The sequence below is a fragment of the Malaya genurostris genome, unplaced genomic scaffold (assembly GCF_030247185.1).
Source record: "Malaya genurostris strain Urasoe2022 unplaced genomic scaffold, Malgen_1.1 HiC_scaffold_24, whole genome shotgun sequence".
Lineage (NCBI taxonomy): Eukaryota > Metazoa > Arthropoda > Insecta > Diptera > Culicidae > Malaya > Malaya genurostris.
In genome coordinates, this window is record NW_026682654.1 from 1 (window position 1) to 112,489 (window position 112,489).

At 38.1% G+C, this 112,489-nt stretch overlaps 1 protein-coding gene across 1 annotated transcript; it reads right to left on the reverse strand.

Moving 5' to 3' along the window:
• Window positions 1-15,080: 15,080 nt before the first annotated feature.
• Window positions 15,081-76,801, reverse strand: LOC131439961 (GPI ethanolamine phosphate transferase 1-like). Its single transcript, XM_058611086.1, has 7 exons — window positions 76,782-76,801; window positions 76,314-76,480; window positions 75,700-76,057; window positions 75,417-75,647; window positions 15,638-15,785; window positions 15,388-15,579; window positions 15,081-15,335 (listed from the first exon to the last, which is right to left on the reverse strand). Exons 2-7 carry the CDS (start codon window positions 76,447-76,449, stop codon window positions 15,096-15,098), a joined length of 1,305 nt encoding a protein of 434 aa, XP_058467069.1. The 5' UTR covers window positions 76,450-76,480; window positions 76,782-76,801; the 3' UTR covers window positions 15,081-15,095.
• Window positions 76,802-112,489: the final 35,688 nt, after the last annotated feature.

Here is a 112,489-nt window from a genome sequence, read left to right on the forward strand (position 1 = left end):
CTCTGGTAGTCACTTGGGTTTGCGTTGCGATGATGTCTTCCTTTGCTTCTTTTGTGTTTCGCTAGATGCAACCAGCAAAACGTGTCCACACACTTTCTGTATCCATCTGTCCACCGTTGTAGGTTATGGTGATGATTATGATGTCTCAGGGTTTGGTTAGCATATGCGCCGGACCGACGGAAAACAACACGCTTTCTTCTACTTGATACCGAACGAGCGTCTATTAGATCACGATTCTTCACTACCACCACCCGCTAATGGCTTCCGCTTTTTTTTTCCACTGGCGGTGAAATTTTTACCGCTGTCACCACAATGCAGTACCTACACCGTGCGGAGCGGGTGGCAGAATAACGAAGATGACGTTTCTTTCAGTTCTATACGGAGTAATACTCTTCAATTCGGTTTCTACATGTACTTGAGTTTAATATCACGAATTTCACCTTTTTCTGAGTTTCAAATCTTTTTGTGATTTTCACACATTTACATTAGAATTGGAACCTTTTAACTTTCACCGTAAATTCTGTGCAGTTATGCTACAACCATAGTATGTTGAGTTATTTTCTTTAATTTGACTCGTAGTTCTATTGCATACTCCACTAGTTTGTAAATCTATTCGCAACACTTCATGGTGATCTCGTCGAATATATGTCTCAACATTTACTTGTTTACATTAATAAAAGAAGTTATTCTTCCACACATACTTTTGTTGTCGTATATTGTCAACACTAATTCTTCAACACATAATTTTATTGTCGTATATTGTCAATACTAATTCTTCAACACATAATTTTGTTGTCGTATATTTATTAACACTATCTTGACACGAGCAATGGTTGTGTATAACTATTTTGTTCTTCTCGCATATGAGTATCAAACATTGCACATGAAACTGTTAAATCTTTATTCATTACAGCAATCTTTCACTCAATTCTTTAGATGCCTTCCGAAATTGAATTTGAACTCATTACAACAATCTTTCACTCAATTCTTTAGATGCCTTCAGAAATTGAATCTGAACTCATTACAACAATCTTTCACTCAATTCTTTAGATGCCTTCAGAAATTGAATCTGAACTCATTACAACAATCTTTCACTCAATTCTTTAGATGCCTTCAGAAATTGAATCTGAACTGATTACAACAATCTTTGCCTTCAGGAATTGAATCTGAACTGAGCTCTAACTTTTCCCGACTAGGGGTTTTTATGCTCCTAACATTTCACTAACTGTTCGGCCTAAACCCGAGACCATCGTGAACGTTACCGCGGTTGTCCGTGAAATTTCTTTGTTTACGCAGAGCACCTCAGTGTCGCGTAAACAAAAAACTGCTCAGCAACCCCGAGCACATTCCAAGAGCGCGTAAACAAAAACTGCTGCGCCAATGCAAACTAGCAAAACAGCAAATTCGCTAAGGACGCTGCACTATATTGTATACAACATTTTCAATCCGGTAGAAGATGCTACAAGAACTCGAGTCTCTCAATGCATGAACCGTGAGAGAATTTTGCTACTTTTCTTCGATCCACTTCATACTCTGAGTATTTCACGCCTATAAAAAAATTTACAGTCTGATAATGATCGTTGCTGTGTGGAATTTCTCAAGAGAGAATCACAAGTTGACAATTATCGCAGAAAATCGAATCGATGATTCAACTAGATGATTCTCGTACTAGGTTGCAATATTTCAAAACCCTTGTGTGGAGCATTCACAGACATTTTCAAAGAGACAATTTATGCAAAGGTTATATGCACATAGTTAGAATAAGCGGCAATAGTAAAATGATTCTATCGTAATTGTCAACTGCCTGTATAGAATCGGATCGCGGAACGAGAATAAGCGACCGTTTGTTGCTTCAGAGAGGATCCCCACAGCAGCGTGCTAACCTTTGATTCTCATAAATGTCATCGAGAGAAATTCGCTCTCGCACTGTTGTCGATTCTATGTTAAATGAGCCATGCCAGGTTTTTGTTGTTGCGATGATTTCCGTTTCTCTTTGATGGCACTGATTCAATCGTTGAAGAGTTGCCAGTGAACATTCTTTGATGCGATAAAAGCCATCCTTGGCTGCAATGCTGTTCCAGTTATATGAAACAAAAGTAGGTAGTATCCTATCAACAGATAGAAAACCTTTAAAAATAGTTAGTTATGATAGGAAAAGTACTCTGTGTTTTTTCACTTGTGTGTGGGTAGTAACCTAAACGGCCAGGAAGACTTATTTCCTTGGTCTCGGTTTAGTACAGAAGTGTAGTTATTTTTGAAAATTTCTAAACTTTCGGCAGCAGCTAATTTACATGGGTTGAAAATTTATCTTCAGATTTTTATATCATTAGTAGTTAAATCGTGGTTTTCGGAAAATGCAGGCTCTGTTACTTTTGACTAGAAATGGTGTGGTAATCCCTTTTCCAATTCCTTGTGTGCTTTCCCTATTTCTGTTGTGTACACTCTTAGAAAAAACGAAATTTACGCTTGACGTAAATTCAAGTATGTCGTAATTTCTTCGGTGATGACACAATATTACATCTACTAACATGTAAATATAAATTTTGCGTCTGTATCGATGTGAGTTCCAGCTAAAACAACTGTGATGGTAATGATATGACTTATCTTTAAATGCTTTGTATTGTGAATGTAAGTGAATCGCGACGCTACTTTTATGTGCATCTATAAAGATGTAACATTTTTTAAGTGTGTACCTTAAACTGGGTATCTAAAGTTATCTTTGTTTGTCCGATATATATTTTATCACAATGAGAACATGAAATTTTGTATACCCCAGATTTTTTCAATTTATCAGGAGGATCCTTTGTAGATACTAGTAAAGTTTTTGGTAATTAGTAATACTGAATACTAAAGCTAAGACAAAGGGTTTTAATTTCGATTTTAGTGGATGTTCTATATTCTCTTCAAATTTTCTGATAGGGATATTAAAGTTGTAAGTGATTGTTTTTTCAACGATCTTATTTTTATCGAGGATTGTTTGGATTGAGCGCTGCAGATATCTATCCAAATTTCTAGCTTGGTGCCTAGCGCATGGGACACAGCTGCGGTATCAGTAGTAGAGGAAAACAATCGCTTGAAAGAAAATAATTAACAAATTGAATTGTTTTTATATATTTCTAAACTGAACTTTTTCGGTTACGTCTAATTCCCATGGGTGAAAATTTGTCTTAAAATTTTTATGTCATCATTTATTTTTTTCTTTATGCTTTCTTGTAGTAAAATATTTCAAGAATATTCTGTGAAATTTTCAAACCTATCGGAACAAAATTCAGCAAGTTATAGGCCTCACTCTAAACTCTAGACAATCTCATACTAATAAACTCATTTCATTCCAAAATAAACTTCTCTAATCTCCTTTAATCCCAACTAGTCTAGATAAGTTTGGGTAATTTTAAACTAATCCAGCCTAGTTTTGCCTAATCTTGTTAGAAGTGTATCTGTCATTCGAGATCGCAAAAAAGTGTATGACAAGTAAACATAGAGTTGACCTACGATGTAAAATACACTGGTGATCACGTTTTTCTATGTGTTAGTGCGGTTGTCATTTTATTTTGGAATAACAGAGATTGCGGGATTAGGTTTTATGAAAATATTTAGAGTTGATTCTGTTTACGAAAATATTGACAGTAAAATACGGTGTTTTGTTCCTGGATGTTTTAATCGTCGAATTTGAAGAAATGATCTGTCTATTTCATATCATCGAGTACCGAAGAACCCGGTTATTAGAAAAAAAAACTGGTTCATTTTTTTGCGGACTGGACGACGAACTGGACTACCAAATCGCTCGTAGTTAACCTCGAACGGATGTACCCAGTAAACATTCGGAATCCCATATTCCGGCTGGTAACATTCTCCACCGATTTTTTCAGTGTAATTCGAAAGAAATGGATCGATTCGCTCGATCTTCATATGAGCATCGATAGTCTGGAATGATTTCATTTGGTCATCTTCGGTATTTCACGATGGATTGATGTCTCCTTGTTATGTTGACAAAACATCATTTTCGCCAAATACTTATTTAGTGAGAACGCTGAACACATGACACTAAATCGTATCAGAAAATAAAATATAATAAATCACATAAAACCATACTTAAGAGTCTGAAGAGCTACAGGCAGATATTGTTTGCTCGATTAGGAACTGTAAAACCAAAATATTCGTTATCAGTTAACCGATCGGTTAAGCGACAATCAACGTGTGGTCTCCATTGTTTATCAATTAAATTTTTCAATAAGTGCAACATTTTACTCTTCCAATTCGGAATCATCTAAAGCATCATCTGCATTTGAAATGCCAGCCACAGCACAATCACTCCATTATCCATGATAACTGTGATGTGTGTAAATTTTTCTATAATTCGATGTTACCATGCAAGCCCTTGAAGGAAAAATGTCCAGATTTTCAATTAGTGCCAAAGATTCGCCAGGCTGCACGACAACCGGAGTAACTTAGAATTGAAATCCCGATCTGAACTGGTCGTTTGTTTATGTTTACATGCTTGAATCCCGAAACGCCATACTTAATTTCGGGAGAAAATTATCAATACAACCAAAAATGTCTTATCACGCCACCAGTGTATTTTACATCGTGGAGTTGACCTGCGTCAGACCCTGTCAGTTTGGAACGAAATCAATCTTCAGTTCAGCAACGCCGTCGCACGGCATCACATTCAACGTATCATGTCAACTGTATGGGTGCGCAGTGCTGCTATTTTGGGGCGAACGACTTCGACATTTCTCTCCCCTTTTTCTATGTATGAGATTGGATGCGGACTCGCCTGCGGGCGCCATGCTTGCAAAAAATTATGTTGTCAATGATTTGTTCAGGAAATGTGGAAGCTGGATATCTTGTTACGATGCTGTCTTTGCCTGCGTTGAGCAGTTTCAAAAAGAAAAAATATCAGAAAAGAAACAAAAACTACGTTCAAATTTTCAACGATAGAAAATCCTACAACCGTGTCTTTGTTCAGATACCGGCACAGCATCGATTAGAATGTATTACAGCAGCAGCAAACCCGCGCCGTGACGTCTGACGTTAATTTCGCGCGGATTGTATAAGTGTTGTGACTTGTGCTTTTTCCTCAAGGAGGTTTTTGGAACATATTAAAGAGGCAATCGACCAAGACCAGGTCTTGGCGGCCATTCCTTATTGCCAGACAAGCTTAGCTTATCGTTGCATTCCACCTCATATAATTATATAACCTGCGCGGAGATAACTCCGTGCTTCAATAATCATCGTTATAATGAATTCCCCTAATCCTGATAATGTAATGGATACAGATCCAAAACCACCTCTTGCTAACAGCAAGAAGATCTCAAGGGTAAAGAAGTATCCTGATGATCCTTTGCTTTCGACCGGTTCCTATGTGGTCTATTTTCGGACCGAGAACAACAACAAATTTAATCTTATAAAAATATCTCACGAATTGACCTCACGATACTCTACTATTACACGTATTGATAAAGTACGCCCAGGGAAGCTTAGGGTATTGTTAACCAGCTCAAAGCAGGCTAACGAGATCGTTTAAAGTGTTCTTTTTGCGCGGGAGTATTGTGTCTACGTGCCAGCACGCGAAGTGGAGATTGACGGCGTGGTCACAGATGCAAGTCTGACATGTGAAGATCTTCTTGAGCACGGGGTTGGCGAATTCAAAGACCCCCTACTCAAGAAGGTAAAAATACTGGGTTGTAAACGTTTACATTCAGTGTTTATCGCTGGGGACGGAACAAAGTCTTATCCCCAATCAGACTCTTATCGAGTGACCTTCTCCGGTTCCGCTTTGCCCAATTTCGTTCTCTTGGACCGGGTACGTCTGCCTGTTCATCTGTTTGTACCGCGGGTCTTGAACTGTACCAATTGTAAACAATTGGGACATACAGCCTCTCGTTGTGGCAATAAACCTCGTTGTGCTAACTGTGGAGAGGCACATGCGGATGGCTCTTCCGAAAAAAACATTGAAAAATGTTTCTACTGTAGAGAGGGCCCGCATGACCTCTCGATATGCCCCGCGTACAAATTGCAAGGGGATAAATTGAAACAATCTCTCCAAGCACGCTCCAAGCGTTCTTTCGCCGAGATGCTCAAGAATGCTAAGCCATCTAAACTAACAGAAAACATCTACACTTGCTTGTCAACTGACGAGTATGAATCTGACGATCCCCTCGAAGGTCCATCTTCGGCTCAGAGCTTTAGAAAGAGGAGAAATATTTCCTCTCACTAGCTCCCTAGTAAGGGTTCGAAGATATCTTCTGAGGGCCCTCCAAAAGTAACATCAATGGGAAGTGCTGATAAAATTAAGAAACCAAAGCAAACAGCCCTTGATCTGGATAAACTTATATCTAAAAAGGAATTTCCAGCACTTCCTGGGACATCAAAACCCCCAAACGTCCCCAAATACCAACCAGAAAAGTTAAAACATTTTTGAAGCAGTTGACTGCAAAATGGCCCCTCCTCTCAGCGATTGTATCCTTCGATAGGTAATTTACAGAACGAGGTCATGTATTTGATCACTGTTCTACAGTGGAATTGCAGAAGTATCATTCCCAAAATAAATTCTTTAAAAATTCTAATAAACAATTTGCAATGTGACGCATTTGCTTTGTGCGAAACATGGTTAACTTCTGAAATACCCCTCAACTTCCACGATTTTAACATTATCCGCTGGTATCGAGAAACCCCTTACGAAGGGGTACTTTTAGGGATCAAAAAGTGCTATTCCTTCTATCAAATAACCCTCCCCACGATACCAGGTATTGAAGTTGTCGCATGTCAAATCACAATGAAAGGCAAGGACCTTTGCATTGCTTCCGTCTACATTACTCCAAGGGCCTCGACTGGGCACCGACGGCTTTTCGATCTAATGGCACTCCTTCCCGCACCAAGGTTGGTTTTAGGAGACTTCAACTCGCATGGTACGGGATGGGGCTATCTTCATGATGATAACAGATCAACTATAATATACGACCTTTGCGATAACTTCAATATGGCAATTTTAAATACGGGAGAAATGACACGGGTTCCGGCACCACCAGCGAGACCAAGTGCATTGGATCGATTGTATTGCACGTGGAAGGTAATCCCTGATCCCCACGGTAGCGATTATTATTTGCGATCGTAATTTCCATCAGCTGCAGTTTGAGACCATTGGAGACAGTCAATGTTTCGTATGACCTCACACGAAATATTGATTGGAAAAGCTACGCAAACTCGATAGCTGAGAAACTAGAAACAACGCGAGAGCTTCCTGTGGAGGAAAAGTATACATTTATGGCTGGCTTGATTCTCGATACTGCGATTCAAGCTCAGATGAAGCGAGTGCCCGGCGTGAAAAATACCATCCGTCCTCCCAATCCGTGGTGGGACAAAGAGTGCTCAGAACTAAAAGCTGAAAAAACTTCAGTATTCATAATATTTAGAAAAAATGGAACACCAGATAAATATCGAAAGTACGCGTCATTTGACTTTAAAATGAAAAGCCTTATAAAAGCTAAAAAGGCGGGTCAGTAATGTCAGAGACATAACTGGATGTCGTGAATACGAAAAAACTGACACGCTCCCATCACTTTTCCAAATATCAGTTAGTTGATTGATTATATGAATTGTGCAAGCTTTCCTCTTTTTCACTAATAGAATTTGAAGCGATACACCTACATTAAAGTACAGATTAGTTACATTAAACAGCTACTATTCTACAACTATATATTCCAAACTTGAAACAATTCTTTTGTCGTGAATACGACTTACTTTAATATGGGGCGCCTTTTCAAAATTTACACTCTGAGAGAGTGATAAGTTTTTGATTGTGAATATCTCTTGTTGTATCTAACGAATCAACATAAATTTTGCTACATACCATCGAAAATATGATCACAATTTTATGATAATTTTTTTTAGTTGTGTGACATAATCTCAAATAATTCAAAATTAAACTCTCCTGAAATGTTTGGTATATACGAGTATCAAGGAGGATAATTCATAAGACGCGTTTGCTTTTCTCGTGATCTGTGAAAGCATTTATATAATCTAACTACCAATAGAATCGAAATTTTTCAACTTAAACGTGTATAGCAACAGCAATGAACTATTTCAATAGTTCACTATTGAAAAACCTGTCTCATTTGACCCATGTGAATACCAGCCAATCAGAACGCGTTCTGAGGAAGAGAACTGCTGTACAACAAATCGTTCGAGAAAAATGTTCCGAACAGTGCTTAATATCGTAGTGAGTTCTACAATTTGGTCCTTCTGAAAGGCAGAAATGAATCCCGTACAGCATCCTGATAGTTTCTTTCAATGAAATGCAAATCCGAAATGAAATAATCGCCGTAAAAATTCTATATGCTGCTATTTTTATAGCCGTTAGGACCGCCCATTAGTGAAAAAGCTACAGACGAAATCACGGATAAAGAAACCTCTTAACAAAAATTGGATCAGTTTGGATTCTAGCGCCACTGCAAGCAGATGTATTGTGTGTCGTTTGCAAAGCTAGTTTCGCTTCCGACAAGAGCGATTACGTTACAGCTGCCAGTTGTTTGCATTGGTGAAAAAACAACGAAAAGAGGACAACGCTGGAGAGCATCACACAAAATCAGCCGTTCTAATGGCTCTAAAAGTTTTCTAAAGAACTATTAGGATTTCTTCTTCGTAAATCGATTTAGTGTAAATCTAGAACATCTTGATTTCGCTGTGTGAAATTCACAGTAATCGAGATCAAGTGAAGCCTTCTTTGTTTTGCGAAAAATGTGAAAATGGGGAATGTTTGCATAATTCATACAATTGATCAACTAATGGATATTCGGAAGTGTTAAGGAACATGTCAGTTGTTTTCGTATTCACGACATCCAGTTATGTCTCTGACATTACCCACCCGCCTTTTTAAATTTGCTTATATAGGAGGCTAGGTACAACAAATTTGTAGTTTGTTTTTATTGAAGCTATGAAGTTCGAAGATATCTGATTCTTCTCGAAATTTCAGTACGAGACAATTGCAATGGCCTGGTCTGAAATGTATCGACGATCTTCGGTATGCAAGAGTGATTCTAATAATAATAATGATAGTAATAATAATAATAATACAGATTAACCTGTATATATGGCAACCCTGTTTCGCATGGCATATTTTCAAACGACCCCATACTAGTATAAAGATGTGTTCAACATTCGCTTTCGCATTGCCGTTCGTACTTGAATGTATTAGTGACGGTACAAATCTGCCATCTTTTCGGTGCCATCGTGCTGATGGTGTCTCGTACGATCAGAGTAGCTGCTTTAACTTAAATGACGCTATTTCTCATATCACATTTCATTTTATACCTGCTAGTGGTAGCGGTGGACGGACGTCCCTTTTGTTAGAATTCCTTTCCTATACGCAGAACGGGAAACAGTGAAACGATATAAAAGAGAGAGTTAGCAGAGCGGCAGCCAGTAATACTGAATTGGCTGTCGAGCTGTTAACAGCATCTTGTGGAACTTTTACGCAGAAACACGCACACAGGAGGAACAGTTAAGGGCAAGGCAAAGTCCCGCTCAAACCGTGCTGGTCTGAAGATCCCAGTTGGCGGCAGAATCCATCGTTTGCCTCGGAAGGGGAACTACGCCGAGCGTGTCGGTGCTGGTGCATCGGTCTATCTGGCGGCAGTGATGGAGTACTTGGTTGCCGAAGTGTTGGAATTGGCCGGTAACGCTGCCCGTGACAACAAGAAAACGAAAATCATCTCTCGCCATCTGCAGCTGTCCATCCGTTGAAAACCCCGTCCTTTTCAGGACGAACACATCACTGTGATAAAGAAATATTTAGGATTGCTTTAAGTTTAGCCTGTTCTGATACGCCTGGAAAGTAGAATGCGCAAATCAAAGGGAAACATTTGTTCTAACAATTTTTGTTTTCGGCCGCATACTAAAGTAATTACGACAAAAATACATATTGATCTGTATACTCTGTTTCGCACGGCATATTTGTATACTAGTATAAAGATGTGTTCAAAATCATCACTTTCGCTTACGCATTGCCGTTCGTAATTGAATGTGTTAGTGATGGTGCAAATTATTTTACTCCCATCTTGATGAATCTTTTGGTAGGAAATATTGTGATCTGAGATGGTTCTCGTGTGTGTCTTGTTTCGGCGAAGGACCTTGCTGGACTTTTTGGCTACCTTTCACCGATTTTCGGTGTCGTGCTGACGGTGTCTCGTGCATTCATATCGGGAAACAGTGAGACGACAGGTCTTCGATGTTGCTCTCGTGTGTCTTGTTTCGGGAAGAGTTGCTCAGCAAATAGTAGGAAAAATGAACCACTCAACTTTTATATGGATGCTCTTGTATAGAAGCAGACATCTCGCGTTCTGATTGGCTGGTGCTGTCATGGGTTAAATCACACAGGTTTTTCAATAGTGTACTATTGAAAAATTTCAATATTGTTGTAATGCACGTTCAAGTTGAAAATTTTCGATTCTATGAGCTTACAAAATACGAGAAAGGCAAACGCGCCTTATGAATTATCTTCTTTGATACTCGTTTATACCAAACATTTCAGAAAAGTTTAATTTTGAACTATTTGGGAATATGTCACACAACTGAAAGTTTTAACATAAAATTGTGATCATATTTCCGATAGCATGTAGCAAGAATTATGTTGATTCATTAGATATAACAGGAGATATTCACGATCAAAAACTTATCACTCTTTCAGAGGGTAAATTTTGAAAAGGCACCCCATAGTAAAGTAAGTCGTATTGACGACAAAAAACACGGTTATTGGCGTCGATTTGTGAATGATTTATCGAGAGAAACATCAATTACTACTCTTTGGAATACGGCCCGACGAATGCGTAACCAAAACAACACAAACGAAAGCGAGGAATATTCTAACCGCTGGATATTCGATTTTGCTAAAAAGGTATGTCCCGACTCTGTTCCGGAACAGAAGATCACCCGCGTCGCGTCATCAAACAGGAACGAAAAACCCGTTTTTGATGGTGGAGTTTTCGCTTGCGCTTTTGTCGTGTAACAATAAAGCCCCAGGGTTAGACAGAATCAAATTCAACTTGTTAAAAAATCTGCCTGACACTGCCAAAAGGCATTTGTTGAAATTATTCAATAAGCTTCTTGAGGATAATATTGTCCCACATGACTGGTGACAAGTGCAAGTTATCGCCATTCAAAAACCAAGGAAACCAGCCTCCGATCATAATTCGTATTGGCCGATTGCTATGCTTTCCTGTATCCGGAAATTGTTCGAAAAAATGATTCTGTTTCGTCTAGACAATTGGGTCGAGACTAATGGCTTACTTTCAGATACACAATTTGGTTTCCACAAAGGTGAACGAACGATCGTCTTTCGTTGCTCTCAACCGAAATTCAAATGGCATTTGCTCGTAAAGAACAAATGGCGTCAGTTTTCCTAGACATCAAGGGGGCTTTTGACTCAATTTTCATAAACATCCTATCTGAGAAGTTGTATCAGCATGGTCTTTCACCAATTTTGAATAACTTTTTGTATAATCTATTGTCTGAGAAACACATGTATTTCGCGCATGGTGATTTGTCAACAATACGATTCAGTTACATGGGTCTTCCCCAAGGCTCATGTTTAGGCCCCCTTTTATACAATTTTTACGTAAACAACATTGATGAATGTATCAACACAACTTGCACGCTAAGACAACTTTCCGACGATAGCGTTGTGTCTGTTACAGGACCCAAAGCTGCCGATCTCCAAGGACCAATACAAGATACTCTAGGCAACTTGTCATCATGGGCTCTTCAAATGGGTATCGAGTTCTCTACGGAGAAAACTGAGTTGGTAGTATTTTCAAGGAAGCGAGAACCAGCACAATTACAGCTTCAACTAAAGGGTGAAACCATAGCTCAGGTCTTCACATTCAAATATCTAGGGGTCTGGTTCGACTCCAAAGGTACCTGGGGATGTCACATTAGGTATCTGAAACAAAAATGCCAGCAGAGAATCAATTTTCTTCATACAATAACCGGATCGTGGTGGGGTGCCCACCCAGGAGACCTGATCAGGTTGTACCAAACAACGATATTATCCGCGATGGAATATGGGTGTTTCTGCTTCCGCTCCGCCGCGAACACCCATTTCGTTAAGCTGGAAAGCATTCAATATCGTTGTTTGCGTACTTCCTTAGGTTGCATGCAATCGACTCATACGATGAGTCTCGAAGTACCGGCGGGTGTATTACCGTTGAAAAATCGATTCTGGGAGCTCTCATATCGTTTGGTAATCCGATGCGAAATCTTGAATCCGATGGTGATTGAAAACTTCGAAAGGCTTGTCGAGCGCAATTCTCAAACCCGTTTTATATCCTTGTATTTTGATTATATGGCCCAGGTTTTTAACCCTTCTTCGTTTATTCCCAACCGTGCTCATTTCCTGGATACTTCTGTGTTTTTCGACACATCCATGAGAAAAGAGATTCGCGCAATTCCGGATCATTTACGCCCTCAAATAGCCCCTATTTGTTTTTATAATAAATTCAGATCAGTCAACTGTGAAAAGATGTTTTACACTGACGGTTCAAGCATCAACAGTTCCACAGGCTTTGGTATCTTCAATCAGAACATCACCGCTTCGAACAAAGTCAATGATCTGGCTTCAGTTTACGTCGCAGAATTAGCTGCTATTCAGTACACCCTCGAGATCATTGAAACCTTGCCCAACGACTATTACTTCATTGTCAAGGACAGTATAAGCTCAATAGAAGTTCTCCGGGCAATGATGCCAGGAAAGTATCCCCTATATTTCCTGGGGAAAATACGGGAACACTTGCGAACTTTACCTGAACGGTCTTATTCAATATCGTTAGTCTGGGTCCCTTCGCATTGTTCCATTCCGGGAAACGAAAAGGCAGACTCATTGGTTAAGGTGGGCGCATTAGAAGGTGATATTTATGAAAGACCAATCTGCTTCAATAAATTTTTCAGTATCTCTCGTCAGAAAACTCTTGAAAGTTGGCAAGCTTCATGGAGCAATGGCGAACTGGGACGATGGCTACATTCCATTATCGCTAGAGTATCGACGAAACCTTGGTCCAGGGGGATGAATGTGAGTCGCGATTTCATTCGTGTTATGTCTCGGCTCATGTCAAACCACTACACGTTCAACGCACATCTCCGGCGTATTGGGCTCGCGGAGAACGGTCTCTGCACATGTGGCGAGGATGTCGAGCATGTCGTGTAGCCGTGCGTAGAGTATCGTGACGCCAGGTCTGAACTTAAGAAATCCCTTAGGGCCCGAGGTAGACCACCTGAGGTTCCGATCCGAGATGTATTGGCGAGTCGGGATAGTCTTTATATGCTCCTCATTCATAAGTACCTTAAACACATTAACGTACAAGTGTAATCTGTTATATTAGTCATGCATTTGCTCCTTTTCATTGACGATACTTCAACTAAGGCTAAGAATAAACTTCACCTACAGGTTCGTTACTAACATCCGCCCGATTTTCCTCATCCCTCGACTGTCCATCGAAACTAACAAGATCTTTCTGTTGTCACTATTTTTTCGCTTCCCCTTCCCATGTCTCTTCGCCATCTCGATGTCAACTAATTAAATCTCTGTCGTTCTTAACCTTTTCGTTCCCATACCCCCTTTTTTCACTCCGTTTTCCACAACATTTACTTCTCTGTGTTTCTTTCATTCTCCTCGGAAACACCACCATCATCACCCACGAAGAGCCGCTCCAGTCGATGACCAACATGCGGGTCACCCGCCGTGTCTTCGTAGCCTGGGGGTGTAGCGCAAATAATGATTTTTAAGAATTCTTAATAATACAAAAGAGTTCTTAAGAATATTTCTCCACCGACTTATTACTCAATAATTTCCACGTGAAAATTACGAATTGTTGTTCGAATGATGCTTTATATTATGCAATTGATTTTGAATATTTTGTTGAACGATAGTTCATAAAGAAAACCACAAAAATGAATATAGCATTATATATGCTACATATGAAATTATGAAATAAGAGCTCTAGAGTTTCAGTTTTAGAACAAGAAATAATAAATATGAAAATGAACAAAGGCGCAATACCGACAGAAGAAATTAAAAACCTGTTTTAATCAACCTAGTGGTGTAAAGATGCCTTTCTCATATTAATCATACTATCTTTTATAATACTGTGATATTCTTCAAAATAATTTTCTTTGATTCTTAAAAGAACAACCGTAATCGGTTTGTTTGACCGTCTACTGATAAAAACTATCATTTGGAGAAGATTTGAGGTCGATTTAGAAGGTTTGTTAAGGTTTTTCGCCATTTTCAACGATGGTATACAATTTTTAACACACCTATATATATTTCTGGATCCGGAAGTCGAATCTGAATGAAATTCAGGAATTACATATGGGACCACAAGACCTTTCATTTGATCCTAAGTTTGTGAAAATCGTGAGCGCCATCTATGAGAAAAGTTAGAACACATTTTTTTCATTTTTTTTGTACACTTTACTTCGGAACCGAAAGTCGGATCCAATTATTTAAGAAATTTGGACAAGACCACAAGACCTTTCATTTGAATCTAAGTTTGTCAAAATCGGTTCAGCCATCTCCGAGAAAAGTTAGTGCAAAAAAACGTTACATACACACACAAACTTTTTGCGTGCTCGACGACCTGAGTCGAATGGTATATGACACTCGGCCCTCCGGGTCTTGGTTCAAAAGTTGGTTTTTTCAATGATTGCATAACCTTTCTATATGAGAAAGGCAAAAATAAATAGTAGAAAAATTCAACTTAATATACGGAAAATTTCTGGAATTAATCTGGTGAAGGAACCGAAATGAAGTAGTTGAGAAAGTATACAAATATTTGCAAATCAGACAAACTCTCGCCACATACGTATATATCCATGATTCGCCACCTGTTACGATCTTATATACGTCGGGTGATGCACCGCGATCGTATTTTTTTAACATGCACCAATCGACACGATCCTCACGAGTCACATGACGAACTTGCATTGTCAGTTCAAGCACATGGATGATTTCTGGCAAAACAACTGATTCCTATGGAAATTATCTTTGTTCTTACATGAATAAATTAGTAGTATACATCTTCAGGAATTCCTTACCTTAAAAATTACATAAACTTACATGTATGGTATATGCAAATAATAAATATAATTGCCATCGTTCTTGAGATAAATCGGACACTAACTCTTCTAAACGATTTACCGTTAAAAAAAATTTTTCCTATTATGATTGAAATCCAACCCAACATTGCGACTGATAGCACGAATAATAATTCATACTTGTAATATGTTTGATAATACTCAATTGCCTCTAGTATTACATCTACCAACAGTTCACTTAGAGTAATCTGAAAATGGTGTACATTGTCAAGCGAACAGTAAACGTTTATGCAGTACTACCATTTGCTCAAAATTTTGAGTATTGGCAGTTATATTCATATCCTTTTTCAGATTACCAATCAAAGTAGAATAAACAGTTTCCTGTTTAAAAAACGACCATTGAAACCATTTTTGACTGCATTTTTGTTGCCAACGGTAATATTGCTGGTATAGTTGTTCGACATTCTTCTCCATTGAACGAGCAGTGAATGCCTGGAAGACATACATACAAATTTTAGAAATAATAATATACTATGACAATATGAATTACCTTCGATGCATTCAAATAATGAAGGGGTATTTTTCCACAATTTTGTTTTGGTATTGCTATTCCTAGTAAAGTTGAGATCAAAGGAGTCACATCTGTTTGATTTAAGTCCCACGATGGAATAGTTACTTCATCAAAAGTTACATTTTTGCTACAAGTATTATATAGATAAATTCGGGCTTAGTGACGACTCTCAGAAGTTCTTACATGCTAATTTCATAAGAAAAAATCACGATTCTTGCCATCATTAACATTTCAAATCAATTACACTCAACATTTAATTGGTTTGACACTTAAAATTTGATTGTCAGACAGGTACCTATTAACCGACGATTTTATCTGATTTCGCACTTAATTTTCATACACATTCCTAGAGACATCATGGGAGTTTGTCCGTGATATGTCATCAGGTATATATTAAGTCACTAATAATTTGATAATTATATGCTTTATTTTATAAGATCTATACAAATACACACACACACACATATATATATATATATATATATATATATATATATATATATATATATATATATATATATATATATATATATATATATATATATATATATATATATATATATATATATATATATATATATATATATATATATATATATATATATATATATATATATATATATATATATATATATATATATATATATATATATATGTGTGTGTGTGTGTGTGTGGGTGTGTTTTCTTAAGGATGACCTACGCGAGCGAAGAACTGTTTCATTGTGTATGTTTTACTAGTTAATGCACGAACAATCCCTTGGATTCTTTCAAAAATCGAGAGGTACGTTTTGAATAGAATACCACAGTATTATATATGAGAAACGCATCATAACTATGTACTATGTAATTGTACATTTTTTCTGAAAGCTGAATCATTTTTAGCTAATATATTCCAAGAGTTGAAAATGTCGTTTCTAACTTTTGAATCACTCGACCGATTTCGCTAATACGTCGATACGTTGACCAGCTTCTTGGTAACGATACTTCTCATTATGGTCGTAATTTTCACGATTTTCTTCTTGAGTTGTTGAATGCTTTTATCATCGTTTGAAGTAGGCAAACTAGCAGTACTAAGTTCTTTTAGGTATGGTCATGACGTTGGAAATAAATAATAAGGAACACATACTTAGCAAACTTTTTAACTCTAAGGTTACTAGACACATGAAACAGCTTACTAATCACTGAATCCACTCGAGGATGACGTTACAGTATGCTATACGTGACATCGTGCTCACTTCTTCATTTTTCAAAAGGCACGGATGGGATAGCCATCAATCTGTAGGTTTTAATGACAGCTTTAAAATAAAAATTATCAAAAAAAGTACGGGTGTGTAATGTCAGAGACATAACTGGATGTCGTGAATACAAATATGACACGTTTTATTTATGCTTCCGAGTTCGAATTGGTAGTTCATCGATTGTTCGAATTGTGCAACTTTCCCCTCTTTCATTACTAGAAATTTAAACGATGCGCCTAGACTAAATTACAGATTAGTTACATTAAACATTCTGAAACGCAATTAAATATTATGAAATAAGCAGTATAGTTCTTTATAATAAAAAAATTGTGGCTCTGAAACGAGATTCTTATGAAAGCGTTCGTGATGAAGAGTGACGATTTGAGTTAGTTCAGCACGCAGACTCTGAATTCTGAACCCATATTCCAGAACTCAGCTCTAAAACTTGAAGACGATTTTTCGCCATGACTACCAGAATGGATTTTAAAGATTACAGTAAAGTAAATTTCCGCATAATTCTTTAGGAGTATTATTATGGTTCTAAAAAGAACCGAATAGAAGAAGTCTGGAATAAAGAACTGGATCCTGAGTTCAAGAACTAAATTTAGAACCAATAACAGACTCAGAATCCAGTTTCAATTCTAGAATTGCAATTTCGAAACTCAAATTAGTTTCGGAATACAGTTTTAGAATCCAGTTGCAGCACGCAGGCTCTGATGGCAGGTGCTATCTCCGTCGCTGCTGGTTTAACTCCCGCGATGGCAGTCTGCTCGCCTTGAAGGCCAGCAAGCGAATGAAAGTTGCTACCTGAGCGTTTGAGGTTTTAACCACGCAGAAGGTTCTCTTTCCGTCGCTGCTGGTTGATGGTTTAACTCCCGCGATAGCAGTCTGCTCGCCTTGAAGGCCAGCAAGCGAATGAGAGTTGCGATCTGAGCGTTTGAGGTTTTAACCACGCAGAAGGTGCTCTCTCCGTCGCTGCTGGTTGATGGTTTAACTCTCGCGATGGCAGTCTTCTCGCCTTGAAAGCCAGCAAGCGAATGAGAGTTGCGACCTGAGCGTTTAAGGTTTTAACCACGCAGAAGGCGCTATCTCCGTCGCTGCTGGTTTAACTCCCGCGATGGCAGTCTGCTTGCCTTGAAGGCCAGCAAGCGAATGAGAGTTGCGACCTGAGCGTTTGAGGTTTTAACCACGCAGAAGGTGCTCTCTCCGTCGCTGCTGGTTGATAGTTGATTTATCTAACGCGATGGTAGTCTGCTCGCCTTGAAGGCCAGCAAGCGAATGAAAGTTGCTACCTGAGCGTTTGAGGTTTTAACCACGCAGAAGGCGCTCTCTCCGTCGCTGCTGGTTGATGGTTTAACTCCCACGACGCCTGCTTCCATCGAACGCACGAGAAGAAATGATCGATTTTCACCACGGTTCCCCGTATATAAATACGCATTCAGTTGAAGATATGTGCCTGACTAACTCAAAATCGTCGTCCTTGCGCGAAAAACCCAAGCGAAAGTAAAGAGATTTCCGCATTATTTTGAAAATTAGAGAAAACACATTATCGGATGCCTTTTCAATATCCAATATTGCCATGGCAGACGTTTTGGACAATGATTTGTTTTGCTGGATGACGTTGTTAACCCTTGTGAGTTGGCTGATGGTGGATCTTCCTTTCCGGAACCCAAACTGTTCTTCCAGTAATATATCCTGTTCATCTGCGAAAGCAAGAATTCGCCTTTGAATTGACTTTTCAAACAGCTCGGATAGGGCAGTGAGTAAGCTGATGGGCCGATAGCTCTTGGAAAGGAAAGGATAGCTAAGAAGACAAATGAACGAATACTCAAATTTTTCAGCTCAATGTTGAATGTGTTATCGAAACCGGGGGCCTTCATATTTTTGGATTTTTTCACAATAGCCATCAGCTCATTCGCAGTGACTCTACTTTCCGCCGGAACCAAGCTGTCTGATTGGTCAATCTCAGCTACGCTATCAGCAACGGCTCTTTCATGTGGACTAACAATTTTGAGTCCTAAATTGTGAGAACACACAAACTGCTGGCCTAGCGCATTTGCCTTCTCTACTGGTGTGATTAAAGGTATTCCTTCAGCTGCGTCCTGGGGTGGCAGCAGAGGAGGAATAGGCTTCGGTTTTTTCTTAAGCACCTTCGTTAAGGACCAGAAGGGCTTTGAATGTGGGAGAATTTCTCGAAGCTTTTGCTGGAAGTTCCTGTTGCGATGCTCAGATATTCTTTCCTGGATTATCCTAGTTAAGTTGTTATAAGAAGTCTTCCTATCTAGGATGCCAGTTCGTTGATACTGCCTCCGGTAGATATTTCGAAGTCGGATGAGTTTCTTGGTGACACTGTCGATTTGAAGAGAGGAACTCGGCATATGTTGTACTGGAACCGTCCTATCACGAGCGACTGTGATTGAATACTGGAAGGAAGATAGGGCCGCATCGATTTCCATCGGGGAATCAAGTGGCAGATCGATATTAATATATTGGTCGGCAATTTGTTGAAATTGGACCCAATCGGTGCGATAATAGTTCCTCCGAGGTTGAATAGGCACTGTTTCTGGTGAAGATCCCAACGTCAATATTACTGGAAAGTGGTCGGAAGAGAGCTCGTTGAAGACAACCGGAGAGCTGTCTATGGCGATGTTGCTGATGAATATATCCAAAATGGAATGAACTCCCGATCTGGAAAGTCGCGTTGGTTGATCCGGAGCGAGGATGTTGTATTGTCCAGCTTCGGCTAGTACGAATCCGTTTCGATTCTGTCTTTTGTTTCCCCACAGCTCATGCCGTGCGTTCAGGTCCCCAGCAATGATGAATTTGTTCTGTCGTCGAGTGAGCATAGCAAGATCTCGCTTCAAAGATGCACACGTACCATCTCGAAGATTGGTTTGTTTAGGGCAGTACGCTGCAATGATGATGATGGATCCCATCGTCGTTGCAATCTTAACTCCGATGGCTTCTATTAGTTGCAATTTAAAGGCTGACATAAGCCTATGCTGAATGGATCGTTTAATGGCAATGGCAACTCCCCCTCCTCTGGTAGTTGTCCTGTCGAGCCTGTGAATCCTGTAATTGGAAATAAAAATAGAAATTTCAGGTTTAAGATGAGTTTCAGTTAAAATAGCAATATCGACATTCTTCTCTTGATTCAGCAGTTTTGCTCCTGAGTGAGCAAGCATTCCAATTTATTATAACTAACTCATTATATTGCATATTCGATGATGAATTTGCCTAAGGCGTTGATTTGATCTAACCGCGTTCTGCAGTTTCGTAGTTTTGCTGTCATTGTTTCAAAAATGACGATCAGTTGTTCAGCAGAGAATATGTCACCAGAGTCATCCTTTGCTTGTGGTTGATTATTGCCCCATCCAGGAGGGATTTTTGAGGGATATTCTTTTTGTGATCCAGCGGCTGAATCTTTTGGATTGCTGCGAGGAAGTGGTGGCAAATTCGGAATATCCCTCTTCGGTGGGAGCCGTGGGAAATTAATTTCATCCTTCTGTGGAACATTCTTGCGCGTTGATTGTTTACGGGACGCCTGTTGTCGAATTTTTGTGAACTCAGCACGTTTGGGACACGATTTGCTAGCAGATGGATGGTCACCATCACAGTTCACACATTTTACAGCGATGTCATCTAGTAGGCAATCGTTGGTATTGTGTGGTTCGGCACATTTCCTGCACCGACTTTTCATGTGGCAATTCCTCGCTCCATGGCCGTAGTTCAAACAGTTCGTGCACTGTGTGACATCCCGATGTACCGGTTTATACTTTTGCCATTCGATGATTACTGAAAACGATTTAATCGTTTTCAGTTGACTCATGGTGATGGAGCCCTTCTCCAGATGAACCAAGTAGAGTTGATCTCGATACTTTTTGTCCGTGTTATGTCGCTTCATTTTAAACACCATCAAAGGCTTTAGTCCAGTCTCCGACAGTGCCTGCTTTAGTTCGGCTTCCATCATGTCGGGTAGTCCTCGAAGTACAACCTTCATAGGTTTGTTGGTGGCAATATCGTGTGTGAAGTATTCCGCTTTTGTCTGCTTCAGATAGCATTCCACTCCTTTGTAGTGGTTCAAAGCCGGAACAGTTATTTTGTAGCCTTCAGTACATAAACGGATTGTTGCCTGTAGTCCTTTGCTGATCAGTGTATTGAAATCCGAGCGTAAATTTGCTGGGAAGCCCTTCAGGTAGAAAGGCGGCATTTTTTCCTTCTTCTACAGTTCCTCTTCGACATCAACTGGCAGATCAGCGTATTGGTTGTTACTCAGCAAAAGGTCGTTTACCTGTACATCACTTGGCTTCAGACGCTTAGCATCCTTTGGATCCTTCTCGGATCTATGGCGCGTTTTACCCATAGCTTGGGTAGGTAGACAACTGCGAATAAAAGATAAAACAAAATCGAAATTAGTCGTAGTAGGTTATTCGTCTATCCACATCGAGTGTTAGATGACGAATGGTGACGTTTCTGTTGTCTAGTGACTACTGATATAGGGTGTAAGGACTCGGCCTGCTCAGGTAGTCTCGATAAAAAAATCTGCCACAACATTGTTTTTACCTTGTTTGTAGCGAATGTCCATTTCCAATCCTTGTAGTTTCAGACGTAAACGCGTTAGGGTAGGCGAAGTTTCTTTTAAATGCCATGTTGAAATCAGCGGTCGATGATCAGTGTATACAATAAATCTCTGATTATAAATAAAATGCTTAAAACGGTTCACTGCCCATACGATGGCTAACAGCTCTTTTTAAATCGTATGGTACTTTCCTTCAGCACCTACTAGACCTCCGCTTGCATATGAAATTGGCCTATCGATCGATTTTTCATTCGAGAGTACTGCTCCAATGGCGTACTCGCTCGCATCTGTCGTGATCACGAACGTATCTTTATAGCTCGGTCTAACTAACAGTGTGTCAGAATTCCTCAAAAGATTTTTGACACTCTTCCGTCCAAGTAAACTTAACAATCTTTCGCAAGAGATCGTTCAAAGGTTTACGTTTCTCTGCGATGTGAGGTATGAACTTCCCATAGAAATTTACTGTTCCTTAGAATGACCGGACACCTTTGACTGTTTTTGGTGCCGCCATTTCTTTTATTGTTTTTATATTGTCTCCCATGGGACGGATTCCTTCTTTGTCAATTACGTGGCCTAAATACATAATTTCATTTTTCAAAATTTGGCATTTACGTGGCTCGACTTTTAGATTATGTCGACGGAGAGCCTTTAAAACTTTGCGTAAGTTTTCATTGTGTTCTTCGATGGTAACACCGAAAACAATTATATCGTCCAAGTAGACTGTAGCTTTCACGTCTTTTATTTCATACAGCATTTCATACGTTCATTAATCTTTGGAACGTCGACGGGCTGTTACGCAAGCCCATAGGCATTCTTGTGAATTCAAAGTGGCCTTTTGGAGTTGGAAACGCTGTCTTGGCTGCATCTTTTGAGTTAATTGGTACTTGGTAAAATCCTGAATTTAAATCCAAGGTAGAAAAATATTTACTGTTTCCAAGATTATCTAGAATCTCGTCAATTAGTGGAGTTGGGTATACCAATGGCTTTGTAACTAATTTTAAATCCCTGAAGTCCACCACGGTTCTGTATTTCTTGTTACCCAATTCATCGTCCTTCTTGGGAACACACAGGACTGGTGCATTCCACGGACTTTTGCTAGGCCTTATGATACCTTGTATACGCATTTCTTCAATTTCTTCTATAATATGCTTCTTTGTAGCTTCTGGAAGTCTATATTGCCGTTTGTTGATAGGCACGTTTGAAGTGGTCTCAATTTCGTGCACTACCGCATCAGTGATAGTTAATTTATCCCCCTTCAGATAGAATACATCACTATATGATGCCATTATTTTCTCTATATCCATAAAATTTTCTCTTTTTAGATGATATTTAGTGATTTTAATACTTTATCTGTTCGGTCTCGACCAGATATTTGACCGTATCTTCTATTTTCCGTAAGAATTGCGTCTTGATTTGTATCTAAATCAAGGAAACATTTGTCTTCCTCGCCACACTCTCCGCCTATAAAATCTTTTTCTTCTTCATGAGTAATATTAGTCCCACAACCAGGGAGCATATTATCTGAACGACCGTCGTTTTTGTATAACTCATAGTTGCTCTGATGCGATGCATTAATGTTATCATTTTTATTCACTTCACATTTATTATGCTTCGCTAAACTGCCCTCTAAGACTTCAGCATTGACGACAATTACTTTATTTTTGCCACTTTTTGCATCCATTTTAATGTGGTTTTCGGTTGTCCTATTTATACTTGGAGATTTTTCTATTTCCCCGTTGTTGTCTGATTTAGTTGTGCTTTTGGGCAGCTCATTTTGGTGTTCGTCTAATATTTTTCCCATATTTAGCTTTTCTATCCGTATCTCTGTTTGTTTATTAGCGCCCATTGGCGTTTGTCTGTGTTTCCTCTCCCGCGTGAGCTCTTTACCCTGTACTAAATATAATGATCCTCTTGGGCAAGGTCTCACCTTCGTGCTGAACTCTATAGGCTCTTCTTGCATGTATATTATTCCATTTTTGTTATCTAAACTTGTGACGTATCTGTTTATGAATTCCATTCCGAGAATTCCATCGAACCCCAATTCTTCGACTACGTCAAATTTTACTTTTAGATTTACGCCTTGAATTATAAATTCTGCCTCGGTTGTACCTAGGCTTATCCACGGGATGCTTACCACCCCCGTATACTGTATTCGCTCTTGTCCGTTTATCTTACCCGAGCCTATTTCCTCTGCACATTTTCTACTGATTAAGTTGGAACTGGCCCCCGTATCGATTAAAAATTTCTTTCCTATATATGGGTTAGCTGTAGACCTCAATTCAATTTCATATGCATTGAACAAATTTCTAGTCATTACATGACTTGTGGTTCCTGACTCCCTTTCTTCTCGGATGCGTTTTTGATTTACTGACCCAAGATTCATCTTGGCCGCCTCTTGCCGTCTCATTTCTTGTATTATATCTGTGATTTGCCCGACTTGATTTCCCAACTGTGAAATAGATCTTTGAATTACACATATTTTCTTTTTTAAGTCTTGCTTTTGAATAATGTCATGGGCTGTTCGATCCTCTATCCACTCGAACGGCCCTTTGTTTAGTTTTTTCTATAGTTGTTGTGGTTGTCATAGTTATTGTCTCGGTTGTTTGGGCGTTCCTGCCGGTACGAGCGCTCCGCTGTTTCGTAATTGTTCTAATTGTCCCGGCTTCTGCTTTGTGTATGGGTATTTTGTGGTTGGTGCCCATACGTTCGAGCACTTGGTCGTTGTTGATCTTGTCTCTCATAATCTCTTCTTGTTAGTAGGTTACATAGTTCTTGTCGGAACGTCTGGTGCGATTCGTCATAATGCCTCTGGTTGGACCCACCGCTTAATGCTTTATATTGCCGAGATGTAGTAGGCTCCTGGTTGTGTCTCATGACCCTTGTATGATGCCTATCTCCCCGTGGGTTTCTGAATCCTTCTCCTTGCGGGTACCTGTAATTTTGCCTCATACCGCTGTCTGCTGTAGTATTCGTATTGTTAAAGCTGTTCCTTTCTCTGTGGTTTCTTGTTTGCCTATTGTCGTGTTGCTCTTCGAGAAAGTCTAGTAATTCTCCCAGAGCCATGTTTCTTTGTCCCTGGGCCGTTCTCCTGAGATCATCGTTTCTCAGGCCTGCTATACAATGCAACCTCAAATTCTTATCTAATGCGCTGTTTCCCTGGGCGCCTTCATTATATAGGTCTATGTGTTCTTTTATTTTCTTTACGCGTTTTTTGTATGACTTATAAGATTCTCGCGGGTTTTGCCTTAAAGTCTCCCTATCTGCTAACACATTTTCGATTTTAATCACCTCACCGAATTCTCTTACTAAATTTGCTTTTGTCTCCGGCCAAGTTTCGGCTCTGATTTTTAATATGTTGTTTGCCGCTTTTCCCTTAAGTTTCAATAAAACGACATAAATTAGCTCATTGTGCGGCATACCTTCCGGTATCTCATCCGCAAAATGCTCTATGTGATATAGGAACGCATTAAGCTCATTAACCCATGAAAATCCGGTATGCACTGAATGACCTCGGTTTTTGGAAACCGATCTTCGTAATCGTTGTTATTCTCAATAACTGAATGCACTCTTTGACGCTGTGATATGTTATGTTTTGTACTTCCAGCTTCCCATATACTTCTCTGACGCCCGTTAGGACGATCTTGTTTGGTTTCTATAACGATTGATTCGCTTAGGATTTTCGATGCTGCCTCATATTTTGTTCGCACGACGTTATAAAGGTCTGTTAGTTTGTTCCATTCACTTACTGAGACCCGAAATTCGTAACCTTCGATTAGTTGTTCGAATTCGGCGAAGGCTTCCTTAGGTGTTTCCTTCTTGGTTAGGATCCCTTGTAATGATCTTGCTCTTGTATAAATTCTCGTATTCGTGTGCAATATACTCACCTATTTCTTCTAGTCTTGACATCTGCGAACGTCTTCGTTAATTTGGCTCAATACATTTTTCGTTGTAAACATCTAGAAATATTTCCTGTCGTTTGCGGGTGATCGTTATTGTTCACCCCGCGTATACCATACTCAAAGTCAATGTCGGTTTATTGTTATTATTGTCATATACCGCTTCTTTTCCCCGTACTCTGTTCTTATTTCAGTTGCCAGACTTTTAGCCGCAAATATGGCCGCGATTGTTTTGGTGTGTCGCCTAGCAACGCATTTTTCCGTAGGCTCCGCCCATACGGGTTGGTTCACCACCGTTTTAAATATATACCTCGTGGCATGCACTCCTGGTGCCTAATTCGCTGCCTTGCTTTGTTATGTCAGTCCAAGTACGGCTACTTTTGCTACTTTTGCTTATTAGACTACTTTTGCTTATTCGCAAAATGATGCGTCAAATTACCGATTCCTTCGCTCATACGCGTGAGGTTCGGTTGGTCACCTTGACCTTATAATCATTACACCAGTACTGTTCAGCTGGTCGTGATTTTCTTTGTCTCTTCAACAAAGGCGACAAAAAAAAACTTCTAAGGCCTTCATGCTAGTATGGCCACTTTTGTAAATATTATCGCGGTGTTTTTTTCTCTTCAACACATGCGCCCGTATTGACCGTGGTCAAAACGTAAACAAATCAAATGTGAACGTAATCTATACGTCCGCATCGTATACCTCGATCGGGCTCATACCAGCTCCGATATGCTACCGCATTGACCAACAACAGTGCTCTGACGGAATCAATTTCGTTCCGTTAGCGAGCCACTTTGTCTCGTGCTTGAATATAAACCAAGAAAAAGTAAAATGTACGTAGACTCACCATACTAATACTGCTTCGCCCAACATCCTCAATTTCGAATTCCTCACCCGTACTCCTGGCGTATCCTTGCTGCTATCGCGCTTACCGCTTTCTTTCTGAACCCCCCCCCCCCCCCCCCCCCCTCGCGGTTCAGTACCGCTGTCACCACTTGCAAAACGCCTCGTTGTTCTGGCCGAACGGCGGCGGGAGGAAAATGACGAAAGGGAATGTTTCTTTCTGTTTTGAATGGAATCTCTTTGTTAATAAACCTATTTTTTCTGTATTTCTTCACTTCTATTTCTTCTCAATTAACTGAATACACTCTTGGATCAATTTAATATCGGAACATTTACACTTTTCGTTCTGCTTTTGCCGTAATCTACCTACAGCAGAAGTTAATTGATGAACTGTTTCGGTTATCGCGTATTACACTACTAACGGCTATTTACCGTCAACTATTTGGAACCGACTAACTAATTGTCCACGGGCCGACGCCGGAGACTAACGGAGGAGTTGGCACTAGGGGAGACATGAAGAACATCTCCGAACAAGAAAAGTGGTAAGATCAATGATTTGAACAGTTTCAGTTTTGATTGCAATGTCGAAAACAACTAAAACCGATTTGTTTTTCAACTAACAGAATTTTGTTTCAATAACAACACCAGTTATTTCAACTAAAATATTTGTTGAAATTGAAAGGTATGTGTCCTTACTAATTGACAGCATTTTTTTACAACCAATTAAATTAGTTGTTTCAACCATCGTTTTTACTAATCTGAAAACAAAAATGACAGTTTAGTTATAACATTAGTCGATTAGTTGTACCAAATTTTAACCAATCAAATTCAGAAAATCAACTAATATTCTGGTTGAAATGGGATCGCGGGTGGTTCCGTGTGGATACATAGATAGCGAAATAGCAAAATTAGAAGAAAAAACGGCACTTGTAAATCATGTCATACGGTACCAACATCATTTTGATCTAAGTCACACTAAAATCATAAATCGTCGTTTTAAATCCACTTCTTCACCTATACTAGAAATGTGTCATATTGTAAACACTCCTAGCACTATCAATCACCGCACAGACATAGACGGTCTAAGTACTACATACGAAGGCGAACTCCACACAGTTTAAACTACCCACTCTAATATCTCTAGATCAAAAGCACAACACAATGATAAATTATCATCTCACCATTCTCGCTCAAGCTCCATCACGCAAATAAGTTCACCGATTTAAGCACCATCATTTACCCACCAGTGACGATAAGTAGTGCATAGTGGTAAAGCAGGCTAATGTTTAAAACAAATGTTATTATTGCAACGTAAGAAATCATTTAATTTAAAATATGTAAATGATTTTAAATCAACAGTTTTTGGTGATCGCACATATGTTTTATATAGTTTAGAGCAGTGACAGAAGAAACTTTTTTACTATATAAACAACCGTTCGTGGGCATACGATTTTTAGACGAGGAACGCTAAGATAGTGAGTTAACATGTGAGTTTAATGTGTTTTGTAGAATCTTTCATAACCAATAAACTTAGTTTTCCTTGAAAAAGACCATATCCAGTGATCGAAACGTCGGGCAGTATATAACAGCCGTTCTTATTTAACAGACCGCTAAAGAAAAATTAGTGCAAAATACCTGTACGGTAATTCCGGAACCGTGAGTCGGATGAATTTAAATACGGGAACTTTGTATAGAACTATAAGGTATTTAATTTGAATCTATGTTTGTGAAAATCGGTTCAGACATCTCCGAGAAAAGTAAGTGACAATATTGGTCACACACATACACACAGATATTTGCTCAGTTCGTCGAGTTGAGTCGAGTTGAGTTGAGTAATATACGGCATTCGGCCCTCCGGACCGTTATGCGTTAATGCTGAGGTTTTAGGCTATATTACATAAGAAAAATTCTTCGGGAATGTGGAGAAAGCATAGAAAATTGTTTTGTATAGAATTGGAAATTTTTCACTCCATGCATGTCAGATCTTCGATGACTGTTTGGCGCATATCGAATTGTGCAATGCTTGCTTGCTGGAGACCAAAAGATATATACACTAAGGTCTCTTTTTACACGGGGGTTACGTACCATGTTAAAAAATCCGTGTAAAAGAAAACCGTGTTAATTGCGGAAACCGTGCAAAAAAAACCGCGTGGAAAATTTGACGTAATAATTCCAAAAACCGCAGATTTGATTATTTGTTTGAATTTGTTTTGGATGAAATATGATTATTTGAAGCGGAAAAAATATTATTTTTTAACCCCCAAATTTATGCAAGGTGCACATAACTGTGAAAATGTAACTGTTATTTACCAATAAAAACGGAAATCTAAAATAGTACGGATGCGTAATGTCAGAGACATAACTGGATGTCGTGAATACGAATAAAACTGATACGATTTCTTTACACTTTCGAATTTGAATTGATAGTTGATCGATTGTGTAAAGATATGTGCCTGACTACCTCAAAATCGTCGTCCTTGCGCGAAAAACCCAAGCAACGACCATCAATTGGGTTGTATAGAGTAAAGCAAAATTTCGCATAATTCTTTGAGTATTATCATGGTTCTAAAAAGAACCGAATAGAAGAATTTTAGAATAAGGAACTGGACCTGAGTTCAAAAACTAAATTTAGAACCAAGAACAGACTCAGAGATCAGTTGCAATTCTAAAACTATAATTTCGAAACTGAAATCCACACGACGACGCTTCTTGTTAGAATTTGGCCATAAAGGTGTAATGGGATCGCGAGTCGTAGAGGGTTTCCGAATTGAAGTATTTGCAATAAAACCAACTTTTTTGCTGAGTAGTTCAACAATACCAGACAATTGTTCAATTTGTTTATTAATATTGTCAGTTGTCTCATTTGGAGACAAACGTTTGTTTTGATCTGCCATGTACGCACGAAGAGATCGACCATTAAGCTCACCTCTACAAGATGTACAAATAAATATTATCTTGCCTTGGGCGAAAACATCCTTGCATGAGCGCAAATTGAATCCGCAGCAATTTTGGCTAATGTGAAAAAAAGTATCACACATTCCACAACGTATTGGCTCAAGATCATTGATTTCGTGTTGACACTCTCCGCATTGTTTTTTCTCCATCTCTGCTTTGTTCAATGTTGACAGCAGAACACAGGATGACACAGACTGCTTATTGAAGTACGAAGCGGTGCTGGTGCTAACGGTCGGTATAGTGCTAAAAACTATCAAACTTGACCAGAATTAACAGCAAATAACGTTACAACAGGCTCAAGCTAGATGCACACTCCAATGACCGGCATTGTAAAATATACTGCCGAACACGACTAATACTGATGTGAATCAATATGTTGAGTAAAACACTCCCAAAAACGTAAAAAACTTAGCGTAGAAAACTCTCACGATGTTCCAAAATGTTACACACTGAGAAAAAAAAATTAGAAAAGATTTTACTATGTGTCATGCTGAAGAAACTCATTTCATCGGCGTAAATCATAAAACTACAAGGATCAGCCCCATGGGGTTGTTCGAGCCGTTGATGTGGAACCAGGCAACCAAAATTTCCAATGGTTGACATTTTCAATTAATCGTCACACTTTTGAATCCGCAAATGCACAAGAGTCTGCTTAGATTGATCCTTATTAGGAATCAACACCGAACACGCGAACCCAGAATATAGACTCTATCGTGATTTGTATTTGTTTCGTAGCTGACGAAATTACATCAATAGCCCAAATGTATACAATTAAATGTTTGTACATGCTTGCGATACGAATACCGATACTTAAGCTTCTCTTCACCAAGCTTGTGTTCAAGTTTTGTATGCAAGCAGTTATTTTTATAGCGTTTCTCTACCATTACTACCATTTTGCGATTTCGGTTGAAGCGATAAAATATTTCTCATTATCAATCGAGTTCATCTTATATAAATTAGAAATTAGTCTTATGCACTCAAAATTTATTCTGGGGTAGTTGTCAATTTCTCAGGCGAAACGACATAACATGGGATTTAATCCAATCTTGCATGACACAAGATCAGAACATACCAATAAAAGCTTTAAATCGTTTATGGCACTTTTTGTCTTGCTGTGAAGCAACAACCTAACTCTAGCAAGCTACGCATAAGACTGAAACGTTAGCTATAATTTCGCTTCTATTTGTAGATTCGCGTGCTTCCAACAGCTTTGCTTTTGCTTCGATTGACCAATCAGAGCGCTGCTTTCCCTTTGATATATCGCTTACTTCTTCAAAACCGTCGACTATGCTAAGGAAATCCTGTATGCCGGAGATTTTTTGCAGCCAAAATAGGACACTGCTAGCTATTAATCAACATTTCAATGATATAAAATTAAAAATACATGGCTATGAACATTCAAATCAATACGTAAAAATATTTCCAATCAAATGGTGTCATAATATTGACAATTGATACAAAATTGACTGAGCTGTAATTGTTCAAAACCTGACCACATTTCTACGTGTATTTTTCTTGAGTTTCTAGTTTGCACCGCTACATAGAAAACAAAAATGTGTTCCACATTAATACTACTAGAGCTATAGAATTCAAATGGGTATAAAATACTGTACTGTTTGATATGACGAAGAGTTGACGAGATTAGTAAATCCGACTAGTTCTTCAACGCTACGAAATTCTCGATGATATCAATGATGATGCTGACATCATACACCACAACTGAGTGGAAGAGACGTTGTCGGGTAATTTACAACAGGGATTCAAGATCTAAAGACTGATTAATCATTTTATGAAACGACTGTCAATGATCCCGTGAAATGTTGAATTAATGATTTTAGTTAACTTTCAAACTTTAAATCAGCTCTCATATTCGTTTTCTTACAGACAACCTGTTCCCTTCTTTAAATTTTTTCTCAAAAAACAAATGACAGTGCTTTTTACACTCTCATCAGAAACCGTGTTAATTGTGAAAACCGTGTAAATAAAAACCGTGTTAATTCCGGAATCCGTGTAAAAAAAGCCGTGTGTAAAAGAACCGTGCGAAAAAAAACCGTGTAAAAAGAGACCTTAGTGTATTTTCTCCCGTACATCATAGCTGATATCAAATTCATTCGATTGGTGTACAAACATGGTTAGCTGTAATTAGCATTCTTCAAATACTTATAATATTCTAAAATTTCTGTGAAAATATCGATTTTTTTGAGACATTTTCAGTAAAGTTGAAATTTATTTCTTCTAAAACATATAGCTGATGTCAAATGCAATCTCTTGGTATATAAAAATGCATATGTCGTCGCTTCCAATTTAAAGATCATACGAAGTTTTCGAAAATTCATGCTTGGACTTTTGGTTATATTTTTGATCATAACTTTCATTAACAAACTGTAATTGAAAATTTTTCTGTTCCATTCATGTTGTGATAGACGTATATGTCTAATGATACACAAATTTCATAAATCGGACTTCTAACAGCTGAGATATGGCCAGCCAAAGTAAGCGTTCCTACTTTTTTGCAACAGACTTTAGTTGGAGCTTTTTATAATAACTTCGAATAGAATATTCGGTTTTCCGTCGTTTCAAATGGATTTCATTTCGAAGGAATTTATCTTTCTAATGGTAAAAAAGTTTTGAAATCGGCCCAAAAATGGCTAAGATATAGTCAGTCAAAATTAGCGTTTCCACTTTTCATGGTACCCTTGGTAGTCTGCGTAACTTTTTACCTCCTTGGTATTCGGAGTGTTATCATGCGTACAACTTTGCTTCCGCCGTTTTCCGATAGGTGGCTGTACCGGCTGAGGCTGGTCAAAATACATAGATGATAATGCCTTTAAAGTGAGTGTGTACAGTGCCTACCAAATTGTCACCGCCGTTTCAGTGACAGTTGTTTTTGTTTTCCTATTATTCACGCTCGAAAATGTCTGTTGATGTTTTTTTTTTAATATTGCTACTTTCAGGCAAATATATTATTAGCAAATTTATTCATCTTAAGCTTGAATAATGGCTTGAAACCTTGGAATGATAATTTTTTTTATAAAAACGTTTATTTCATAGGCAATGTACATAAGTTTTTCATCGCCGTGGCATCCACAATACATAGTACTTTAAACCTAATACATTTCGAATATCATATTAGTATGTTGGTATTCATTAGTTAATCTAATCACTGTTTTTATCAAGCGAGTTGCTATTATAGATTACATTAAATAAAATACATTTATTTTGTACATGATCTTATAACTATTTCAGGCTTGTTTGTATCGGTTCATCACTTTTATTCAATATCATATAGTTGGCTATTGGTTGAACTCATGGAAGAGAAAGGAGTCTAACAAAAAATAAAATGTAAATTGGAACTCCAATGGACTTAATGAAATGATAAAGAAGTTTCATGTAAGGAAGGTAACGACAAGCAAAAATGTCGCGAACTGGGACATTGGATAGTCTACCTTGAGTACTCAACGAATTTATTAGTTGAGATCTGACATCAGGGTACTCCACGCATGTCCAAATGACATGATCAATTTCGCGATAACCTTCACCACACGCACAATGATTAGTCTCGGAAAGTCCAATTCGAAAGAGATGTACATCTAACGTATAGTGATTGGACATGAGTAAGGACATCACACGAATGAAGCCCCTACTAAGCCTACCACGTTTGGCTAAAATATCGACTCTTCCATTGCCTGGAATGGAGTAATGAGTCGGGACCCAAACTATTGTGATTTGATAATTATTATTCAATATGTCGTTCAGGCACTGTTTTATTTTACCCAAGAAAAATGGTTCAGTTTTGCCAGCTGCGTTTGAGTGAATGGCTTCAATTGCACTCAGACTATCTGTGAAGAGAAAATAATGGTTTGAAGTTAATGTGACGATTACACTCAAACTATAATGAACTACTGCTAACTCTGCTATATGAACAGATGCAGGATCTTGAAGCCAAAGCATTATTGTTGAATATAGCAAACCCAGTAGCTTCTTCAATTCGTGATCCGTCCGTGTAAAATATTTTTTCAGAATCAATATGAATGAACTTACTTGTAATATTTTTGGGATTTCCATCGGGCGTAGGTGTTCCGGGATTCCACGCACTTCGCACTGAATGTGTCGAAAAATAAAATTGAGTCAGGGATATTTAGGAGGCAGTCACGGACAGGAATATATCTTGCAGGGTCGATTTCCTGCTGCATTTGGTTAAAACATACTTTTATGAATCTTGTTTGAGATTGAAGCTCAACTAGCTTTTCGAAGTTATTAATAACTAGGGGATTCAAGTTTGGAAGGAGTTGTGCTTTTTTTTTTGGAGATTTAGTGCGTATTTTACTAAAAATGACTGCATGATTTGTAAAATGTTTCAAATTTCAAGTACGATTCATTCGAGCCCAAGCGTTTTCAATTGGCCCTGACATGATCCAAATTATATCAAATTAAATCAACCCATTCGAGATGTTTTTGAGCATATTTTTCTTTCATCATCACCTCGAACATATTTTCTCTTAACGCTGCTGTGAAGTGCAAAGTGGTACCTGTTTTGAAAAATTGCTGAGATCGAATTAACCCCTTAACGCTCATGGGGAAACACCCCAACTGAATGTTAAAAAATCTTATTTCCTTGGCTTTCTGAACGAATAAAACAAAAAGAACAGTCAGTCTTTATTGCTATAAAAAAGTTTGTTCGAAATGACGTATAGAAAACAGAACACATAATAAATGTGTTATGTGCAACGTCCACTTGTGCTAAACAAGTACATGAAATCGTTTCGTAGAATACCATAACAAGCTATTTATCTGACTATTCTGATAATTAAAGTAATTAAAGAAATAAATTTATTTACGATATAATGAACCCAGCTCGACGTTTATTTATTTCTGAAGATCATAGGGAAAAATATTTTCCATAAAATTATAAGAACCTCTGCACTCTGCTTTGTTTTACCTTTTTTATACACATAAAAAATAGGTATAGAATTCGATCAAACTTTAAAAAAGTTTTGCGAGGCCCGGAGCTCGACGAACTGAGCAAATGTCCGTGTGTGTATATGTGTGGGTCTGTATGTGTGTTGTCAACAAAGAGGTCAGAGATAGCTGGACCGATTTTGATCAAACTAGTCGCAAATCTCCCCGTCACCCAGAACGCTATTGAATGGTTTTGAGAATGTTTACTTTTTGAGTTATACGAAGTTTTATGTCAATTGTTTTTGACAGTATTTGTCACACTTGACCTTAAAAACAGATTATATTTCCAGACGCGCACGGTAATAGCTATCCAACAAGCCATAGATTTTTAAATCCATCCATTTTTAACGGCGATATCAACATTTTTGTGTAAGCGACTTTTCCTTCTATTCCAGCAGTAGGAGTTTTGTGCATTGTATGACAAAGCAATGCTTGGGAGCAACGTGAAACACGATTTTTTATACTGTTACATACAATTGTTTCTAAGTACCAAAAAAACTGTGTACAACATCCTTTTTCGTGACATTTTGCTTCGGACCGTTTTCAGCACGGTTCGTTTTTGGCAACATAATCGTTCGAATATGACATATGTAAACCAGATGATGGCAGCATTTTCGAGTTGAAAGCAATTCCATAATTATATTGGTTTACGCTACTTACAGCAATAAATGCTGTAAGAACATAACACCCATAAACCATTCGAATCAGTTCGTCGCGATCAGCAAATGAGTGTGTGACAAATAATTTCACTCAATTTTCTTGAAGATGACTCAACCATTTTTTACCAACTCAGATTCATATGAAAAGTCGGTCGCTCCCAAACAAGGATCCTGAATTATGTTTGGATCCGACTTCTGGTTCCGGAACTACAGGATATGTGAAACGAAATTAAAAAACTCATTTTTCTCGTAGATGGCTGAACCGATCAAAGATTCAAATGAAATCTAAGAACCATCTAAGATTCAAATAAAAGGTCTTACTTTTTAGTCAGATCCAACTTCCGGTTGATTAGTATAACTATGTCCATTTCACATAAATTTATCAGGTTTGCAGATTTGTTTCCTAAGCTCAATTATTTTCTCAAAAAAGGCCAAATCGAATATCGTAAACAATACACTGAAGTCTTTTTTTATGCGAATCTACGTACCGCATAAAAAAAAACCGCATAACTCTGAAAATTCGCATAAAAAAAACCGCATAACTCTGAAACTTCGCATAAAAAAAGACCGTAGAAGGGCAAACCGCATAACTCTGAAAATTCGCATAAAAAAAACCGCGTAACTCTGAAACTTCGCATAAAAAAAAACCGCATAACTCTGAAAATTCGCATAAAAAAAGTCGCGTAAAAAAAAACCGCATAAAAAAAGACCGCATAAAAAAAGACCTCAGTGTAATTCAAATTGAAAGACTTATGGTCCCATATAAAATTGGTGAATTTTACCGATTCCAGCTTCCGAACCGATCTGGAACTGAAGCGTGATAAGTCGAAAATTACCAATTTTATTAGTATTATTATTTAACGATGGTTTAAAACAGGTACAAATCCCATAAAACTGTCTGATAAATTCTTCTAGTTTACAGAGCTTGTTAGTTTGTGGGCATGAAAACTTAATTCGGCACTACTGGTCCCCTCTTTTCCTGTTCCGAGAGCACCGAAAGTGAAGAAGAAAAACTCCTTAAACTAAATTCACTTCGATTTCTCTGCGATGCTTGAACCGATTTTGACAAATCTTGATTTGAATTAAAGTTCATACTGTTTTTAAACCTACTGTGAAATTTCATCCGGATCCGACTTCCGGTTCCGCAGTTGCAGGGCGATGAGTGTCAAATCGTCATATAGAGTGACAATATTTACAACACCGAAAGAAGAAGAAAACACAAAACGAACAAGGCGTGCTTTGTTCTATTTCGTACACGTTGTATAGTGATGTCAATAATAATAATAATAATAATAATAGTAATAGAAATAATAATAATAATAATAATAATAATAATAATAATAATAATAATAATGATAATAATAATAATAATAATAATAATAATAATAATAATAATAATAATAATAATAATAATAATAATAATAATAATAAAATAATAATAATAAAAATAATAATCCTATTACATGTTTTATGCTGTTTAGCTTGACTTACATATGCAGAAGTAACAAAAACGCAGGTTCGTTTCGTTTGTTAGATTTCGTTTAATTGGTTTAATCGAAATAGAGTATGAGATAGTAAGTATAGGTTTAACTACGTTCAAAACTGTTCCAATTTGTAGGTCATATTTGTTGGTAGTAAACGAACCAACTTTGGCTATTCCGTTTATCTGAATCCGGTCTCGGAAGAATTGGGAATAGTGATCAAAAACTGCAAAAAGGATCTCACTTACTTTTCTTGGAGATGGCCAAATCGATTTTCACAAACTTATAGGTTCAAAAGAAAAGTCTTACAGTTTCATACAGAATTCCTTAATTTGTTGTGGATACTACTTTCGGTTCCGGAACTACAGGGTAAACAGATTTTATAGAGTTTGTTAGATTAGGTTCAAACAAACTTTCCTATTTCTATTCAATAATCAGTTGTTTTTGCGAATTTCACGGATATATTTGTGATGTAATGAGTAATATGAGAAAGGCATCATTACACCACTAGGTGGATTAAAATAGGTTTTTCCCTTTATGGGCTACTCTGGCCGAGGGGGTGGTTACAACAATCCGCACTTTCCATACCGGACGAACTAGACTATGGTGCCCAAATGAACACTAGTAACGAAGGAGGAAACCCTCCAACATGTAACCCAAGCGACAGATTTCTTTACGGTTATCAATTTGCGACGAAAGATACGAATATCTTCTATTGCAAGTTCGCCAGCGAATTTGTCACTTGGACAGGAAGTGTGCTTCATCCTGTAACCAGTCAATCATTGAGTCGTGCGTCTCTGTCGTATTGGTATTTTGTCATCCTACCAACTGCTTCTTTGTCTTAAATGTCCTCGTCGATGAAACTTTGCAAAATTTCGCATTGTATCCGCTTCGGTATTGGCCCTGCTTTCCTATATAGTCTTTTATGTCTGAAGCGGTACTTACGATTATTACTGTAAAGTTCCTAAATCAATGTAGATATGTTTGGTCTACTAACACTATCCAATCTAATCTATTCTGATTGTGTCTATCTTTGTCGATGTTACGTTACATTTCCTTTTCCCATTGCATCGCATTTTTGACTATGCCGGAGAAACCTGTTAAAATCTTAAGCTGATAATTTATCAAGAATAAAGAAATAATAATAATTACAATAACAATAATAATAACAATAAAAAAAAATAATAGTGAAAATCAAAAACAATAATAATAACAATAATACTCATAATAATACAACAATAATAATGATAATAATAAAAGTAATAATAAAGATAGAAATATTGTGACTTACCACAAGTTAATATGCCATCAAACTAGTTATCACATGAAAATACCTATTTTTCGTCGTTTTACTGGGGCTCTGGTTTTTATATCAATTTCATTTTGGTATTCCTGTGGCACCCTAGGATTTTTCCGCTCCATATCGTTTTTTGTCTATAATCTTTTATTTCGATAGAGTCTCGTGATGAAAATAAAATAAAGTCATGTGTTAGTTCGTTCGTTAAGTTATATAATCTAATGAACACTGCACTAGCTTTTAGTTATTTTGTCACAGTTTTTTTCTTCCAATCATTTTGACTGCTTTTGAGCAATTTAGGTCTATACTAAGTTTTGGGCCTTCTAGTGTTGAGCACGCATCCAGGAAACAAGAACTACATGTATTTCGTGAAGAAATACTAGGTGTGTTATATGATATGGTCCACGTGAACCGTTCTGTTCCAGAAACACACATCTCACACTCTTAGTTAGAAGGTGACATCTGTGTCCAAGTTGGAGAAATCTAAGTACATTCAAACCTTTCCCGATTTGAGAGTGTATTTACACCCGAACAATCAGTTTCGCCGTCATTGCAATTTGTAAACATTACCGATACCGAACCGGATCGAAAAGGTTTGAAAGTTCCTAAACGGTTCATAAGATATCAATTTACTCCTATTCCTGATAACAATAGTCCTCCTTTTCGAATTAAATCCACCAAGCTCAGGACGAATATGATATATTAATATTCATTCCAACTGGATCAAGATAATTCAAATTGGTGACTAATTCCAGGCATAAGAAAGCTCGAAACCACCCAATGACCTATTGTAAATTTCAAGTATTATTAGTCCTGTCCACTCCGTGGTCGATCCAGACAACATAATAATTTTCATGTTTTACATTTATAAGCGAACGATCGATCTCGGTATGGTCCGACTTTGTCAATACGAAGTATAAATTGACTCCCACCCCCATCTGACAAAGGGGGGTACGCGCCCTGTAGCTCATCATACAAAGCCTAGGGAAAGACGAAACGTAAAATCAAATTTATTTATTTATTTATTTATTTAATCAACAGACAAATTTAAGTCCTAATGATTGTTTCTAAGAATATTTAAAAAAAAATTTCTTATTCGTCTGCGGGAAAAATGAAAATCGAATCCTGTAGAAACACCGTTGAAGGTTCGTTGCAATCCAATGAGTTAGTTAGTACGACGTAGAGGCAATCTGAGGAGGTTGTTGTTGCGGAGAGCTCTGGAACGAACATTGATGTTGATTTGACTAAGAAGTGCTGGGCATTCGATATTGTTCGTCAAGACATCGGCAATCAGCATTGCACGGAACAGGTCACGACGCACTTGCAAAGTATCGAGCCCGATAAGCATCCCAAGGCTTTCGTAGCTCGACAGCTGATGAGGGTTGGTCCAGTGCAATTTGCGAAGAGCGAAACGAACGAAGCGTCGTTGGATTGACTCAATTCTGAGAACACCGTTAACATAGTGAGGGTTCCATATCACCGAGCAGTATTCGAGTGTTGAGCGAACAAGTGAGCAGCAGAGAGACTTCAAGCAGTATATATCTGTGAAGCGCTTAGCAGTTCTCATAACAAATCCCAAGCAACGAGAAGCCTTCGTAACTATGTAACCAATATGCTGCTTGTAATTCATTTGTTCGTCTAGACAAACTCCAAGATCCTTGATACAAGTGACTCTTGAAAATCGCTGCATCATGGAGGCAATAATCAAACCGCAAAGGGTCTTTCTCACGGGTGAATGTGATAATAGAGCGTTTGCTAATGTTTAAAGTCATTCGGTTAATCTCGCACCATCTTGAAAAAATGGTCAGTTGACGCTGAAGGTATGAAGCATCCTCTGCACTCTTGATTGTTTGGTATAACTTTAAGTCATCAGCAAAAGATAGTCGTGGGCCTTCCAGTGAGTAATTTACATCGTTGAAATAAAGGAGGAAAATCAGTAGACCGAGATGGCTTCTTTGAGGTATTTCGGAAAAAGCAAAGAACTCCTGCGATAGACTGTCATTGATTTTAACCGCCAGCCGTCGATTGCAGAGATACGATTGCATCCATCGAACAATACTGGAACCGAAACCCAGCCTATCCAGTTTGGCGATCGTGATAGCGTGATTGATTTTATCAAAAGCTATGAATTAATGAACCCAGCTCGACGTTTATTTATTTCTGAAGATCATAGGGAAAAATATTTTCCATAAAATTATAAGAACCTCTGCACTCTGCTTTGTTTTACCTTTTTTATACACATAAAAAATAGGTATAGAATTCGATCAAACTTTAAAAAAGTTTTGCGAGGCCCGGAGCTCGACGAACTGAGCAAATGTCCGTGTGTGTATATGTGTGGGTCTGTATGTGTGTTGTCAACAAAGAGGTCAGAGATAGCTGGACCGATTTTGATCAAACTAGTCGCAAATCTCCCCGTCACCCAGAACGCTATTGAATGGTTTTGAGAATGTTTACTTTTTGAGTTATACGAAGTTTTATGTCAATTGTTTTTGACAGTATTTGTCACACTTGACCTTAAAAACAGATTATATTTCCAGACGCGCACGGTAATAGCTATCCAACAAGCCATAGATTTTTAAATCCATCCATTTTTAACGGCGATATCAACATTTTTGTGTAAGCGACTTTTCCTTCTATTCCAGCAGTAGGAGTTTTGTGCATTGTATGACAAAGCAATGCTTGGGAGCAACGTGAAACACGATTTTTTATACTGTTACATACAATTGTTTCTAAGTACCAAAAAAACTGTGTACAACATCCTTTTTCGTGACATTTTGCTTCGGACCGTTTTCAGCACGGTTCGTTTTTGGCAACATAATCGTTCGAATATGACATATGTAAACCAGATGATGGCAGCATTTTCGAGTTGAAAGCAATTCCATAATTATATTGGTTTACGCTACTTACAGCAATAAATGCTGTAAGAACATAACACCCATAAACCATTCGAATCAGTTCGTCGCGATCAGCAAATGAGTGTGTGACAAATAATTTCACTCAATTTTCTTGAAGATGACTCAACCATTTTTTACCAACTCAGATTCATATGAAAAGTCGGTCGCTCCCAAACAAGGATCCTGAATTATGTTTGGATCCGACTTCTGGTTCCGGAACTACAGGATATGTGAAACGAAATTAAAAAACTCATTTTTCTCGTAGATGGCTGAACCGATCAAAGATTCAAATGAAATCTAAGAACCATCTAAGATTCAAATAAAAGGTCTTACTTTTTAGTCAGATCCAACTTCCGGTTGATTAGTATAACTATGTCCATTTCACATAAATTTATCAGGTTTGCAGATTTGTTTCCTAAGCTCAATTATTTTCTCAAAAAAGGCCAAATCGAATATCGTAAACAATACACTGAAGTCTTTTTTTATGCGAATCTACGTACCGCATAAAAAAAAACCGCATAACTCTGAAAATTCGCATAAAAAAAACCGCATAACTCTGAAACTTCGCATAAAAAAAGACCGTAGAAGGGCAAACCGCATAACTCTGAAAATTCGCATAAAAAAAACCGCGTAACTCTGAAACTTCGCATAAAAAAAAACCGCATAACTCTGAAAATTCGCATAAAAAAAGTCGCGTAAAAAAAAACCGCATAAAAAAAGACCGCATAAAAAAAGACCTCAGTGTAATTCAAATTGAAAGACTTATGGTCCCATATAAAATTGGTGAATTTTACCGATTCCAGCTTCCGAACCGATCTGGAACTGAAGCGTGATAAGTCGAAAATTACCAATTTTATTAGTATTATTATTTAACGATGGTTAAAAACAGGTACAAATCCCATAAAACTGTCTGATAAATTCTTCTAGTTTACAGAGCTTGTTAGTTTGTGGGCATGAAAACTTAATTCGGCACTACTGGTCCCCTCTTTTCCTGTTCCGAGAGCACCGAAAGTGAAGAAGAAAAACTCCTTAAACTAAATTCACTTCGATTTCTCTGCGATGCTTGAACCGATTTTGACAAATCTTGATTTGAATTAAAGTTCATACTGTTTTTAAACCTACTGTGAAATTTCATCCGGATCCGACTTCCGGTTCCGCAGTTGCAGGGCGATGAGTGTCAAATCGTCATATAGAGTGACAATATTTACAACACCGAAAGAAGAAGAAAACACAAAACGAACAAGGCGTGCTTTGTTCTATTTCGTACACGTTGTATAGTGATGTCAATAATAATAATAATAATAATAATAATAGTAATAGAAATAATAATAATAATAATAATAATAATAATAATAATAATAATAATAATAATAATGATAATAATAATAATAATAATAATAATAATAATAATAATAATAATAATAATAATAATAATAATAATAATAATAATAATAATAAAATAATAATAATAAAAATAATAATCCTATTACATGTTTTATGCTGTTTAGCTTGACTTACATATGCAGAAGTAACAAAAACGCAGGTTCGTTTCGTTTGTTAGATTTCGTTTAATTGGTTTAATCGAAATAGAGTATGAGATAGTAAGTATAGGTTTAACTACGTTCAAAACTGTTCCAATTTGTAGGTCATATTTGTTGGTAGTAAACGAACCAACTTTGGCTATTCCGTTTATCTGAATCCGGTCTCGGAAGAATTGGGAATAGTGATCAAAAACTGCAAAAAGGATCTCACTTACTTTTCTTGGAGATGGCCAAATCGATTTTCACAAACTTATAGGTTCAAAAGAAAAGTCTTACAGTTTCATACAGAATTCCTTAATTTGTTGTGGATACTACTTTCGGTTCCGGAACTACAGGGTAAACAGATTTTATAGAGTTTGTTAGATTAGGTTCAAACAAACTTTCCTATTTCTATTCAATAATCAGTTGTTTTTGCGAATTTCACGGATATATTTGTGATGTAATGAGTAATATGAGAAAGGCATCATTACACCACTAGGTGGATTAAAATAGGTTTTTCCCTTTATGGGCTACTCTGGCCGAGGGGGTGGTTACAACAATCCGCACTTTCCATACCGGACGAACTAGACTATGGTGCCCAAATGAACACTAGTAACGAAGGAGGAAACCCTCCAACATGTAACCCAAGCGACAGATTTCTTTACGGTTATCAATTTGCGACGAAAGATACGAATATCTTCTATTGCAAGTTCGCCAGCGAATTTGTCACTTGGACAGGAAGTGTGCTTCATCCTGTAACCAGTCAATCATTGAGTCGTGCGTCTCTGTCGTATTGGTATTTTGTCATCCTACCAACTGCTTCTTTGTCTTAAATGTCCTCGTCGATGAAACTTTGCAAAATTTCGCATTGTATCCGCTTCGGTATTGGCCCTGCTTTCCTATATAGTCTTTTATGTCTGAAGCGGTACTTACGATTATTACTGTAAAGTTCCTAAATCAATGTAGATATGTTTGGTCTACTAACACTATCCAATCTAATCTATTCTGATTGTGTCTATCTTTGTCGATGTTACGTTACATTTCCTTTTCCCATTGCATCGCATTTTTGACTATGCCGGAGAAACCTGTTAAAATCTTAAGCTGATAATTTATCAAGAATAAAGAAATAATAATAATTACAATAACAATAATAATAACAATAAAAAAAAATAATAGTGAAAATCAAAAACAATAATAATAACAATAATACTCATAATAATACAACAATAATAATGATAATAATAAAAGTAATAATAAAGATAGAAATATTGTGACTTACCACAAGTTAATATGCCATCAAACTAGTTATCACATGAAAATACCTATTTTTCGTCGTTTTACTGGGGCTCTGGTTTTTATATCAATTTCATTTTGGTATTCCTGTGGCACCCTAGGATTTTTCCGCTCCATATCGTTTTTTGTCTATAATCTTTTATTTCGATAGAGTCTCGTGATGAAAATAAAATAAAGTCATGTGTTAGTTCGTTCGTTAAGTTATATAATCTAATGAACACTGCACTAGCTTTTAGTTATTTTGTCACAGTTTTTTTCTTCCAATCATTTTGACTGCTTTTGAGCAATTTAGGTCTATACTAAGTTTTGGGCCTTCTAGTGTTGAGCACGCATCCAGGAAACAAGAACTACATGTATTTCGTGAAGAAATACTAGGTGTGTTATATGATATGGTCCACGTGAACCGTTCTGTTCCAGAAACACACATCTCACACTCTTAGTTAGAAGGTGACATCTGTGTCCAAGTTGGAGAAATCTAAGTACATTCAAACCTTTCCCGATTTGAGAGTGTATTTACACCCGAACAATCAGTTTCGCCGTCATTGCAATTTGTAAACATTACCGATACCGAACCGGATCGAAAAGGTTTGAAAGTTCCTAAACGGTTCATAAGATATCAATTTACTCCTATTCCTGATAACAATAGTCCTCCTTTTCGAATTAAATCCACCAAGCTCAGGACGAATATGATATATTAATATTCATTCCAACTGGATCAAGATAATTCAAATTGGTGACTAATTCCAGGCATAAGAAAGCTCGAAACCACCCAATGACCTATTGTAAATTTCAAGTATTATTAGTCCTGTCCACTCCGTGGTCGATCCAGACAACATAATAATTTTCATGTTTTACATTTATAAGCGAACGATCGATCTCGGTATGGTCCGACTTTGTCAATACGAAGTATAAATTGACTCCCACCCCCATCTGACAAAGGGGGGTACGCGCCCTGTAGCTCATCATACAAAGCCTAGGGAAAGACGAAACGTAAAATCAAATTTATTTATTTATTTATTTATTTAATCAACAGACAAATTTAAGTCCTAATGATTGTTTCTAAGAATATTTAAAAAAAAATTTCTTATTCGTCTGCGGGAAAAATGAAAATCGAATCCTGTAGAAACACCGTTGAAGGTTCGTTGCAATCCAATGAGTTAGTTAGTACGACGTAGAGGCAATCTGAGGAGGTTGTTGTTGCGGAGAGCTCTGGAACGAACATTGATGTTGATTTGACTAAGAAGTGCTGGGCATTCGATATTGTTCGTCAAGACATCGGCAATCAGCATTGCACGGAACAGGTCACGACGCACTTGCAAAGTATCGAGCCCGATAAGCATCCCAAGGCTTTCGTAGCTCGACAGCTGATGAGGGTTGGTCCAGTGCAATTTGCGAAGAGCGAAACGAACGAAGCGTCGTTGGATTGACTCAATTCTGAGAACACCGTTAACATAGTGAGGGTTCCATATCACCGAGCAGTATTCGAGTGTTGAGCGAACAAGTGAGCAGCAGAGAGACTTCAAGCAGTATATATCTGTGAAGCGCTTAGCAGTTCTCATAACAAATCCCAAGCAACGAGAAGCCTTCGTAACTATGTAACCAATATGCTGCTTGTAATTCATTTGTTCGTCTAGACAAACTCCAAGATCCTTGATACAAGTGACTCTTGAAAATCGCTGCATCATGGAGGCAATAATCAAACCGCAAAGGGTCTTTCTCACGGGTGAATGTGATAATAGAGCGTTTGCTAATGTTTAAAGTCATTCGGTTAATCTCGCACCATCTTGAAAAAATGGTCAGTTGACGCTGAAGGTATGAAGCATCCTCTGCACTCTTGATTGTTTGGTATAACTTTAAGTCATCAGCAAAAGATAGTCGTGGGCCTTCCAGTGAGTAATTTACATCGTTGAAATAAAGGAGGAAAATCAGTAGACCGAGATGGCTTCTTTGAGGTATTTCGGAAAAAGCAAAGAACTCCTGCGATAGACTGTCATTGATTTTAACCGCCAGCCGTCGATTGCAGAGATACGATTGCATCCATCGAACAATACTGGAACCGAAACCCAGCCTATCCAGTTTGGCGATCGTGATAGCGTGATTGATTTTATCAAAAGCTGCGAGAGATCCGTGTAAATAGCATCCGTTTAGAAGCCATTAGACATAGCATCCATTATGTACGTCGTAAAAGATAAGAGATTAGTAGCAGTGGAGCGTTTCGGCATGAATTCGTGTTGAGTTTCCGCGATGTATTGTTTACAGTGGTCGAAAATTGGCTTAAGAACTACTAATTCAAACAATTTAGATATGGCGCTTAGGGCATTAATTCCACGATAACTGTCAATGTTCTTTTTGTCTGCTTTTTTGTGAACTGGAAACATGTAGGAAGATTTCCTTATAACGGGAAAGACTCTGGTCGTGAGTGATAGTTGAAACAGTTGGCATAAGGGAGTTACTATTGCACTTGAACATCTCTTCAAGACAACTGCCGGGATACCCTCGGGTCCAGAAGAGTGTGAAGATTTAAGTTTTACGATTGCCGTTAGTACAGCGTTGATGTCGATATTGATTAAATTCAAAGACTGGCTCGATATGGGAACATTAAGAGCCGCCTGAGAGATTTGGTACGGGCTTAAGGTTTCTCTAGAAAAAAACGCTGGAAAATTTTTTCCTAAACATATCGCTTATCTCTTTCGTGCAGGAACCAGTTTGTTGTTCGTAAAACATGTCATCGTCGAGGGTGGGTCCGATTCCTTTCTTAGCTCGTTAACACGTTTCCAAAATGATTTTGGATCAGACTTTAGTCTCCTCTGCACATTGCGCAAATAGTTCGAGTAGCAACGCTTGGCTGTCTTTTTATATACTTTGTTTATTTGCATGTAATTTTGTCGAAACACTAAGCCACCATTCTTCGAGTATTTCTTCAATGCGGTCCTTTTTGAACTTTTCAAACGTATTAGCTCTGCGGTTTGCCACGGAGCCTGATTGGAGGGCTGGATAATTCGCTTAGGAACGTATTGATCGATTGCAAACAACATAACGTTAGAAAAGGTTTGAGTCGCAAGATTAACATCGTCGTTGTCAAGAATTTCACTCCAGGTCAAGTTAGAAAGAAAAACAATGATGCTATTGTAGTCGTTTTTTTGAAATTGTAGCTGACGATGCGAGAATTATATCGGTCGTGCGACGATCCATCTGATTCGAGTACAATGTGGAGCGGAGGGTGGTGTCTAACGGATTTCACCAGAGGAAAGGGTTCTGCGATAATTCTAGGTGCACAATCGGATTGGCTCGAGAAGCAGAGGTCGAGTATTCTGCCATTCTCATTTTGAGGGTGATTCACTTGACGTAACAAGTTGAGACTGTATCGGTCAAGCAAGTTCGTTATACCAGTGTGGAAGGAAGAATGCAACGCATCTACATACAGGAAACCGTCGGAAGCGGAAAGCCATTTCAGGTTGCTATCGAATGACAGCGTATTTTCAGTCAGCCAAGTTTCTGTTAATGCGATGATATCAAAACACTCGTCCGAACAGGCTAGTCGGTAGTTCTCCAAGCATGAATTCATACCATAATTTCCATGAATTCATACCATAATTTCCATGAATTCATTTACTAATTTCCATCCAAAGATGATCAAACCGATATAAAAGTTAGATTCAAAACTATTGCAATTTGTTTGTCATGTTAATTTACGATCGTATGAACCGTTTTGGATTATGCTGGTTCCTGAATACCGGCTCTGGAAGTACCGTAAATAATGACGAAAATCTATAAATAGCAACTTACTTCTACATCTCATGGAATGTTCAATCGATTGCCACACGTTTAGATTCAAACTCGATCCGATTTGCAGTTTCTACGTTACAGGATAATGAGTCGTTAAAATCTCGAATTGAAGCTTAAAACGACGGTCATTAAAATAATGCCATGAGAATTAAACACCGAAGAATATTCATGCAAAAAACACATACGAATTGATTAAAAAAAGGTGTCATCTCACTGTTAGGTGGATTAAACACGTTTTTCTGGTGATATTCTATTACTTTACACCCACGATAGCTAAAATACTGCGTTGTACTGACATATTTCATCCTGGACATCTTATGGTCGTGAACAGGTGAAAAACAATTATTGATTCATTATGGCAGAACATGAAAACCAATTTTTACCATTCTACTTCACTTATAGTGAGCAATCATTACCACGCTTTTCTGAAACTGACTCCTATAACAGTTCGGCTGAAAAGTTCGTATCGTTTAATAGAAACACACATTTTTTTGCCAAAATTTATTTTATTATTCAACATAATTGCCATCAGAGGCGATACAGCGATTATAGCGATCTTCCAACTTTTCAATACCATTTTTGTAGTACGATTTGTCCTTTGCCTCAAAATAGACCTCAGTTTCAGCGATTACCTCTTCATTGCTTTTAAATTTTTTACCAGCGAGCATTCTCTTGAGGTCTGAGAACAGGAAAAAGTCACTGGGGCCAAATCTGGAGAATACGGTGGATGAGGGAGGAATTCGAAGCCCAATTCGTTCAATTTCAACATGGTTTTCATCGACTTGTGAAACGGTGCACTGTCTTGATGAAACAAAACTTTTTCTTCTTCAAATGAGGCCGTTTTTTTGAAATTTCGTCCTTCAAACGCTCTAATAACGCTATATAATAGTCACTGTTGATAGTTTTTCCCTTTTCAAGGTAGTCGATGAAAATTATACCATGCGAATCCCAAAATACAGACGCCATAACCTTACCGGCCGATTGTTGAGTCTTTCCACGCTTTGGGTTCGGTTCATCGCGTGCAGTCCACTCAGCTGACTGTCGATGGGACTCCGGAGTGAAGTGATGGAGCCATGTTTCGTCCATTGTTATATATCGACGAAAAAATCGGTTTTATTTCGATATAACAGCTCCAAACGCTGCTCAGAATCATCAATTCGTTGTTGTTTTTGATCGATTGTGAGCTCACGCGGCACCCATTTTGCACAAAGCTTTCTCATATCCAAATATTCGTGAATAATATGTCCAACACGTTCCTTTGATATCTTTAGGGTGTCAGCTATCTCGATCAACTTCATTTTACGGTCATTGAAAATCATTTTGTGGATTTTTTCACGTTTTCACACAATCTGTACGGCTAGCAAGCCGAAACTCGTTTCGTTCGGGACGTCAGTTTTGATGTTACACTTAGGAGTAATGTAAAAGAAGTGTTTTGCAAATAAGATTAACTTTACGTCTGCCTAGCGGTTTATGTTGAACCGTCAGGTCAGAGGTAGCAGTTCGATATAAACTGCTACGCACTGATGAGTCTAAAACGAAACGTAAAGACAAATTATACAATAATTTCCATCCAAAGTAATTTTTGCGGTACGAGGTTCCACTGAGACTGTAGGTACAAAAAAAGTACAGGTGTGTAATGTCAGAGACATAACTGGATGTCGTGAATACGAATAAAACTGACACTCTTTCTTTATACTTCCGAATATCAATTAGTTGATCGATTGTGTGAATTGTGCAAGTTTTGCCCTTTTACACTACTAGAGTTTGAAACGATACACCTAAACTGCAGTACAGATTAGTTACATTAAACATTCTGACACACAAATATTACGAAATAACCAGTATACTGTTCTTTACGTTTCGTCTTAGACTAGTCAGTGCAGAGCAGCTCAAATTGAACTGCTTATTGTGAACTTAAACAGTTCAACTTGAACCGCTATGCAGACGTAAAGTTAATGCTATTTACAAAACACTTATATATTTGGTACCGAAGTACCACCAAATACAAATAATAATACCCCTAAGTCCCATACAAACGAACCGCCAATGTTTGGTTCACAGCCTGAACAAGTAAGCCCAGCAAATTACTCCCTTTCATTGCGATAGTTTGAAAATGTGGAAGGAGATCGTTTTTGGCAACGCTTTATGCTAGTTGCTACGGTGCAAAACAAACTTGTTTATTTATGTTTATCGAGATGAAAAATGAACACAAACACCCACGAATCTGCAAATATCAATACTTAACCATTCTAGATTATTGTTTAACTTACATTTCGCTTGTGATCTTGATTATCAGATAAAACCTGTTTGTTTATTTATTTTTCACTATAATAAACAGTAACTATGGTGAACTTGTCCTTACCCTTCAGTGTTGCTAGTTTTATAGAAAACTCGTTAAAGTACATTGTCACTCTGACAGTGTATCATGACAGTGTACCGCACGATGCAAAATGTGTCCTTGAAAATTTGTCGAAGTTTATTTATTTATTTCGTCAAGCAAATGTAGACTACATATAAATTGTTTACAATGTTCACTTACATACTACGCATTATTTCTACGACAAAGCTGAGATTTGATTTGATTTTTTGACATAGTAAGGTCAAGATGTTCGCAGTATTGATTGTAATGGCGCATTATTCGATTGACTGGACTGTATTTTGCATAATTTGTTCTAGCTTGTTTTTCTAAAAATAATTTCCTGGAACGTAATTGACGGCTAGGTATATAAAAATTTAATTGCGATAATAATGGAGCTGATTGAATGCGTTGAGAAATAATGTCGCTGATAAAATAAAGCATTGCAAGGTCGCGGTGTTCTTTAAGTGTTTGTATATTGATGAGCATGCAGCGTGCTTCATATGATGGTAGAGGAAATGCTGTCCAGTTTAATTTACGAAGTGCATATAAAAGAAATTGTTTTTGAATACATTCGATGCGTTCTTCGTGAATAATATTGTATGGATTCCATACTAGGCTGCAATATTCCAAAATAGGTCTGACATATGTACTGTATAATAATTTAATTGTGTATGGGTCCTGAAAGTTTTGACTGAAGCGTTTAATAAAGCCCAGCATGCTATTAGCTTTATTGATTATGGTATTGTAGTGTTTCACAAAAGTGAGCTTGGAGTCTAAGATTACGCCTAAATCTCTTACAATTTTACATTTTTCTACAAGTTGATTTCCTAGATGTATGTTTATAGATATAGTTTCATTTTTCCTACTGAAAGTTATTGAGTTACATTTTTTTACATTGAGTTGGAGTAGACTTTTGCAGCACCAAATGTAGAATAGATTGATTTCGTTCTGGAATATTACAGCGTCGTTGATATTTTTAATTTCCATGAAGAGTTTCATGTCGTCTGCATATATAAGCACTTTCAGATTTTTGAGTATGAAGGAAATTTCGTTTATATGTAAAATGAAAAGGAGAGGCCCTAAATGAGAACCCTGAGGTACGCCAGAAGTTACATTAATTGGTTCAGACAGAATGTTTTATGCCATATTTTTGTAGTTTGTGTAGAAGTAATGGTATGTCAATACGGTCGAAGGCTTTGCTAAAGTCAGTGTAAAGAGTTTCTACGTAGTTTCCGGCGTCAATTACATTCAGAGTGAATGTCATAAATTCTAAGAGATTTGTTATTGTTGAGCGGCCTTTAAAAAAGCCATGTTGTTTGTTTGTTATTACATTTTTAAGTTGATGAAAAAGTTTTTCATTTACAATTTTTTCAAATAATTTTGGAATGCATGAGATAATGGCTATTCCACGGTAGTTCCGAATGTTCGATTTTGCACCAGATTTAAATATTGGTACAAGAAAGGAAGATTTCCATGCTTTAGGAAAAGTACATTTATTAAGTGATAAGTTAAAAAGTAGTTGTAGTGGTAGTGTAAGTTCTTCAGCAAGATTTTTTTTAAATATTGGTGGTATACTGTCAGGTCCGGGCTCTTTTGAGGCGTCTAAGTTTTTCAGTGCTGTCGAAATATCATGTTCTGATAGAGAGTTTACAGAGATGGAGTTGGAAAATGCAGGTATGAAAGAGAAGTATTCACGGTCACGGTCAGTTTCTGAATAAGATGTATATACTTCTTGGAAAAAAAATTTCTGTACTATTTTTCCCTACATGTTCGTCGAGGTGCATTTGAGATGGACAATTGTTGCTTTTTAGTTTAGTTTCTGTGTAGTTAAAAAAGTTGTTAGGGCAAGTCTTTATTTCGTTTTCAATTTTGCGATTGTATTCTTCGTGTGCTGTGTTAATGGCTATTTTGAGTTGATTGCATAGATTTAAGTAATTTTGAAGATGAGCGTGCTTTTTGTTTCCTATTTTTCAAATGTTTTAGTTGTGAATTGAACCATACAGGTAGTTTGCTGTTATGATTTTTTCTTCTTCTTTTCATAGGGAAAGTTTCGGTTAATATTTTGTTTATAATGTGATAGAATTTGTTTACTTCGACGTCGACATTTCCTTCTGTACTCAGTATGTTCCGCCAATTTATTATACTTAGTCTACACTTGACTTCTTCAAAGTCAATTATATTGTATTCCGGCACTTCCTCATATTCCAATTCGTAGGAAAAGGATGCATTGTGTGTAAATAATGAATATTCAATCGCGGTATGAAATGCTTCATTTTTCCATAATGGCAGGTTTGATGCGTTCACACAAAAGTCTTCTGTGTAATTTGTGAAAAGAAGGTCTAAATATGCATTTTGTTGATTTTTTTACGGAGTTTACTTGATGCATTCCAAAATTAGAAATTTTGTCGAAAACGTAATGCAATGTTACGTTTTCTCCTACGACTGGAAGTAAGATTGATTCATTTTCAATGTCAGTAATGAAGTTCGCATTACGTTGATTGAAGTCGCCAAAAATATGAAGCTTCACTTCAGGTTCCATATTCGAAATAATTGTGTCTAAAGATTGAAAGAATAATTCCAAAGAGAATTTGTTCGCATTTTCGGGTGGGAAGTAGCTCTGTCTACTAGTAAATATGTTCCTCTCCCAATATTGAGACTTTGGCCCATACATGCTCAAATTCTTTATATTGAGGAGTAATAATTTCTTCAGAAGTAAAGCGAGAGTTTATGGCTATGAGGACTTCACCTCCAGATTTTTTCTGACAGAAAGATAAATTTCGGTCGTGCCGGAATACGTTAAAATTATTTCCAAATACTTCTTCGCTTCTAACACTTTCATCCTAGCTGCTTTCAGTTCCAAGGATTACGTCGAAAGAGGAGGTTATTAAATTTTGATGAATTTCTTTCATTTTGGCCGGGCTTTTCATTCGGTTGAAATTTTGGCAATAGACCAAAATTTCAGTCACATTTTGTCTATGAACGAAGAAGTTTTTGAGAATTCTGGAATACTTACATTACTAATTTCTGTGTCTATTCCTTCGTCAAAGGACGTCGTTATTTCCGAAAATTCGGCCTTGTAAAATTGGGTTCGGCTTCCCGGATTAGTTGGAGACGGCGGATATGTTCACTTGTCAAAAATTTTCCATAAGAGTCCAGGTCGGCCAGCGCTTCCTCAGGTTTCATTCCATATTCCTGATGCACTTCGATGAAGATTCGTAGGAGGTGGTCAGGTGTTGTTGGAAGGCCCTCTGATGCTAATAGCATTTTTATACTAGTTGGTGTCATACCCTCGATGCATACTGTAGGTTGTTGATTTTTCATGTATGACAAATACAGACGGACGACGTGCATTATTTTCGGGTCACGAAGTCTTGCTTTCAAGAAGCATTCGTCGCCATTTGCAGATTGTGAAGTAAGACGTACAATGGAAGGACGCATTGGATCAATTTCGAATTGGCTGTCTGTATTCATGTCCTGTGATATTGCAGACGTATTTATGTTCTGTGATATTGCAGATGTGTTCACTTTGATGTCATTACTTCCTAAGACCGGAGTAGTGTTGTTTTGAATACTTCTTGTTCCTTTGCAAGGGTTGATTGTTTCACCTTTTTGAAAATTTATGAATTTTGAGACAATATCTGCACCTGCATTCCCGGAGAATTGAACCCTTGCAGCTGCTAGTAAGTCTTTGTCCAAGGATAAGGTATATTGTAATGACACATTATTGTTATTGTTGTGGCAGGTATTGTTACTATTAGTGTTCAAGTTGCTGTTGTAGTGCACATCATTGTCGTTGTTGTTGTTGTTGTTGTTGCTGCTGTTGTTGCTGTTGTTGTCGTGTTTGCTGTTGTTGGTGTAGTTGTTGTTTTTACTGCGTATACTGCAATTTGTATTATTTTGTTGTTTCCGCTTCCGATGTTTTCGTCTGAGGTTTACTTTTTCTGCTTGTTTTTCTTGCAGCCGTCGAGTGCGCTGTTTCTTGTCATACTCACTCCAGTCTCGTTTCCAGAGTTTTTTTTACTTCCAATGAAGCGCCAGCCACTGTCGCATGTTTGAATTTCCTTCTCTTTGAGTTCTTCAGCTAGAGACTTAGGTTTGGTATTTTGGTCTTTGGTTCCGATACTGGAGATTGAAGTCGATATTGCTTTGACTTCATCTCTCAATTCTTCCAGAATAGTGTTAGGTATTATTGCAGGGACTTCAGATTTGGTAGGTCGTAAGAATTTTTCTTCGAGGCGAAGAAGCCGTTCGCTCATTTCCTTGATGTGCTGGTCATTTACTTTACTAAAATCGCTAACGTTTTTTATGGCACTGTGTAACGAGGCCTCGAATGACTGCATGCGCTGACCTACTTTACCGCAAATGTTGTGGTCGTTTCTGCTGATACTGGACAATGACTACTTCACGTCGATGAGCAAGCGCTCGACACTGTCGAATATTTCCAGGTAGTGGGTTTTCATGTCTGCAGTGGTCCGGTGATACGTTTCCGTTTGATTTTTTGTGTACTTTAGAAGTTGCTCCTATCGATGAAGTAGTTTTAGAGTTTCAGCTCCTGTCCTTATTAAATGTTGACAGTCGGCACACACTGGTACCATAAATGCCAGAATAAAATTTTCTTGATGCCGCTGCACGTCGATGCAGGCTGAATGGTACGATTTTTCACAGAATTCGCATTTCCAAAGGAAGCGATCGTCAATATTAACACACGATTTTACACCGCACTTCATTATTCTAGATAAAATTTGTCCGAAAGGCTATAAAAAAAGCCCGCGCGCGACGAAGACTAGGTGTCAAAAAATAAATAAATATAAATTACTTGCGGAGCGCTCGAAAAAGCGAACCGCGCCCGATGACTGTTCGAGGCGAAGTATTCCGTATTATAAATTGTATTTGGTACCACGTCTTTCCTGACGTGCCGAACGAAAACGTTGTTTTCGGCTTATTCTGGCCGATGCAGGTATGGTCATTTAGGGATTAGCCTATGTTTGTGCTTAGGGCACATAACCGTTTTTACTGTCCTTCACGTTTCGTCTTAGACTCGTCAGTGCAGAGCAGTTCAAATTGAACTGCTTATTGCAAACTTAAACAGTTCAACTTGAACCGCTAAGCAGACGTAAAGTTAATGCTATTTGCAATACACTTATATACTTGGTACCGAAGTACCACGTCTTTCCTGACGTGCTGAACAAAAACGTTGTTTTCGGCTTATTCTGACCGATGCAGGTATGGTCATTTAGGGATTAGCCTATGTTTGTGCTTAGGGCACATAACCGTTTTCACTGTTCAACTTGAACCGCTAAGCAGACGTAAAGTTAACTTTTGCAATGACTGAGCGGAAATATATATTGGAGAAGTCAAGTGAAAGAAAAACTAACAGAAAAGATGAATTTTTGGAAAAAGATACGCTCAGAGACAGGACTCGAACCTGCGTTCTTATGCATTCCGTGCATACGCGCTACCATTTCGCCACTCTGATCTTGCTTTAGCCACACTAAAACTCACAGACATGGTTAGCAACGTACATCGAACATGGTTTACATCCTGGCCGTCGTCACCCGACCGATATCTTACATCCAAACATCTTCTCTGTCCATCAAACACTAGTCCTCTCGCTTTATACCTATTTCTCCGATCAAGCATTGAGTAGGAGAGTGTATTTATAATCGCTTGTCACCTTCTTAATGGTGCCAGTCGCTGGCTGGACATCGTCAGCGACAGACCCCTATGAAGGTTGTATTGATTGTCTGCCCTTTCCTACCAGAAGCAGATTGTTACGGAAAATCAAACCGCAATTGTTTTTAACGATTTATTAACTTTTAGTTTGACGTTAAGCCGTCATGACTAAGTTCAGTTTTTGCAATGACTGAGCGGAAATATATATTGGAGAAGTCAAGTGAAAGAAAAACTAACAGAAAAGATGAATTTTTGGAAAAAGATACGCTCAGAGACAGGACTCGAACCTGCGTTCTTATGCATTCCGTACATACGCGTTACCATTTCGCCACTCTGATCTTGCTTTAGCCACACTAAAACTCACAGACATGGTTAGCAACGTACATCGAACATAGTCTACATCCTGGCCGTCGTCACCCGACCGATATCTTACATCCAAACATCTTCTCTGTCCATCAAACACTAGTCCTCTCGCTTTATACCTATTTCTCCGATCAAGCATTATGCACGGAATGCATAAGAACGCAGGTTCGAGTCCTGTCTCTGAGCGTATCTTTTTCCAAAAATTCATCTTTTCTGTTAGTTTTTCATTGCAAAAACTGTCATTGCAAAAACTGAACTTAGTCATGACGGCTTTACGTCAAACTAAAAATTAATAAATCGTTAAAAACAATTGCGGTTTGATTTTCCGTAACAATCTGCTTCTGGTAGGAAAGGGCAGACAATCAATACAACCTTCATAGGGGTCTGTCGCTGACGATGTCCAGCCAGCGACTGGCACCATTAAGAAGGTGACAAGCGATTATAAATACACTCTCCTACTCAATGCTTGATCGGAGAAATAGGTATAAAGCGAGAGGACTAGTGTTTGATGGACAGAGAAGATGTTTGGATGTAAGATATCGGCCGGGTGACGACGGCCAGGATGTAGACCATGTTCGATGTACGTTGCTAACCATGTCTGTGAGTTTTAGTGTGGTTAAAGCAAGATCAGGGTGGCGAAATGGTAGCGCGTATGCACGGAATGCATAAGAACGCAGGTTCGAGTCCTGTCTCTGAGCGTATCTTTTTCCAAAAATTCATCTTTTCTGTTAGTTTTTCTTTCACTTGACTTCTCCAATATATATTTCCGCTCAGTCATTGCAAAAACTGAACTTAGTCATGACGGCTTTACGTCAAACTAAAAATTAATAAATCGTTAAAAACAATTGCGGTTTGATTTTCCGTAACAATCTTCTTCTGGTAGGAAAGGGCAGACAATCAATACAACCTTCATAGGGGTCTGTCGCTGACGATGTCCAGCCAGCGACTGGCACCATTAAGAAGGTGACAAGCGATTATAAATACACTCTCCTACTCAATGCTTGATCGGAATAATAGGTATAAAGCGAGAGGACTAGTGTTTGATGGACAGAGAAGATGTTTGGATGTAAGATATCGGTCGGGTGACGACGGCCAGGATGTAGACCATGTTCGATGTACGTTGCTAATCATGTCTGTGAGTTTTAATGTGGTTAAAGCAAGATCAGAGTGGCGAAATGGTAGCGCGTATGCACGGAATGCATAAGAACGCAGGTTCGAGTCCTGTCTCTGAGCGTATCTTTTTCCAAAAATTCATCTTTTCTGTTAGTTTTTCTTTCACTTGACTTCTCCAATATATATTTCCGCTCAGTCATTGCAAAAACTGAACTTAGTCATGACGGCTTTACGTCAAACTAAAAATTAATAAATCGTAAAGTTAATGTTATTTGCAAAACACTTATATATTTGGTACTGAAGTACCACGTCTTTCCTGACGTGCCGAACGAAAACGTTGTTTTTAGCTTATTCTGGCCGATGCAGGTATGGTCATTTAGGGGTTAGCCTATGTTTGTGCTTAGGGCACATAACCGTTTTTACTGTGCTTTACGTTTCGTCTTAGTCTCGTCAGTGCAGAGCAGTTCAAATTGAACTGCTTATTGCAAACTTAAACAGTTCAACTTGAACCGCTAAGCAGAAATGATAACCAGTATAGTTCTTTATGATAAAATAATAGTGGTTCTGAAAAGAACCTTTTATAAAGGCGTTAGTGATGGAGAGTGACGAGTTGAGTTCAAATTCCGATGGATATCGCTGACTTCCATCATCTATTTCCAGGCTGACCTATTGTTCGTGGGTGCTATACTGATATGTGTTCTGTTGGAATCTCCTGCGGGAACAACAGCCAAATTTGAAACGAATGGCTTCTGAGTCGGTGCTATGCATTTTTATAGCAAATCAGTTGAAAGTTTACTACAAACTACAACTGGTTGAAAAATGGGCCATATACAGTATAGTGCAGTAAAATTTCGCATAATTCTGTGGGTATAAAATTATGGTTCTAAATGGCATCTTAAAGAATTTTGATGTCGATTATTTCATTTCAGATTTCAATATTTCAGTACAAGAAACTTTCAAAATGCTGTACGGGATTTATTTCTGGCATCCCAGAAGGGTCAAATTGTATAATATTCTAAGATATTAAACACTGATTGGATATAAACGATTATAAACACTGTTGCGAATTTAGATGTGTGAAAATTGCAAAAAACTCTTCAAATTATCTTAGATTGTTGTCCATTTTCCGTTGTATTTTGCTCTAATGCTATCGACCACCAACAAGATAATGTAATCGATCTTCTTCGAAGGGAGACTGGCTCTGCGACCTGAGCGTTTGAGGTTTTGTACAACGCTAGAGGTCTGCTCCCGTTACTGGCGACTGCTGCTCTCGACGATCGAAGTCCAAATTAAAGCACGAACTAAGCGTTTGAGGTATCAGAATAAATTGGCTCATAACGGCACGTTCCCCATATTTTCGGGGATTTGAGGCAAAAGGTCTGCTTTCATTGCCAACTGCTCCACCTAACGACCGAAGTCCAAATAAGAGCACGACCTGAGCGTTTTGCCCCATAGTAAAGTAAGTCGTATTCATGATAAAAGGGAAGCAAGAGCATAAAGTACAGGAACAAGTGCAGAAACTGCAGGAACAGGCGTAGAAAATACAGAAATAAGTGCAGAAACTAATTCGTCACTTGAGCGTTTTTAAAACCTGATACAGTGATGATGAATACATAAAGTATTCGAAATACGTATCTGTGATGTAACGTTTATTATACATTTTCAAAGTGTTGTTGTGTATAGTGAGGTGAATATAGTAAAAGTAAATTTTGTAAAAACATTATTCGAGTGAATACAGGAAGTACAGAAGCAGATGCAGATAAAAGGTTCAAAGTCAAAAGAACAATAGCAAATGATTTTTATAACAATTTTTTTATTCAGGCCAATTTGCGTATAGCTTTACGTGGCCGATTTTGTGTTACATAATATAATTTTTTTATTGTTGGATCTCGTTGTCACCCTTCTTCTAGGGGGAGAGGAGCTTCCATTTCCTTCTAGCGAAGATTGGAGGTCATTTTGTCCGTTGCTCATATCATCCATTGCTACATCGTTGGAGTTGTGAGTGGTTTCCGTTTCCTTGTTTTCATTGTTGATCGCACTTGGGTTCATTTGCACTTGCTGTAGATGCGCTTTGCACATTGATTGCAGTTGATAGTTGGTTAGATGGTGAAGGTGTTTTTAAAACAGGAGCACTGCATTCACTAGTTTCCGTTGTTGGGTGGTTGTCCTTGTTTTTGTTTGTTTTGTTTGTTTTTGCAGTTTCAGTGCAAGGTTTGCGTAGTGTGCAGGTTGTTCACAAAACTGACATGTAACCAATTGATTTTCATACGTAATCAACGTTTTACACGTATGTATCCCGTCTTGGCCACAAAAGATGTAAGATGGAATTGCTTTACGTACTTTCCCGAACATATATACCCACCGCTGGTCTGCGGGGAAAAGTCATGCACGCGTACTTCTATGGCATTGTCCACCATGTACACAGGGATTTTATATTTAACATTGTCATGATCAATACTGTGCACCCCGGATTAACCGGAGCAAATGCAATTGCATCTTTTTCACGTTTGAACATAATGTACACACAGTTAGATGCCTTATTGAATTGAATCTCACTTACATCATTAACGTTTAGATGCATTCGTTCCTTAACTAAGATTTCAATTTCGGTTGCTGCTGGTCTAACTTTGCAGCGCTTGAAATCAATACAAATTGAATTTGGCCTTGTAGGCCATGTTTCAGGCTTTGTTAAATCGTATTTGCCCATTTCGTACACTCTATTGTTCACTGCACTGTATTGTCTTTGTTTCTGTCGTCGCGACCGTAAGAAATTTTCGACTGTGTCGGGTGCGATGCGAGCACGAACTGAATAGCAAATGATATTGGGGGAACACACTCGACTGGCAAATTTAAAGTAGAAAAGTTGTTATTCCGCGCATTTCAATGATACCCACGTCATTTAAATTTAAACGTAAATTTCCTATTCGTTCAGTTTTTCTGTTACCGTCAATAAATCTATAGGCAATCGTTAGCAGTTTATGTCGCCAATTATGAGTTTGGTTTGAAATATTTTTACCGAAAATGGAGAAACAAGAAAATGTTGTGTATAACGGAGCAGCTGTTCCCAACATGTTGGCGATATAAAAAGCTTGGGAATCATTGTTTTTTTCAATAACCATTTAAATTCATTATTATTATTTTTGATTTAATCTAATATTTTTGCGCTACGAAGTGTGAAGGGTTCGCCAGTATTATATAATACAATATAATAATATAATATAATATAATATAATATAATATAATATAATATAATATAATATAATATAATATACGATAACATAATCCATGACAGTACCATATGCACAATTCCATAAGTTCCTTAGGTGCCCTGATGTCCTGGTCCTCTCGCTCCAATTGATTTAGTATTGTAAGTTTATCAAAAAACTACAAGGATCAGCCCCTTGGGGTTGTTCGAGCCATTGATGTGGAACAAGGCAACCAAAATTTCTAATGATCGACATTTTCAATTAATAGTCACAGTTTTGAATCCGCAAATGCATAAGAGTCTGCTTAGTCTTTATTATGAACCAACACCGAACACGCGAACCCAGAATATATACTATATTGGTCATGATTTGTATTTGTTTTTAGCCAAGGAAATTACATCAATAGCCCAAATGTATGCAATTATATGTTTGTACATGCTTGCGTAACAGATATCGATATTTAAGCTTCTTATTACCAAGCTTGTGTTCAAGTTTTGTATGCAAGTAGTTATTTTTATAGCGTTTCTCTACCATTACTACCATTCTGCGATTTCGGTTGAAGCGATAAAGTTTTTCTCATTATCAATCGAGTTCATCTTATATAAATAAGAAATTAATCTTGTGCACTCAAAATTTACCCTGGGGTAGTTGTCAATTTCTCAGACGAAACGACATAATATGGGATTTCATCCAATGTTGCATGACACAAGATACCAATTAAAGCTTCAAATCGTTTTATGGCACTTTCTGTCTTGCTGTCTAGCAACAACCTACCTCTAGCATGCTTTACGTAGAACTGAAACGTTAGCTATAATTTTGCTTATATTTATAGCTTCGTGTGCTTCCAACAGCTTCGCTTTTGCATCGATTGACCAATCAGAGCGCTGCTTTCCCTTTGATATGTCGCTTACTCCTTCAAAACCGTCGACTATGGCAGGGAAATCCGGTATGCCGGAGATTTTTTGCAGACAAAATAGGACACTGCTAGCTATTGATCAACATTTCAATGATATACAATTAAAAATACATGGCTATGAACATTCAAATCAATACGTAGAAATATTTCCAATCAAATGGTGACATAATATTAATAATTGATACAAAATTGACTGAGCTGTAATTGTTCAAAACCTGACCACATTTCTACGTGTATATTTCTTGAGTTTCTAGTTTGCACCACTATATAGAAAGCAAAAATGTGTTCCACATTAAAATGTGTGTATGCTCGATTGGCATTATCCGGTGGATACGTGCTTCCTTACAATACCAATTCACGTACATACCAAATAAAAAATATGCAACTTATGATCAAATTACAACACCATTTAAATTGGCAATGATATATGAATTGTTGAAAAATATGATAGCATTGCTGACCAATCGCTATTTGAAAACAATAGCGACACCACCTTCTTTGGATTTTACGATCCGACACACAAATGTGCCGATTGATGTTGCACTAGATTGCCTGAGGGAGAGATGAAACGAAATAGAAAATCACACAAATAACGATCGGAAGAGTTTCTTGGATATGATTCAACTTGTATTGGAGTCGTATATGCGTGGTATATGCGCAAACCTTCGATGTGTCGATGGGATTCTCACTTTCACCAGTAATTGCTAATTTGGTAATGGAACGCTTGGAACAGCAGTACATAACCTCCCTGGAGGAAAAACAAATCCGATGGAATGTGTATCGGCGTTACGTATATGACTGCTTCTGTGTGGGAAGTAAATACCGCATTCAGGAAATTATTGAGTGCTATAATAGTTTTCATAGTAAACTCCAGATTACTATTGAGAAAGTAGATGATGGAAAACTGAAATTTCTCGATATGATGTTAATCAGAAATGATGATCACATTGCTATTTTACTTTTTAAGGCCAATGTGGCTTGAAATATATTTCTTTGATAATTGAAGCACTTTTGCACATCGCTCAACACATTGTGGGTACAAATAACTTTCTCTATCCTCTGCTTCAGAATTCTAGATAGAATCTTGTAATCGTAATTGATTTAACTAATTAATCTGTAAGAACAAGCATTTTCACCTGCACCACGTTTTTTCACAAGCACGATTACCCCGACGACGAATTGTGATGGGAAGTTTGAACTAACAGTTCGGCTGAAAAGTTCGTATCGTTTAATAGAAACACACATTTTTTTGCCAAAATTCGTTTTTATTATTCAACATAATTGCCATCAGAGGCGATACAGCGATTATAGCGATCTTCCAACTTTTCGATACCATTTTTGTAGTACGATTTGTCCTTTGCCTCAAAATAGGCCTCAGTTTCAGCGATTACCTCTTTGTTGAAACTGGCAGCACTGTTGTCGATGAAACAATTAACGAAGCAAGTGGCGGGAAATTATTAAGCGTGTAGCGAAAAGAACTGTCAGAAATTGTTTATTCTAAAACCGAATACGAGTATTAACAGCTATTTCTGTGAAGAATTAAAACTTAAACCTAATTAAAATAATAATTAAAAGTTACAATCTTTAAAATTTGTTTCAAACTTAGAACCTAGTTAAAACTTATTGGTAGCTTAAATCTACGAAGAAAGATTATTGTAAGTAATTGAAACTTATGTAAAAATTCAATTCTAACCTATATTTTCCTTACATAGAGCTAGAAGTTTACACTAGGTGCGGGAGACTGCGTAAAATTGTAAAGGCATACCGATTTGTGTGAGTAAAATTACAATTATCACTAAAACTTAATCTAAATTAAAAATAAATTACAGCTTAAAGCTAAAATTGAACTACACTAAAACGGTGGTTTGATTTGCTAAAGCATTTTGGGATCCCCACGCGCCCCGCGTTCTTGTTCTACGGAACATTTCTTTAAGACAAATCGATTGGCGAATCAGTAATATGGCAACGAGTAGAAACTGTGATACACCACAGACGCCAACCGAAGACATTACATCGAGCTGCGTGAATTGCGAACGTCCGGATAGTGCTGATAATTTCGTGCAGTGTGATAACTGCGACACGTGGTGGCACATGTCGTGTGCTGGAGTATCGGAATCGATCGAAGGACGTCCATGGTCGTGTCGGAAGTGTGCTCCGGATAATGCAAGCATCCGTACGGTATCTTCTACCACTAGAGCCGCTCGTTTAGCGCTACAATTGGAAGAATTGGAAGCGAAACGAGCACTGGAAAAACAATCAATGGAAGCAGAAAAACGTCATCTTGATGAAGTGTTTCAACTACGGAAGGCACAGTTGGAATGCGAGGAAGAAAGTATGAACCACAGCCGGATTAGCAAGCGACAAAGCTTGAACCAGGTTCGTCAATGGATGGAAAAATGCGCTGATCCAGCAGTAGGCGATCTATCAACAGCCTCGCTGTCAATGCCGCTATCAACATCCCATGTTGACCAGATCACTGAAGACAACAATCCCGGTAGGAACGTGATATTTCAGACTAGGCAAATTTCGAGCCCACTGAAACACCCGTTAACCAACCAGTTAACCAGTTAACCAACAAAGTGGCCCCGCTCCAGCTGCTTATAACAAGCGTATCCAATCCGGTGCGGTTCCTAAGGCGAACATCTTTGATCCAGCTAAAGGAATGCACAAACCTGTAGGTAACCCTTTACCCTCCGTAGGCGCAGGTAAGCCACCACTCGTTAATAAAAATATGACAGTCCAACCTTCATTTGATGATAATGATGATAATATTTCTGAATTGATTGCTCAATTTGGAAACGTTGAAATTCTACCTGCATGTAAAATGCAGCGAACCAGCTATGCTTCTCAATCTCAAGGGCAGCTGGCGAAGAATGTGGGTAAAGAGCATGTACAACCGAACCCTTCATTCGGAACAGTCCCGATTCCTCTACGGCTTCAGAAAATGTCTACATTTGTTCCAACCCCCTCGCAGTTAGCAGCCCGGCAGGTGATGACGAAAGACTTACCTCCCTTCTCAGGGAATCCTATCGATTGGCCTGTGTTCATAAGCAGTTTTATGACAACTACGCTTGCTTGTGGATACTCAAGTGCCGAAAATTTAACACGTTTACAGCGGTGTTTGAAAGGCGCCGCATACCAAGCCGTCCAAAGTCGTCTGATTTTACCAGAATGTGTCCCTCATGTGCTGGAGGACTTGCATTTTCTTTTCGGAAGGCCTGAACTTTTAATCGAAGCGCTTCTTGAAAACGTTCGGTCTGTTGCTGCTCCGAAATCTGAAAAATTGGAAACCCTAATTGACTTTGGTATTGTAGTTCGAACTCTTTGCGACCACTTAGAAGCTGCCGGACAACGCGAACACTTGTCGAATCCATCTCTGCTGAACGAGCTTGTCGGAATACTTCCAGCTCACATTAAATTTGAATGGGGTGCGCATTTGAAAAACTGTCGAGAAGTCAATTTGAAAACGTTCGCGAGTTTTATGTCTAGTGTCATGACATCAGTGGGTAAAGTGACGATAACCAAAGTGAATAAGCCTCTGTTGGAGAAAACAAGCCAGAGAACACGAGGATCAATCAACGCTCATGCTGCCGGCTCAGTCAATAACGTTGTGTCGGAGAAGCTATGCTATTTGTGTAAGAAGCCGGGTCATCGCATCCAAGACTGTGGAGTCTTCAAATCGCTGCCTTTGGAAGAACGTTGGAGGTGTGTGCATAGTAATGGACTTTGCAGAAACTGCTTGAACGCGCACGGCAATCGTAGCTGTCGTAGCAAAGGATCTTGTGGCATCCAGGGATGCCAGTATCGGCATCATTCTCTGCTGCATTCGACGCGAAACAATCAATCCTTGAACGGTCGTCAACATTCGGCGGGGAACTTCACCCATAGGATACTCGAAGAAGCCATCCTGTTCCGTATAGTGCCTGTAGTGCTGCGTGGCAGTAATGGTGTCATTAACACGTTCGCTTTTCTCGACGAAGGATCGTCGCTGACGCTAATCGAAGAGAAATTAGCAAACGAATTGGGCGCCGATGGAATCATAAAGCCTTTATGCTTGATGTGGACCGGAAACGTGACGCGGATGGAAGCCACTTCTAAGCAGGTCATTCTGACAATCTCGGCGTTGAACGGGAATGCGAAGTATAAGGTTGAAGACTCACGCACGGTGAAAGAGTTATCGCTCCCGAAACAAACTGTTTCATTTGAACGATTAATGAACCGTTATCGTCATCTCCAAGGGCTTCCAGTTGCAAGCTACGAAAACGCAACGCCTAGATTGTTGATCGGAGTGAATAACTTGAATCTGATTGTTCCACTGCGAACGAAGGAAGGATTACGTTACGAACCCGTAGCTGTCAAAACCAGATTGGGTTGGTGTGTCTACGGTGGCAAGACAACAAACGATACAACGCATACAGTAAACTGTCATTCCTGCGACTGCACTGTAGCTCAAGAGCTGCATAACACGGTGAAGGACTATTTCGCGCTGGAAGATGTCGCGACTAAAGAGGTACCTGTGATTATGTCGGAAGAAGAAAAACGGGCCCAGTGTATTCTCGAGAAAACAACAATTCGCATAGGCAAACGATTCGAGACGGGATTATTGTGGAGGTTCGACCATATTGAACTCCCAGATAGTTACAACATGGCCCTAAAACGTCTGGAATGCCTGGAGAAGAAACTGGCCCGAGAACCTTTGCTCAAGGAAATCGTACAGGAACAGTTATCTGCCTATCAGAACAATGGTTATGCTCATCTAGCAACTAAAGATGAGTTGCTTGTCGCTGACCTGATACGCGTCTGGTATCTGCCGTTAGGGATAGTCAAAAATCCTCGAAAACCAGGTAAAGTGCGATTAATTTGGGATGCAGTAAAATTACAATTATCACTAAAACTTAATCTAAATTAAAAATAAATTACAGCTTAAAGCTAAAATTGAACTACACTAAAACGGTGGTTTGATTTGCTAAAGCATTTTGGGATCCCCACGCGCCCCGCGTTCTTGTTCTACGGAACATTTCTTTAAGACAAATCGATTGGCGAATCAGTAATATGGCAACGAGTAGAAACTGTGATACACCACAGACGCCAACCGAAGACATTACATCGAGCTGCGTGAATTGCGAACGTCCGGATAGTGCTGATAATTTCGTGCAGTGTGATAACTGCGACACGTGGTGGCACATGTCGTGTGCTGGAGTATCGGAATCGATCGAAGGACGTCCATGGTCGTGTCGGAAGTGTGCTCCGGATAATGCAAGCATCCGTACGGTATCTTCTACCACTAGAGCCGCTCGTTTAGCGCTACAATTGGAAGAATTGGAAGCGAAACGAGCACTGGAAAAACAATCAATGGAAGCAGAAAAACGTCATCTTGATGAAGTGTTTCAACTACGGAAGGCACAGTTGGAATGCGAGGAAGAAAGTATGAACCACAGCCGGATTAGCAAGCGACAAAGCTTGAACCAGGTTCGTCAATGGATGGAAAAATGCGCTGATCCAGCAGTAGGCGATCTATCAACAGCCTCGCTGTCAATGCCGCTATCAACATCCCATGTTGACCAGATCACTGAAGACAACAATCCCGGTAGGAACGTGATATTTCAGACTAGGCAAATTTCGAGCCCACTGAAACACCCGTTAACCAACCAGTTAACCAGTTAACCAACAAAGTGGCCCCGCTCCAGCTGCTTATAACAAGCGTATCCAATCCGGTGCGGTTCCTAAGGCGAACATCTTTGATCCAGCTAAAGGAATGCACAAACCTGTAGGTAACCCTTTACCCTCCGTAGGCGCAGGTAAGCCACCACTCGTTAATAAAAATATGACAGTCCAACCTTCATTTGATGATAATGATGATAATATTTCTGAATTGATTGCTCAATTTGGAAACGTTGAAATTCTACCTGCATGTAAAATGCAGCGAACCAGCTATGCTTCTCAATCTCAAGGGCAGCTGGCGAAGAATGTGGGTAAAGAGCATGTACAACCGAACCCTTCATTCGGAACAGTCCCGATTCCTCTACGGCTTCAGAAAATGTCTACATTTGTTCCAACCCCCTCGCAGTTAGCAGCCCGGCAGGTGATGACGAAAGACTTACCTCCCTTCTCAGGGAATCCTATCGATTGGCCTGTGTTCATAAGCAGTTTTATGACAACTACGCTTGCTTGTGGATACTCAAGTGCCGAAAATTTAACACGTTTACAGCGGTGTTTGAAAGGCGCCGCATACCAAGCCGTCCAAAGTCGTCTGATTTTACCAGAATGTGTCCCTCATGTGCTGGAGGACTTGCATTTTCTTTTCGGAAGGCCTGAACTTTTAATCGAAGCGCTTCTTGAAAACGTTCGGTCTGTTGCTGCTCCGAAATCTGAAAAATTGGAAACCCTAATTGACTTTGGTATTGTAGTTCGAACTCTTTGCGACCACTTAGAAGCTGCCGGACAACGCGAACACTTGTCGAATCCATCTCTGCTGAACGAGCTTGTCGGAATACTTCCAGCTCACATTAAATTTGAATGGGGTGCGCATTTGAAAAACTGTCGAGAAGTCAATTTGAAAACGTTCGCGAGTTTTATGTCTAGTGTCATGACATCAGTGGGTAAAGTGACGATAACCAAAGTGAATAAGCCTCTGTTGGAGAAAACAAGCCAGAGAACACGAGGATCAATCAACGCTCATGCTGCCGGCTCAGTCAATAACGTTGTGTCGGAGAAGCTATGCTATTTGTGTAAGAAGCCGGGTCATCGCATCCAAGACTGTGGAGTCTTCAAATCGCTGCCTTTGGAAGAACGTTGGAGGTGTGTGCATAGTAATGGACTTTGCAGAAACTGCTTGAACGCGCACGGCAATCGTAGCTGTCGTAGCAAAGGATCTTGTGGCATCCAGGGATGCCAGTATCGGCATCATTCTCTGCTGCATTCGACGCGAAACAATCAATCCTTGAACGGTCGTCAACATTCGGCGGGGAACTTCACCCATAGGATACTCGAAGAAGCCATCCTGTTCCGTATAGTGCCTGTAGTGCTGCGTGGCAGTAATGGTGTCATTAACACGTTCGCTTTTCTCGACGAAGGATCGTCGCTGACGCTAATCGAAGAGAAATTAGCAAACGAATTGGGCGCCGATGGAATCATAAAGCCTTTATGCTTGATGTGGACCGGAAACGTGACGCGGATGGAAGCCACTTCTAAGCAGGTCATTCTGACAATCTCGGCGTTGAACGGGAATGCGAAGTATAAGGTTGAAGACTCACGCACGGTGAAAGAGTTATCGCTCCCGAAACAAACTGTTTCATTTGAACGATTAATGAACCGTTATCGTCATCTCCAAGGGCTTCCAGTTGCAAGCTACGAAAACGCAACGCCTAGATTGTTGATCGGAGTGAATAACTTGAATCTGATTGTTCCACTGCGAACGAAGGAAGGATTACGTTACGAACCCGTAGCTGTCAAAACCAGATTGGGTTGGTGTGTCTACGGTGGCAAGACAACAAACGATACAACGCATACAGTAAACTGTCATTCCTGCGACTGCACTGTAGCTCAAGAGCTGCATAACACGGTGAAGGACTATTTCGCGCTGGAAGATGTCGCGACTAAAGAGGTACCTGTGATTATGTCGGAAGAAGAAAAACGGGCCCAGTGTATTCTCGAGAAAACAACAATTCGCATAGGCAAACGATTCGAGACGGGATTATTGTGGAGGTTCGACCATATTGAACTCCCAGATAGTTACAACATGGCCCTAAAACGTCTGGAATGCCTGGAGAAGAAACTGGCCCGAGAACCTTTGCTCAAGGAAATCGTACAGGAACAGTTATCTGCCTATCAGAATAATGGTTATGCTCATCTAGCAACTAAAGATGAGTTGCTTGTCGCTGACCTGATACGCGTCTGGTATCTGCCGTTAGGGATAGTCAAAAATCCTCGAAAACCAGGTAAAGTGCGATTAATTTGGGATGCAGCGGCGAAGGTTAAAGGAATATCACTCAACACAATGCTTCTGAAAGGACCCGATCAGCTGACTTCGCTGCCAGCAGTTCTGTTACGTTTTCGCCAATTCAAAGTTGGAATTTCTACAGACATCAAAGAGATGTTCCACCAAATCTCTATACGTAGAGAAGACCGGCACTCTCAGCGATTCCTCTGGCGTTCGGATCCCTCGCATACTCCGGAAATCTTCCTAATGGATGTGGCTACATTTGGGTCATCGTGCTCGCCAGCGTCAGCGCAGTTTGTAAAAAATAAAAACGCCGAAGAGTTTCGGGAAAGATATCCTCGCGCCGTAAAAGGAATAGTCGAGAACCATTATGTGGATGACTGCTTGGATAGTTTTGAGAGCACTGAAGAAGCTGTGCGTGTCAGTCGAGTGATGCGCATGATTCACGAAGAAGGAGGATTTCTACTAAGAAGCTGGCGTTCGAATAGTAGAGAAGTATTGAAAGAGTTAGAAGAAACAAATTCAGCTGGAACAAACACCGTCGTCCATGGAGGTGCATTCGAACGCGTTCTAGGATTGCTGTGGAGTACTGAAACCGATGAACTCTACTTTTCTACGATGATGTCGACCGAGATCCAGAGCCTGGTTGATGACAATCAGCGACCCACAAAGCGACAGATACTGAAATGCCTGATGGGATTCTTTGATCCGCTAGGACTTCTGAGTCTATTCCATATCCACGGGAAAATGCTTCTTCAAGATGTCTGGCGATCGGGAATCGAATGGGACGAACTAGTGAGCGATAGAATTTTTGAGCGTTGGCAGAAATGGACCAAACTCTTCGAAGAAGTAAGCGATGTGCGTATTCCAAGGTGTTATTTCCACCAAGCGACGGTAAAACGCTATGATGGATTACAGCTGCATGTTTTCGTCGATGCTAGCGAAGTAGCTTATTCCGCGGCTGTTTATTTTCGTTTAGTAAATTCTGATGGAGTAGGAGAGTGTACCCTGGTTTCCGCAAAAGCAAAAGTGGCTCCGTTAAAACCTCTCTCGGTGCCTAGAATGGAATTGCAAGCCGCAGTGTTGGGATCGCGATTGATGAAATTCGTTGAAGAAGGTCACTGTCTCGCCATAGTGCAGAAGTATTTGTGGAGCGACTCGGCTACTGTGTTGTCGTGGCTTCGAGCAGATCATCGCAGATATAAGCAGTTCGTGGCCTGTCGTATCGGGGAGTTGCTTACGACAACGAATGTTAGCGAATGGCGGTGGGTGCCCTCAAAATCTACTCCAGCCGATGCTGCAACCAATGGGGTCAAGGACCAAAGCTGACGCAAGACAGTATGTGGTTTAAAGGCCCAGAATTTCTGCGCGGACCGGAAATAAGTTGGCCTATACAGAAGAACTCTGCTGTAGACACGGAAGAAGAGTTGCGTCCTTGTTACTCACACAGTAAAGTTGTGTTACCGAAACCTGTGATCGATCTGGATCGGTTTTCGAAGCTTTCTCGGGTGGTAAGAACCGCCGCGTACGTGGCAAGATTTCTGGCAAATTTGAAGCGGAAGCAGATTGGAGAAGAAGTAGTGAGCGGAATTTTAACATCAGAGGAACTAAAATCGGCAGAATATTCATTGATACAAATGGTGCAATGGCAGGCGTTTCCCGATGAAATGGCGATATTCGTGAAAAACCAGCGAGACTCGGCTGAGAAGACAGGATCTATAGGCAAAAGTAGTGTCATTTTCCAGTTGTCACCTATATTAGACGATAATGGATTGCTTCGCGTTGGCGGACGAATCGGGAAGGCTCCTAACATCAACTTAGAAGCAAAGTTTCCAGTCATACTCCCACGGAATCATAAGTTTACCGTTCTACTGCTGGACGATTACCATCGTAAGTTTCGACATGGTAATCACGAAACCGTAACTAACGAAATACGCCAGAAGTATTACGTGCCAAGACTGAGAGTAGCAGTGAAACAGTTATCAAAAACTTGTCAGTGGTGCAAAATCAACAGTCAGGCCCCAGATACCGCAGATGGCTCCATTACCAGCGGCACGCTTGGCTTCTTTCACTCGACCGTTTAGCTATGTGGGTGTTGATTTCTTCGGACCGCTACTCGTTAAAATTGGAAGAAGTAATGCAAAACGTTGGATCGCTGTATTCACTTGCCTGACCGCTAGAGCCGTTCACGTTGAAGTCGCTCATAACCTCAGTACCGATTCGTGCGTCAAGTGCATAAGGCGGTTCGTTTGTCGACGTGGCTCTCCGGTAGAGATACATTCCGACAACGGAACTAACTTCCAAGGAGCTGATAGACTGTTGAGGGAACAGATGCAAGAAATACAAGGAGAACTTATTAAATTGAATGGCTTGGAATTGACATGGTCTGATCAAGCTAAATACTTAGGTTTAACGTATGACAAAAAACTCACTTTCAAGGATCACATTGAAGGAATCCAGGCAAAGTGTAATAAATATATTAAATGTTTATATCCTCTTATAAACAGAAATTCTAAGCTCTGTCTAAAAAACAAATTGTTAATTTATAAACAAATTTTCAGACCAGACATGCTATATGCGGTACCAATTTGGTCAAGCTGTTGTTCCACCAGGAAGAAAACGCTTCAAAGGATTCAGAATAAAATTCTGAAAATGATTTTGAAGCGTCCTCCCTGGTTTAGTACAAATGAGTTACACAGACTCACAAATATAGAACCATTAGATGTAATGTCACATAATATTATAAGCAAATTCCGACAAAAATCGATGCAATCTTCAATTGAATCGATTCGCTCTCTGTATTAGTTAGTAAGTTAGTATATAAGTTCCTTTTCCCCATTACACAATACAAGTAGGTTTAGAATTTTCCCTACACAAAAATCTCAGAATTGCGGAAGCAAATGATGTCTTCATGGTAATAACCAAATCGTATATATATATATATATATATATATATATATATATATATATATATATATATATATATATATATATATATATATATATATATATATATATATATATATATATATATATATATATATATATATATATATATATATATATATATATATATATAACAGGGCTGAAAAGTCACCACTTGTGGCTGAACACCCAATTTAAATCTTAATAATTTAATTTTAACTCATATTCCAATAAATAGTTATTTAAAAAAAAAACAACAACAAGGAGAACTATTTATACCACCCGCGAGCCCACACATGGGTGGGTCGTGGGAAAGAATGGTTCGTTCTATAAAAACTGCGATGCAAACAGCGTACGATAACTGTCGTAAGCTTGACGATGAAGCATTACTTACATTGGTTGTCGAAGCAGAGGCGATAGTCAACACTCGTCCTTTGACGTATCTACCATTGACTTCAGAGGAAAGCGAAGCGATTACACCCAATCACTTCCTTCTGGAAAACTCCAGTGGCGTTCGTCAGCCAGCAGTTAAGCCAACGGATTCAGGAGCGGCTCTGCGAACTTCGTGGAGTCAGATCCAGTATCAACTTGACGTATTTTGGAGAAGATGGACTCGTGAGTATCTGCCGACCCTCACCAAGCGTACGAAGTGGTTCGGCGATGTTAAACCTGTTGCCGAAGGTGACCTAGTGTACATCGTAGATGGAGACAGAAGAAATGGATGGGAACGCGGTCGAGTACAGACAGTACTCAAAGGAGCGGACGGGAAAGTTCGTCAAGCAATTATTCAAACTGCGAGGGGGGTAATGCGTAGACCTGTCTCAAGGTTGGCTGTCTTAGAGGTGGATGGTAAAACTGAACCAGGTGGCCAGTATTACGGGGGGGAGGATGTTGAAACTGGCAGCACTGTTGTCGATGAAACAATTAACGAAGCAAGTGGCGGGAAATTATTAAGCGTGTAGCGAAAAGAACTGTCAGAAATTGTTTATTCTAAAACCGAACACGAGTATTAACAGCTATTTCTGTGAAGAATTAAAACTTAAACCTAATTATAATAATAATTAAAAGTTACAATCTTTAAAATTTGTTTCAAACTTAGAACCTAGTTAAAACTGATTGGTAGCTTAAATCTACGAAGAAAGATTATTGTTAGTAATTGAAACTTATGTAAAAATTCAATTCTAACCTATATTTTCCTTACATAGAGCTAGAAGTTTACACTAGGTGCGGGAGACTGCGTAAAATTGTAAAGGCATACCGATTTGTGTGAGTAAAATTACAATTATCACTAAAACTTAATCTAAATTAAAAATAAATTACAGCTCAAAGCTAAAATTGAACTACACTAAAACGGTGGTTTGATTTGCTAAAGCATTTTGGGATCCCCACGCGCCCCGCGTTCTTGTTCTACGGAACACTCTTCATTGCTTGAAATTTTTTTACCAGCGAGCATTCCCTTGAGGTCTGAGAACGGGAAAAAGTCACTGGGGGCCAAATCTGAAGAATACGGTGGATGAGGGAGCAATTCGAAGCCCAATTCGTTCAATTTCAGCATGGTTTTCATCGACTTGTGACACGGTGCATTGTCTTGATGAAACAAAACTTTTTTCTTCTTCAAATGAGGCCGTTTTTTTAATTTCGTCCTTCAAACGCTATATAATAGTCACTGTTGATGGTTTTTCCCTTTTCAAGGTAGTCGATGAAAATTATAGCATGCGAATCCCAAAATACAGACGCCATAACCTTACCGGCCGATTGTTGAGTCTTTCCACGCTTTGGGTTCGGTTCATCGCGTGCAGTCCACTCAGCTGACTGTCGATTGGACTCCGGAGTGAAGTGATGGAGCCATGTTTCGTCCATTGTTATATATCGACGAAAAAAATCGGTTTTATTTCGATATAACAGCTCCAAACACTGCTCAGAATCATAAATTCGTTGTTGTTTTTGATCGATTGTGAGCTCACGCGGCACCCATTTTGCACAAAGCTTTCTCATATCCAAATATTCGTGAATAATATGTCCAACACGTTCCTTTGATATCTTTAGGGTGTCAGCTATCTCGATCAACTTCACTTTACGGTAATTGAAAATCATTTTGTGGATTTTTTTCACGTTTTCATCGGTAACAGCCTCTTTTGGACGTCCACTGCGTTCATCGTCTTCGGTGCTCATATGACCAGTACGAAATTTTTCAAACCACTTACGAATTGTTGCTTCGCCCGGTGCAGAGTCTGGATAACACTCATCAAGCCATTTTTTGGTATCGGCGGCACTTTTTTACATCAAAAAGTAGTGTTTCATCAACACACGAAATTCCTTTTTTCCATTTTTTCACAATAACAAAAGTAGCTTCACTCAAAATGCAATATCTCACAAACTAATAATCAGACAGCTGTCGAATTTATACACGTATCTTTTGAAGGTTGGTACTAACTGAAAATGGTATGGATTTAATTCTAGTGGCGCCCTCTCATAGGAACGATACGAACTTTTCAGCCGATCTGTTAATGGCTTCGTTCAGAATTAAATTCAGCTCGCGGTGGGTGATGTTGAATGTGCGCAAATAAAACTCCTTCGGCAAACCGTCTGAATCAGGCGATTTCTTGGATGCGCATAAATTTGTGATTGTCTATAAATTATATATTTGTGATGTATTCATTGAAATTGTAAATTTTATATAAATACTAGTCTTAGTAAACCTTAACTAGTAAGATCGCCCGACGACACTATATTTTTGCAGCACACATTCGTCAACTTATGTATTGACAATAGAATGATTTTAAATGCCTTGAAATGTTCCGTTACGACGATTACTCTCAAACACTCGCTATTTAGCTACGACTACAACATTTTGCAGAATGCACTGAAACGCAAGTCTACCGTTAAAGATTTAGGTATCATTCTTGAATTTCAAAAGTCATATTGATTATGTGATTTCTGAGGCCTCCAAGCTTCAAGGTTTCGTTTTTTCGCATTACTAAGAGCTATGTCAATGTACATTGTCTGAAAGTATTATATTATGCTATAGTCCGTTCGACGCATGAATATTCAGCTGTTGTCTGATCGCCTTACTATCAAATCGACATGAAGCGGATCGAAGCTATTCAACATACATTTGTTAGATTTGCCCTGCGTAAACTACCATGGAGAAATCCTACTAATCTTCCTAGTTGCATAGATCGATGTAACTTTATTGACTTATATCGGGTTTTTGTTCGTCGGAGTGTCAAGGCAACTTTAGTTGCTGATTTGCCTTAATCACGTACCGATTGTCCCGAACTCTCGCAATTGATAAATATCGACATTCATCGACGTAAGCTACGTTCCCACCTCTTTCTAATATTACCTATTGCAAGAACAAATTATGGTTAAAATGAAATATTAGAGCACTATTACTATCCTGTTATGCTTGATGTCATCAACTAGTTATAGGGTCAAAGATTTAGTTTTATTTGTTAGTGTTATGTCTAAATGTATCTGTTGGATCATTGTTATCTGTTGATACAAATGATGAGGAGGTTTTATGCCTGCTGGAGAGTAAGACTGCCACATTTCATTTCCATCCGGCTTTTCCCAATAAATAAATACTGACGAAGAATATATGTTGTCGTCCGATAGCTGAGGAACAGTAAGGTTTTTTAATTCTCACCGAAAAGAATCAATAAATCAGAAAAATTTGAAACTCATTACCGCCAAATTTTCTCTGATATGGATGAACCAATTTCAATAATTTCGGGTTCGTTAGAGACTTGCATTGGCGATGGGGAGGGATTGCATTTTGGAATGGATAGCAACGCTGTTCGGAAACTATTAGAAAATAATGCTTGTTTCTCCTAGTTTTAGTAAAATAGGCATACTTACAAGTTTTCACCGATCGAGGCCTTTTCCCAGTGTTGAATTCCAGCACCCCACGCAATGAAAGGGGTTTCAGTTTCAGTAAAATCGCCCGATCCGTGCGATCCTCTATCCGTCATGCCATGATCAGAGGTGAATATAAAAGCAGTTTTATTATCGTGATTTGTGGTTTTATCGATCAAAGTTGCAATTTCCTGAATGCCTTTGTCCACAATTTTTAAATTTTCTGAAAAATGACTAAACTCATAATGCATTACTGTAATCACTTACCACAAACATATAATCATACTTTGAATATGGTTTGTGTACATGCCCAGCAGTATCTAATCCTAATAGGTGTAGAAATAAAATAACTTTTTCTTCCGTTGAAATGATGTTACGATTTACCGATGTAGAAAGAAATTCCTTCACTTTTTCAAAAACCCATATATCTAAAACACTAGTATTGGAGGTTGGAGAAAAACTTTCTATGTTAGGCGAATATGAATCGGTTCGAATATTTTTATTTTCCGCTCCATACGAAAAAACAGAAACTATATCGGGACTACCCCAAATATATGCAAAGTTACTACGGTTGAAAACGGAATCAAACTCCACCGGGTTTTCTTTCCATCCTTTGAAAACTGCACTAGGATCTTCATGCATTCCTTGAAGACAAAGACAAATAGTAATTATACTGATCATAATAGGAGCAGTAGTAGTAGTAGTAGTAGTAGTAGTTAATAATAATAATAATAATAATAGTAATAATAATAATAATAATAATAATAATAATAATAATAATAATAATAATAATAATAATAATAATAATAATAATAATAATAATAATAATAATAATAATAACAATAATAATAATAATAATCATAATAATTTGATGTACAACCGAAGTAGCACACACAGTACCTGCAAATAAAGCTACATGTCCTGGCCTTGACTCGGTTGGAACTCGTGTGTAAGATATTCCAAATGCTCCTTCAGAAAGAATTATTTTCCTTAAAAATTCGGTACGGTTGGCTTGATGTCTTAGAAATGATTCCATTCGTAATCCGTCTGCAACAAACACTACAACTCTGAAATTAAAGTAAAATAAAAACATGTTTTATTCTACCTGCTTGTGCCTTCTTTTATCATTCATATTCTGTTTTATAACACAGTGGCAATTTTTAATACACTTTCATTTGACTCTGGGATTCGTGTTAGAATTAGCAATTAGAAGGCTTGAACACTAAAGCGGTGTATTTTAATCCTTCAGGAACGAGGAACCGTGAGTAATCCCTGCCTTTTGTTTTTAATATTTGTATACCCAAATTAAGCCTCATTCCAAAAGTAAGAGCTTTAAAGTTCTCTGAAATAGAAAAAATATTAACTTACAAGCCATCTTTGATTGATCAAATTCAAAGCTTGGAGCAAATAATCGGTGATTTTCAAATGGAAAATAGCACCTTCAGGAATCAAGAATCAGAACTAATTGGATCAAGTGGCAGGTACCTCGTTGTTTGGAGATTTGTGCCTTGCCTTTGGAACGGCCGAAATCAGCATTTTCGCGAAAAATTTAGTTGATTTGCTGATTTTAGTTAGTTATTTTTTGAGACAACTAAAAAAATATTACTTTTGCTAATTTAGATTTTTTATTCTCATTCCCTTAATAATAATAAAATATTTGTTGAAATGACTATTTTTTTAGTTGAATTCACAAATTAAACGTGCTGTCATTTCTTAGCTAAGGCACATTTCATTTCCATTCAACTAATTTTTTAGTTGAATTAAAGAAATAAAATGTTGTTTTCAACCAATATGAATGGTTGAATTGGCTTCTGCAATCTGCAGCTATATGGCGCCCTGTCACCGAAACGGTAACACCGTAATGACTACTAGCCAATAGATGGCACACTACTGCCGAAAAATTTCAGACGCGGTTGTCCTTTCTATATTGGCAGGTATAAATACGATGTTGTATTTAAGAAAAAGACAAACGAAACATAAACATCTTTTTGAATTTTTTTTCTTCTAAATCACTGTTTTCTTCATTCTCACTGAAAACTTTTGGCACTCGCAAAACAAAAACCGAATACAAGTAGTACACCGGACGGCGCAGCTCGGAAGGTTTGAAGATACAAAAAAACTTCATCACAATTAGAGTGAAACATTCGAAATTCACTTCACTGTTCCGCGTAAAAACATCATTACGCACAATCGCTTCAAGTGTGCACAAATTCTGAATAAATACGATTTCCTCTAACAGTTTACGACATTTTTACATATCGGTTTAGCAATTTAAATAAAGTTCTATCGAACACATGCGAAAAACATCAAAACAATTTTCAAGCAGTTTCAATAAGACTCTCCTGTTTAGCTTTTTAATGGATTGTTTTGCTTTGACACTTCTCATGAGTTTTTGGCTAATAAACTTGTTAATAATACCCATTTCAGTATTGTTTTCTTTGTGCTGTCCTTCAGTAATGATGGTGATAGATAAATAGAAACAAATTTTCTGATTTTAATAACAAAATTAGTTGTCAATGAGAATTTCGTGTTGGATTGAAATATTGCTGGTTTGTGTCCGGGATATTCACCAACTAAACACATTCTCTAAAAATAAGAGTTTTTTCAGCAAATTAAATTCTCAATTTTAACTAATTTTATAGTTATTTTGGAAATTTTGTTGTTAAAATCAACTAATTCAAAAACAGTAATACGAATTAGGCGCAGAGCTAATTCCGGTCGTTCCGTGCAGCTGTTAAAATATTTAGTTCTAATTTATCGTCCGTACCAAAATAGTAATTGGATGTCATAAGTTATATTTAATTTATCGAGTATTGATCTCATAAACTATCCAACGCAAATCAACAACTTGAAGCACCGCAAATGAACTGCCGTTCAATGGAAGGTTTGCTATAACACCCAAATGAGTTACTTATGGCACTGGAGCCTCGTGATTCTGTGACTCTCTCACGGACATGATAATAGATTCTGTGACTCTCTCGTTCACATGATAATAGATTTGCAGCCGAATTAGGCCACTGACCCTTGCGAAATGTGTGGGGTAAGACGGTTCGCTAAAAAGGGATAACCATTGCTGAAATTTGGGTTTCCGTGCGTTTAAACGCAATTACCAAACTTCGCCTTGCAAGTTCCGGTAACGAAGATTACCAAATACCCGGGCCTGAGAATTTCAAAACTTTCCCATCACAGCGGATGATGTCATTTCTTGATTTTTCGAGCAGGGCCGACGGTTTCAATCGTAGATCTAAACCTAAAATTTCATATAGTAGCTTCTGCTTCGTTTGCTATAAGGAGGCTTTGCGTCATGCATCAAAAAATCTATAATCATGTGCCTTTTCACCATTTCAGTCTTCAGTCTCTGCTGGTTGCCTGTAAAGGAAGAACGTAACTAGTGTAATGAGCGGATTTCAGTACTGAGTTGTATCCATTCGCTCGCTTAATAGTTGCGTTTGTGTATGTGGAGTCATTTTCCGTCTGCTACAAAACTTGTTCGTTTGCTACGTGAACTAGCAGGTCAATTCAGAACTATCAGCGATAGATTTTTCGGACCCAATTTGAATCGCTTGTATCTCGGTGATTTCTTACTGGATTTGCCACATTTAAGTTGATTCGAAAATATTACTTCAAGAATGAATTGCAGGGTCTTATGCATTCTGGTATCTCCATTTTCGTGCTAAACGGCTAACCGATTAAACAATGAACTTTCTTTCAGCGTAAGCCCTTAGCTACTATTATTGAAACAAACAATAATCATGTAACCTTATTAAATGGTTAGAAATTGATTCAGTCTTACGAAGCATAATATCGGCAGCGAGACACAAATCTCCAAATAACTAGGGGAACGTGTCACTTGAGCTAATTAGTTCTGATAGGATTTGAAAATTGATTTCCGATTTCTTCCTTGCCCATATTGAAAAATTTCACATAAGGTTTGGCCCCAATTTTGGTAGTGCATCATATACCACCCTCTAGTTTTTAACTACAAGGCTACACATAATCTGCATCTCCAAGTTCCATTAGCATGTGGTAGTACACGATACTATATAGAAACCATTGTGCATCCACGTCGATCCTGCAATGTTGTTTCTAACATTTCCCACCGTTAGTTTTGCTTTTAAATTTCGAAATGAAACGACTCGTTATATATTTCGTTCAAACAAATCAGAGAAGTTTAAATATCGCTTCGAATATCGTGAAGCATCAGTGATTCCACTTTTTTATCTGACGTCGGTCTGTATTGAATCGTCATGTTTCTGAAGAAACACATCAAAATACATAAGTTCTAAGAAGTTCTGTAGAGAAAACAAAAATCCGTAGATGTGTATCTGCGTTGGAAATTTTCATATAGCCTTTTCGGAAACACCTGTTGTCGACTTCACGTACGATTTTAATAACAGGCATCAAACATAGCAAACCAATCACCGCTGGCACTTGTCGTGAACAGCAGTTTCTATTTACTAACGGAAGTGGAAGTTTGCAAAAAAAAACTTTTGCTATAAATATTATAAATACTTCTTGAACGCACTTGACGATGATATATTAGATGATAATTATTCTTCTATGTTTCAAATTTAAATCTGTTGATAGGAGAGTTCCAAAACTTCATTTTTAGTGTAATCATGATCGGTCGTGACTCGTACATAACACTGTAATTTTTTTAAGTAACTATCATTTATTTCATTTGATGAATAAACTATCATCCGCCGCAAATGATTCATCCTACAACGGCATTCTTTTCAAGTTTTATGGCATAGTCGAAAATATGATGTATTTGCTTTGTGGGAAACATGGCTTAAATCAAACATAGCTTTAAATTTAAATGTCGCTATAAATTTTGCTCGTTCAAGTCATCTTTCCAGAGATGGAGTGCAACTTTTTTTTTGTTTTTAGTTTAGTCTGGTAGTTGTCCTGTCGAGCCTGTGAATCCTGTAATTGGAAATAAAAATAGAAATTTCAGGTTTAAGATGAGTTTCAGTTAAAATAGCAATATCGGCATTCTTCTCTTGAAGAAAGTCGGACAATTCAGCAGTTTTGCTCCTGAGTGAGCAAGCATTCCAATTTACTATAACCAACTCATTATATTGAATATTCGATGATAAATTTGCCTAAGGCGTTGATTTGATCTAACCGCGTTCTGCAGTTTCGTAGTTTTGTTTCAAAAATGACGATCAGTTGTTCAGCAGACAATAAATCACCAGAGTCATCCTTTGCTTGTGGTTGATTATTGCCCCATCCAGGAGGGATTCTTGAGGAAGATTCTTTTTGAGATCCAGCGGCTGAAGTCTTTGGATTGCTGCGAGGAAGTGGCGACAAATTCGGAATATCCCTCTTCGGTGGGAGCCGTGGGAAATTAATTTCATCCTTTTGTGGAACATTCTTGCGCGTTGATTGTTTTGCATTGGAACGCAGGTTCGAGTTCTGCCTCTTTTTTATTTTTTCGTCAAGCAAATGTAGACTACATATAAATTGTTTACAATGTTCACTTACATACTACGCATTATTTCTACGACATAGCTGAGATTTGATTTGATTTTTTGACATAGTAAGGTCAAGATGTTCGCTGTATTGATTGTAATGGCGCATTATTCGATTGACTGGACTGTATTTTGCATAATTTGTTCTAGCTTGTTTTTCTAAAAATAATTTCCTGGAACGTAGTTGACGGCTAGGTATATAAAAATTTAATTGCGATAATAATGGAGCTGATTGAATGCGTTGAGAAATAATGTCGCTGATAAAATAAAGCATTGCAAAGTCGCGGCGTTCTTTAAGTGTTTGTATATTGATGAGCATGCAGCGTGCTTCATATGATGGTAGAGGGAATGTTGTCCAGTTTAATTTACGAAGTGCATATAAAAGAAATTGTTTTTGAATAGATTCGATGCGTTCTTCGTGAATAATATTGTATGGATTCCATACTAGACTGCAATATTCCAAAATAGGTCTGACATATGTAGTGTATAATAATTTAATTGTATATGGGTCCTGAAAGTTATGACTGAAGCGTTTAATAAAGCCCAGCATGCTATTAGCTTTATTGATTATGGTATTGTAGTGTTCAACAAAAGTGAGCTTGGAGTCTAAGATTACGCCTAAATCTCTTACAATTTTACATTTTTCTACAAGTTGATTTCCTAGATGTATGTTTGTGGATATAGTTTCATTTTTCCTACTGAAAGTTATTGAGTTACATTTTTTTACATTGAGTTGGAGTAGACTTTTGCAGCACCAAATGTGGAATAGATTGATTTCGTTCTGGAATATTACAGCGTCGTTGATATTTTTAATTTCCATGAAGAGTTTCATGTCGTCTGCATATATAAGCACTTTCAGATTTTTGAGTATGAAGGAAATGTCGTTTATATGTAAAATGAAAAGGAGAGGCCCTAAGTGAGAACCCTGAGGTACGCCAGAAGTTACATTAATTGGTTCGGACAGAATGTTTTGGAAGCGGACTACCTGTACACGATTCGTTAAGTATGATTTGAGCCATTCAAGAAGAGTATGTTCTATGCCATATTTTTGTAGTTTGTGTAGAAGTAAAGGTATGTCAATACGGTCGAAGGCTTTGCTAAAGTCAGTGTAAAGAGTTTCTACGTAGTTTCCGGCGTCCATTGCATTCAGAGTGAATGTCATAAATTCTAAGAGATTTGTTGTAGTTGAGCGGCCTTTAAAAAAGCCATGTTGTTTGTTTGTTATTACATTTTTAAGTTGATGAAAAAGTTTTTCGTTTACAATTTTTTCAAATAATTTTGGAATGCATGAGATAATGGCTATTCCACGGTAGTTCCGAATGTTAGATTTTGCACCAGATTTAAATATTGGTACAAGAAAAGAAGATTTCCATGCTTTAGGAAAAGTACATTTATTAAGTGATAAGTTAAAAAGTAGTTGTAGTGGTAGTGTAAGTTCTTCAGCAAGATTTTTTAAAAATATTGGTGGTGTACTGTCAGGTCCAGGCCCTTTTGAGGCGTCTAAGTTTTTCAGTGCTGTCGAAATGTCATGTTCTGATAGATAGTTTACAGAGATGGAGTTGGAAAATGCTGGTATGAAAGAGAAGTATTCACGGTCACGGTCAGTTTCTGAATAAGATGTATATACTTCTTGGAAAAAATTTGCAAAGTGATTGCAGATTTCTGTACTATTTGTCCCTACATGTTCGTCGAGGTGCATTTGAGATGGAAAATTGTTGCTTTTTAGTTTAGTTTGTGTGTAGTTAAAAAAGTTCTTAGGGCAAGTCTTTATTTCGTTTTCAATTTTGCGGTTGTATTCTTCGTGTGCTGTGTTAATGGCTATTTTGAGCTGATTGCATAGATTTAAGTAATTTTGAAGATGAGCGTCACTTTTTTCTTGTTTGTAAGTTTTGTGTGCTTTTTGTTTCCTATTTTTCAAATGTTTTAATTGTGAATTGAACCATACAGGTAATTTGCTGTTATGATTTTTTCTTCTTCTTTTCATGGGCAAAGTTTCGGCTAATATTTTGTTTATAATGTGATAGAATTTGTTTACTTCGACGTCGACATTTCCTTCTGTACTCAGTATGTTCCGCCAATTTATTATACTTAGTCTACACTTGACTTCTTCAAAGTCAATTTTATTGTATTCCGGCACTTCCTCATATTCCAAGTCGTAGGGAAGGGATGCATTGTGTGTAAATAATGAATATTCAATTGCAGTGTGAAACGCTTCATTTTTCCATAATGGCAGGTTTGATGCGTTCACACAAAAGTCTTCTGTGCAATTTGTGAAAAGAAGGTCTAAATATGCATTTTGTTGATTTTTTACGGAGTTTACTTGATGCAGGCCAAAATTAGAAATTTTGTCGAAAAAGTAATGCAATGTTGCGTTTTCTCCTACGACTGGAAGTAAGATTGATTCATTTTCAATGTCAGAAATGAAGTCCGCATTACGTTGATTGAAGTCGCCAAAAATATGAAGCTTTACTGCAGGTTCCATATTCGAAATAATTGTGTCTAAAGATTGAAAGAATAATTCAAAAGCGAATTTGTTCGCATTTTCGGGTGGGAAGTAGACAGAGCAGTAAATATGTTCTTCTCCCAATATTGAGACTTTGGCCCATACATGCTCAAATTCTTTATATTTAGGAGTAATATTTTTTCAGAAGTATAGCAAGAGTTTATGGCTATGAGGACTCCATCTCCAGATTTTTTCTGACAGAGAGATAAATTTCGGTCGTGCCGGAATACGTTAAAATTATTTCCAAAGACTTCTTCGCTTCTAACACTTTCATCCCAGCTGCTTTCAGTTCCAAGTATTACGTCGAAAGAGGAGGTTATTAAATTTTGATGAATTTCTTTCATTTTGGCTGGGCTTTTCATGCGGTTGAAATTTTGGCAATAGACCAAAATTTCAGTCACATTTTGTCTATGAAGCGAAGAAGTTTTTGAGAATTCTGGAATACTTACATTACTAATTTCTGTGTCTATTCCTTCGTCAAGGGGCGTCGTTATTTCCGAAAATTCGGCCTTGTAAAATTGTGTTCGGCTTCCCGGATTAGTTGGAGTCGGCGGATGCGTTCACTTGTCAAAAATTTCCCATAAGAGTCCAGGTCGGCCAGCGCTTCCTTAGGTTTCATTCCATATTCCTGATGCACTTCGATGAAGATTCGTAGGAGGTGGTCAGGTGTTGTTGGAAGACCTTCTGATGCTAATAGCATTTTTATACTAGTTGGTGTCATACCCTCGATGCATACTGTAGGTTGTTGATTTTTCATGTACGACAAATACAGACGGACGACGTGCATTATTTTCGGGTCACGAAGTCTTGCTTTCAAGAAGCGTTCGTCGCCATTTGCAGATTGTGAAGTAAGACGTACAATGGGAGGACGCATTGGATCAATTTCGAATTGGCTGTCTGTATTCATGTTCTGTGATATTGCAGACGTATTTATATTCTGTGATATTGGAGATGTGGGTGGTGCAGCTTTGATGTCATTACTTCCTAAGACCGGAGTAGTGTTGTTTTGAATACTTCTTGTTCCTTTGTAAGGGTTGATTGTTTCACCTTTTTGAAAATTTATGAATTTTGAGGCAATATCTGCACCTGGATTCCCGGAGAATTGAACCCGTGCAGCTGCTAGTAAGTCTTTGTCCAAGGGTAAGGTATATTGTAATGACATATTATTGTTATTGTTGTGGCAGGTATTGTTACTATTAGTGTTCAAGTTACTGTTGTAGTGCACATTATTGTCGTTGTTGTTGTTGTTGTTGTTGCTGCTGCTGTTGTTGTTGCTGTTGTTGTTGTTGCTGTTGTTGTTGTTGTCGTGTTTGCTGTTGTTGGTGTAGTTGTTGCTGTTGTTGTTGTTGTCGTGTTTGCTGTTGTTGGTGTAGTTGTTGTTTTTACTGCGTATACTGTAATTTGTATTATTTTGTTGTTTCCGCTTCCGATGTTTTCGTCTGAAGTTTGCCTTTTCTGCTTGTTTTTCCTGCAGCCGTCGAGTGCGCTGTTTCTTGTCATACTCACTCCAGTCTCGTTTCCAGATTTTTTTACCACCAATGAAGCGCCAGCCACTGTCGCATGTTTGAATTTCCTTCTCTTTGAGTTCTTCAGCTAGAGACTTAGGTTTGGTATTTTGGTCTTTGGTTCCTATACTGGAGATTGAAGTCGATATTGCTTTGACTTCAACTCTCAATTCTTCCAGAATAGTGTTAGGTATTATTGCAGGGACTTCAGATTTGGTAGGTCGTAAGAATTTTTCTTCGAGGCGAAGAAGCCGTTCACTCATTTCCTTGATATGCTGGTCATTTACTTTACTAAAATCGCTGACGTTTTTTATGGCACTGTGTAGCGAGGCCTCGAATGACTGCATGCGCTGACCTACTTTACCGCAAATGTTGTGGTCGTTTCTGCTGATACTGGACAATGACTGCTTCACGTCGATGAGCAAGCGCTCGACACTGTCGAATATTTCCAGGTAATGTGTTTTCATGTCTGCAGTGGTCCGGTGATACGTTTCCGTTTGATTTTTTGTATGCTTTAGAAGTTGCTCCTGTAGATGAAGTAGTTTTAGAGTTTCAGCTCCTGTTCTTATTAAATGTTGACAGTCGGCACACACTGGTACCATAAATGCCAGAATAAAGTTTTCTTGATGCCGCTGCACGCCGATGCAGGCTGAATGGTACGATTTTTCACAGAATTCGCATTTCCAAAGGAAGCGATCGTCAATATTAATACACGATTTTACACCGCACTTCATTATTCTAGATAAAATTTGTCCGAAAGGCTATATAAAAAAAAAGGCCCGCGCGCGACGTAGACTACGCGTCAAAAAAATAAATAAATATAAATTACTTGCGGAGCGCTCGAAAAAGCGAACCGCGCCCGATGACTGTTCGAGGCGAAAAAAAAAAAAATAAAAAAAAGCGGGACGCCTGTTGTCGAATTTTTGTGAACTCAGCACGTTTGGGACACGATTTGCTAGTAGATGGATGGTCGCCATCACAGTTCACACATTTTACAGCGATGTCATCTAGTAGGCAATCGTTGGTATTGTGTGGTTCGGCACATTTCCTGCACCGACTTTTCATGTGGCAATTCCTCGCTCCATGGCCGTAGTTCAAACAGTTCGTGCACTGTGTGACATCCCGATGTACCGGTTTATACTTTTGCCATTCGATGATTATGTGAAATAACGATTTAATCGTTTTCAGTTGACTCATGATGATGGAACCCTTCTCCAGATGAAACAGGTACAGTTGATCTCTAAACTTTTTGTCCGTATTATGTCGTTTCATTTTGAACACCATCATAGGCTTTAGTCCAGCCTCCGACAATGCTTGCTTTAGTTCGGCTTTCATCATATCGGGTAGTCCTCGAAGTACAACCTTCATAGGTTTGTTGACGGCAATATCGTGTGTGAAGTATTCCGCTTTTGTCTGCTTCAGATAACATTCCACTCCTTTGTAGTGGTTCAAAGCCGGAACAGTTATTTTGTAGCCTTCAGTACATAGACGGATTGTTGCCTGTAGTCCTTTGCTGATCAGTGTGTTGAAATCCGAGCGTAGAGTTGGTGGGAAGCCCTTCAGGTAGAAAGGCGGCATTTTTTCCTTCTTCTGCAGTTCCTCTTCGACATCAACTGGCAGATCAGCGTATTGGTTGTTACTCAGCAAACGGTCGTTTACCTGTACATCACTTGGCTTCAGGCGCTTAGCATCCTTTGGATCCTTCTCGGACCTATGGCTCGTTTTACCCATAGCTTGGGTAGGTAGAAAACTGCGAAAAGATAAAACAAAATCGAAATTAGTCGTAGTAGGTTATTCGTCTATCCACACCGAGTGTTAGATGACGAATGATGACGCTATTTCTCAGATCACATTTCATTTTATACCTGCTAGTGGTAGCGGTGGACGGACGTTCCCTTTGTTAGAATTCCTTTCCTATACGCAGAACGGGAAACAGTGAAACGATATAAAAGAGAGAGTTAGCAGAGCGGCAGCCAGTAATACTAAATTGGCTGTCGAGCTGTTAACAGCATCTTATGGAATTTTTACGCAGAAACACGCACACAGGAGGAACAGTTAAGGGCAAGGCAAAGTCCCGCTCAAACCGTGCTGGTCTGAAGTTCCCAGTTGGCGGCAGAATCCATCGTTTGCCTCGGAAGGGGAACTACGGCGAGCGTGTCGGTGCTGGTGCATCGATCTATCTGGCGGCAGTGATGGAGTACTTGGCTGCCGAAGTGTTGGAATTGGCCCGCTGCCAGTGACAACAAGAAAACGAAAATCATCCATCGCCATCTGCAGCTGGCCATCCGTAACGACATCCGCTGAAAACCCCGTCCTTTTCAGGACGACCACATCACTGTGATAAAGAAATATTTAGGATTGCTTTAAGTTTAGCCAGTTCTGATACGCCTGGAAAGTAGAATGCGCAAATCAAGTGGAAACATTTGTTCTAACAATTTTTGTTTTCGGCCGCATACTAAAGTAATTACGACAAAAATACATATTGATCGGTATACTCTGTTTCGCACAGCATATTTGTATGCTAGTATAAAGTGACGGTGTAAATTATTTTAACTCCCATCTTGATGAATCTTTTGGTGGAAATATTGAGATCTGAGATGGTTCTCGTGTGTATCTTGTTTCGGCAATGGGCCTTACTGGACTTTTTGGCTACCTTTCTACCGATTTTCGGTGTCATTGTGCTGACGTGTCTCGTGCATTCATATCGGGAAACAGTGAGACGACAGGTCCTCGACGTTGCTCTCGTGTGTCTTGTTTCGGGAAGAGTTGCTCAGCAAATGGTAGGAAATTTTTTTTTATCTGTTTATTGATCTTATTTTTGTGTATTACATCAACATTTTACAGTACAAGTGTTTTGACCCTTTGGTCTTTAATCTTTGTTGTTCATACGATTCGTTATTAATATTAGGTGTTTTAGTTACTCTTGTTTTACATACTAATGTTTAATCATAATATTTATTTTAATTATTTATAATATATCTACCTACTTATAACTATCCCTAACCTAATACGTACAAATTTTTAATTATTTGTATTTCAGAGATTGAGCACCTCTCTTCAAATTTCGTGCAGTATTGTTCGAATTTTTGTTCTAGTATATCCAGGGAGGCCATCTCATGTACTTCACTAGTCCTTGCCCAAGGGGGTAGATTTAGAATCATCTTTAAGATCTTACTTTGAATGCGCTGAAGCCTAAGTTTGTGTGTTCGTGCACAGCCCCGCCAAACAGGGACTGCGTATTCAATTGCGGGGTAGATGATTTGTTTATAGACAGCCATCTGATTCTTCAGGCAAAGTTTAGATGTTCTACAAATCAACGGATACAGAGACCTAATGAGTATGATATTTTTGAACGATTTTGTCAACATGTGACCTGAATATCAGATGTCTGTCAAAGGTGAGTCCTAGATAGATAACTTCATCGGACCATTGAATGACCTCATCACCGAATCGTATTCTGCATTCGTCTGATGGAACAAGTTTTGGAGATCTTGAATGTGGAAACAAGATGACCTGAGTTTTTGCTGCATTGATCACAATTTTCCAGCTTGTAAAATATTCAGTTAGAGCGTCCAGACCTGTCTGTAGTTTATTCTTCAGAGCATTAATGACACGACCTTTGAAAAGAATGGCAGTATCATCAGCAAATTGTGACAGAACACCACTACCCGGAAGAGGTGGGATGTCTGATGTAAAAATGTTGTATAGGATGGGACCTAGGATACTACCTTGGGGTACACCAGCAGAAATAGTAAATCTTTCTGAAAGTGCATTATTCAAAGAAACCTGGAATGCTCTATCTGCAAGATAATTTTTGATAATTTTAATAAGATACATGGGAAAATTACACCGATGCAGTTTGAACACCAGTCCATCGTGCCACACATTATCGAATGCCTTTTCAATATCCAATATTGCCATGGCAGTCGTTTTGGACACTGATTTGTTTTGCTGGATGACGTTGTTAACCCTTGTGAGTTGGTGGATGGTGGATCTTCCTTTCCGGAACCCAAACTGTTCTTCCAGTAATATATCCTGTTCATCTGCAAAAGCAAGAATTCGCCTTTGTATTAACTTTTCAAACAGCTTGGATAGGGCAGAGAGTAAGCTGATGGGCCGATAGCTCTTGGAAAAGGAAGGATCTTTCCCCGGTTTCAAAACTGGGATAACTTTAGCTAACTTCCACATTGAAGGGAAGTAACCAAGCTTCCAGCACCTGTTAAAAGATTTAGCTAAGAAGACAAATGAGCGAATACTCAAATATTTCAGCTCAATGTTGAATGTGTTGTCGAAACCGGGGCCTTCATATTTTTTCACAATAGCCATCAGCTCATTCGCAGTGACTCTACTTTCCTCAGGAACTAAGCTGTCTGATTGGTCAACCTCACTGACTCTATCTGCAACGGCTCTTTCATGTGGACTAACAATGTTGAGTCCTAAATTGTGAGAACACACAAACTGCTGGCCTAGCGCATTTGCCTTCTCTACTGGTGTGTTTAAAGGTATTCCTTCAGCTGCGTCCTGGGGTGGCAGCAAAGGAGGAATAGGCTTCGGTTTTTTAATAAGCACCTTCGTTAAGGACCAGAAGGGCTTTGAATGTGGGAGAATTTCTCGAAGCTTTTGCTGGAAGTTCCTGTTGCGAAGCTCAGATATCCTTTCCTGGATTATCCTAGTTAAGTTGTTATAAGAAGTCTTCCTATCTAGGATGCCAGTTCGTTGATACTGCCTCCGGTAGATATTTCGAAGTAGGATGAGTTTCTTGGTGACACTGTCGATTTGAAGAGAGGAACTCGGCATATGTTGTACTGGAACCGTCCTATCACGAGCGACTGTGATTGAATGCTGGAAGGAAGATAGGGCCGCATAGATTTCCATCGGGGAATCAAGTGGCAGATCGATATTAATATGTTGGTCGGCGATTTGTTGAAATTGGTCCCAATCGGTGCGATAATAGTTCCTCCGAGGTTGAATAGGCACTGTTTCTGGTGAAGATCCCAACGTCAATATTACTGGAAAGTGGTCAGAAGAGAGCTCGTTGAAGACAACCGGAGAGCTGTCTATGGCGATGTTGCTGATGAATATATCCAAAATGGAATGAACTCCCGATCTGGAAAGTCGCGTTGGTTGATCCGGAGCGAGGATGTTGTATTGTTCAGCTTCGGCAAGTACGAATCCGTTTCGATTCTGTCTTTTGTTTCCCCACAGCTCATGCCGTGCGTTCAGGTCCCCAGCAATGATGAATTTGTTCTGTCGTCGAGTGAGCATAGCCAGATCTCGCTTCAATGATGCACACGTGCCATCTCGAAGATTGGTTTGTTTGGGGTAGTACGTTGCAATGATGATGATGGGTCCCATCGTCGTTGTAATCTCAATTCCGATGGCTTCTATTAGTTGCAATTTAAAGGCTGATATAAGCCTATGCTGAATGGATCGTTTAATGGCAATGGCAACTCCCCCTCCTCTGGTAGTTGTCCTGTCGAGCCTGTGAATCCTGTAATTGGAAATAAAAATATAAATTTCAGGTTTAAGATGAGTTTCAGTTAAAATAGCAATATCGGCATTCTTCTCTTGAAGAAAGTCGGACAATTCAGCAGTTTTGCTCCTGAGTGAGCAAGCATTCCAATTTACTATAACCAACTCATTATATTGCATATTCGTTGATGAATTTGCCTAAGGCGTTGATTTGATCTAACCGCGTTCTGCAGTTTCGTAGTTTTGTTGTCATTGTTTCAAAAATGACGATCAGTTGTTCAGCAGAGAATAAGTCACCAGAGTCATCCTTTGCTTGTGGTTGATTATTGCCCCATCCAGGAGGGATTTTAGAAAAAGATTCTTTTTGTGATCCAGCGGCTGAATCTTTTGGATTGCTGCGAGGAAGTGGCGGCGAATTCGGAATATCATTCTTCGGTGGGAGCCGTGGGAAATTAACTTCATCCTTCTGTATAACACTCTTGCGCGTTGATTGTTTACGGGACGCCTGTTGTCGAATTTGTGTGAACTCAGCACGTTTGGGACACGATTTGCTAGTAGATGGATGGTCACCATCACAGTTCACACATTTTACAGCGATGTCATCTAGTAGGCAATCGTTGGTATTGTGTGGTTCGGCACATTTCCCGCACCCACTTTTCATGTGGCAATTCCTCGCTCCATGGCAGTAGTTCAAACAGTTCGTGCACTGTGTGACATCCCGATGTACCGGTTTATACTTTTGCCATTCGATGATTATGTGAAATAACGATTTAATCGTTTTCAGTTGACTCATGGTGATGGAGCCCTTCTCCAGATGAACCAAGTAGAGTTGATCTCGATACTTTTTGTCCGTATTATGTCGCTTCATTTTAAACACCATCAAAAGCTTTAGTCCAGCCACCGACAGTGCCTGCTTTAGTTCGGCTTCCATCATATCGGATAATCCTCGAAGTACAACCTTCATAGGTTTGTCGGCGGCAATATCGTGTGTGAAGTATTTCGCTTTTGTCTGCTTCAGATAGCATTCCACTCATTTGTAGTGGTTCAAAGCCGGAACAGTTATTTTGTAGCCTTCAGTACATAAACGGATTGTTGCCTGTAGTCCTTTGCTGATCAGTGTGTTGAAATCCGAGCGTAGAGTTGGTGGGAAGCCCTTCAGGTAGAAAGGCGGCATTTTTTCCTTCTTCTGCAGTTCCTCTTCGACATCAACTGGCAGATCAGCGTATTGGTGGTTACTCAGCAAACGGTCGTTTACCTGTACATCACTTGGCTTCAGACGCTTAGCATCCTTTGGATCCTTCTCCGATCTATGGCGCGTTTTACCCATAGCTTGGGTAGGTAGACAACTGCGAATAAAAGATAAAACAAAATCGAAATTAGTCGTAGTAGGTTATTCGTCTATCCACATCGAGTGTTAGATGACGAATGATGGTAGGAAAAATGAACCATTTAACTTTTATATGGATGCTCTTGTATAGATGCAGACATCTCGCGTTCTGATTGGCTGGTGCTGTCATGGGTTAAATCAAACAGGTTTTTCAATAGTGTACTATTGAAAAACTTCAATATTGTTGTAATACACGTTCAAGTTGAAAATTTTCAATTCTATTTTTTTCCATAAATACGTTTATTTCTTAAGGCAGTTTACATAAGTTTTTCTTCGCCGTAGCATCACTAATTTTCGATTCTATTGGTAGTTAGATTATATAAATCCTTCTACAGATCGCTGAGCTATGAGCTTTCAAAATACGAGAAAGGCAAACGCGCCTTATGAATTATCTTCTTTGATACTCGTTTGTACCATAACATTTCAGAAAAGTTTAATTTTGAACTATTTGAGAATATGTCACACAACTGAAAGTTTTATCATAAAATTGTGATCATATTTCCGATGGCATGTAGCAAGAATTATGTTGATTCATTAGATATAACAGGAGATATTCACGATCAAAAACTTATCACTCTCTGAGGGTAGATTTTGAAAAGGCGCCTCATAGTAAAGTAAGTCGTATTCACGACAAAAATAAAATGAATATAAAAAGCCATTGCAACAGAGTTTGTTCTGATTTCGTGTTACTATACTTTAGTTCATCAATGTAACAGCTTCCTTTTTACTTTGTAATGTAAGAAAAATGCCAAGAACCAAGCGAGGGCAAACAGTAAACTATCTTTTTTGGCACAATTCTTTTGGTCGCATGATTGCAATTTGTTAACTCCAGAATGAGCATGAAGATGAGATAAGTCCGCTCTGTTCTGCTAGGTGATTTGAATTGTTTCAAATATTATTATTTCATTCCTTTCTACTCACAAATACTATTACTATACGAAAAAGTATTGTTTCACCAATACTTTTACATTTATTTTCCTTGGCTTCTGTCCACGGTCACCTTAACGATGGTAATCCAAATTCCTTCCTTTGCTCATTCACGTGCTTCCAGAAAGCTTTTGGGTTATACTTCATCCTATACTGTAACATCTTTAAATAAATGGCATGGCAGCGATTCACGGTTTTCTTGTATAAATTCTTTATCTGAATATAATTATTGCGCAAAACGTAACCTTCATACTTGGAGTATCGTGTCTAAGTAGCTCTTTTTGATGTTTTCAGGTGTTTCAATTCAGCAGTTAGCCACGGCGGGTGTTTGGAATGTCGGGCGGATCGTTTCGGAACAAAGTAATCAATCGCGTAGATCAGTACATTGGAGAAGGTCTATACAGCTGCGTTAACATCATCATTGTTGAGAATGTCAAGCCAATCGATACTCAATAGGAAGGAAGTCATGATATTATAGTCGGCATTGTTAAAATTATAGCTGATGATGCTGGAGGGGGCGCTGTCATGAGGTAAACGTTTAGTCTCGAATACGATGTGTAGCGGAGGATGATGTCGAACACATTTCACTAGAGGAGACGGTGCAACGCAAATGTTGGGTGCGATATCGGTTTTACTGGAGAAGCAAAGGTCGAGCATTCGGCCATTCTCATTAACGATGTGGTTGCATTGCCGCAGTAAGTTGAGATTATAACCGTCGAGCAATGTAGTGATGCTAGCGTGAAATGCTGAAAATGTGGGATCGGCAAATAAAAATCCATCATAAGTGGCACACCAATTCAAACTAGGGAAGTTAAAGTCTCCAACAACCAGGGCATCGATGGGCAGCGCTTGATTGGATGCAATTTCATGCAATGACTCGATATGTGCCGTAATCAGCGGCACATCACGACATCGATCCGGAGGAATGTAAATAACGCAAATGAAAAGCGAGAAATCAGCCAGTTTAACACGAACCCACAACTGCTGACACAACGTCCCGTTGTGCTCTCAACCAGTTGAGCTTTTAAACGATCGTGAACCGCGATGAGCACTTGTGACCTGTTATTCTCTGGTCACAATGTAGTTCCTTTGGTCACTGAGTCCAGCTTGTATATATTTTTCAAATATTGTATATTTTTGTTTATTTCATTGTCAGTAAATGTCTGAGTAGAATTTAAACGTCAATCGCGTTCATACTCCGTGTTTACATGTTTGAGTCACGTTTAAGTTCTGCTCAATAGCAAAGGTTGGTGTCAAAAGTAGGGTTTTGTTCAATGATTTATTCTATTTATTTATTCTATTTATTTATTTATTTATTTATTTATTTATCTATATATTTATTTATTCATTTGCATTTATTTACTACATATTCATTATTAAATTATATATATTATATTCAAAAGCATTTATTTATTTATTTATATTCATCAATTTTTGTAAAAATCTTTGTTACTGTTCAATTCATATATCAAATCATATCACATATTAAATAATATTTAGAAAAAAAGGAAACAAGTATAGTAGGTACAAATATTAATCAAGACACCAACCAGAAAACGATAATACATTGTAACCAACACACTGTCATCGTCGTCATCCTCGTTATCATCGCAGCATAAAATGCGGGGTGGCATGCTTTGAAGGCGGCCGTGGGATTGGGATGGAAAATGGACAGCAAGCCGATAAAACCGCGGGAAAACCCTTGAGCGGGAACTAGTATTTTTCAGACCCGGAAGAGTGAAGATCGCAGCAGCGAGTCACAGGCAAGAAGTGACAGTGCGTTTCAAAAGCCATCCATAAAGTTGATCCAAAGGGATCTTAAATCGTTCAGAAGATCCACACGAACGTTAGTTTCTGTTCGGTGAGTCGAGTTGGGATCAGTGCGGTTGCCGTTTCCTAGATTCGTACGCCGCGAGTGCAATAGACGGTCAGTGTTGGCAAAACCAAAGACGCCAATTACGACGCCACTACCCACGTATTGGCAGGGTTTGGCGAGAAAGACCGATACAGTTAAAAATCCCACTCGACTTGGCGTTAGACACTCGTGATATTTTAAGTGCACGTGTACCACTCTCCGGGTTGTTTACCAAACGCAGGCCTCCGTTACAAATAGGCCGAGTTGCTGCATCGTCTGGATACCCTGGTCATCACATCACGGTCCCATCGCCCCGAAGTCAGCGCCGTCCCGCCCTTCATCGCCCGCCGAGATCACCAAAGTCGACCAACGATCATCACGGCCGCAACGGAGCGTCGAAGCTAAGACGTTCACCAAATAAACTTGCGCAAGTAGTAAAAGTATATTCTTTTGTGTTTATTTTATAAAATATAGTGTTTAAAGATTAAAATTGTGCGGTCTTTTTATATACGAGCTGTGTCGTTCATTTTGTTTTTTTTGTGTAACTTGTTTCCGCCGCAAACGATTCGCTCAGTGACCACAGGTGGGAAGAAAAGTTCGCCCAATAAAATAGTGAAGTGAAGATTCTCCCGGTGACCAAGAAGATAAACGACCCTGAACTGGTGGTCCGGTGCTGAAAAGCAGCCACCAGTAGTGTGTATACAAAACCTTACGTAACACACTCCACCTCCTATCCTCCTATTATGAAATTTTCCGTACCGATCGCAGCTCCCATAACAGTTCGAAGAGTTATGGGAGCTGCGATCGGTACGGAAAATTTCATAATTTGACCCATATCCCAGAACGGATATCGTATTTTCGTTGAGCCACGTTTCCGAAAGAGCAATGATGTCGTAACAATCATCCGCGCATGCCAATCGGTAATCGTCAATGCATGTATTAACGCCATCTGCATTTTGGTAGTAAACATACAGATTGGAAGAACGACTGAAAACAGAAAGCGGATCAGTGCTGGAAGTGTTCAAACCAGGCTCATACTTGCCGTCAATTAGGTACTGGAGGATGACAACTGGAAATGCAAAGCGGGTCAACACTGGAAAGCGGCTCATCGTAACTATACTTGCCATGAAGTGATGTTCGGAAAATTCGCTCACCACACTCGCACACAGGACCGGGACGACTGGAGTATGTTGGCTGGAATAGCTCGACTGTGGCGAGGGGCTCGAGAACTTCCACAGTAGCAACTACATCGCGTCCCAGTAAACTCTCCTCATCGTACGATCACAAATCGTTTGTTATTCTAGGTGGTGTTCGCAACGACATCGACCGGGCACCATTTTTGCGGCTGTAGTATCATCGGAAGTTGGCAGTAGGACACTGATTGGCGGGCAACAGATGTTCTGGTTGCGATTGTCCTCAAATTCGCGAAAAAGTACACCTTGGGACCATGAATCTGGATCAAGCGTCGCGAAATTTAGGAAGTAGCCCGACTTTGAAAGAAGCGAAATTCAGGCTATTGAAGTCGATCCCTTTTTATACCAACGGTACAACCCTAACCTCGTCTTTACAATTAAGACCGTCTCTAGTGCTCGGTTCTACCATTTCTTTGGTAATGCTAGGATGAAACCGGGACAAATAAATCCACACTAACGGAGATGATGAAACCGTTTGAATATTGCAGTTATCAACGTGTTTCTGCCCAGAAAGTAAAGAATTCACTATTTTTTACCTGGAGCTGTTAGTGGAATGTATTCAACAGTTTCACTTTTTCTGTACCATTTAATTCCACTATTTCACTGTCACGTTATTACACTTTCACAAAGTCACTATACTTTAATGAAGCATAACAAACGTTACAATACAGATACGCGTATTTCGGAATGTTACTTACATCCTTCTTCAGTGTATCGTGTATCAAACTTATAAAACCGATACACTGAAGAAGGATGTAAGTAACATTCCGAAATACGCGTATCTGTATTGTAACGTTTGTTATGCTTCATTAAAGTATAGTGACTTTGTGAAAGTGTAATAACGTGACAGTGAAATAGTGGAATTAAATGGTACAGAAAAAGTGAAACTGTTGAATACATTCCACTAACAGCTCCAGGTAAAAAATAGTGAATTCTTTACTTTCTGGGCAGAAACACGTTGATAACTGCAATATTGATATTAATATTCAACTAAGACAGCAATACTTATAAATCGAATTATAGAAAAAGCTGTTAAATGGAACGTGACGCTTTAGTGGATTCCTAGTCACACTAACATATCAGGGAACGAAATAGCCAGCCTCCTGCTATGACGTCATGTAACTGTGGCCAGCAACTTTCTGCAAAAACCAAAATAATGAAGAAGAATGGCTAATAAAAAGTTAAATATTACAAACTACTTGTTTATACAGTACCCTTTGCCGCACTTCTCCTCAAATTATCGATCGGAATATCATCACTACGATAAAGAAATTAAGATTTTACTTGATTTGAAATACTCGAATGTTTGTTTACCATACTCTGAGTGCTTTGATGGCCCACCAAATTCCCCAGATGTTGGCTACGGTTCTATAACATTTCCCCGAAAACCATTCTCCAGAACATAAAAAAACCGAAGCTTTTTCCTCAGAAATTGATTGCCCAGAAAGTACTAATCTCCAGAAATACAAACTCTTAGAAAGTTAGAAAATCCAGAAAAAAAATCTCAGAATGTACCAAAATCCAGAAAACGATACACTCGAAAGCATTAGTCGCTAAAATAGTATTATTGGTATAATATCGTTTGGCATGATGGTTATTTGGCATAATGATCATTTGGCATAACAGATCAACATGCTGCTTAATAGAATTTGTTCTAATTTACTGCGATTTTGAAAGGTCTAATGCAGCTACGCCTCATCGTTTTCAATGACCTGCTCAACTGAGGGATAGCCCCTAGCTTTGGGTAATCCGGGCAAACGCACGCAACTAGACAGATGTGATTTCTGCGGGGGCGGTCTCGACCTGAATCATCTATGACGAACAGAATATTGTGTAAGCATTAAATAAAATAATTATGTAAAATGGTAGTGTGCTATGTACTACCCTCTATCACTAGACCGAATTAACGACGAAAGGTTAGCTTGCTACTATAAACTATATGCAGAAACAAATACCTAATTTAAAGAAGCTATGTTTGAATTAAATAAATATAGCTAAATGATTTCATACCCGTTATATAATTTGATTATTTTTTATCAAACTCGTTATTTTCAGAACCCTCTTTTTCATACTAACAAAGCTTGAAATAAGCATAGTTGCCTTGGAAATTACAGTTAATGAGTATTCACGAAATTTTCGCGAAAATTCATTCTAGTCAGGCGCGTACCCAGAAGAAAATTTCGGGGAGTGTTTTCATAATATTGGGGAGACCGGGGCTAAATCGGACACTTTTTAGAAATTGAAAAAAACATATATTAAAACTGGGGTGGAATCATGTAAGGTGATAAGTGACTATCACCTCCTGGTTATAACGAGGTGATCACCAGAATGTTTGGAATCACCGAAGGTGATCACTTTTACTATCACCATCACCGGTGATTGAGCCAACTTCACTCCATTTATCACCTGTCAAGAAACGTCAATTTTTCAGGAGTAAAATATGAATGTGGCGTATATCGTTGATATTAGGAGGAGTAACATATGAAAGTGGCGTATACCCATATAATATTTTAAAATCTAAAGTTTTATTCCTTTAGGTTTCAATTTTTTTCATTAATTCGAGTCATGTTTATCAATGATGATTTGTATGGATCGAAGAGTAACGTTGAAAAAAATTACCTGCGCACAAACAAATAAAAAAAATCACTTGTTGGTTTAATTTAGCGCCGATTTTTATTTTTCAATGGAAATCAATGTCACAGTCAATTCTTTGGGATAAATTTGCTAGCTTTGAAATGACATGAATTGTTAGATCTTCTTGATGTTTCACAACGGATGGCATTTCTCTCGAATGAGAAAGATCCGTTAAATAATTTTGTGTATAGTTTTCATTCACTTCACGATTATGGCATTTCACAGAGCTTTCAAATGCTACCTCCATTTTGGAAATTTTACCCACCGGTACTACGAATATCCACTATGATTAGCAGCAACTAATTGTCCAAAAATATTGCCTTATTTAGTTCAACTCACAAGAAGAAAATTAAGAACGCAGTTTAATCTTTTTTACTCGTTCAGTTGAACGAGACTGATATGTCGCTTACTAAGTCACGGCCATCTAATTCTACTGAAAATGTTAGCATAGATTTTTTATGTTGTTACGTTATGTGCAACAGGAGATGTCTACATTCATAAACTTATCACTTTTCCAGAAAGCAATTTATCTTTGACTTTACGAATACCCCAATGATATTCCTTCAAATAATAATTATAACATAAATGAATTGATTTAATTGATAAATACTACCGTTCATTTTATGAATTCTTTAAACTATATAAACTAAGTTACTTTTCATTTTGGTATTTAATTCTGACACAATATCAGTACGAATTTTATTAAAAAAATTATCCTCTCCGACCAATATTGGTAGGTTATGTTTATATCAGTGGCTTGAAATTCACCTAACGGACAATAATTTATAAATCCACTTCTCAAAAAATCAAATCACTACTGAAAGTGATAACTAAATTGCTATCACCTCCATTTTGACATGAAGGTGATTAAATCGTGGTGACTATCACCTTACGTAATGCCAACGTTTGATAGTGATGTTAGCCTCTCAGCAGTGGTGACAGAACTTGGTGATTATCACCTTACATGATTCCAAATTTTCAAAAGTGATAATCACTTGGTGATAATCACCTTACATGATTCCACCCCTGGGTTTTTATCGAAATCATTTCTACCGTGTCATCTCCAAGCGCGTTTACAAAGTCAATCTATGAATTGAAATATTAGCAGGTTCATAAGATATTTATGCTGTCCAGTTTAACGTGTCCGGTCTAACCCCTGTATCCCCTAAAAATTTCTTAAGTTTCGGAGGGGGGTTTAATCTCTCCCCCATGTATACGCGCCTGATTTAAGTAGATGCTTTTCTGGTAAAAGATCTGTTCCTATGTCGTTTCTGTATTATTTTCCATTATGGGGAAATAGTTTCTAGGTATTTGCTTCTTCTGGGATATGGTATTCTGGGGAATGGTACATTGTGTTGTATGTCTTTCTACTAATTGATACCTTCGTGACTATGGTTTTCTGGAGAATGGTATTCTGGGGAAAATACTTCGTTGTTTTCTTTTCTGGGAAATGGTTTTCGAGAGATTGTCGTACAATCGTTGGCTACGATAGCACTTGCTTGAGCGCCCTATCATTGCCACCGGGCTGGAAATAGCCGATAAGCTTGCCGAAGCAGCACTGAATGAGACTAGAACAATATCAAACTGCATGATGCTTTCGCGTGTTTTATTAAAAAACAGGCCCAAAGATAGCACCAATCTATGGTACCGAGAGTATGCATACGAGAAAGGTAAAACATTCTATCAGGTTCAGCAAACTGTGAATGAACAGGCATGGTATTTCATTAAAAATCTTCGTAATCGAAACGTAAGACTGCTGAATAGACTAATCACAGGGCACGATCGGTCAAAATTTTGGAAATTTAAAATGAAATAGGTGAAGATATGTGCGATATCTGTGATGCACTAGAAACGGAAAAACATATCGTTTTGCATTGCTTGAAATTTGTTGTGGCTCGTTCAAAATATTGGTTCGATGGCAGACTCAGAAGTTGACTTGTTCAATAGTAAAAACGTTGAGACATTACGCGATATATGTAAGTTTTTGAAAGAAATCGAAATAGATATGTAAATAATGTAACCATCTGCAAAATAGAAATGACCTCACTTAGAGGCTAGCTGCTGTGGGAGGGAACGAGAGAGCCTTACACTAACTGGGAAACGAATGTGCAATTCTCGAATAAAAAGCTACAGGGCTTTATAGTCACAACCACTCTGCCATTGCTCGATGATCATTAGAAAAGGTCCTAAATGTAAATGACAGATTCTCTTGGCTTACATACTATTTCACTTATAACGGCTTATTCCTGTATTTTCCAACAATTTCTGAACTACAGATCGAAAGTCGATGGGTTCAGTCGTTATTCTATGTAAAAGATTGGATAGAGGGATTACCGATAGGGCCGTAATAATCGAAAGAGAAAGTAAACAAAGAGAAACTCTCATTTGAACTTAGTACCTTTTCTGGTGTTTGTCTTCATGTGCTGTCCAATGACAGCAAAACAGGAATAAGAAGACGGCATATTCCTGTATTTTTCAGCAAATTCGTAAGTGCAGTCTGAAAGTTGATGGTTTCAGTCATTATTCTATGTAAAGTGTTAAAGAGAGGGATTGCCGATAGGGCCATCATAATCGAAAGAGAGAGAACAAAGAGAAACTGTTATTTGCACTTAGTACCTTTTCTAGTGTTTGTATTCCGTGTTCCAACTAATGAATACCCAATTAATAGTATGTTCACATCAGCGCTGATATGCGGATATAATTGATATACGATGATATCACTTGAAGACAAACACAAGAAAAGGTCCAAAGTGCAAATGACAGTTTCTCTTTGTTTTCTTTCTCTTTCGAGTATTACGGTCCAATAAGTAATTTTTCCATCTAACACTTTACATTTGAACTGCTTTAAGCACTGACGAGCCGAAGACGAAACGCGAAGAAATAGGAAAAAAACTTTACATAGGATAATAGCAACAACCATCCACTTTCGATATGAACTGTAGAATTAGTTGGAAATTACTGGAATTGGCCGTAACAATTGAAAGAGAAAGTAGACCCAGAAAACTGTCACTTGCACTTGTGACCTTTTCTAATGTTCATCGAGACTTAATATCCCATACAATTTGATGTCAACGCATATCATCATTTCTGCATGATATCCGTAAAATCATGAATATTATGTCGAATTGTCGAAAGTCGCGACTAGCAACCCAGATAATGGCGTTGAAAGCACTCATTTATGAATGTCACTTTGAGTGAAAATAAACAATCATTATAATTTTAATTTTATCAACGAATATTGGCGTTCGGAGACCGATAAAACTTCAATTATTGATTGAATTTTAAAAGAGAAAGGTAATGACCTTATTTCTAATGAGGATATTCAAAACGACAACTTAAACCATTATGTCCTAGCGTATGATATATCATACGCAAAACTTTCCATATTTTAATACATGTTTACTTAAGAAGTTTAGTAACTAACAGCTTTACTACAGCACTAGTTGATAGTTTACACTTCTGATTTCTTTGTAAATTAAAATTGTTTTCAAGTGTCAACGTTTTATTTGTATTATAACCTTTGCAAAGTTCACACAAATGACCAAGGAAAAGTAAGTAACATATTTGTGTGAATCTTATGTTCGAAACCATAGGTAATGGTTCCATCTTTTGACAAACCATTGCAAAAGATTCAAATTAACTATTTTAGAAGTGAAAATCCAAAAATATATGTAAAACAATAAAAAATTGTTGTTAACATTTGAACGTATGATATATCATACGGTGGAATAATACAGCAGTATTTTTTCATATATCGCATATCGTTAACCGATAAACTCGAGCATCAGAATTTTATTAGTTGAAGTCTGTCGAAAATCTCTTGCCATCAGTAAATGAAATCCATTTTGTTATATCTTCGAAGTGTGAAATATTTGAAAACATGACGGCAAAAAATAGTGCTAGGGATAGGGACCCTTTAAGATTTGACGAACACGTGAATATGGAGTAGAACGCTAACTTAGAAAAGTAAGTATGAATACCTAAAAACTTATTATTCATTGGAAACACTATCAAATGAGCTTACGATACTCCCAACAAATCCTTATAGTTTCCTTATATCACATTTTGGTGGGGAAAGGGTTTCAATCAGTTTTACAGACCTGTCCAAAATGTGTTTCCCTCCCCGTTAGTTTGTATCAGGCCGAATTAGCGCACGTGCGCCATATAAACGCCGCTTTCAATATGAGGAAATTTTATTATTACCCAACAGTTTTTATTATTTATTTAAGTTGGTTTTTTTACCTTTTGTCATAGTTTATATTCTGTTTTACCTTAATTCCAGTTGTTCTATTCAATTGTGTTTCGTAAGTGTCTTTTGTTGTCATTCTATTTTATTTCCATTCCGCACTTTTGCTATGTTATTTTATTTCCTTAAGGTAGCGCTTCGCCGTGGTCACGGGAGTTCGCTGCCTATCCCAGGGTTTCATGCACTTTACCCAAAATTGTGAGAAAACGGTAAAGAAAACGGAAATTCCAAGAACATACGATTCTAGATAATGATTTTTCTATCGATTCGTATATAAACTGTGCCTGATAAACGCTTTTATCGAAAGATTTCGTGCGAGTTTTAAAAATAAATGAGTTTTTCCTTATTCTTTCGCACGCACACAATGTCAACGCATGCATTGGGGTGTGAAAAATGCCACATGCGGTAGACGCTAACAACATTTCTTTTGTTTTCGTTGTCCGTTCTCTCTGTGTAAACGTTGAACAAAGATGAGTAGAAAATGTAAGTAAGTGTTACTACTTTGTAAAATAATTTCTATTCATGTTTCAGTAGAACCAGAAACCAGTAATGATTTTCATCGCTACTAGCTTTGAAGCTTTGTTGAAAACGTAGCACATCCCTACATATGCGAGTTGTTTATAGCGAGAAATGGAAAAAAGAAAACAAAAGGTTTAACAAAACTCGCACGAAATCTCGCGAAAGAAAAGCTTTCTAACTAATATTTTTCGCCAAATGCATAGTAAAATCATTTACCTACAATCGTATGTTTTTGATTTTTCGTGAATCGGGTTAGTATTGGAGAAATTTGCAATTTAGAGTGAAATTTCGGCGACAAAGCAAGAGGAAGCAGTGAGTTGTCTCGCTTCGACTTGACCACGGCGAAGCGCTACCTTAAATGTAAAAGTTAGTTGTATGCAGTGGTGTTTTTATTCTTACCCATGTTCCATTTTGTATCTAACATTTCGAGTGTTAATTAAATTATTTTCCAATTTTTCAGTTTCACATCTATCACATTTGTTTCTGCTTTTCTTGAATATTTTATTCTTTTTTCCGAGTTTCTTATTCATGCTCAGTCATTCATTTCCGAGAAAAGAAAAAAAAGGATCCGTGTTTTTTAATGATATCTTTGTAAGGCCGGTCATGATGGTTTGACGGAAAAGAACTGAGTGAAACAACCTTGAAACGTCGATAAAACAAAGTGAACTGTAGAACTGTTTAATAGAGTATCTACTCAATAAAAACGCGTCTAGTTAAACTGGAGTACAAACTAATAATGAGTTTATTATCTCAGACCTCACTTCGTTTCTGACATGAGTTTCACTTTTCTCTCTCGCGAGTCAAACTCTCTCTTGAGAACTAGTATAACATAACAACTCCTCCATTCTTCAAGAATGAATCATAATTCAACATATCATATTCAAATACTTAATAACCTGAACAAGCATTTTCAAAATATTAGCTAATAATACAAAAAATCTATTTTTCTTTTCTTCTTCACTTCTCGCCCTGATCTTCTGATAGCTTTGAACTGTTGAGCGTTTGGTTTATTATCTAGTTGATCTTCGAACGGAGTATCTTCTCCAAAAATAAAAGAATCAGCTGCGAAACCGTAAAAGTCCTGTTCTTGGTCGGAAATTTCTTCTTCGGTTTCGACGTCATCCTCTCTGTTTCTCTTGCTGGAACCAATCCTACAGTTTCCTTCCTGCACCACAAATCTGCCATCGCATCCTCGACGATAATCAATTGGTACCTTTAGTTGTCGCCTGTGCGCTGTTATCATTCTGCCACCGAGCGAAATCTGAAAAATAGTAGTTGATATTCGTTTGAGAAAGGTTGCAGGTAACCATCGTCTTATGTCGCTTTTGTTCGCGTTTTTATAATAAATCAGGTCGCCGCATTTCAGACTAATGAAATGATCATTATAATTATCAATTGACGAATAAACACTGGGCGAGAGATCATCATCAGTTATTTTTAAATTATGCTTTAAATTGTGTTTGGGATTTATCAAATCCAATAGCGTTTTTGGTTTGAATGAAAGAAGCCTCTCTGAAGGGAAGATACCACCACCCTCTAAACAGGTATTTCTATAATTTAACAAAAAATATGAAACTTGTAAATCTATATCCAATTTTTTTATCTCCGGATCTATCAGAAATTTTTTGAAAACTTCTTTTACCAATCGGACCATACGTTCTGCCTGCCCATTACTTTCAGGGTGATAAGGCGGGCTTTTCATTACACGCACTCCTTGTTTGCTGAAAAAATTTATAAAATCCATTGAGTTGAACGGTGGTCCCCCATCTGTAACAAGCACATCCGGCAAACCAAATCTGGCGAAAATATTAAGAAAAATTTTAGTAACATTCCTGCAATCCGTACTGTGTTTCATATATTCTAGTTCTATCCATTTCGTATAGCTGTCAACGATTATCAGGAACGTTTTATGCTCTAAATGAAAAAAATCGGCATGCACTCTGCTGAAAGGCTTGTTGGTTGGATGCCATCGTGAATAAACTGTCGGTTTTGTAATAGGTGTCGTTTCGTTACATGTTGTACAGGATCTAACGTATTTTTCTACTTCTTTATTCATTCCGAACCAGTATACGGTTCGTCGGGCCAGTTGTTTTATTTTATTTATTCCAATATGGTTTCTATGAAGTAATTTCAAAATTCTTTGTTTCAGGCTATCGGGAATAATTACACGATCCTGAAATAAAACACATCCTTCCACCTCTTCAAATTCTTGATGATGTGAATAGATATCCCTGAACTTTCGATGCAGACGTTCTGGCCATCCAAATTTAAGGTACTCCATAATTTTAACCAGAAAGTCATCCCTCAAGGTTTCCTTGGAAATTTCTTTGTAATCTAACGGAAAATCTTCTGTAAAATTTGGGCTTTTCACGTATTCACGATCCAATGCTTTGGGTACCGGCTGTGCAAGAGGAAAACGTGAGCAAAAATCTGCGTTTGCCATTTTAGAAGAAGGTCGGTAAATAATCTCATAGTCATAAATAGAGAGTTCAATAACATAACGTTGCAATCTTGTCACAGACATTTGGTTTTTTCCTTCCTTTCCAAATATCCCTATCAAAGGTTTGTGGTCGGTGTGAATCACAAAATTCATTCCAAATAAAAATTTATGGAACTTTTTAACAGCGCATACCACCGCCAATGCCTCTAAATGTAAAATTGGATATTTTTTCTGTGCGTCATTTAAGCTGAAAGATGTGAAACAAACAGGGCGCTCTACTCCATCTACAACATGTGACATCACGCCTCCCAAACCATAACTGGAGGCATCTGTAGTAACAACAATTGGTTTCTTGGGATCAAAATATTCTAATAAACATGGTCGAAGGAGAAATCTTTTACAATCGTCAAAAGTTTGCTTACACTCTTCTGTCCAGATAAATCTAACGTTCTTCTTCAACAACTTGTAAAGGCATTGGACTCGAGATGAAAGATTGGGAATAAATTTGGAGTAATAGTTCAGTAGACCCAGAAATGCTTTGAGTTCCGAAACATTTCGCGGAGCTTTTGCTTCGCGAATAGTTTCAATCTTGTCTGGACAAGGTAATAAACCCTTCTCCGTCAAAATATGTCCCAAATATGGCAGTTCTCTTACAAAAAATTTGCATTTATTTAGATTTACTTTAATATTAGTTCTAGCTAGTCTTTCTAGAACTAAATAAAGCTTTTTTTGACATTCCTCATAATTTTTTCCCGAAATCAAAACGTCGTCGAGATAGCAAACTACGTTTTCCAAGCCGCAAAGTATTTGGTCCATCACCTTCTGAAAAATTGACGCGCTAGATGTTGCTCCCTGAGGTAAACGATTGTAAACATATAAACCTTTAATGGTATTTATAACTGTTATGTAACACTTCTCCAAATGTGTCCACCTTGTACATTACATGTTCGAAAAAATCCAATCTAATTGCACGTATTGTGTTTAGTGTGTATTGATCGAAAAGTCGATCAATACACAATATAAAAACATCAATAAACAGAGGCAGGTCCTCTTTTAGTGTTCAACCTTCATCAAGTTAATTTCGTTGTGATATAATCCGAAATAGCCAGTAGGGAAAGTGATATAAAAGGAAATATTTTACAAGTGGCGACGAGGGATAATTTGGAACCGGCGTGGCTAAAGACACGGTGTAATACGGATTTCCGGGAGCAGTAAAACGTCTCCGGCAGAGATTTTCTGGCGTTTTTTTTTTTTCTCAACAATACTACCGGCTACGGGGAAATTGAAAATTGTGAGTACAGTAAGCGAAAAGCACATTTTTTACGCCATTTTGAAAGCAAAATTGCTTCCAATTTTTTTTACAAAAGCGATCATTCGTTTTGTTCTAATACACTAACACAAAAGGTTTTTTGTTTTAATTGTTAAAAAAAAAAAAAAAAAAAAAAAAAAAAAAACTTGTTTTAATTGTTTTCTAATACTTTTGTTTTATGATTCTTTTCATGCTGGAGTTTCTTTCTCTTCGTTTGGAGTAATTCGACCATCCAATTATATCTTGGCACGCGCAAAAAAAAAAAAAAAAAAAAATTGTGGAAATTCATCATTTCTAGTGAAAAGGAATTACCAAAGAAAAGGAATTACCAAGGAAAAGGAATTACCAAGGAAAAGGAATTATCAAGGCAAAGGAGTTATTAGGGAAAAGTTCTACTGGTTCGATTGCAATCAATCGTGCAAATATATAAATTTTATTAAAGTGCAAATTATTAATACGTGAACAGAAAAATTGTTGTGGTGGTAATTGCTTTTTCAAGTTTATTTCGAGGTTAGTGAACTGTTTGGTTAAAAAAAATTGTTCTAATATTTTTTTTTCTTGTGGATTTTTACATTTTTTTCTCGCGGTTGTTTTTTATTGAATTTTTTTTAAATTTTTGGGGATATTTCTGTGATAAATTTTTGATTTTACGCTTCAATTTTGAAAAGATGTCTCAAGGTTTTGCTTCCACAATGGAACCTTTTAGAAAAGGTACATCGTTCACTCATTGGGTGGAACGATTAGAATTTGTATTCATTGCAAATAAGATTCCAGAAGATGACCGTAAGGCCCATTTTATTACATTGGTGGGACCGTACGTGTACTCGGAACTCAAGCTTTTGTTTCCGACTGGTAGTTTGGCAGCTGTACCGTTAGCTACCATGATAGAAAAATTGAAAATAAGATTAGACAAAACTGCCTCTGGTGTTTGCCAAAGAATTTCTTTTAACCAGCGTACTCAGAACGCTGATGAGTCGGCGGAAGATTTTTTATTAGCATTGAAACTTCAGGCTGAGCTGTGTGCCTATGGTGCGTTTAAGGACACGGCAATACGAGATCGTTTGCTGGCTGGTTTGAAAGACGTTATGCTTAAGCAGAGAATTCTAAGCGAAGCTGATCAAACCCTCGAGTCTGCGGAAAAAATTATACAGACCTGGGAAGCGGCAAAAAACAATGTTAAAACTTTATCTTCTGAACCATTTTCTATTCACAATGTCGTTTCTATGGCTTCAAATGGAAATACAATGGGGAAAGCTATGGGTAAACTGGCAGCGGCATATAATGCTGCCAATAATCCAATTCCTCAGAAACAAAATAGCAGATTACCAGTAAAAGATAGACTAGGGTTTAGGCCATACGGAAATCCTCGATATCAAAAGCATTTTGGATATAATAGATATCAACAGAAAAATACTTGGAAACCAAATAGCAATTTTAAGCCGGCAGACTTTCGAGAAAGCTTTGAAACTAGAATTTGCGATTTTTGTGGGTTAAAAGGACATTTGAAGAAACGATGCTTTAGGTTGAAAAATATGAAGAAAGAGGCCGTCAAGCTGGTGGAGCAAATGAAACCTGGGACGTCAGGTACGAGCACGCAGAATATTTCAGATTTGATGAACCGTATGAGGACTGAGGAGTCTGACAACGATGATTCAGACGAAGGTAATTTGGAATGCATGAATGTGACATCGATTAACAAAATAAATGAACCATGTTTGGTAAAGGTGAAAGTTGAGAATAAACAACTGGAAATGGAGGTTGACTGTGGTTCCTCCGTTTCTGTAATTAGTAAAACACAGTATTTTTCTCTTTTTAATAAACCTCTACAAAAATCCTCTAAACAATTGATTGTTGTCAATGGCGCGAAGCTGATAATAGCTGGAGAGGTTAAAGTCAAAGTTGACTTTAGGGAAAAACATGAGAATTTGAAACTATTAGTACTAAATTGCAAAAATTGTTTCATTCCTCTTTTTGGCAGACCATGGTTGGATGCCTTCATTCCAAACTGGAGAACATTTTTCTCAAATTTTTCAAAAATTAATAATCTTTCTGAAATTAGCAGTGACATAATTGTCTCTGAAATAAAACAAAAGTTTGGAAATTTATTTAAAAAAGATTTTTCTTTACCAATTCTTGGTTATGAAGCTGATTTGGAGCTGAAATCAGATATACCAATTTTTAAAAAAGCATATGACGTTCCCTATCGTTTAAGGGATAAAGTTTTAGAGTATTTAAATAAGCTGGAGAGAGAGAAAGTAATTACTCCTATCCAAACCAGTCAATGGGCTTCTCCAGTAGTAGTGGTAGCAAAGAAAAATAATGAAATCAGACTTGTAATAGATTGCAAGGTATCTGTTAATAAAGTTATAATTCCAAATACTTACCCATTGCCTACAGCTCAAGATTTATTTGCTGGTTTAGCAGGTTGTAAGGTTTTTTGCGCATTAGATTTAGAAGGCGCATATACCCAGTTATCACTCTCTAAGAAATCAAGAAAATTCATGGTAATAAATACTATAAAGGGTTTATTTTCTTACAATAGACTGCCACAAGGGGCATCATCTAGTGCGTCCATCTTCCAGCAAGTAATGGACCAAGTATTAAAGGGTTTAGAATATGTTTTTTGTTATTTGGACGATGTGCTTATTGCAGGAGATAGTGTGGAAGATTGCAAACAAAAACTTTTCGTTGTTTTAAAAAGACTTGCTGAAGCTAATATTAAAGTTAATTTTGAAAAGTGTAAATTTTTTGTTACAGAACTTCAATATCTAGGCCATATAATAAGTAAGGACGGGTTAATGCCTTGTCCGGAAAAGATTACTACCATACAGAAGGCTAAAATTCCAAAGAATGTTACAGAATTAAAGTCCTTTTTTAGGACTTATAAATTATTATAATAAATTTATTCCACATCTGTCTTCAAAGCTGTACCATTTATACAATCTTTTGAAGAATAATGTTAAATATATTTGGGATAGTAATTGTGACAAAGCTTTTGAGGAAAGTAAACAGTCTTTGTTAAAGGCTAATATTTTGGAGTTTTATGACCCTTTGAAGCCCATAGCAGTAGTTTCTGATGCTTCAGGGTATGGTTTAGGAGGAGTAATTGCTCATATTATTGACGAAGTTGAGAAACCGATTTGTTTCACTTCATTTTCTTTAAATTCAGCACAAAAGAACTATCCAATTTTACATTTAGAAGCTTTAGCTTTGGTGTCCACAATTAAAAAGTTTCATAAATACCTTTATGGGAAATTTTTTTATGTTTATACTGATCATAAGCCTTTAGTAGGAATATTTGGGAAGGAAGGTAAACATTCAATTTATGTTACTAGATTACAGAGATACATTTTAGAACTTTCCATTTATAACTTTGAAATTAAATATAGACCCTCTGCCCAAATGGGAAACGCGGATTTTTGCTCCAGATTCCCATTAGAGCAATTGGTTCCAAGTGATTATGATAAAGAAATGATCAAAAGTATTAATTTTGGGCAAGAATTGCCAATTGATCATAGCAAGATTGCTTCTCAGACAAAGAACGATAAATTTCTGCAACAAATTATTGATTATATGAAACGTGGTTGGCCAAAACGAATTGACAAGCGCTTTGCAAACATATTTTCAAATCAGCATGATTTAGAATTGTTTGACGAGTGCTTACTTTATCAAGACAGGGTAATGGTGCCACAATCGCTGCAAAGCGAGCTTTTAAAACTATTACATGCTAACCACGGGGGTGTAGTTAAAATGAAGCAACTTGCAAGACGATTTATTTATTGGGTTGGTATAAATGGAGACATTGAAAAGTTTGTCTCAAATTGTGATGCATGCAACGGCATGGCGATAATACCAAAACAAAAGATACAATCCAAATGGATTCCTACAACTAGACCTTTTAGTCGTATACACATAGATTTCTTTCATTTTCAACATCACACCTTTCTACTTTTGGTGGATAGTTTCTCAAAGTGGGTGGAAATTGAGTGGATGAAGAGAGGCACAGATACAGGCCAGGTTTTGAAAAAGATAGTAGCATATTTTGCTCGCTATGGATTGCCTGATGTTTTAGTTTCAGACGGTGGTCCTCCATTCAACTCAGCAGTCTTTACACATTTTCTTGAAAAGCAAGGTATTAAAGTATTTAAAAGTCCTCCATATAATCCTGCAAGCAATGGCCAAGCGGAGAGACTGGTAAGGACGGTTAAAGAGGTTTTGAAAAAGTTTCTGCTTGAACCAGATATAAGTGAGTTGGATCTGGAAGACCAGATAAATTTATTTCTATTTAACTTTCGTAACTGCATGACTAGTGATGGGCGATTCCCATCAGAGAAAATTTTCTCTTTCACGCCTAAAACTCTAATTGATCTAATCCATCCGAGAAAAACATATAAAAACTTTTTAACAACACTAACATCGCATGTACCACAGGAAAAACCAAATGATGTGGTTATGTCAAAGGAAAATTCTGCTATTCATGTAGCAAGTCCTTTGGATAATCTGATGGCTGGAGATGAGGTGTGGTACAAAAACCACAATCCTCATAACCACGCCCGATGGATTAAGGCAACATTTCTAAGACAAGTTTCTAAAACTATTTCACAGGTGGAAATTGGAAACGTAAGGGTCAACGCACACAGAAGTCAGCTTAGAGTGACTAATTCGGACTCAATGGTCCGGCCGAACATATTTTGTCCTGGGACGATGGCAGGATCGGCAAACGCAAGAGATGAAGCGGAAGAAGATTTCCGAGGTTTTCCAAGTGAAGAATTAAGGAAGACTCGAAAAAGGAAGAAAACTGAAGTTAATATTTCGCCAATCAGGCGCTCGAAAAGATTGAAGACAAAGAAATATGATAATGATTTTATATATAGCTGATAAATTTGTATTAAACAGAATTGATAAATGTCAATTCTTCTCTGTTTGTAATATACTTCGAGATCTTTAGGGGGAAGAGCTGTTATGTAACACTTCTCCAAATGTGTCCACCTTGTACATTACATGTTCGAAAAAATCCAATCTAATTGCACGTATTGTGTTTAGTGTGTATTGATCGAAAAGTCGATCAATACACAATATAAAAACATCAATAAACAGAGGCAGGTCCTCTTTCAGTGTTAAACTTTCAACAAGTGTGTTTCGCTATTGAGAACAATCCGAAATAGCCAGTAGGGAAAGTGATATAAAAGGAAATATTTTACAATAACGACAAATTTTCTGGACGCGTGTGATAACAAGAGTTGTGTGTAGGCCCCCGTTAAGTCGAGCGAACAAAAAACTTTAGACCCAGATAGAGAGGCAAAAATATCTTGAGCGACCGGCAATGGGTAGGTATTAGGAACTATCATTTTATTGATAGAAACCTTGCAATCGATAACTAAACGAATATTTTGATCTTTTTTTAACACAATTACCACCGGAGACGCCCATTCGCTTGTATCTACGGGTGTAATTATCCCCTCTCTCTCTCTAGTGAATCTAAATGTTTAATAACTTGATCTCTCAATCTCAGCGGTACTCCATAAGCTTTTTTAAAAACCGGTTTAGCTTCCTTCAAAACAAGGTCTCCTTCATACCCAACTATTGGAGTTGACAAATCACCATCAAAAACT

Bases quoted from the DNA above. Each gene is read 5' to 3' on its own strand.
- LOC131439961 (XM_058611086.1), bottom strand. From the start codon at position 76,449: ATGGAATCATTTCTAAGACATCAAGCCAACCGTACCGAATTTTTAAGG. The intron at 15,580-15,637 runs GTAATTCATATT...TATGTCTTCCAG, and splicing joins ATTATTTGAATGCATCGAAG to GCATTCACTGCTCGTTCAAT. The intron at 15,336-15,387 runs GTAGTACTGCAT...CACCATTTTCAG, and splicing joins CTCAAAATTTTGAGCAAATG to ATTACTCTAAGTGAACTGTT.